The following is a 124,728-nucleotide window of genomic DNA, read 5'->3' as shown; positions in this document are numbered from 1 at the left end:
GTCCACAAAATAGCAGACAATTTAATTCCGTTGTGAAGAAGCAAGAAATTGTGAAAACTGAACTTGCGTGAGGCCGTGGGCTGGGGGTGGAAGAACGGAGCTGTTTATCTGACAAGTTGGAGAGTGGGTGAAGACAACGGCTCACACGTCTCCCAGGGAGCATGAAGCCCCTTACTTTGGGCTCATATTTTTTCTTTCATGGCGTCCATCGCCTGTATGCTCATGACCATGCTCGTCTGTCTGCGGGCTCAGTATGCAGCCTATTCACTGAGAAGAGGAAAATTCCCCCCGTTCCTCACACTCTATGCATTGGTTGTGTCTGATACATACCGTATACACTAATCCCTAATTTATCCAATCCCAGAATATTGTGTTCTATGTCCATATAAACATGGAACCTACCCACAGAAAGATTAGACTCCCGTCTTTCATCAGAAAAAAGTGTTTGTTTCTACCTTTTTGCGTTTTTTAGTAATGCGCAGTAGAACATAGGTAAGTTTCGAGAAAATATCAGTTCCTAACTAGAAAAGGTAGAAAAGCAGCTTCTTGTGAAAAGATACATTACTTCCACTTTGACACAAATGTTTACTTAACTGTACTGTAACTATACTAACATACCACAAAAAAGGGTTGTTTTACATCAAAATAATTTATTTACAAATATAACACCATGAACTATTTGCTATTTTCACATTTGGAACTGAACCACGCGTGTGTGTGTGCACACTTGCGTGTGCATGCGTTCAAATTTCCCTACAATCCGTAACCTTCTGTACACTACGCTCCTCCACGCTCTCCCACTTCCGCCTTGCTGTCATTCCTGTTTTTTCCATTCAAATTGACATGTTGCTTTCATCAAATGCACTTCTGCCACCTTGTGGGCAATTTGATGACTTAAACCTAAAAAACTGAAAAGACATATACATAAAAGGTGTATAAATATGTCTTTGGGATCGGGCATTTGGGTGTAAATGGGTGTAAATCAGTTAATAAATGGAATATTTTTGTAATTCGGTCATAGAAAACCTTTTTACGATCTTCTAAATATTTCTTCTGACATTATTAGAATCCTCTAGACATTAAATAACTCCCGTAGTCAGCCTTATCCAATGTAGTAAACATAACAATGGAAAATAAGCCATTTAAGACAGAAATAAGACTTGTGATCGTGCGTGTTGCTGTAAATGCCTTCTGGTGAGGGACAGACAGGAAGTGGCTTGGTGTGGGCTACGGCCACAACAGTAGCCCGTGTTAGGGAGTATAGTACCTGCAATAAAAGCCTGTTGTTCCCACAATCAAGTCCGGTGCTTGTGTGTCTCACCAAACATTACTGACACCCAGTGACCAGTGTAGAATGCTACATGTCATCACTACGCCTTTGGGCGCAAGGCGGACTGCAACCTGAACAGTCAATCACAGGGCACAAACTGGCCCATACGTTACAAACACTGCAACCCATTTTATCAGGGGTGTCCAAAGTGCAGCTGCGGGGCCATTTGTGGCCCGCGGCTGTGATTTTATCAGCCCGCAGCACAGTCTAAAAATGTAATTTAACAAGAAAACTAAAAAAAACACCACCAGCAAAAATGGGAAAGTTAAAATATTAATTTAAGAGAAGAGTTGTAATCTAGCAAAGAAAGAAAGCCATAATTTCACAAGAATAAAATCATATGAGGATGTCAAGAAACGTCACATTAGTAGCATGAAGTTGAAATATTAAATCAAGGTTTTTTGTTTTTTTTTTTAAGTCAAAAACAATGAATAAAGTTCTTTTAAAGTTCTTCTTCTTAATTTTTTGAAACTTAGGTTGGGGGAAAATTAATAACAAAATAACAAATAAAGTCAAAATATTACAAGAAGAAATATACAAGAAAAAAGTTGAACTATTTGGAAAAAAAAATCAACAGCAGAAATGGAAAACAGCAGAAAGTCAAAATATTAAGAAAAAAATTGTTGTCTAATGACAAAAAAGTTGCAATTTTCTGACAATAAACTTGTAAAATGAGAAAAAAATATCATTTTAGTAACAATGTTGAAATAAAGAAAAAATACATTATTTAAAAAAAAGTTATATTTACAAGAAGAAAATTTACAAGAGGGAAGCTGAAATTAAATAGTTTGGGGAAAAAAAGAGCAGAAATGCAGAAACAACAGCTGTCATTTTACAGGAATAAAGTGAAAATATTAAGAAAAAAAGTCATAATTAAACAAAAGTCACAATTTTACAAGAATAAACTCATATTATTAGGGGGAAAACATTTTTAGCAGTTTTTCACCTATATTACAAAGCTGAAATGCATTTTTTTTCGAGCTACATGTAGCTTCTCAGCATATCTCTATGTGTTGCTTTACAAAATATCAAAGCAGCCCTTGCATCCTTTCATTTTTCAGAATGTGGCCCTCGCTGGATAAAGTTTGGACACCCTTGGTTAATATCAACCAGCCATCTACGTATGTCGACCATCATGTCCCGGCCCACAGTGTTCTTCTTTTTACATACGTGGTCGACCGTTTTGCTGTTGTCATGTTTTGTCGTATTGAAATCTTCATCATTGCCGTGACAGACAACAGCAGTAACTTAACAATACTTGTCAACCCTCCTGTTTTCCCCAACAAACTTCCATATTTGGCCTTTCCTCACCATGACCTCCCGTTTGAATAGTTTCCCGTATTTCCCCCGTATTTTAACTTGTTGTATTTAAAGGGATTGTTGGGATTTTTTGGCATGAATTTGTATGACATCCCCACCAGCAGTGTAGTACATCAGCGCTGACTTACCCCCCACTTGGTCCCGTGAGCCCAGTTCTGGTAGGATTTCAGTGATGAGAAACGTAGTTCAGGTTAGTTGCTGGGGTTTCCTCAGTAAAGAGTTTGGCTTCTCAAAACAATATACGTTCAAAAGAGTAATACATTTGCATCACAAAATTGCCTCCTCAAAAAAATCAGACCTCACAAATCGCTCGGCGTTACTTTCTCTGACGTTGTATTCAATTGACGCGCTGTCTATTTGTGTGTGTGATGGAGATGCATCCGCCGTGACGTCGCAGCCGTCTTGTTTACGTATGTGTTCCACAGTGGATGAAGATGCGAGGGTCGCAGCCATTTTCATCACGCACACCGCAATGGACAGACGATAGTGCGCATTAATACGACGTCAGAGAAAGTAACGCCAAGCGATTTGTGAGGTCTGATTTTTTCGAGGAGGCAATTTTGTCATGCAACTGTACCACTCTTTCCAACACATATCGTTTTGGGAAGCCAAACTGTTTACGTCAACAACCCCAATAACTAACCGGAACTATGTTTTGATCACCAAAATCCGACCAGAACTGGGCTCAGTGGACCAAGTGGGGGGAAAGTTGCTGTTGATGTACTACACTGCTGATGGGGATGTCATACAGCTTCATGCAAAAGAAAACCAACTATCCCTTTAATGCATGCTTTTTATTCCTGCAGCCAACCTGTATGCACCTTTTGCCACCTATACCTCCAGTCATCCTGCTTCTGCCCACAAATCCTCCCGGAGCCTCTTCCTCCGACACTAATCCAGCGCTTCTGTTCAAAATGTGTTTTAGTCACACCTCCAGCACCTGAGTCTCTGTGATGCTGTTATACAGACTATTAAAGACAAATTAAATATGATGAGGAGAAAAAAAATGTAAGAACAGAAGGTTGTCCATCTGCTCCGTTGTGGCACAAAGAGCAGGCAGCTGTCTGAGTGTTCATTGAGTTGCATGTTGTCCATGACCGTGTAGTAACACTTGGCAGATTTCATGAAGTTCGTAAAAATTGTTTTGTTAAGGCTCAAAAATGCATTACGGTATTTTCAGAACGATCCCCATTTACTGTCAATAGACTGGCAAACGTGATGGTGTTATGCATGCCAGGCCAACAAGCTAAATGCAAAATACACAATCCAGGTTTAAACCCTAACTATGCCTGACACATTTATTAAACACATTTAAAGTATAACATGGATAGCTGCTCACCACTCATGAATGATCACGGAAGGTGATCCGTGGACGCATCGAATCTGAGTCACGGTGTAGCCAATCACAGCACACAACCAGAAACTACCGAAAAACCAAGGTATATAAAATAAAATTACATTTAAAAAATTTCTTTTTTGACCAGAAACCCGAGAATTTCCGGGGACGTCAATGCTGAATCGTGATGAAGGTTTTAGCGAAACAAACAACACTGTATTTCAGTTCAGGCAAAACATTTACGGCAACAAACGGTTTGTGTACATTTTGCAGTTAGCATGCAATATCTTCGTCTAGCGTCTTGTTGTGTTGCTAATACGCTTCATGAGTCCAACTGTGTTCTTAATGTATTTTTTTATCACAAAACAGCCCATTAGCATCTTCGTCTTGTTCACAAAGTGGCAACCGGTAGTCAACTATGTCATCAGTGGTTGACTCAAAAATATTCAAGGGTCCCTGACATGATTGAGCAAATTTGCTTAAATTTGTTATTCTGCATACCGTCTGTAATTATGTTCCACATTGTTTGGTTTTTGAAAGCGAACAGTAAATTTGCAAAAATTGCATTTACTGTATAGTTTATGGCGGCAGCCATGATGAGCTAGCTGTCGCTGTTCAATCAAATTACTCTGGAGTTGCTTATAATTCAAATATTATTTTAAAACGGCTTATTAATGAGCGTAAATGGGTCTTTATAGCCCGGTTTATTTCATATTTCGTCTCCGTTTCAGCCGCCCCTGCCTCCCACCGTCAACATACCGCTGTGAAGATGTTTATATAACATGTATGTTTTGCAGCCTTGTCGCTATCATGGAATAGTGTTTAAAATACATGATATAAACAAGACATGACGTACTCTGCTCTGTGGCAACTTTGATGTTTTTTCTCCAATTCGGCCGACGGAATAGCATTCTTTTCCAAAATGCGTTTATACCGTACTTGGTTCCAAATTCTTCTTGTATAGGTGTTCCTTCAAAGCAGTCATCAGTGGAATGAACACTGCAAAAAAAGAACTCGAGGTGGGCTTCTCTGTCTCTCGTTGTCTTTTTTCTTCATCCACTTTTGTTTTAAACCTGCCTCTTTTGGAAAAGAACACTTACAGTATCACTCGGATACTATGAACATCCAGCAGCAACACAATATTTTGGCATGACTACTATTTTGATGAAAATATACTGAACCAAATCGCCGATCTACCTCAAGAAGCATTTGGTTTCTCTGCTTTAGCCGATATCGCTTCCGGAAATGAGACTGAAGAGCGAGAGAGCCTTCTCGCCATGGCTGGCGCCATGAACTATAAGCAAATTTACCGTTTGCTTTCAAAACTCAAACAATGTAGAACATAATTACAAACAATATAGAACATATTTAAGCCAAGCTGATCAATCATGTCGGGGACCCTTTAACAGGCATGCTGGAGCCGATCCAGCTGTCTTTTGGGCGGGAGGCGGGGTACACCCCGGACTGGTCACCAGCCAGTCGCAGGGCACACATGGACAAACAACCATTCACACCTTTTCACATTCACATTTTCATAGTTTTATAATTATAGTTTTATATGCATAAAACAATTCTAAATGCATAAAGATGAATATAATATATGAATATATAATATACAGGTATAATAACTCATGACAAAACAGGAGGCTGGTGTAGAGGAGTAATGTATTGATCTTGCTGCCACATCAATCGTGTCTTTGGGAACAGTCACGTCATCACTGAAGGTGAAAGTAACCATAAACGTTCATTTATCCCTTTCATTCATCATTTATATTAATTTATATGCATTTCAAATTGTTTTCTGCATGTCAAGCTTTTTGTTTTTGCATATTATGACTTTATTCCTCAATAACTATTTTTTTTTTTGTACTTTGGAGACCTCTGCCTGGGACATAGTGTGCTTTAATTGTGTATTGCTCAACAAATCTTTACGGGCGCTGCTATTTTGTGCAGTACGGTAGATTCAAATCTGCAATGTGCTTTTAGATGAGCTCCGGTGCTTACGGTAAGCGGGAGCTCGTGGCTGTGCGACGTTGAGTGAAAGCTTGGAGCGCGGCGGTGTGTCTGCTCACTGTCTGCTGGGCGCACTCGATGTTCTAACGTCTGCCCCTTTTTACTTCAACGAAACTCCAGCTTCTCCTCTGCTTCGCAGCTGTAAGTTCTTGTACTTTTTTCGTAATAGTCTCCCCCCGTCAGCGCGAGTGTACTTCAGGGTGATTTGTGCTGTGTTTTTGTGTCCGTGAATGCCGCACAGTCGCTGCTAGCTAAAACGAGGTTCATTCACTTTAGCTTGTGAGATTCCTTCATAGGCTTTTAAATGTAAAATAGTATCGTATATTGATTAGGGTTTCTTTAATATGCTCTTATGGTTTATGTTCAAGAATGTGCTACTTCGGAAGGCGAAGGAAGTTAACCGTGGGCAGCCTTGCTTCCACTGAATTAACCAGTTTAACTTAAAATGAATGCGAATAATGTCGATAAAGTACGACTTTTTAAGGGTTGTTTCTTGTGAGCTTGATGGTTATGGCTTTTTTTTTTAGTAAGCAAAGTATCGGCAACGCTGTGACACCCCGCCCTGCTGCTGTGAATGAAATGAAAGGCGAACCTCAGCTTGTAATATGTAACGTACTGTTTTGATGACCGAACTTAAAATAGTTCATGGCAGGCACTTAATTAAAAAAAATACTCAGAACCCCATCTAGATTATTAAAAATGTTGAAAGAACTTCGGCAGAGTTGAGTGCTAGACAGAAGCAATTGAACATGCGTTGTTTTGATCTTATTTCTTGGCATATGGAAAGCACAGCCCTGGAGGTGCAGTGAAGTATCAGCAGGAGATATACATAATGCAGCGCTGCTGTTCAGGTGTGTCATGACTTGTCCTCAGAGCTGTGAAGTAATGCCGCAGCATCATGCTGTAGCTTGAATGTGTGCAACAGAAGCAGACCCAATGAAATAGACAAACCCCAGCGCTTTTCTGAAGAACAGACAGAACATCATTCTCTCTCAATCCACTCATCTTTATTGATGGCTGTGCTTGTGACGTTTGGACATTTGAACACACAACAAACCCTGAAGTCAAGATGCTGGCTTTGGTCGAAGGCAAGCCAGCAATAACATGCGGGAAGGGCGGCGTGTTGGCTTTTCAGTGAGACAAATGTTGAAGCGGAATGAATACTTTTGTCTCCATTAGTCTTGCTCTGTTCCCCTGGCAGCTGTCACACTGTTTTGCTTTAATCACCTGGCAATTGGGAGTTAACAATTGCAAGGGGGAATCTAATCGACCGGAGGTGTTGGGGAAAAATTCAAGATTCAAGAGAGTTTTATTGTCATGTGCATGGTAAAACAGAAGTTATATCATGCAATGAAAATCTTATTCTGTTCATTCTCCCAAGAAAAGAAAGAAAACACAAGAAAGAATAAGAACATAAGAAACATAAACATATATACCAATAAATTAAGCAACAAAAACAGAAGAGGCATTAATACAAGTAAATAATACAAATAAATAAATAAAGTGCTATGAGTGTGTGCGTGTGTTGTGTGTGAGTGCTTCGTTGAGAAGCCTGATGGCCTGTGGGTAAAAGCTGTTTGCCAGCCTTGTGGTCCTGGACTTCAAACTCCTGTAGCGTCTGCCTGACGGTAGGAGTGTGAATAATGAAATGACAATGGGCTTCCCTCTGCGGTTTTGCCCATGTAACATGGCAAATATTGTGGTATGGCTAATGTGTCCATCTCCCGTTGTCTTCAAACATAACTATGTAGGTCAGGGGTCAGCAACGTGGTGCCCGTGGGCACCAGGTAGCCCCCCACGACCACATGAGGTGCCCGCAAGCATGCTTTTCATTCAGGTTTTTAGTTAATAATGAAAGAGCAGTAGAAAGAAATGCATTCTGAAATACAACATGTGAGTTGTGGACCCCAGCATTTTGTTAATGTTCTGGTAAAACAAGCATATTCGCTTTGTTTGGGTTTAAAATAAGCTCTGCAAATAAATGTTACAAAAATGAGTAGCTCTTGGCCATTTTCATTTTGTAAAAGTAGCTCTTACAAGGAAAAACCTTGGTGATCCCTGATGTAGGTGATGAACAGGCCTGTTACTATAATCAATAAATCGATTAACCACTCGATAAATAAAAACAAACTTGTTCATTTTGCTGGCCTCAATATATTGACGTGTGCATGTTTTGTTTTTGTTTTCCTCCTCTCTGTCTACCAAACAGGCTGGATGACAAGAGGTTCACTCTGTGCATCCGTCTCAATACCTTGCCGCACTGGTTTTGTAGCGGAATGAGCGGCGTGCGTGAACCCTCTTGTCAGTCATTCAGTCTCTTTGTCCCTGTGGAGGGAGGCGGGGTGCTAGCGGGTGCATACAGAGTGCTACATGTGAGTGTCATGAGAAGCAAACGCAAATAGGTCATTCTCCGTAAAGGGGTACCAGCGAATCATCCATCCATCCATTTTCTATACCGCTTCTTCCTCATTAGGGTCGCGGGGGCATGCTAGAGCCTATCCCAGCTGACTTCGGGCGACAGGCGGGGTACACCCTGGACTGGTCGCCAGCCAATCGCAGGGCACATATAGACAAACAACCATTCACACTCACATTCATACCTGGGCAATTTAGAGTCGTCAATTAACCTCACCTGCATGTTTTTGGAATGTGGGAGGAAGCCGGAGTACCCGGAGAAAACCCACGCGCACACGGGGAGAACATGCAAACTCCACACAGAAATGCCACCAGCGAATCATTTCCGGGTTATTTCTTCATTGTTTTGTCAACGATTTGATTTTTTTTTATTGAAGTGCAGTTATTGCTAAACGAGGCAATACTCTTTAATTTGCAAATCTTTTTTTTTTGCTTATGCTTTTGCTACTATTTTGCTTGCAAATTAATTTTTTGATTATGTGTCAAATCAGGTTGCCCTGATGCTAGCTGCACCAATTAATCGGCGGTGAATCGATTACCCAATTAATCGACAGCTATTTTGATTTAAATATGTGAATATCCTCGGATTTCAGCCTCTCAAATGTGAATATTTAAAAAATGTCCTTAAGCATCCATGAAAGCAGAGCTATTATGTTTCTGTTATGCGGCAAAACAAGATATTCACACGTATCAGCTTTGACTTTGGAAAACAGAGATGGGCATTTTTGCCTCTTTTTCTGATATGCTGTGGACCCAACCACTATCTGTAGTTGTTTGCTTCATAATAATTTGGTCCGTCTATGGCGTAACGCATAACTCCGTTAATTGAAACAACAATCTTCAGATTAATCGACACGATCATGATTGTATTTTTGTGTACTGTACTGTGTATTTTTGTGTATTGTTTGACCGAAGCTATTTGACAAACATTTTGATTTTGTATTATTAAAATTTTTTGTTACAGAATATTCAAGCGGCAACCTGGCGTTTGTGCACTTATTTCTGAATAAAGAGACGGAAATTCATCGATTAATCGATAATTAAAATAATCGTTAGTTGCAGCCCTAATCCCTGCACAGTCATCCCTTGCCACTTTGCACTTTGAATTTTGCACCTTCACTCTATCACAGTTTTCAAAAATCATGCTGTTTTGTGGCTGAATACAGCCTATTTGTGTAACAAAAAAGCATATTCAAGCAACTGTTCTATATTTTTTTGCCTAAATTCAGCATTTTAAAGCATAAAAATCATGAACATCCGGCAGCAACACAACATTTTAGCATGACTGCTATTCGGATGAAAAATATACTGTAAAAATATACTGAACCAAGTCGACGATCTACCTGGAGAAGCGTTTGTGTACTCTGCTTTAACTGAGAGGTGTCAACCCTGATGACGTCACTTTTGGAAATGAGGCTGAATTGCGAGAGCGAGTTCGTCATGGGTGGTGTCGTGGACTATAAATGTTAATTTTTGCGAACTTGGCATTTGCTTTCAAAAATTGAACTATGCAGAACATAATTGCAAAGAATATATGACATATTTAAGCAAAGTTGGTGCATCGTGTCAGGGACCCTTTAAAACAGTGGTCCCCAATCTTTTTTGACCCACGGACCGGCTTGTGTTCCCACAAATCTTCCGCGGACTGGGGGGGGTGCGGCTAATTTAGCTTAAAAAAAAAAAAAAAACTAAGACATGAATAACATCAAATTAAAAGCACAAAATGAATGCCGACCCACCATCTACCAGTTCAAGTTACAGCCACGTTTTTCCAGAGAGATGATTACATCGCTGTTTGACGTGTGCGCTGTAAAAGGCAGTGGTTGCACATTAGCACTCAATAAGTCATCAAAACTTACCTTTATGCATTCCCACATAGTATCAGCATTTGACACCAAATATGAGGTGAAAGAAAAAGGGTAAAAATAGAGCAGCAGTAGAGAGAAAGTTCCGACACGCACAATGGACATGCCTTAAGTGAGACGGATGTAACAGAGAGAATCCGGCCACTTTTCAAAATAAAACAAACAAAAAATGAAATAATGGAAATTATTTTTTCTTTCTGTGCGGCCCGGTACCAAATGACCCGTGGCCCGGTACGGGGTTGGGGACCACTGCTTTAAAGGACGCCGAATAAGGTGCAAAATCTCAATTCTGGATGAAAAAACGATCAGTGAAGCATAAATGTAAAAATTTGGGCTTTCTAACAGTGCTTATGTGTACCGATATGCTGTACATTTTACCCATATTGTCACATACTTATAAATTATTACAGATATATGGTGAATGAGATGTGTTTTCGGCAGAAACAGACTATTTATAGAAAAATAAATATATTTATAATGTATTTTTTGCACAGAAATCCACAAATTTCTGGACCTATGATTCGTGAATGTGCGGGGATCCACTGTACAACTTTCAGGGAAAAAAACATGACAATAAAAACATTTTTAGTATTAGCCTATTTACGCCATGCATTTTATGTAGCACGGGCATCCCAAGAGGCAATCACTGAGGCCAAACTAATCAAATCAAAGAGCTGTGCACTAGCATATGTAGATGTTGGGTTATGTGTTGTGTGCATTTTTAGTGACAAGGCACTGAGGCAGGGAGAGCATAGTACGGCTTTAAGCAGTCCCTTGGGCCCTTTGAGTACTCTTGCGTTGGTAGCCAAAGCAGATGGTGACCTCTTTTTAGTGTGACTTGTGCCTTCAGTTCATATTGTGACACAGCACGCAAGCAACATCATTTTGTTGTTATTTGTGGGTTCAAGTGTATCAAGAGGCAATGGGAAGCTACTTGGGTGTGATTCTTGGCTGAAAAAGACCCCGTGACAATGAGTTCCTTCCTTTCTGTTGCTTTGCTCGGGTCTAGTACTTTGTTGATGCGGAATCTCGACGTACAATGCACAGTCAAGGCTTTTATTGACCGTTACATTAAAGAGATAGTTGGGATTTTTGGACATGAAGTTGTATGACATCCCCATATGCTCCCATAAACGAGAGAAATGTGAGAAAATGTGTGCCTGTCTGAGCAAAGTGTATCAAATGTACTATGTTTTACAGCCTATAAAACATATATCATCATTGCAAACAAACTACTTCGCGGATTTCACTTATTGCGGCCCATTTTGGGAACCTGTCCCCCGTGATAAACGAGGGAACGCTGTACATTTGCATCATGAAAAAATGCCTCCTAAAAAAAATCAGACCTCACAAAAAGCTTGGCTTATATTTGTCTCCTGTCGTATCCCTGTGCACTGTCGCCTGTGCATTCTTGTATATGTGACGAAGACACTCGCATCTTCTTCCGCTGTAGAACACACACGTTAACAAAATGGTCGCGGAAGAGGAGTGGCATTACCGCGAGCGTCTTCGTCGCATCCACAAGAATGCAGCCCATTCTTGCATAATCAATGCTTGGGGTTTGTCAGAATTTGAAAGTTTTTTTGGTTAGCCCACCCACTTCTTTAGGACTGACCACAAGTCCTCGTAGGAGTTTACTGCCCATGGACCCAAAATCTTGATGCTTTGTTCCCCGAGCTAGTGAGTTATCACTTTTTCAGAATGAAAAGATATTCCATCATGCTGGGAAAAGTGGTGGTTGTCTCCATACTGTACTCGGGTGGTCGGGAGACGTTGCTTTCTCCATTATGTACTCGACTTCATGACACTTTGAGTGTGCACCATTTTGCGATGTTTTGTTTTATATTTACTCCGTCGCTCAAACGCCTCAGTAAGCGTTGACTGTCGGGACGAAGGCTCTGCCGCACATCCACACTGGTGCTGTGGCATTCGGCTTAGAAACTTGCTTTTGTGCCTTCATTCATATTAGCGTTTGCTTGCTAACTGGCTAACTGCTAAGCACTCTCTGTATCCACTCACTAGTAGCCCCTGCCTCGACTTACTGCAACAAAGAGGCTGAATGGCTGCCAGGAGGTTTCACTCTCTCCGTTCATTCCACTATTGAACCAAAGTGCACAGACACATGCAGAGTGAACCCTCTTGTCGTCTAGCCTGTGTGCTACAGCGAGACGAGGAAAAGGAACTGGCATGCGTATATGCATATGTGCATGGCTCTGATCAAGGGTACCCAAGTGTTACATTTAAAATTTTAAACTCGTGGATAGACCTTGGTAATGTTATCAACACAAACTTCAAACATTGCAAAAAACACACCCAACATACCAGAGCCCGAGACATCTTCCATTTCCCATAGCAACCCTCCGAAGTTCACTCTTTCTTAAATGTAAAGTACATAACTCGGTGTCCACTCGGTGTTAGACTTTTGTTCAAATAATCTCATATTACTCTTTTATACACAAAAAAATCACTTTAGTTGCAGAGTTGAGTAATTATTCCATGAATATATACCATTGTAATCATCATGGGGTTTGTTTTTCCATGGAATTATGTTCTTCAAAATTTTCATCGGCAGGCGGACATGAAGGTTATGTACTTTTCACTAATGATTACACAAGTTATTTTTTTTTACACTGACAATATTTGAATAAAACACATTAGAAACCAATTTCAGACATCATTCTTTAATTCTAAATAGAAATCATGACAAAATTATCAGAGAAAATTTTGTTTATTTCACAACAAAAGTAGACATGCTTTACATGTAACATTTCAATGTCCAAATGTAGACACTTTTTTGTATTTGTATTTGTACTTTTATTTATCCCACAGCGGGGAAATTTACCTGTTACAGCAGCAAGCAAGATACGCAAGTAAAGAATACATATTGACTGCAACATGGTTCAGGTGGTGCAGGTGTTGTAGAGCCTGACAGCGGTCGGTATGAAGGACCTGCGGAACCTCTCCTTCTTACACCGTGGGTGTAACAGTCTGCTGCTGAAGGAGCTGCTAAGGGAATCAACAGTGTCATGTAGCGGGTGAGAGGTGTTGTCCATGATGGATGTCAGCTTAGCCAACATCCTTCTCTCCCCCACTTCCTCCACGGAGTCCAGAGGACCGTTCAGGACAGAGCTCGTTCTCCTGATCAGCCTATTGATCCTATGTTTTTTACAACATAGCCGTGATTGCGCAAAATAAAAACATGAACAGGCTTCATTTATGGTTTGGTAAACTTCCTCACTCTATAAACGTCAGAGTGATAGGGATAGTACACATTGTTAGAACAACAATTTCAAATACTACTCTAGTCCAGTTGAAGACAGCAAAGGGTACCCTTGATCTGAGCCATGCACATGTCAATTTATCGAGCCCCTCCAAATTTTTTTTTTTTTTTTTTTTTACCCCTGTCCTGTCCAGCCTTTAAAGCAGATAGAATTGTAGATCTAAATGCCGTCAAGTGCTCAACAGATTTACTCTGCCAGGGAGAAGTGTGATATACACTTTCCCTGTCATACAAAATTTATTCGACCTTGATGCTTGTTATAAAGCACATTTGGAGCGACTGGACCGGAGCAGGAGGGGACAGAGAAGAAGAGAAAAGGAAACAGGGGGGGGCGAGAGGGGGACAAAAACAAAAAAAGAGAGACAAGAGACAAGGACAACAGCAGCAACAACAACAATAGTGACAGAACAACAGAAACATACAGAACGACATCAGCAAATAAATGTCTCTGACAACTATCAAGACGAACAGGGACATAAGGACAAAACAATATCAACAACCACAATTCAAGATTCAAGAGAGTTTTATTGTCATGTGCATAGTAAAACAGCAGTTATACCATGCAATGAAAATCTTATTCTGTTCATTCTCCCAAGAAAAGAAAAGAAAAGAAAGAAAACAAATGAAAGAATAAGAACATAAGAAACATAAACACATAAACATAAATACCAATAAATTAAGCAACAACAACAACAGAAGAGACAATGACAAAGCTGTCAATGACAATCACACATAATAGCAGTCATGAAATGATGAACTATGATAGTGATCACAATGACAATACCGCATTGAAACAGTCACACATAATTGTAGTAATGAAATGATTATCCATGATAGTGAACAAAATGAAAAGTACTGTAATGCACATCATTGTAAAAATAAAAACAAATATATATATATACTGTATATAGTCATACTGCTGATATCACCGTCGCTGTAATAAAACCAACAACATAACAACACCCTGGTTAACTCAGTGAGTAATGTGGAGAAGTACGTATGTACTGTGAGTGTGCATGTGTACAGTACAGGTATCTCTGTATGTGAGGAAGACTTGCAGAAATGCAAGTCTTCCTCACATACAGAGATACCTGCAGAAAATGTGTGGGCGTGTAATTGTCACTGAGAATGCATGAAAGGAAAGGGGCCGCCTTCATCTCCCAGAGAGCCCCGCCCCAAATAGCCAGGCCGGGCCCCGGCCGCCAGAAGGTCACCAGGCCCATAGGGGCAGGCAGCACAAAGATCAGTGCCCCAAGAGCCAGCCCAGAGGGCCTCCCCCCCCCCGGGAAGACCAGCAAGGGGCCGAAGAGAGGTAATCCCAGCCAAAGACAGGGCGCCAGCGGGCCGGCGGACTGCCAACCCATGAGACCAGCGAGAGATCACACCCCACAAAGGCAGACGGGCACCGGGGGCCACAAACCGGCAGGCCCAGAGACGCCTCCACAACCGGAAAGAAGCCCGCCCGCGCCGGAAGCGCCAATTCCCGCTCACCGCCCCCCCACACCCCCAGGGAGCGGAGCCCGGCCCGCCCCGGGCCAACCCCCGCCCGACCCCCGACACAGGGCCGCCCCGCCAAGGGATGCAGGAGGCACACCCTCCACCCACCCGGCGGAGGCACGGGCAGCAGAGATGTATCACCCAGCACCCGACCCCACGGAGCAAACCCCTGTATGCCCCCCCCCCCCCCAAAATAAATAACTAAAATAAATAAATAAATAAAAGTGCACACACGCACGCACATACAGTACACACTCCTACGCACCCACACGCACGCACATACACACTCCTACGCACATACACACCCCTACGCGCACGCTCATACACACACCTACTTACTCAAGCACGCGCACACACACACACACACACACACACAGTGATCGACTGCCCGACACCCGGAAGCCCCACCCTATCCCCCGTTGGTAACCCAAGGAACAGCGGAGCCGGGTACCCCGGGGTCCCAGACATACGATCCAGAACCCAGGCGCGGAGAGCGCGGACCGCTGGGGAGCAGGAAGACACCAGGCCACACTCTCCCAACGGTGGGACGCCGCCAGCAAGGCAGACAGGGGAGCCAGCAAGGAGGAAAGTGGGAAACTGAGCAGGCAGGCGGGAAAACGGGCGAGCAGCCAGGCGAACCACCACAAAGCGCCAACCGACACCCGCGGGCCAGCAAACCCCGAAGAGGGAGCGGGAGCACCACACCCCAAGCCGCAGGGAGGCCAAGCACCAGAGCCGAGAAGGCGAGACCAGCAGCAGACCAGCCGACGGCCCCCACAAACCACCAGAAGCCAGACCAGCCACACGCCACCAGAGCCGACAGCGCACCACCCGCGCACCGGAGCCCCACCCCCGACAAGCCCACAGACAGACCGGGGGAGGCGAGGACATAGACAGCGGCCCGGCAGAGCACAAAGCGCAACGGCGACAAACGCCCAAGCGCCCGGCAGAGCACAACCCCCCCCAGCGGGCCCGGCCCCAGGGCACCCGCCCCCCCACCCCCACCCCGCCACCCAGGCCCACAGTACCCGCAAGCATGACCAAGCCTCAACCCACCAGCTGGCCCGGCGCCCCAGCAGCCGCCACAGCGCAGCAACCACCAGCCGCCACGGCGGCACACGGGCCACCCGCAGCACCGGCACCGTCCCCCGGAGACCGCCGAACCCGCCCCAAGAGCGCAGAGGCGCCCGCAGCACGTGTCAGTCCAGGGGAAGCACCGCAAGCCGCCCCCCCCCGGCGCAAGCCCCGGCATCAACAGGCCCCAGAGGGCCACCCCAGGGAAGGGCAGGCGAACCAGACAAGGGCACCCCACAGGCCAGGTCGCCCCAGGCGAGCCACCGCGACGGCCAGGCCCCCGGCCACACCGCCGACCCTGGCGGGCAGACGCCGAGGTGCACGAGGCACCCCAATCCAGCCCGCCCCACCCGTGTATGTGATAAGGTGTGATTGTGTCTATAATGCAATTAAAAAAATAAATAAATAAATAAAATAAAATAAAAGAGGATGATGTATCTGTGTGCATGTCCTGTATATGGGGTGTATATGGATGATAGCTAATGGTGCAATTAAAATCGGGGGACAGCTGCCGCTCGGAGGGCCCTTCACCTGACCAGCCCCCCCAAACCCTAAGTGTCTACTCTGCGATTAAAATTGGGGGGCAACAGGTCAGTGGCACGGCAGGAGCAAAGGAGCCCCGCAAGGCAGCTCCCCTCCCCAATCACGCCCGACCACAGGCCACCCCCCAAAGTCCTATATATATGTGAGGTGGTGCAGTGGCACAGGAAGGACGGGGGCCCCACACCCCAACGCCGCCCAAACCGAGCAGGGGGGGACCAAGGACACATGGCTGACCGGCCGCCCACCACAGCCCAGGCTCGGGCGAGCCACAGGCCGCAGGACACACCACAGGCCCTACCCGGCCCGCCAGGATGCCCAGTCCGGCCCACCCAACCCCCCAGAGGCGGTACCCCCAGCTCCCCCCAACACCGGAGCCCCACCGGAGGTAGCGTCCGCAACGCCACGCCCAAACCGCCAAACACCACGGACCAGCCACACGCCCCAAGGCAGATCCGACCGCCACCAGGACAGCGGGAACTGCGCCCACGCGCCCCCCGCATACCACCACGGCCGGCAAGGGAGCAACACCACGACGACCACAAGAGCACCGGACCCCACACGGAGCGGGGCACGGCCACACCCACGAAGCACGCAGGCCAGAGGCGCCAGGGAGGGACAGAGAAGCAAGCACCGCAGACCGGCCACCGCCCCACCCCCCGCCCATCCACCAACACGCCAAGGGAGAAACCCCGGAGGGAGGGAGACAACCGCCGGCCCGGAAGCAAGGGACCAGCCAGACACCAGCAGGCAGCAGGGACCGCCCGCCAGCCCCCCGCCAGCCCCACCCCCAAGCCCCCGGCCAAAGCCACCCCCCGACCGCCCCACCCCGGAGCAAGCATCCCCCCGCCGATCCCGGGAAGCACCACGCAGATGGACACCACGCCGCCCACTCTCACGCGCACCCACCCACCCACGGCCCCCACACGCCCCACCCACCAAGCCACAGCGGCCCCGTCCCTGAAGGGAGAAAGGGCTCAGGTACCCGCGCCCCCACCAGGGGGAGAGGCCGGCCCCCACACCCCACGCGGCAGCCGAGCAGGAGGGCCCAGGGCAGACCCCGCCCCACCCCCAGAGGCAAAGGAGGCGAGGGAGAGCCAGCGCCACCAGCCGCACACGGGCCCCCCCAGCAGCAGTAGGCGCCCGGCACCCACCCCGCCCACCCACCACCTCGGAGGGCAACCAACGCCGCCCCCTGGGCGGCCCCCCCGACCCATCACCCGACCCGGACCCCTCCCGACCCCCACCCACCAGCCCCCCCAGGCAGGCAGCCCAGCAAAGAAGACCCGGGACACCAAGCCCGCCACCGCCCGCCCCCGAGGTACCAGGCCCACCCAGCGACCAGGACCACACCCCATGCCAGATGAACGAGACCCCCAGGGGCAGAGACAGATGCCCTCACCCCCTAGAGAGTCAGGTCAGGGAATTAATTATTGGTGCCCATATAGACTGAAATTCAGACATTTGTTCCTTAAATTCAGCAGACATTCTCTCCATAGCTATATGATCTAACAAAAGATTTTTGTAAAGAGCTAGGCTCAGTTTCTTCCTTGATTTCCAATTGATGAGAATGGTTTTCTTGGCAATGCTTAATGCAATGATGAGAAGCTGTGTTTGGTTTGTTTCTACATCAATTGTGGAGAGATCGCCCAGCAGGCATAGTAAAGGGGAGGTAGGAATGGAGAACCCAAGTGCCAAAGATAGGTACTCACACACTCCGTGCCAAAATTTTTTAATGGGAGCACAGGTCCACATGGAGTGTAAGTAGTTGTCTATTCTATGGTCTGAGCAGTGTGTACAGATGTTAGAGTCAGTTAAGCCCATTCTAAACATTCTATGTCCTGTGTAGTGTACTCTATGAAGGATTTTAAACTGAATCAGATGTAGGTTGGGATTATTGATTAACCGGGAAGCATTAAGACATATTTGCTTCCAGAATTCAGGGTCACAGCTTGTAGATAAATCTGAGCTCCATTTGGAGATTGGTACTCCGATTGTGTTGTCATTTTTTGAAAGTAGAATATATAATTTAGATAATGTTTTAGGGGCAGATATTTTTAAAAATTGGTCAATAGTGGTATTGCTTTCCCATGATATGGTCCTGAAACTTGCTTTAATTATGGATTTAATTTGTATGTATTCAAGAAATTTGTTATGATTTATTCCATACTGTGTAACAAGGTCATTAAATGAGAAAGTTGTTTCCTATAATTATATTTTTCATACAACTTATTCCTTTTTCGTGCCATGTTGGGAAATTTTATGGTTTCTTTTTAAGCAAGATGTCAGATTATTCCAGACGGGAGTGTATTGGCAAGGAGTGAGCGAGAATTTTGTTATTTTTAAAAATTCCCACCAAGCTGTCAGAGTGTTGCTTATATTTATACTTTTAAAACAATTATTTTTTCGGAGGATTTGGCTAATGAAGGGCAGGTTACAAATTGGGATTTTGTGGCTAAGTGATTGTTCGATGTCTAGCCATAAATAATCCAATGGGTTAGGTTTGATCCATTTTAAGATATACTGTAACCTGTTTGCAAGGAAGTAGTTGGAGAAGTTTGGGAGTTCCAAGCCCCCATATTCTTTAGATTTTTGTAATGTTTCGAGACTTATTCGTGCTGGCTTATTTTTCCAAAGAAATTTATTTATATATGAGTGTAATGACTTGAACCAGATTATAGATGGTTTGGTGGGGATCATGGAAAATAGATAATTAACCTTTGGTAAAATCATCCTTTTCACGGTGGATACTCTGCCTGTAAGTGAGATGGGCAAGGTTCTCCAACGTGCAAGATCATCCTCTATTGACTTCAATAGTGGAGTATAATTCAAGCGGATCAGGTCTGACAGGTTGGAGGAAATGTTAATACCCAAATACTTAATGTTCCCTGAACACAGTGGTATAGAGGGGGTGCTCTGGAAACCAAAGTTAATGGGCAGTACTGTGGATTTAGACCAGTTAATGGAGTAATCTGAGAAGGTGCTATAATTGTTAATGAGTGAGATAGATTCGTGAAGTGAAGACTGTGAATTATCTAGGAAGAGTAATACATCATCAACATAAAGGCTTATCTTATGATGAACATTTGTGGTGTGGATCCCTTTAATATTTATATGTTGTCGAATTGCAGCTGCAAGAGGTTCGATAAAGATAGCAAATAGTGAGGGAGAGAGTGGACACCCTTGCCTTGTACCTCTTTGTAAAGTAAATTCTGGAGAGATGTGATTGTTGGTCCGAACAGACGCCTTCGGGGTGTTGTATAGTATTTTAATCCATGTTGAATCTCCAAAGCCAAATTTTTGTAGTGTTGCAAAGAGAAATTTCCAGTTTACTCTGTCAAATGCTTTTTCAGCATCCAATGAGACAATTGTGGTTTCTAAATTATGGATGATAGAGTAATCAATCAGATTGATTAGACGGCGTACGTTGCTAGTTGAGTTTCTCCCCTTAATAAATGCTGATTGATCAGGGTGTATTATATGAGGGGTAACTTTTTCCAGCCTTATAGCTAACGCTTTGCATATTATTTTAAGATCTGCATTAATCAGTGAAATTGGACGATAACTAGAAGGTAGTGTTGGGTCCTTATTCGGTTTCAGCAGGTGACTGATTGTAGCTGAGTTCATGGTTGGAGGCAAGCGTGAACTGTCTTTAATTTCCAAAACCATTCTAAGAAATGTTGGAGATAGTGATGACCAGAATGTTTTATAAAACTCGGCAGGGAAACCGTCAGGTCCTGGTGCTTTGTTATTCGGCAACCGGTGTAGAGCGTTATGGAGTTCTATTAATGAAATGGGTAAATCTAAGTTGGTCACCTGTTCGTCATTTAATTTTGGTAATTCTATGTTGTTGAGAAATGTTTCGATATCTGAGAGAGATGGTTTAATCTGAGGTGTATATAGATTTTTATAAAAGCTCCTAAAGACAGAATTAATTTCTTCCGGGAGGTGAGTGATGTGACCTCCTGAGTTTCTAATGGAGGAGATAGAGCTTTTTTCTTGTCAGTAATTTCTTTTAAGTCTAGTTTCAGTTTCCTTAGGCTACTTAGAATATGCTCATCCTTTGAGTCAGCATGAGCGGTTTCGAGGAGTTGGATTTTTTTCTCCAACTCTGATTCTAGTAATCTCTCTTTCTTTTTCTTATATGATGAATATGAAATGTTTTTTCCGCGCATTACTGCTTTTGCTGCCTCCCACAGAATACTAGCCGAAACCCCGGGTTGGTCATTGAAGTCTAAAAACATTGTCCACTCTCTTTCAAAGTATTTTAGGAAGTCTGAGTCTTTTAGTAATGATGTATTTAATCTCCAGCATCTAGTAGGAGTGCTCATTGTTTGGTTAGTGAGAAAAAGAGAGACTGGGGCGTGGTCACTAATGGTGATAGGGTGTATGTGAATGTTTGAAATGTCTGATATGACTGAGTTGCTTGTCAAAAAGTAGTCAATACGAGAGTAGGTGTGGTGCACTGGTGAGAAATAAGTATATTCCCTGTGAGTAGGGTGATAAGAGCGCCAAGCATCACAATGACCAAAATCATTCATGTATTTCTTCAGTATTGATGTTGATTGAGACTCACGATGTCTCCCGGCTGGGCTAGACCTGTCCACTTCTGGGTTAAATACTAAGTTGAGGTCCCCTCCCAAGATCATATTTGTATCCAAATGTGCAGAGAGAGAAGAAAAGAAGGAGGGGTCGTCAACATTCGGACCATATATGTTGGCAATGCAGAAATGTACATTATCAACAGATATGTTCATAATTATATATCTCCCTTCTGTGTCTGTAATAGTGTTGTGGAGTGTAAAATTCACCCTCCTGTTAATTAAAATAGCTACCCCTCTCTGTTTGGAGTTGTAACTTGCTAAATATGTGGGACATGTGTGGGAACTGTGGTGAGTGAAGTGTATGGACAGCTGACTTGGACATGTGAGTCTCTTGTAATAAGACAATGTCTGCTTGGGTGTTCTTCAAATGATTAAAAAATTTTTGCCCCTCAAAATTTAAATCGTTCGATTTTATCGATTATCGTGACTCCTTTGAGTTTTGTTTTTCACGGCGGAAATAAGATTGTGTTTTGGTGTCATGAGCGTTTTAAATAGACATACTGTAATAAAACAGCTGCACCGTGAGGGGCTTCTCACTTTTGTAGCTGCTAAATAACATGTCTTTGATGTACTGTATGTTACATGTATTCATTCCAAACGGTCACACTTCTACTTGTATATTTACCAAAACCGCAGAGCCCATTAAATATTCATGTTGTGTTCTTGACCGAGCAGAGATTCCTGACGGAGCATTTTGGTGAAAACCGTTGCTACTTTATTGACTCATTTATCACTGAGCCGTCTAAAGTTGTTCCTCTGTGTTGAGCCTAAAAAAAGGGGATTCCCTTCCAATGTATACATATAGAACCACACCCAAAAGTTTACAACAAAGCTGAGATGCTAGGTATTGATATAGTTGAGTAATGCGTGTGTCCAATTGTGGAACGTACCAATAATAGACCAACTTTAGAGTTCACTCGTGTCAAAATTGGCGTGGGATATGAACGTAGCTACAGTTTACTAATGCAGTGAAAAATCCACTGCAACAACATGGGCTCCGTACATTCATGCTGCGTTTGCTGTGTGCAATACAAATGTCACATGCATTCACTTTTGTAGAAATGCGACCTTTTAGCAGGCACCCATTGTTTCCTTTTTGCATTTTTTTTCAATGGCCATTTTTGTACATTTTTGCCACCAAGGAAGTATATTTTAAGCAACTGAGTTTGCAATAAAGCTCACTGTAAGGACGAAGGAAATATAAAATGCAAATATATGCTAAGAGGCTAGGCTGGCGTTATAGTGTGGAGACACACACGCGAATATACAGTTGTCTTGCTGCCACAACGTGTCACCTTTTGGAAATGGTAACATATTGCGTTTACCCAAGAGGTAATGCTTTAATTGGATTTTGTCTGTGAACAAGATACCTCCATATAGCTTTGGTTGAATGCTGTCATGTTTCATCTGAAATACTGTGGAACCTCGGTTAACGTCAAAAATTGACGCCAACATTTTGCCTTGGTTTGCATACATTAGCTGGTAAGCATAGAAAATAAGGCAGGGTTCTTGTTATTAATACACTGCGTGTGTTTTTTTTAATTTATTACAAAACAGCCTTGGCAACATTAGCTCCAAGCCAAGCCCTTCTGTTCAGGCTAACAATATCGCGGTACTTACCGGCCTTCGCGTCTGGACTGGGCACACCTTCTCCCGACTTGCGCCATCGTCCTGTGGAAGGAGAGTAATGTTGTCCACAGATCCAGTCCCAAGGAGCCATATCCATGCATCGTTGTCATTGGCAATCCCACAAATGGCTCCCACAATTTTATCCTGTGATCGCATTCCTTGTGGGCACTCTGCTTTGCTCAAGACAGTAGCTCCACCTAGTGTTTCTAAATGAGAAGTACAAAACAGTTGAACACATCTTGTCAGTGACATCCATCCATTTTCTATGCCACTTCTCCTCTTTAGGGTCGCGGGGGCATGCTGGAGACTATCCCAGCTGACTTCGGGCGACAGGCGGGGTACACCCTGGACTGGTCGCCAGCCGGGCACATATAGACAAACAACCATTCACACTTACACTCACCTATGGACAATTTAGAGTCTCCAATGAAGCTAACATGCATGTTTTTGGAATGTGGGAGGAAACCGAAGTACCCGGAGAAAACCCACACACGCACGGGGAGAACATACAAAGGGAGAATCGAATCCAGATCTTCCCAATCTCCAGACTGTTACTGTGTGGCTAACATACTAAACCACTAGACCACTGTGCAGCCCTTGCCAGTAAAATAATCAATTATATTTGTAGATTTTGATATGGGCCAGTTAAAAATGGATGATGGGGACACACTTGGCCCACAGGCCGTAGTTTGAACACCCCTGCTATTTGCATATAAATGATGAATGACAGGGATAAATTAATATTTAGCGTTACTTTTACCTTTTTGTTGAAGGCGTGTGACTGTTGCCAAAGACTCTGTGCCAGCGAGATCAACACCTTCCTCTTCAACACCACCTTCCTGTTTTGTCATGAGTTATTTCTTGAATTCCACATTGTTTCTCACCTTTACGAAAATGCTGGCACTTTCAACTTTTGTTGCCTCCATTTTGGGCTGGTGCACATGAGAAACACGATATTGAATTCAAGAAATAACCCCGGAAGGTGGTGTTGAAGAGGAAGCTGTTGATCTCGCCGCCACATCATGCCTTTGGGAACAGTCATGTCAAGAATCACGTCTTCAGTGAAGGTAAAAAGAAATAATAACCTTAAATGTTCATTTATCCCTTTCATTCATTGTTTATATGTCTTTAGATGCACTTTGAATTGTTTCCTGCATACAAGTCTCTAACTGTGAAACTATAATGACGTGTTTTGCGTTAACATTTTTGGCTTTCTGGAGTGGATTAATTGGATTTTACGACGTTATTTCGAGTGGGGAAAAATTGATTCGGTTAGTGTCCGACCTTCTGGGATGAATGAATTCCCCTGGATGGTAAATTGTGCAGAGACTGTGATTTAGAGTTTGGTTTCACTTCAAATTCTGCCTGTGAAGTTTCGTTTCCCCCGGATTCTCTGCTTGCATTTCCAAGTTTTTCAAAGATGCGGGTTGAAGAGGTTGCAATGGTGAGCCGGATTCCATTCCTCTCTGCTTTTTATTTCACCGTAAAGATGAACATGTTTTGTGCTTACTCCACTTAATTGGTATTGATCTATGTCTCAAACCATGTTGCCGCATGAAGTACCATACTTAAATGTGCAACATGATCTTTTCCAAGAAAGATAGCAGTAGTGATAACAAATGATGGACAAACGTACCTGAATAACTTGCTGGTTAAACAATAGCAAAACCTCAGGCCATGTTATGCTCATTATTCTTTTAAGACCACTAGTCCCCATAATAAGAATTGTCCACAGTGTGGCCCGGGGTGGTATTATTTGCGGCCTGTGGCTGTTTTTGGGTTGTTGTTTTTTTTTTTAATTGGCTCGTGGCATCTAAAAAATATAATTTAACAAGAAAACTTGCTAAAATGGGAAAAATCAGCAGTAAAAGTTGTAATATCATGAACAATAATACTACATTTTAGAAGCATTGTAGTAGCAAGTTGAAATAGTCAAGTTGTATTTATAAATACAAAATATTATAGGAATAAAGTCAGAATTCTGAAAAGAAAATTTACTCGAAAAAAATTGAAACATTGGGGAAAAAAATTATAATTTTACGTGAATAAAGTCAAAATATTAAGGGGGTATTAGAATATCATGAGAAACAAAATAAAGGTGTCATTTCTGGAAAATTAAGTTGCGAAGAAGTTATATTATGGGAATAAAGTCATGATATTACAAGAAGAAAAATGTAGAAGATTATTTCAGCAGAAAGTTTAAATATTTGGAAAATTACGAACAGTGAAATATCAAAGTGGCCCTTGTATACTTTCATTTTTCAGGATGTGGCCCTCAGAAAAAGTTTGGATACCTGATTTAGAGAATTAATAGAGTATATTTAGGCACAATTCTAGACTGAACATTGGACACTCACACTTGCTGTTTTGAAGTTAGAATTTTTCCTTAAATAGATCAAGCTTGTGTAGAAAATAAAGTAATGGGTGCGGGAGACGAATGCAACCTTCCTCGTGATTAAAGGTCTGTCTGGTCATGCATGAACATCAGACATCCTGTGCAGGTAATGATTTGCCACCGGCCTAGGTTGATTCCCTCGGTTGTTGCTGTGTAAACTCAGCTGAGCCCTGATGGCATTTTGACGACTTGGTAAAAACCTGATTAGCAAACTGTGTGGGTGTACTCACATTTACCAAGTGGCATGTTTGGCATATCCGGACATGCGTGGCCAAAAAAAAATCGGATTAAACATGATCTCGTTCCATCAGACGGCTTCTGTGTTTAATGTGCGCTATTGTTGGTTTGCAACCACGTGGCCTCGAGGCAGTTTGTGTCATTTCCGGTGTTTGGATGAGGGGAAAACCTTTCAATACGGCCGCATACACGCTCTGTATCTTTGCAGTGTTTGGCAGATGAACGCGGTGCAGGCCGTTGAAATTATTTGCACCCAATTATGTGAGTGCACATGGTGTGTTGCATAAAGACATGAAAAAGTTGAAAACAAGGTGATCAAGCAGTGGTTAAAGCTTAATCGTCAGACATCATGAATTTAGCAGATGAAAATATTGAGGACTCCACCTTGATAAGTGAATTTCTGCCAACTCAGATTCAATATTAATAAAGTGAATATTTTCATAGTTACGGCGTAGAAAACCTGTTTATGATCTTCTAAATACGGTTTTAAACATTTATTAGCGCCCTCAAGACATGCAATGACACCCATACACTCCTGATCAAAATCTTAAGACCGGTGGAAAAATTGCAAGACTTTGCATTTTGCTGAATGAGGTTTTAAGTGGAGCTACAATATGCAAAAGAAAGAAGGGGGAGTGAGACAAAGAACATTTGGAACTTGTAACTTAAACAAAAAAAACCCAAACTGAAATAGGTTGTTTATCACCTGATCAAAAGTTTAAAACCACAGGCTATAAAAGCCAAAATCTGCTCAAAATGTTCATTTTCTGTCATGCATTCACACTGTCATGCCCTCCTGATGGTAAAGCTAAGAAGCTTTCTCTTTTTCAATGTGGTGTTATTGTGGAGCTGCATAAGCAAGGCCTCTCGCAGCGTGCCATTGCTGCTGAGGTTGGGAGCAGTAAATCAGTCATTCTTAGTTTTTTGAAAGATCCTGAGCATTATGGAACAAAAAAGTCAAGTGGTAGACCCAAAAAATGCCACCTGCGCTGAGCCGGAGGATCCGATTGGCTGTCCATCAAGACACAGGGCGGTCTTCCACCCACATTAAGGCCCTTACTGGTGCCGACTGCAGCGCAATAACCATCAGACGGTATCTGCCAGAAAAGGGTTTAAAAAAATAAAAAACAAATTCAAAGACCCCGTCTCCTTCAACACCACAAAACTGCCCGTTTAGACTTTGCCAGGGAGCATCAAACATGGGACATTGAAAGGTGGAAAAAGTTTTACTCTCTGATGAGAAAAATGTAACCTTGACGGTCCAGGTGGCTTCCAACGTTACTGGCATGACAAGGAGATCCCACCTGCGATGTTGTGGAGGGGGGTCCATCATGATCTGGGGTACTTTTTCATTCAGTGGAACACCGGAGCTTCAGGTGGTGCGGGGTCGTCAAACGGCGGACGCTTACGTGCAGATGTTGCAGCGGGCATCCCTCATGACCGAGGGCCCTCGTCTGTGTGGTAACAGCTGGATTCTTCAACAGGACAACGCTGCAGTTCACAATGCTGGCTTGACCAAGGACTTCTTCAGGGAGAATAACATCACTCTTGTGGACCATCCTGCATGTTCCCCTCATTTAAATCCCATAGAGAACATTTGGGGATGGATGGCAAGGGAAGTTTCTAAAAATGGCCGTCAGTTGATGCCCTTGGTGAAGCCATCTTCACCATTTGGAGCAATGTTCCCACTAGCTTCCTGGAAACACTGGCATCAAGCATGCCCAAAGCCATTTTGGAAGTGATGAACAAGAACGGTGGAGCTCCTCATTACTGAGTCCTACTGAGAACATTTTTTTTTCTGGTTTTTGTTATTTTTTGAGTGATGGTCTTGAAATTTTGATCAGCTGATAAACAGCCTATTTCAGTTTAATTGTTGCTTTCAATAAATGACTTTTTCAAAATGCTTTTTGTCTCACTCCCCCTTCTTGTTTTTGCATATTGTAGCTCTACTTAAAACCTCATTAAGATCCAAATGTGCAAAATGCTAATTGTAGCAATTTTTCAACTGGTCTTAAGATTTTGATCAGGTCCGTTTTCACCTTTTTAAATTTGTATTACCTAATATAGTAGATACCATCACAGAATATAACACATATTGGACATAAATAATATAACAGACTCGCATGTTTGCAGTTGCTTTTCTGAACAGCGCACTTCCTGCGGTGGCTATTGTCTCATCGATGTGTCGTCATGGCGGCTTTAAACGGTTTGCACTTGTATTACCCAATACAGTCAAACCTGTCTCAGCGGCCACCTGCCTATAGCGGCCACTGAAAAATCCCCCGCAGCAAATTTACATGTTATAGACCCTGTGTATAGCAGTCACCTCGCTAATGCGGCCAGCGGCCACCCATTTTGTCTCCCTTGGTCAATATCTGACCGCATATAGGGGCCAAATTACCGACTCAAGTAGAAGCTTAATGCACAAAAAAGTTTCGTTTTTTAATCAATGAAGCCGTCGTGTGTAGACTTTAATTACTGAGTCGTAGCTCAGTCACAATCATTCACAAGATCCACACAAACTGTCAGTTCTTCGACATAAAAAAAAGCCGTCTTCTTTGGAGCTTGCTATTTCCTGGTCAAACATGTAACTTTAAGAGCATTTGCACCAAAACATTACCGCAAAGTACGCTGGGAACAGGACGTGCTCCCAGCGACGCTACAATACAGTACAATACTGCATGCACGCTAATCATGCTAGCATGCATGCTATCGTATGTTTTTAAAAAGGCAGCGGGAGCAAAACTAAGTTGGGTTGTACTTAATTGAAGTATTTTAGAATGTACTCACGTTATTTTAGATCAATTCTCATCCACAAATCCGTCAAAGTCCTCATCTTCTGTATTCGACACAAAAAAAAAGCCGTCTTCTTTGGAGCTTGCTACTACAGTGACACCGTTTATTTCCTGGTGTGAGACAATGTGCACTGGTCAATACTGTAATGCCGCTTGTTGTGGGGAAGGAGAGACTCACGTCGCCAATGCACTTTAATGGCTTTATTAACAGCGGAGAACACTGCAGGACTTTACATCCACGCCAACATAAACACACTTCCCAACTCTCTCCAAACTCACAGCTAGCACTGAGCCTAGCTCTCCTGCTCGGGACGCCCACCGTCACTTCCTGATGAATGACACTCTGCCGTATAAAAAGTAAAATATTCAAAACAAACATAACAAAAGACAATACTAGCACAGCTTTGTTCTGTGGGTGGTGGATAATAACAAGCCTAGTAGTGCTGTACAACTTTTATCTGCAGTCCCACAGTGCCCTCTACTGGTCTACATTCAAAATGGCCGCCAACCTGTCTATAGAGGCCACATGTCTATAGCGGCCACTTTTGCAGTCTCCCTCTAGTGGCCGCCATAGACAAGTTTGACTGTATTTCGTATACCTAATACGAGTAAATAAGACAAAAATAAAATTCTTGTTCGTGTGTGTCACAGTAAATGTGTTCCTTAGCGGACCTCAGTAGCGGGCAGACAGATGTGTCGTCGGAGGTTCAGAGTTGAGGTTTAGCTTGTCGTGTGTTATAGCCCCAACAGTGTCCCGTGTTGTTATTATGATTATTATTATTGTGCCTGTTGTAAGATAATTGAACTTTCAATCAGTGCTTTTTCTGGCGATCACGATCCAATGTAGAATACAGTAGAGTGGTGCCTTGGTTAACATCATTAATCTGTTCCAGAAGGTCCGACGCAAACCAAAACAGACACAAAGCATAGAAAATAGCGTAAATCCACGCAGTCCGTTCGATACAAACCAAAACCATTAATACGAAACACACTTTATAGACAATAATTATAGATTTACATGCTGAAAATGATGCAGAAATAATGCCAAGTGATGGACAACTCAACATTTAACATCACTTTTAACAAGTTTTGTTGGGGGGTTGGGGGGCGGAAACCTAGAAATCACTTAAACTAACATAACATTAACACATTATTCTGCTGCAGCCACAGTATGATCTAACTTTGGGTATGATATAACACAAGCAGGTATGTTGTTTGACTGGCGGTGACTGGCTTGAACAGATCTGTGCAGACCGCAAGATGCAAGACGAGTGAGTAGCGATCTCTGTTTAGTTAGCCTTGAAATTTGACACGAAAAGCCACATTTTTATTCTAAGATTTGTAGGATATATGTAATAGAAAAAATGTAGATTTATTTACTGACACTGACAGATCGACTGTACGAGTGACGAGTCGCTGTGTAGCGAGCCTTGAGATTTGATGTGAAAACCCATAATATTGTAAGCTTTTTAGAATATATCTAGTTGGAAAAACTGTGGATTTACTTTGCTACGCTTTTCCATGGTCAAATGTCTTCTGCGTTTTTGTCTTTTTGTGTATTTCCAGCTGCGTGTGTCAGTGCTTGTTTCTCCCGGTCTGGCTGGAAGAAAGATAGTCGAGACAGCTGACGGTAGAGGCGCCCTCCGGTGATGAATGAATGAATGATGAATTCAGTCCCAAACTTTCCTGCATCTAAGGCGTAGTATTGTAGTAAACTGTCCTCAAAACGTGCCGAACATAAAACCTTTGAATCTGACGCGGTGTTGAGGATAAGCGGCCTAGAAGGTGGATGGAACTGGGGGTGTCACAAGGTCTCGTGAGATCAAAACGTGGCAGAAAAAACTGTCTGATAATATACAAATGCCTCTCGTATTGATTTTTGTGGCACAGGAAACCATTTGCACTCTTGTCAACAGAGAGAATGATGGACAGACTAGTCCCAAAGAGAATGGCGACCCGTCTTTGTTTGGCTGCAGACGTGTGCAGCGGCATGCTCTGTCTGCTTACTGATAAGTGGGAATTGATTCAGTTGAGACGGACAGAGTTGTGTCATCGCAATTACAACAATTACTGGCTGATGAAAATACTCCCATAAGGTCTGTTTATGAAAAGCTGGAAAAGTCATCATTGAAAAGTCTCAATAATGAGACCACTATGCTGCTTAGTTATCACTGTCCCTGTCATCGGAGCAGATTCTGTCACATGTTCAAAGTTACCATCTTTACCATTTGTGGTGGTTGCAATGTTTGAACAGCCGTTGTTTATCTTCACTGACCGTTTTACAGTAATCCTTCATTTATCACGGTCCAGTGAGCATGCTAGCAGTGCTACCAGGCTAATGTTAGCATGGTAACATCGAGCATAATAGTGGTAAGTCTTTTATATAAGTGTCTACCGCTGTAAAATGTTTGTATGCTAACATTATCATGCTAACCAGCTAACACCTAACGTGATGTGCAATGTACCGGGAAGGCTAAATGTCCCAAATGAAATGCCTAAAAATGCTACTATGCTAATGTTAACATGCTAGCAATGCTAACATTAGCATGCTATCACCTAGCATGATAGTGCTCAGTGTTTTTATATATGTGTCTACCCATGAAAATAGTTAACAATGTTAGTATGCTAACATTAGCATGCTAGCAATGTTAACACCTAGCATGATAGCACAATGTACCAGGAAGGCTAAATGTCCCAAATGACTTGAGAATTTGGACTTTGGAAGGGTCTGAATCATTTGAGAAATGTGCAAGTAGAAGTAGTTAGAACTCTTTAGATCAAAGGCATTTTGCATTCTGAAAAATGGGAAAGGCAAAAGTGGGAATTCTCGGTGTATGGAAAAGGGCAAGAATGTTAATTAATTAGTTGAATGCTTTGATAGTGGAACAGTCTGAATCGATTCAGAAATGTGGAAGTCGCTAGAACTCTTTAGATTGAAGGCATTTTGTTTTCCGGAAAAAAAAATGTCGGAATTTGTCTGCTGTGGCCAATAGAATGAATGTCCAGACTGTGTTGAATGAGTTGATGTTGGAATGGCTTAAATTGGTTGGAAAATGTGGCAGTAGTAGCAGGTAATAATAATTAGTTGTAGGGACAAGGGTGAATTTTGGGAAAAATTTGAATTGTGGAATTTGGATCACCCCCCAAATTTAATCCGTTCTTCCATATCCCAGTTCCGACAATTCCTGAAAATTTCATCCAAATCCATTCAGAACTTTTCAGGTTATTTTGAATGCAAACAGATAAACGGTGGCAAAAACATAACCTCCACACTGCGCTTCCGAGGCCATTAAAAACCTGTTGTTTCGGCAATCATGTCTGGTGCCTGTGTGTCTCACTGAACAATACAGTAAAATTACTGACATCTAGTGACCAGTGTAGAAAACTGCATGTCATCACAGTGTCTTTGAAAGTGTCCTAATAAGGATAAAGCGGTATAGAAAATGGATGGATGGAAATGCTTAATTTTCCAGCAAAAATATGACCAACATTTGTCCCTATTCAACCTGTGACGGAATGAAGCTGTGAAAATGGAAGTGGCGGTGAGGGATTACTGTCATTTCACTTCACCTTTCACTTTCCTTTTCTTTATACATGGTGCCGCTAGAAAAGTCTGCCTCCTGCGTGTGAAACATAATGGAGGTTAAAGTTGACTAAAAAGAACAAAAGTGACATTCTCGTTCCCTCATTTACGACTACATATTACTCTGCCCACGCGGTCTTCTGCAACGTGCACATAGCCAGTTCTTCCTCTTCTTTTTGTATAGCATTAGTCATTTATGAGAATGCATTCAATCATAACCACGTCACGTTGTATAACGAGGACCACCTGTAGCACAATCTTTTAACATTAACAATGTGTGGACTCACAAAAGAAATGCGTTGCCTGTGATCTCTCAAAAAAATCTGATTTTCTATCTTATTATTACACATGCACTTTGCCCAAGTGTTTGTGTATTCCTATTGTAATGATCGTGACACACCCCGCAGTGCTGAAAGCCAATTGTCACGTGTTTGTTTCGGGTCACGTGTCGGCTGCATAACGGCCAGACGTTTCTACTGCTGCAGACTCTGAGACAAAAGAGTCTCCTGTGTTTTGTGACACAAACCATTTGTCTGGCCTTTGCAAATTACAGAACTAAGCCAGTCAGCCTGCAAAATAAATGAAAGCTGTTACCATGAAGGGTTGAAGCAGTTGAAGGTTTAAAAAAGTCAAACAAAATGAACACAACTTGCAAGCATCCCACAACAAAACACAACACAGCCATGACAGAGAAATATTCACAACAATAACACAAAAACAACAATCACTGATTATGAGTATGATAGGTTGAATTCAGACCTTACAGTAGTGTGAAAAAGTGTTTGTCCCCATCCTGATTTATTATTTTTTTGCATGTTTGTCACTCGAGGAAAAGGCTTCTTGAGACGTCATCTGTACTTCTGTGAAGAAGGTGTCGGACGTTTCGCTCCTCATCCGAAGAGCTTCGTCAGCGAACTAAAAAGTGCTGGTAGCTTAGGCCTTAAAAACAGTAAGAGTGGGCGGAATTGGTGTGCCAACACCCTCCTCCTATTGGTTCGTTACACTAAGCCTGGGCGGAGTAGTGGTATAATCCTATCCTGTTATTAACACCTCCGATAAAAGGGAAGTGTCGCTCCCTGAATTGGGTATGAACGACTCTGATACTGGCTTGTTAGCATCTATTGTTCTGGCTCGGCCCTGGCTTCACCTCATTTGCAAGACTAATAGCTGTGGGTTTTGGTCTCAGTAACCTGCTGAACACAGGCTCCAAATTAAACCTCAAACCACCATTCCGATTCAATGATGGGTTCTGTTGTTTGACAAAAATGGCTTCCTTTACTCCTCTTTCAAACCATCTGTTTTCTTTGGCCAAAATCTTTACCTCGCTGTCCTCAAAAGAGTGATTGGTAGCTTTAAGGTGTAGATGTACTGCTGATTGAGGACCACTAGAATTGTCCCTGCGATGTTGATAAAGCCTTTTTTGGAGCATTTGCTTAGTTTCCCCAATGTAGTGCTCTTTGCATTCCTCATCTTCACAGTGGATGGAATAGACCACATTGCTCTGTTTTTGGTTTGGAGCCTTGTCTTTAGGATGCACTAGTTTTTGTCTCAGGGTATTTACTGGTTTGAAATAGGTAGGAATTTTGTTTTGCCATAAGATCCTCTGGAGTTTTTTGGAGACCCCAACTATATAAGGGACTACCACTCCTCTCCTTTTTGCTTCTGTGGGCTTTTGGGTTTCTTTCCCTACTCTCTTCTTTTGACATTTGTTAAAAGCCCACCGCGGGTACCCACAGGTTGAGAGCGTTCTCTGGACATGTTGTGTCTCCTTTTCCCTTCCATCAGCACTAGTTGGTATTTGTTCCGCTCTATGTTGGAGGGTCCTAATAACCCCTAGTTTATGTTGTAGTGGATGGTTAGATTCAAAAAGCAGGTATTGGTCAGTGTGTGTGGCCTTTCTAAAGACCTCTGTAAGTAGCTGTCTGTCCTCTCCTATAATTACCTTGCAGTCTAAGAAGGCTAATTGGTTCTCTTTAGCGTCCTCGCGAGTCAATTTGATATTGGTGTCCACCGCATACCAGCATAGTATGTGTGCTTTACGGCTTAGTTCATCAGCATCCTTGCACTCACTTAGTGCCTTCTGTTTAAAACCGAGATATTCCCACACTGGGCCTTCTGTGCCTTCATTCATATTAGCGTATGCTGGCTCACAAAGCTAACGGCTAACCCTCGGGGTCCACTCACTAGTCGAGGCTCAGTGAGAGGAGGGTTCACTCTCTCCATTCATTCCACTGTTGAACCAATGTGCACACACGGGTGCAGAGTTAACCCTCTTGTCATCAGGCCTGTGTGGTTTAGGGAGACGAGGAAAAGAAACACACACACACACACACACACACACACACACACACACACGCATGCACGCACATGTCAATTTATCAAGGCCAGCATAATTATCGACTTTTTTTTTATTGTTTGTTTTTTTTTTTACACCTGCACAGGATTCTCGCGCCTCCTCTCACATGTGTGCTAAAAATAAGGAAATGAACTACACGTCTTTAACGAGAAAATGGCTGACACATTGGTCCTTTTAAGGATCTGTTGTACTGGTTGACCTTCACCAAGCAGTAGTCTGTGTAGACATCCTCTCTGACGTTGATTAAGCCTTGAAAATAATTCTGCTCGTCATCCAGCAGTGCTGCCTAGCAACCAGGTAGCGCCCCAGCAAGCGAGACTAGCCCATCTTTGAGCCGCTCGCATAGTTTCATGTCTTGAGATGGAACTAAAAGTATTGTTTGGAATGTCCGTTTACAAATCACCCTCACAGTAAAAGCCCATGTCCAAGAATATACTGTTGATGTGCTCTTATTTCTGCAGGTATGTCATGACCTGAAAGATCTGTGACAAAAGACCTTTTCATTGCCATCGCTGTTGACAGGCTCGAGGCTCCAGGATGTGGGCAGTCAGGAAATTGTTGCACTTGCTTTATCGCACACTCAATAACATCGGCTAAAAGGAAATGTCCCTTCCTTTTCAGAAATGTCTCTCATAGTATGTTAGATAGAGGAAGTACTCTTCAAGATGAATATAAGTTAGGGGATCCACATGAAGAAAATGAGGTAAACATGTCTTCAAGTAGAACACTCACTTGCTTCCTTTTTAACTTTTGAGCGTATTGGGACTAGCATTGCAAGTCACATTTTCCATTCTTTTAAAGGGTCTCTGACATGACTTATCAACTTTCCTGCGGAAATAAGAGTTCCCACAAATCACGGTCAGGTCTGGAACTAATAAACCATGATAAAAGAGGGACGACTAATGATGATAATCATCATAATAGGACGGGCTAAAGTTGCAGCTAAAGTCTGAACCCCCGGCTTCACTTCCTGTCTTCCACACGTCCGGAACACATTTACATACACACACACACACACACACACACACACACACACACACACACACAAGCATGAATATTATTTATGGCTTATTTTCTCTGATTATGTCGGGTCGGGGAATGAATCATATTGCACGTGTGGTTCAAACTGGGTTGCCTGACGTGTGGCATCCAAAAAATAGGTTGACAAGCTGCCGACCCAATGGAGACGCTCTTTGCACATGCGCACAATGGATCATGTTTCTGTGCCGGATCGAGCAGCGGTGATGAAAAAGAATTTGATTGGAGGTCACCATTTTGTTATTCCCAGGCGGCGTCTGCGCATGCATGCTGCTTCCCACGAGATCCCATTTTTCTCGAGCAAGCAGGGAAAGGAGGGCCACATGGTGGTCTAGTGGTTAGCATGTTGGCCACACAGTCACAGTCTGGAGATCGGGAAGACCGGGGTTCGATTCTCCCTTGGGGATTTCTGTGTGGAGTTCCAACATTACAAAATTAGGTTAATTGGTGACTCTAAATTGTCCATGAATGTGAGTGTGAATGGTTGTTTGTCTATATGTGCCCTGCCATTGGCTGGCCACCAGTCCAGGGTGTACCCCGCCTGTTGCCCGAAGTCAGCTGGGATAGGCTCCAGTATGCCCCCGCGACCCTAATGAGGAGAAGCAGTATAGAAAATGGATGGATGGAAGCAGGGAAAGGAGAACAAAGAAAAAGATTAAACGCTATTGTTTGTCAACAGAAAACTGTAACTGTATTTTCTACTTCCAGTACTTGGGTCACGATGAGGAATTATGACAGCATACCGATAAATCCAATTAAGAAATCAGAAAGGATGGCTCCAACAGCTCTTAATGAAAATAAAAATGCTTAAATGAGGAGAGGTTTCCCATACTGTGCTGTAGGTGCGTTAGCGTGAGTAAATCAAGCGCTCTGTTTCTCCTATGTGTGACGTGCTGTCAACACATGTTGTAAATACAGTAAATCGCGTGGGACCTCCCACTGCCTCAGACAGCTCGCAAGGGAGCTATCTAACGCTACGCAAACACTTTGCGACAAGAGGAAAAAAAACATCCACACTCAACAAGCCAAACCCCACCAGCCACCCAACACACCATAACGGTGCCCCAAAAGCCCACAAAAACGGCCACGGCGCCAAAGAAGCTGCCCGAAAGCCAGCCGCAACGTATTTAGAGCGGCAGATCTAAGTCATTAACACTGATTGTTCCATGTGACTCCACAAGGCAAATGCCACCGAGGTGCCAATGTCTCGGATCTGGCTTACGTGTATTCAGTCGGTGTAGTCGTATGTTATTTGCAATGGATATAAGGAGGTTGAGAGGCTACTGTGCTCATGTTATTTTTGGAAAGTAGAAGATAAGCAAGGTGGTTGTGTATGCCCCCCCAAAAAGTAACACATTTGTTGTTCACACCCGCACACTGCGCACTGCGTCATCCGTATCAGGACCCCCCCCCCCCCACCGCATCTCATGTCATTCCCATGGCATCCCGGGGAGTTTCACACATTTCCCACTCGTCTTACTATGTTTAGCAGATTTTCATTTCAACAGCATGTTCTGCCATAAAACCCTGTGCAAGAACGGGGAAAGCAATACGTCTTGTAACGTACTGCAGACAACAGGTGGATGTACCTTCTGGTATTACTATTCTTGGCCAGCATAGGTGTTTGATTTGCTTTTATGACCAGCTGGGCTGACTTTGCTCATAGCAAAAGTCACGTTTCCAGCTTGTGCCACTATTCTGTTTGCGTCATTATCATATTGTCATCTTTATTGTGTGAATAGTTAATCACTAAAGCATTTGCAAAGGCCAAACTGATTTTTTTTTTTTTTTTTTTTTTTTTAGCAGCAGCAGAATGAGAGGGTACTTGCATTCACACTCCAAAGTGTTTTATTGTTATATTTGTAAGTGCTCAGGACACAAAAAAAAACCTAACAAAATGAAAGTACTCACTTCGTGGAACATTTTTACATAAACAACTATGAACAACTATGAAATAGGAGCAAAATGAAGTTGTGATTTTGACACATCCCCAGCGAGTATTCTGAACCGACACCATCTTGGTTGTGGCGGTCACGACCACAACACGTTCCACGAACCATGTTCAACCACATGCAACATGAAGTCACAGCAAAGTCAAGAAAGTGACATTCACAACAGTAACATTGACGGATTGTGTGTTGTGATAACTATGATGCAACACACAAAAATGGCCACAGGTATGTTTTTTTTGTTTTTGTTTTTGTTTTGTTTTTTACTGTCAGTAAGTGGCACTGACAGCTCTATGCACACGGTATAAAAAATTGCAGTGCAGCACAGCCTATGGCTAGCAATGGTGCCAAGGAGAAGCCAGAGCCTGGAGAACCTTCTCCTTCATCTGGGAGCAACAGGGCTACCAGCTGGAACAAGCATCGACACATGGATGCCAGTTCTGTAAACACGCTAATTAGATCAACTTTTTAAGGCTAACACACATCGATTATACGATTACCCTTCTTGCACGTATACAGTGGGACCGCCACATGCTGCATGTGCAAGACTCACAGTGCAGCATTAACATTAAATTCTCAGAAGAAGATGAAGAAGCCGGATGGACCGTTTTCACCAACAAGGAGACAAATTCATGCCATAGAAGCTGAAAGTCAATACAGTAATCCCTCGTTTATCATGGTTAATTGGTTTCAGAGCGGACCGTGATCCTCATTTACAAATTAAATATTTTTGTAGTTGGAGCACAGAAAACCTGTTTACTTCTCGGGAGAATGACCCAGTTAGAATTGTCATCAATTCAACCCCTCATGTGTGTTGCATTTTTCCCAGTTTGAATTGTTTCTCAAGAATCATTTTATCCCTGAGGAGTGTTAGTGCCTCTTCAACTCTGGTTTGTTTCCACATCCTCCTTCATTATGAAAACATGTCGTGACTCCTGTTGACTGAATACTAATTGAATGGTCTTGGTGTATGTTGAAGTATCCCCTCTGGTGTCAGGAATAATGTCAGCTGAATGATCATTGGCTCTCAGCTGAGACCTCATCGTCATAGCCAGTTGCAATCATAACAGGTGTTTTCTATGATGAGAAGGTGATTGGACCATTGTCAGTTGCTAGGCAACTGCATCAGCACTGCATTGGCAAGTTAAGAAGCTGTGTTAGACAGATTCAAAGGGCAGACCCAAGCTGGGGTATTTGAGCATACAAGAAGAATGTGTGGTTTACTAAAAGAATGTAAAGTGTCGCACAATCAGGGACCACGGTGCTGAAGCAGATCAGCACTGCAGGGATCATGGCTCTTGTTAGATATATTACAAGTCCATTTGGAGCATGCTGCACAACAAACCCAAGCAAAACTATGCAAGATGATTTGAATGTGGGTTTTCCATTCGTATGTTTTACTTTTCTGTTTGGAAAGAAGAAAGATTTTGAAGACATAAGCTTCGTTTACTCGTCTTTGAACGCATTTTGTCCCCATAGAGGTACGCAGTTTTGCGGGTAAACAGGTGTGACATGTGTAAACTGTGCGGGGGCTGCGTGCCAGTGCACAATAAAAAAAAATAAAATCAAATGTTCAAAATTTGTGGCACGCATAATTTCCGTGTACCTGTCTTGAGCGCACGGCAACCTATGCCTAAACAATGCAGGCAATGCACAGCAAAGCATGTCTCATTCACATGAATGGGTCAACTTTCCACCACCTCTTAGAGCAAGTCGGGGGGAATTCTCACGTCATTATGCCCAAAGCGATGTCTTCTACAAGTAGTCAGTAATTCCTTCTCCCACGCTGTCCTTGCCTCCTTTTTTCTGCTTTATGCATCCCTCCTGCTCTTTGCACATACTCTTTCTGCAGGTGCGAGATAGTATAGACCTACCTTTTCATTTCTGCATGACCTTCTTCTCTGGAGTTCAACATCTTAGGTCCCTCGCAAATAGAGGAATTAACAAAGCTAGGGTGCTGCCTGCTGTTTTGTGGCGTCACGCGGGAGGAAATAATGCCAAGGCTGCTTCACGGATGCACGTAGTCCTCTTGTCATGCACGAGATGTATGCAGTACTTGACAAGGTGTAAATAACTTATAACTTAGGTGTTAATAGCGTGGTCAGTTTGTGCCAATGCGCACTATGTTTGGTCACGAATTGCGTGCCGTGTGTGTTATACGTAAACAGAACACAAACCATGCACAAACTAGTCTATACTTTTTCAGGTGTGCCGTAAATAAAGATCACACATTGTCACGGCAAATTGCGGGACAGTCCAGAGGCAAAATGGGTGCAAGTGTAAACATAACAAAATTATATAACAGTCATAATAAATGATAGCAAATATATAATAACTGATGAAAAGGTCATTAGACAGCATAGTGTGGCGTGCTCTCCTTCTCTGTCTCTCCTCATCTTAGAGCGCACAGCCTTTACATGGCTTATTGTCTCTTATTATATTGGGTAATAGGAGAGTAAAGGTGACTGTTGGAATGTTATTTCATGTCTACAGGGCTCTCATGTTAAATTTATTTAGAAAGTCAAACAGGTTTTCTATGCTCTCGAGGGATCTCAATGTTAAAAAACATATTTAGAAGGTCATTAACAGGTTTTCTATGCTCGAGAGGTTTCTCATAATGTTAAAGTGTATTTAGAAGGTTATAAACAGGTTTTCTATGCTCTAGAAGGCTCTCATAATGTAAAAAAAAAAAACTGTACTTAGAAGGTGATAAACAGGTTTTATATGCTCTAACTACAAAAGGATGTATAAATAAGGATTACTACTCAGTGGAAATTCACTCATCAAGGTCATGTCTGGAACCAATCGCAATAACCGACGGATTGCTGTACAGTATATTATTACTGTGTGTGTGTGTATATACAGTATATATATATATATACTGTATGTATGTATATATATATATATATATATATATATATATATATATATATATATATACATTACAGTATATTATCAATCTAACAATAGTTAATATTATGGTTGCAGCGCTGTACAATCACACTAGGTGAGTGTATACTATCATTCACATTATGCTGACTCATTTGGTCTGACAAAATATCTACAAACCTTTCATATTCACGACAATAATGTGCTTTGATTTGATGAAAAATCCCAATGGAGCTGTACTGAATTGTAGACAGGCCATTCTGTGTGTGTATGGGGGGGGTTTGCACACATGTTTGTGTATGCCCTTTGACCCCCAGCGATTCATCAGTGGTGGAGGTTGTGATTATTGAGCCAACGATGATGTCTCTTGATTTGACTATTGCTTGCCTATGTTAAGTCCTTATAGGAAATGCTCATTAGCACAAATCAATGGGCCCTCTGCAGTGTGCCCTGCTGTTACGGTGGTTTACATTGACAAACCTTCCTTTTAACATAGCAAAAAGCTTTAAGCTGTCTGAGACGCTTATGATGATTTGTATGAGTTAATAAAATGTGTGTGTGTATGTGTGTATTTAAGTATTGTGGTGGACAAACAATATGACTTTGATTGCTGCAAATTGTTTTGCCACTACATCCATGCTCCCTTTTGTGCCAGCTAACCAGATGAAAATGAAATAGATGGAAGAAAATAATGGTGCATTGATCCCCCCCCCCCCATGAGATGAGACGTACTACAGATTTATCTTGTTGAGGGTAGTCCATCGTATTCTGGAGCAGAAGCAGCAGCCCCCTTCTTTCTCCTGCCTCAGATACCATCCACAGAACAGTCCCTTTAGTTCAACTGTGAGCTAATCTGATCCTCCAGATCAGGGGTGTCATAAGTGCAGCCTAGGGGCCATTTGCGGCCCACGGCTGTTTTTTAATTGGCCCTGTTGCACATTCTAAAAATATAAATTAACAAAAAAACAGCAAAAATGGAAAAGTCAGCAATAATCTTATTTTTCAGTACTGTATGTGGCCCTCAGTTGAAAACACCCCTGCATGTTTTCCAGTACGTTCAAGATTTTTGTGTTTTGTTTTGTTTTTTTCCACAGGCGTGTGGACCATGGCTGCTAAACCACACCCTCCTCTGATGAAGAAGCACAGTCAGACTGATTTGATAAGCCGCCTGAAAAGCCGGAAGATTCTTGGAGTTGGCGGAGAAGATGACGATGGGGAAGTTCACCGTTCAAAGGTCAGATTGCTTTTAAGGGAACGCATTCCAGTGATGTGGATTGAGAAACGGCAAATCGTGGCTGGTGTAACTGTGAAGCAGCAGCACATACATGAACGCACAGCCTCTGAGAAAAGCTATCTAATTGGCCGATGACTCTTAAAATGTCCTTTTGTGTGCATTGGCTTCTTATGCTTCAATGAATCTAGTTCACACAATCCCGTGAGCTCCCGCAGCTCCTGTGAGTAATGGTTGGCTGTCCTTGCTTGACGTGTACATTATTTTAATGATCCTTCACATGTACAGTACATGCACATATGGACAGTGATGCATTTCCAGTAATACATAGCGTTGGGTATCATTTACATATTATCTGATACCGGTGCCAGATTAGTACTTTTGAACCCGTGTCCCAAATGATGCTTAAAAAAAATTATAGCTCTTACACGGAAACTAGTCTTTTTACTAGTGCTAACCGCTAAGCTATCTTGAATATCCATCCATCTTCTGCGGCGCTTATCCTCACTAGGGTCCCGGGTATGCTGGAGCCTATCCCAGCTGACTTCGGGCAAGAGGCGGGGTACACACTGGACTGGTCGCCAGCCAATGGCAGGGCACATATAGACAAGCAATCGTTCACACTTACATTCATACCGACGGACAATTTAGAGTTGCCAATGAAGCTAACATGCATGTTTTTGGAGTGTGGGAGAAAACCAGAGTACCCGGAGAAAACCCGTTGTTGTGCATCTGCTGCCGGGTCTGTGTAGCGCAGTTTCTTTTGTTCGTATGCCTCTTTGGAGGAAACCTCCCATGGGACTGTGAGCTCTATGATGTAGACTACCTTTAGTGAAGGGGACCAATGTCCAAGCCTGGCCTGAGGTTGGCGGTTGCAATCTCAGGGGGAAAGATTAGTTTCTTGTCAATATCAACTCGCATCCTCCAATCCCGGGCCATGGCTAGATGTCCATTTTCTGTTTTGGTAGTGGGATGGTTATGCGCTTTCTGTCCCTCTCGAATGAATGTTGGCACAGAGATGGAATTGGCAGCTCTCAAGGGCAAAGAGTTGATGGTGTTCCTCCTGCTGTCAAGGGCTGCTGCCAGATTCTTAAAGACCTGATTGTGCCTCCAGATATAGTAGCCTTGTGTGAGGCTGGTGCTACAACTGGTCAAGATGTGTTGGAGTTGCTGAATTTGGGCAGAGGGCGCAGGTTGGGTCCTCGCCATACCACTGGTGAAGATTTTTTGGGGATGGGAGCACATCATATGTTATGATGAAACTGATGTTTCTTGCTTTCATTTCCCAGAGCTGCCTCTTGGTGAGCTTTCTCCTCTCCATGCCATCTCACCTCATGCCATGCTTGTCCATGCTGTGCAACAGACAGCCTTTGTGCTTCTTTCAGCCTCTCCTGACGGTGCACCTCTTCTACCACAATTTTCCTCCTTTGTGAAGCTTCAGTTTCACAGGGCTAACGTAGCGTGCTGTACTGCATCGGATGGTGTCCATTTCCTTCCGTTAACAGAAGTGGTGCAGCATTGCTGACGGTCTGATCTCTGGACTCCTTCCATGTCATCTGTAGTATTCTTCAGTGAGGCAGGGTAGTTAAAGGAGTCCTTTGCCATAGATGCTGGTGTTGGTCAGACAGCGTGGGACCCCAAGCCACTTCTTCACATACAAAGTTATGTTTCGCTCCATCTTCTCCAATGATGTCATTGGAACTTGTAGATTGTGAGTGGCCACATTAGCCTAGGAGAAGTCCCAATTCTAGGCACCAGAGTTTGAGCTTCCCTGGCAGCATTGTCTTGTTGATAGTGTCCAGACTGGTGGTGATGTCCTGCCTTAGTGTCTGTACCTGGGCTTTGTCCCTGAGGCTTGCATTGTCCCATCTGCCCAGGCTTGTGATATGTTTATCTCCAGGTCGGTGGACTGTCTCTGTACTATTAGGTTGAAAAAGATTTTCCCTTCAACATTGAGAAGGCAGATTGGCCGGAATTGACTGACATCTGCTGCATCCTTCTCTTTGGGAATTAGCATACCTCCAGCCCTTCGCCACGCCTTGGGTATTATTCCCTTTTGCCTTACTATCCTCATGAGCCTCCACAGATAGCGTAGAACATCTGTTGCGTTCTTATACAGCTTATAAGGCACTCCATTTGGTCCAGGGGCTGATGCCGATCTTGCGCGTCATACTATGCTCTCTACTTCCTTCCATTTTGGAGGGCCAGTTTCCAGATGGAATTTAGGAGGTTGAATAGGTGGGATATCATGTGGGCTGACTAGTGGTTCGTGCCTTTTCATGTCAAGATGGGCCTTTTCCAAATGTTCTTGCTTTGGAGTTTTGAGGGTTCTGCTTTTTTCCTTAGCAAATAGATCCTTGACAAACTTGAAAGGCTTTTTATAGAACGGTGTTCTTGTGTGTTCCTTCCTCTTTCGCAGTTTTCTCAAGCTCTGCGTAACTTTGATGTGTCTCTGGAGTAGACCATCTCTAGCTGCATGAGAGGCCTTCTTCCACTGCTTTCCAAAGAATGTAATGATAATATATGGCCTAATAATGCAAGTACACCGTATCAAAAGTAATAAACTAAACAAGTGTCAAACATTGTAAGTGGAATGTCAAGAGCTTTTAAATAAAATCAATTCAACAATAAATTTGACGAAAAACAGTTAAACAGTGAAAATAAAATGGACTCTTAAGAAATGCAAAAATTGCACTTGAATAAAAATCACAATATTTCTGATTTTGACTCGGTGTCACTTCGTTACTGTCTGAATATTGACAAAAATAAGCTGAGAAATGATGCACAAATACTCATTTCACATTGTGTGTCAATGCAGATGTCAGCTCATTTGCATATACATGTTCCCTCGTTTATTGCGGGGGGAGAGGTTACCAAAGTCGCCTGCAATAAGTGAAATCCACTAAGTAGTCAACTGCATTTGTTAACCAACATTATATATGTTTTGAGGCCTGTAAAGCCCCTCACCATAAACAGACAAGCATTAAAATATCCTCACATTTCTGTGTTGTTTAAACGCTCTCAAAAGTTTAAATCTTCATTTGAATTTTAATGAACAACCTACTTGGTTGGACACAAAAAATTATTGACTCACTGACCGTGGCTCTTTGCCGTTCGGTTGTGGCGTTTTTGTGTCCTTGCTGAAGCGTGTTGCATCTGCTGTCGTGTTTATTCCCCACACATCGCAATCCATGAGCCGAGGATTCGTTTGTTCCAGCCGCGTGGCCTGCTTTGCTTCGGTTTGTCAGCGGCTCCGGCCGCGTAGCTTCTGCCTTTCTTTGGTCCGGTGGTCCGGCTGGCTTCTTATGCCATTTGGGTGCAGACCGTTTCGTCGGTGTTGTGGGTTTTGTCAGGGCGAGGGCTTTACTGTTTACAATATTGGCACCCAGCAGCAGCTCACCACTGATCTGTATAATATGTCTGGATAGCTCGTTGGCGATGACTTGTGAAGCCACATGGCCACCATATTGCCACTCTCAAGAAACACTTCTCGAACAATGACTTATGGAAGAACTAGTGAGTTGTTAAGTCTGTTGTTAGTTTGTTACCCACTCACACTAAATGCAAGGTTAGTCTTCAGGCTAACCTCGCACAACAGGTGTGCTTGAGCTTAGTCATAAGGACTCGGGTATGATCTTTTTTTTGAAATTCTGTCGATATCATACCATAGCTGAGTCATAACGGCTTTACATAGGAGGCCGTGGAGGATATGGAAACAAACAACCGCAACTAGACTACTAAATCATTTGCGGTTGCTTGCAAATGTTAAAAAATACGTTTTTTTTTTTTTTTTTTTTTACCCGAATTTAAAATGAACCCCCATATGGAGACAATGTTTATATATTATTACATATTATATTACATATTATTCCTGTGTTTTTTGTTAAAATATATTACTATATCAGAAAAGAGGTTATTTCTATTTCATAACACAAACAAAAAATCATAAAAAAATCAGCAAAATGTGAAATGATTTTAAAACTTGTCTCTTTTATGATTCATATTTTGTACAGACGAGAGCATAGTGAATTGTATGAAAGTAAGAATAAAAAGTAAAGGATCATGACCATGGATTTTAGTGGAAAAAAGGGATGGGATATGCAGTTCAAATGAAAATCTCTTTCTAGAGGAGTAAAACTATCATTGCTATAGGGGAGTGCTGAGCCAGGGTGCAAGGTAGAATTTTGTCCCAAAGGCAATGAGAATTGGAAGGGGAAAAAGTACATTTAATATAGCAAAAGATAGAGAATAACGTATCAAATGGTTTTTAAGGGACGAAGGTTGCGTTACTTGAAGGAATGGGAGAATCTCCCCGCTTTTTAATTTAAAATATAGATGTTCTGCGAGCCTCCTGATCTGCTCTGTACACTATGTACGCTGTGCCAACGTAGTCGAGATGTGAGTAGTAAGATGGCGTCTCTTTGGCTTCAGCGGCTTGCTTGGGTGGGCGCGACGTATGAGCCATCCAGATTTATTAGTACACTAAGTCCCCAACTAACGAACACAATTGGTTCCAGACGACCGTTCTTAAGTCGAATCGTTCTTAAGTCGAATCAAAATTAATATTACCAATGATATAGGTACTACATGTACGCGTATACATATACAGTATATGCGTATGTATGTAAATATGAGTTTGGATGTAGTAGTAATATTAAACGAGGATAATCATTGAAAAAAACAATAATAAAAATGATATAATACGTAATGATAAATGTTTACCTTTGAAGAGGAGTGGTCGACTATACGTCATTGGTGGTGGAGGAGGCAGCGGAGATATTGGGGAAAAAAAGGACAAATCTTCGTCCTCGTTAGACTCCTCTTTGTAATGATAGTGGATGCCATTGGTACAGAAGTCTTCACATGTTCCATCATTCGAACCTTGCCTTTGTTAATTGTTCCTATTGTTGAGCAATTAACTCCATAAGCACGCGCTACATTAGCCATTTTCTCGCCACCGCCCAACTTCCTGATGATGGCCACCTTTGTTTCCATAGAAATTGCTTGACGTTTTCAGCCACTACTACTAGCACTAGCACTCCATTTATCAGCCATGATAACGGATAATGAACGTCTCTGTAAAGTATCGAATGGGGCACAAATGGTGTGCTTCGAGATGTTATCAGCGACGAACTGACAAAGATTGTGCGAGAGGGATGCTGCTTACCCACCATTCGTAGCGGCGGAATGGCGCACAATACAAAAATAGCGCCTTTTGTATTTCGAAAAAATGTAAATGACAAGATATGGCAATTTAAAAAAAAAAAAAGAAAAGAAAATAGACCAGTCGGCTTGTGTTCGTATCGGCGAGTACTCGCACGTTGGATGTTCGTTAGTAGGGGACTTAGTGTACAGATCAGTGCAGCTCACACTGTTAGCTAGCTAGCCATGACCACAACAGGAAGACATGGATGGTCTACAACCAATCAGGACACAGAAGACTACAACACTCAACTTCTTAAACGGTCAGGCTCGGCCTCTAACAGCAGTCTTACACTGTGAAATTGCTTTTAAAAAGCACGATAATTGCACAAAAAAAAATCAGCTAAAGACCGAATCCGCGAAAAGTGAACCATGATGGAGTGAGGGAACACTGTACACTTCTTTTGATTGGCTTTTAGCAACATTGTGTGTGGAATAAGTTTCATGAGGTGTAACGAGTTTGGTCAAAGTCCATGTTTTGAATGCAGCAAAGTGCGTTTGGTGAGGAATTACCACAGCTGAAATGTAAGTTGTATCGTTTGGTATTATTTCTTTCGTGGTCTTTGTCACAGACTTTTTCATGTCACAAAATGATGATACGCAAACGAGCTGAAAGTGACATCAGATGGTGTTTGATACACAACAGGCACAAAGAATGTATTCAACACTCCGTTGATTCAGTTTGTTTGCAGTGTATTTTCTCTTGGCTAAAGTTTGGAACCATTTGAAAAATGACTGGGATTGAATGAGATCACAAATTGCTGGTATCCACAACTCACATTTTGTATTTCAGAATCTTTAGTAGCAGTAGAACGTCTGTAAGTTTCAGGAAAATATCAGTTCCCAACTTAAAATAAAAAAAGGGAGAAACCAGCTTTTTGTGAAAAGATACATTTCAAGCATAACTTTAACTTTGACACACACGTTTTGCTTTTCTAACAGCTCAAATATCTACACAACTATGCCACAACATAAACAACAAAGGGTTGTTATACATCAAAATAGCAATTCATTTACAAATATAACACCATGAACTATGTACAATTTTCACATTTGGAACTGAACTAGGTGCGTGCACGTGTGTGCGTGTGTGCTTGCATTAAGATTTCCACACAAGGCGTAACCTTCTGCACACTACACACCTCTACCATAGACATGGATAGACAACGCATCGAGTGGGTTTGTCCACTGCCGTGACAAGTCAACGTCGCCGCCATATTGGATGTGGCAAGGCTGCGCTGTAAATTTACTGACTTTCATAAAGCGCCTTTCTACAAAGAAATGTAAGTCAATGCCTCTCATTTATACATTCACACACGCACTAATATACTTGGGAAACAGTTAGGCACCAAAAACAATGTATTTGATCTTGTCAGATGGCTAACATAAGACCTTTATTGATCCCACACAGGAGTAATTCACATTACATTAGCTATAGCTAACATTAGCACAAGTCCCCTACTAACGAACATCCGACATGCGAACACTCGTAGATACAAACACAAGCCGACTGGTCTATATTTTCATGTGTTTTGCCTTATAAAGCTCATAATTATTTCTATTTACAGTAAGTCCATATTTCACATGCTTGACCAGTAGAGGGCACTGTGACACTGCTAATGGGACTAACAGGTGATTAAGACCAGTGGGAGGAGACTGAAGAAAAGCTAAATTGTAGCTGTACATGCAACCCGGCACAGCTTGTGATTAAAGTTTATGAAGAGTTAATAGGTCTGCTTATAATTCTACACCACCCATGGAACACTACCTCTTTTAGAAGAGTCTAACGATGACGATTTGTCCTTTTTTCAATGTCTCCGCCTCCTCCACCACCACCAACGACGTATGCTCGACCACTCCTCTTCAAAGGTAAATAACATTTATCATTACGTATTATTATATCATTTTTTTATATAATTTCATTTTTATTTTTTATTAGTTATTCTCGTTTAATATTACTACTACATCCAAACTCATATTTACATACATACGCATATACTGTATATGTATACACGTACATGTAGTACCTACAGTGGCTTGAAAAAGTATTCATACCCCTTGAACTTTCTCGCATTTTGTCACGTTCCGACCACAAACATAAATATATTTTATTGGCATTTTAGATGAAAGATCAACACAAAGCGACACGCAATTGCGAAGTAGAAGGAAAATTGTTCATGACTTTCAAATTTTTTTAAAAATAAAAAACTGAAAAATGTTGTGTGCAAAAGTATTCAGCCCCCCTGTGTCAATACTTGGTGGAACCACCTCTCGCTGAAATTACAGCTGCAAGTCTTTTGGGGTATGTCTCTACCAGCTTTGCACATCTAGAGACTGGAATTTTTGTCCATTCTTCTTTGCAGAACAGCTCAAGCTCAGCAAGATTAGATGGAGAGCGTTTGTGAACAGCAGTTTTCAGATCTTGCCACAGATTCACGATTGGATTTAGTTCTGGACTTTGACTTGGCCATTCTAACACAGGAATATGTTTTGTTTTAAACCATTCCATTGTAGCTCTGGCTTTATGTTTAGGGTCGTTGTCCTGCTGGAAGGTGATCCTAAAGTCTCATCTCATCTCAAGTCTTTTGCAGATTCCAGCAGGTTTTCTTCCAAGATTGTTCTGTATTTGGCTCCATCCATCTTCCCATCAACTCTGACCAGCTTCCTTGTCCCTGCTGAAGAAAAGCAGCCCCACAACATGATGCTGCCACCACGATGTTTGACAGTGGGGATGGTGTGTTGAGAGTCATGTGCAGTGTTAGGTTTCCGCCACACATAACGTTTTGCATTTAGGCCAAAAAGTTCCACTTTGGTCTCATCTGACCAGAGTACCTTCTTCCACACGTTTGCTGTGTCCCCCACATGGCTTCTGTCAAACTGCAAATTCAAGATTCAAGATTCAAGATTCAAGAGAGTTTTATTGTCATGTGCATAGTAAAACAGCAGTTATACCATGCAATGAAAATCTTATTCTGTTCATTCTCCCAAGAAAAGAAAGAAAACACAAGAAAGAATAAGAACATAAGAAACATAACACATAAACATATGTACCAATAAATTAAGCAACAACAGAAGAGACATTAATACAAGTAAATAATACAAACAAATAAATAAATAAATAAATAAAGTGCTATGTGTGTGTGCTTGTGTTGCGTGCGGCGTGTGCGAGTGCTTCGTTGAGAAGCCTGATGGCCTGTGGGTAAAAGCTGTTTTCCAGCCTTGTGGTCTTGGACTTCAAACTCCTGTAGCGTCTGCCTGACGGTAGGAGTGTGAATAATGAGTGTTGTGGATGTGTGCTGTCCTTGATGAGGTTGTGTGTTCTGCGTAGGACTCTAGTTTTATAAATGTCTTGCAGTGAGGGGAGGGCTGCCCCAACAATGTTCTGTGAGGTCTTGATCACCCGCTGGAGTGCCTTCCTATCACGTGTTGTACAGTTACCGTACCAAACAGTGATGGAGGCGGTAAGGACACTTTCGTCTGTAGAAGCAACTCAGGATTGTGGTGGACATGCCAAATTTCCTCAGTCTTCTCAGGAAGTACAGTCTCCTTTGGGACTTCTTCATAATTTGTTGGGTGTTGTGAGACCAGGTGAGGTCCTCGCTGATGTGTGTGCCAAGGAACTTGAAGGTTTTCACCCTCTCCACCTCAGTCTCATCAATAAACAGGGGTCTATGCGGCTCCTTTTCCCTTGTTCTTGGGTCAATGATCATCTCTTTAGTCTTATCTGTATTGAGAAGGAGATTGTTATCACGACACCAAGCTATGAGGTCCGCCACCTCTCTTCTGTATGATGTTTCAACACCACCAGTGATCAGTCCGATGACTGTAGTGTCATCCGCAAATTTAATGATGCTGGTGTTGTTCTGGGAGGCCACGCAATCGTAGGTGAAGAGCGTGTAGAGGAGTGGACTCAGCACACACCCCTGTGGGGTCCCAGTGCTCACAATTCTTGAGCTGGATGTGCGATTGTGGACTCTGACTGACTGAGACTTCTTATGGCTTTCTTTCAACAATGGCTTTCTTCTTGCCACTCTTCCATAAAGGCCAGATATGTGCAGTGCACGACTAATTGTTGTCCTATAGACAGACTCCCCCACCTGAGCTGTGGATCTCTGCAGCTCCTCCAGAGTTACCGTGGGCGTCTTGGCTGCGTCTCTGATCAGTGCTCTCCTTCTTCGGCATGTAAGTTTCGGTGGACGGCCATGTCTTGGTAGGTTTGCAGCTGTGCCATACCCTTTCCATTTCTTGATGATGGATTGAACAGTGCTCCGTGAGATGTTCAAAGCTTGGGAAATGTTTTTATAACCTAACCCTGCTTTAAACTTCTCCACAACTTTATCCCTGACCTGTTTAGTGTGTTCCTTGGACTTTGTGATGCTGTTCACTGACCAGTGTCCTCTTAGCAAACCTCTGAGGCCGTCACAGAACACCTGTATTTATACTAAGGTTAGATTACACACAGGTGGACTCCATTTGATCATTAGGTCAACAGCTGATCATTCAGCAATCATCAGGCAACCTCTGAAGGCAACTGGTTGCACTCAGTTTAGGGGCTGAATACTTTTGCACACCACATTTTTCATTTTTTTTATTTAAAAAAAAAATTTTAAGTCATGTACAATTTTCCTTCTACTCCACAATTGTGTGTCGCTTTGTGTTGATCTTTCATCTAAAATGCCAATAAAATATATTTATGTTTGTGGTCGGAACGTGACAAAATATGGGAAAGTTCAAGATGTATGAATACTTTTTCAAGCCACAGTATATCATTGGTAATATTACCTTTCCCCTATTTAAGAACTATTCGACTAGCGAACGGTCGTCTGGAACCAATTGTGTTCATTAGTTGGGGACTTAGTGTAGTGCCGAAAAACTATACACAGTATGGTTAGAAGTATCCACATTCCTAGAAACAAATGACATACATACACTTGTTGGTCCAAGAAGGCTTCTTGCACTTATTGCTGCAGACAGGCTCAAATATCAAGAGTCCAGAAAATATTGTTCTAAGGTGCTGAAAAATAATCCTGGTGGGCAGAGTTGAAGGAAACGGGCATGTGACGGTGGTAGCATATGATGTCATCTGCTATGCACATCCCTTTCACAGAGCATAAATACAGTATTGAAATCTGACAGAGGGGAGGAGCTGTTAATGCTTAATATCCGTGCTCTGAAACGTCTTGTGGTCAGGTTTTTGGGTGTGAGAAGTGCATGGTACACAGGATGTGTTAATTCCGTTTCAATTAGACATTCACCCTAATTTTAGAATGAATCAAGCGTTGCTCTAAAAAGGAAACAAGTGCATTCTCAAGTCCATGTGGCTTTGTAAACAAAGGAAGGAAGTGCTTAGTGACTGGTGCCTCACTGGCTGCCTCTTCCTGCCCTCTCTCCTGCTGAGGTAGGAATACCCGTCATCAAGTGAGACTGAGGTGTTCCATTTACACGGCAATATGTGCCAGGAGATGTTGGCCAGGGTTCACAGCTTGCTTCTTAATGCGCCGGTACGCTCCTTCAGTGGTCTGACAGCAAGAGACAAAGCCTTCACAATGTGATTTTATAAAACTGTCAAAATCCATCAGATGAAAAGCGCGCACATGCTTGCACGTGCAGCCTGTATTTCGCCCGGACATTTTTCCTTCTCTGTTTACCGCCCGTTTCTGACCGAGCAATTAATGGTGAAAAAACCTGACGTTGCAGCTGCGGTGAAGCATCTCTCCCACAACACTGTATTTCTTCATCTCCTGTTTCTCCCCCACCGCTATTTGCCAATTCAATCCTGTACTGTTAGTTGATGCTCAGCTGCCATGGCTGTCACGACTATACATGTTTTCCTGGAAGCACAGGACGGCGGAAAATACAATAGTGATTTTATGTTTTTTTTATTGGGTTTTTTATAGTTAAAATATTAAACATTTTTCTCTTATTTTGACGTTATTTTCCTAAAGTTTTTTTCCCCATTTCTGCTGGGGTTTTTTTTCCTAACCATTTTGGAAAATGTTATGTAAATGTAAATGTTATTCTTGTAATTATGACTTTTCCCCATAATACACTTCTGATCAAAATCTTAAGACCAGTTGAACAATTGCTAGAATTAGCACATTTGGATCTTAATGAGGTTTTAAGTAGAGCTACAATATGCAAAAACAAGAAGGGGAGGTGAAACAAAAAGCACTTTGAAAAAGTCATTTAATGAAAGCAACAATTCAACTGAAATAGGCTGTTTATCAGCTGATCAAAAGTTTAAGACCGTAGCTCAAAAAATAACAAAAACTCTCCAAACCAGAACAAAAAATGTTCTCAGTAGGACTCAGTAATGAGGAGCTCCACCGTTCTTGTTCATCACTTCCAAAATGGCTTTGGGCATGCTTGATGCCAGTGTTTCCAGGAGGCTAGTGGGAACATTGCTCCAAGTGGTGAAGATGGCTTCACCAAGGGCATCAACTGTCTGGAACTGATGGTCTTTTTTATCAACTTCCCTTGCCATCCATCCCCAAATGTTCTCTATGGGATTTAAATGAGGGGAACATGCAGGATGGTCCACAAGAGTGATGTTATTCTCCCTGAAGAGGTCCTTGGTAGATAAAGTTTGGACACCCTCGGTTTAGCGAGTATTCAATCCTGTCTCTAGTGACTAATCTAGTGGCTTTTTTTTATGTTCTTGGAGCAATTTGGAGACTGACATGAAAGCCTGTATCGCTCATCTCAACAAGCAGCAGATACTACTGTGAGCCCCTCCCCCATCTGGAAGCACTCACAGACTGCTCGGTCTTGTTTGTTTTTTTTAAGGGAGAAAAAAAAAAAGCGACAGAAGAAAGTTCATTTGTATTTCCAAACGCAATTCTTTTGCTTTTCACGATTTTATTTACTTGTGGTTTTGTCCCACAGCCGTATTTCTCTCTCCTACAGCGTCCATTACAATCACATACCCCATTGCCAATTATGCACCACCATAAATGGATTGCAATCCCGTGGGAAACGCTGCAATTATTTTTTTTTTATTCCTAAAATCCTAACCGTAGATATGGAGAAAGTTGTAGTTGTTGTATATCACTACTATGATATCAGTCAACTTCTCCCTTGTTGTGACATTTCAGGGCCAGTCTTGTCGAGCAGAAAATGACTTTGGAATTGATAGCGAGTTCCTTGTAAGCACCTCCTAGCTAGAAAATTATTCAACTTTTCTGCTTCGGCGCTTTTCACGCTTCACTGTATTTTTTATTGCACCGATGCTCATCTGACCAGAGCACAATAACAGTCTGAGGGGAGGAGGGAAATCACTGCTGTTAGAATTGAAGGGTTTGGACAAAATGTTTTGATTTTTATTTAAAAAAAAAAAAAAAAAAAAAAAAAGCCTTCATGCTCTGCAAGCAGCTTTCTGTTTTATTCAATAAATACACACGATATAAAATAATTCAGTCGTTTCTCGTCATATCACACTTCGAATTTTGCAGCTCCACTCTGACGGGTTTTCTACATATGTTAATTAACTCATTCAATCCCAGCCAGTTTTGAAAATTCAGCCCTTCCAGGACCAGCCATTTTAGACGCTTTTGACAGATTTTTCAAGGCACACAGAATATTGTGTTCGAGGACTATATAAACACTCAACACAGTATCAGTTCCCAACTTGAAAAGGGAGAAAAAGATAGATTTCAACTTTCTCTTTGACTCATTTATTTTGCTTTTGTGACAGCTCAAACATCTAAATAACTATACGACAACATAAACAACACAAGAAATGGATGCCGTACATCAAAATAACAATTTATTTCCAAATATAACACCATAAACTATTAGCAGTTTTCACATTTGGAACTAAACTGTGTGTGTGTGTGTGTGTGTGTGTGTGTGTGTGTGTAGGTGTGTAGGTGGGTGTGTGTGTGTGTGTGTGTGTGTAGGTGCGTGTGCATGTGTTCAAATTTCCCTACAATGCCTCACCTTCTGCCCGCTACACTCCTCCAAGCTCTCTGACTTCCTCCTTCCTGTCATGTGTGACTTATCTTATCAAATGTACCTCTGCCACCTTGTGGCCGTTTCTGTGGCTTAGAATTGCTCTAAAGCAGGGGTCTCAAACTCCATTTCACTGGGGGCCGCTGGACATAGGGTCTGGTTGTGGCTGGGCCGCGTGAAGTATTGGGAATAGGGCTGGGAATCTCAGGGTACCCCACAATACGGTATGACACATAAATACATTTCATAGTTTGTATTTTGTTGCATTCAGCTGGGATAGGCTCCAGCTTACTCGTGACCCTAATGAAGACGAGCGATACAAAAGGGGTGGAATTTTTGCAGCATATTTTAACCAGACTACAAGCAGCAATGGTACAAAAAGAATGAGGATGTTTTAGCAACATACAGTAAGTGTAAACAGGATTTTAGTTCTGGTGTCTGAAAAACAGTAAAGCTATTTTAAACTCCTTCGGACAACACATCTCATGTCTCTCTAGTAGATCAATGCTATAAAGTAGAATCATATCAAAAAGAAATATTTTTTATAGCATTTAGACTACTCCTCCATGTCTAGTCGCGGGCCGCAAAATATGACCCGGCGGGCCACGAGTTTGAGACCGATGCTCTAAAGTGAAAAGCATTTGTGGAGAGCTGCGTCATCACCTCTTTTTGCCTCTACTGCAAAAAAAACAAACTTAAAAGACGTGTGACTACGTTGTTGGGATCGGGCGTTCGGGTTTATCAAAACGTATAACTGCGTCTTTGGTATTGAATGTATGTACTTTATTTATCCCACAGCGGGGAAATTTACTTGTTACAGCAGCAAGACAAGTAAAGAGAACAGTGTAAAGAAAGCATAGTGTCTACAACATGGTTCAGGTGGTGCAGTGAATGAGTTCATGAGTAACCACCTGACTCGGTATCTAGCTATCCAAACACATATTTCCTATTTATCCATTTGTTTAACTAATTTCTTCCTCTGTCTTGATTTGCAGATCAGTCAGATGCTCGGGAATGAGATGAAGTTTGCAGTCCGAGAGCCAATCGGGCTGAGGTGAGATGTCAGCTCGGTTACTCGCCAGCAGCTGTTAGCGCTGCAGACTGCGAGATCACTCCTGCTCTGCCATCACTCAGTAAAAGTCAAGTTGTGTCAACTCTGTTCAAACCATTGAGGTCTGATGTAAAGCAATGCTGTTCTGTTGTGTCCCCTTTCTTAGGATGTGGTTGCTAATCTCAGCAGTGGGTTTCACTGCGATTGCCTTAATGGTAAGTGCTGTGGAAATGAATCCATCAACACGCTCAGCTAGTTGTGTCTTTCACACTGCAAAGGCATTGTGTAACGCAGGAATGAATTACCCCATTTCTTTCCCCAGTTGTATGTGCATGAGCCATCTGGAGAAACAGTTCAGTCTCTGTCTGCCTTGCTCGTCCATATTCAATATCTCCAGTGTTTATGCCCTCCACAGTGTAACTTTGTCATAGTGGCTGGTATTTTGGAGGGATCACTTTAGGGGCATTTGTGGGGGACAGAATGTTGCTGTGTTGTAACAGTCTCCTTTTTTACACAGGCCCTGGTGTTTCCTAACCAGCTATATGAGGTGGTTTTTGAGGAGGAGCTCTCCACAACCAGTCTCTCTGTTCGGCTTTATGGAGGAGCGCTGTTAAGTGAGTGTTGGTCCAAACATGCGATAGAAATACAGTAAAAGCACAAAGAGCTCTAGCTGAGTAAATAGAATAGATCCCCGTACATTCAGTTGCAATTCAGTATTCATGGCCCGCAAGTTCACAGATATGAAACATTGGATATCAAGATTATGTTAACGTCCCTCCTTGTTTGCTGCCCTGACGACCTCCTCCACATATTTTGTAAAAATGCGACAAAATGTTAGGAGAATACCACGAGCTACCCAGCATACCTTGCCCCAGGACTATGTGGGTGTAATTTGGGTATTTTGCATAGATGTTTATTGGCATGCACACATGGTGCAGTCCATAGTTTCTGATGTTGTGTGCCACAAGTGTGTTGACATGTTGTGTTGTTTGGATTGCCTTCTTGTACAAGCTACAGGTTGCGTCTGACTATACGCGACGACTCATCCAAGAGGTCACAAAAGACCCCACAACAACATCAAAAGAACTGCATGGCAGAGATCCAAGACCAAAACCACTTCTGAGCAAAAAGAACATTAAGGCTTGTCTCAATTTTGCCAGAAAACATCTTGATGATCCCCAAGACCTTTGGGAAAATACTGTGGTCTGACGAGACAAAGTTGAACTTTTTGGAAGGTTCAAGATTCAAGTGGGTTTTATTGTCATGTGCATGGTAAAACAGCAGTTATACCATGCAATGAAAATCATATTCTGTTCATTCTCCCAAGAAAAGAAAGAAAACACAAGAAAGAATAAGAACATAAGAAACATAAACACATAAACATAAATACCAATAAATTAAGCAACAAAACAGAAGAGACATTAATACAAATAAATATACAAATAAATAAATAAATAAAGTGCTATAAGTGTGTGCGTGTGTGTGTCACATTACATCTGGCGTAAAAGTATCACAGCATTTGAGAGAAAGAACATACCAACAGTAAAATATTGTGGTGGTAGTGTGATGGGCAGGGCTCACCACACCAGCAAGTCCACCTCTCGCCTAGTCAAAGTCCTGACCTGAATCCTATTGAGATGCTGTGGCATGACCTTAAAAAGGCGCTTCATGCTGGAAAACCCTCCAATGTGGCTGAATGACAATTCTGCAAAGATGAGCGGGCCAAAATTCCTCCACAGCGCTGTAAGAGACTCGTTGCAAGTTATCACAAACGCTTGATTGCAGTTGTTGCTGCTAAGGGGGGCCCAACCACTTATTAGGTTTAGGGGGCAATCACTTTTTCACACAGGACGATTGGGATTTTTGTTTCTCCCTTAATAGTAAAAAGTTTGATTTAAAAACTGCATTTTTTGTTCAGTTGTGTTGTCATTGACTCATATTTCAATTTGTTTGATGATCTGAAACATTTAAGCCTGACAATCATGCAAAAAAATAAATCAGGAAGTTCCACCCCACAGTATACATACACACGCTGCCTCACACAGAGGAGTGATGACACATGGCCATCCAGAGGAAGATGTGAACGAGCTATCTTACAGGAGCAACAAAAGGTCTTTTTCTTGGCTTTGGGGTTTCGCAAGTGAGGAGAAAGGTGATTTCTTCCTCGACAAGAAGCAGCAGAAAAGGCTTGAAGGACGGGGTCTCATCATGCAAACAGACACTATCTGGCAGGGTGACAATATGGTCCATAAGTCGTCCCACTTTTCAGCCCGCCCCTGCTTGTTTCCATAGCCTCACTTGTGTGTGTGTGTGTGTGTGTGTGTGATGGAGAGTGACATGCAGGATAATTACCTGGAAGAACGGCAGGGAACAAAATGACAGAACACAAGCTTTTATCAGAATCGAGAAGCCTTTAAATGAATCTATAGACTGGTGATATTAGTGCGCGTACATCATATCACAAGTCATGCTTTTTGTTTTCGCTACAGCTGCAAATGAATGTTTATTTCAATGCGACAATTGACTCATAATAGTTTCTTCCTGCAGGTTTGGCACTCATTATTTGGAATGGTCTCTACACAGCAGAGAAGATTGTCATCCAGTGGACTCTGTTGAGCGAAGCTTGCTACTTTTCCGTCCAATTTCTTGGTAATATACAACATTTTCTTGACGCCTTTTGCGGCAACTGCTAATCTTAATGACGAGACGGCAAGCCTTCTGAACTTAGAATGGATAACCAAGCTTTAGGCCATAAGCTTTAGGCCAGGGTTATTCACATGACTGTGCAGAAACTGCCCTCTTGTGTTCATTGCATAGAGTTGCAGCCTGCATTTTTTGTTATTTTTTCCAGGGTGGGGGTTGGCGGAAAGGCAGCTTTTAAAACAATCCACCTCATGCTCTGTACAAACAGCGTTTTCCATACTTAACACTTTCTAGAACAAATTGTTTGAAGTGTAATCATATCCCAAACATGCTTCAGGCATTGTAGTACAGTAAGCCCTCGTTTATCGATTTTGATTGATTCCACACTCGTCTACGACCTTCTTAAATGCGATTTTTAACATTATTAGAGCCCTTGAGACATGAACTAACACCCCTACAGTCACTTTTACACTCCTATTACCCAATATAGTAGCCAAAATAAGAAGAAAGTAGGCATAAATAAGGCTTGCGCTCGTAAGTGTTCCGGTGGTGGGGGAGGACATGAATTGATGTTGAGTTGTAGCTTCTTCTTCTTCTTCTTGTTCCGGCAACTAAGTCTGGTGCTTGTGTCTCACCAAACATCGCAGTAAGATTCCTGACACCTAGTGATTGGTGTAGAATACTACATATTATCGCATCATTTTTGAATGCATCTTCTGAGTGACTGATATTTTGTAATTGACTTCACTTAGCCATTTTTATGCTTGAAAATGATCAATTTGGCAAGAAAATACATAATATACTGAAGTATGCATATTTTTGACTAATAACAGGCTTTATTCAACCTAAAAAAAAAAAAACAGCATGATTTGTTAATATGTGTAAATATGTGTATCTCATAACACCTTTTTTGTCATTCAATTCTTTTTTTTCTTACTGTTTTGCCTTTTTACAACTGTTTCAACTCTCCCCTTGCAAAATTTCTTCTCATAGTTATGACATTCTCATTATATTTTTACTTTATTCCTATTATAGCTGTTTCTCCAACCTAGTTTCCCCAAAAATAGTCATTTTATTACAGTTGAAATATGAAAATATTGAAATATTAAAGGAAAAAAATGTATTTCTGGAAAATCAGGTTGGGGTAAAAGTTATAATAGGGGAATAAAGTCCAAAATGTTGTAAGAAGAATTTATGAAGGTTATTTTAGAAGAAATTTGGAAAATGTAAAAAAAAAAAAAAACAACAGCAACTAATAGATTCAAGAGATTCAAGATTCAAGAGAGTTTTATTGTCATGTGCATGGTAAAACAGCAGTTATACCATGCAATGAAAATCTTATTCTGTTCATTCTCCCACGAAAAGAAAGAAAACACAAGAAAGAATAAGAACATAAGAAACATAAACACATAAACATAAATACCAATAAATTAAGCAACAAAAACAGAAGAGACATGAATACAAATAAATAATACAAATAAATAAATAAAGTGCTATGTGTGTGTGCTTGTGTTGCGTGTGGCGTGTGTGAGTGCTTCGTTGAGAAGCCTGATGGCCTGTGGGTAAAAGCTGTTTGCCAGCCTTGTGGTCCTGGACTTCAAACTCCTGTAGCGTCTGCCTGACGGTAGGAGTGTGAATAATGAGTGTTGTGGATGTGTGCTGTCCTTGATGAGGTTGTGTGTTCTGCGTAGGACTCTAGTTTTATAAATGTCTTGCAGTGAGGGGAGGGCTGCCCCAACAATGTTCTGTGAGGTCTTGATCACCCGCTGGAGTGCCTTCCTATCACGTGTTGTACAGTTACCGTACCAAACAGTGATGGAGGCGGTAAGGACACTTTCCATAGTGCATCTGTAGAAGCAACTCAGGATTGTGGTGGACATGCCAAATTTCCTCGGTCTTCTCAGGAAGTACAGTCTCCTTTGGGACTTCTTCATAATTTGTTGGGTGTTGTGAGACCAGGTGAGGTCCTCGCTGATGTGTGTGCCAAGGAACTTGAAGGTTTTCACCCTCTCCACCTCAGTCTCATCAATAAACAGGGGTCTATGCGGCTCCTTTTCCCTTGTTCTTGGGTCGATGATCATCTCTTTAGTTTTATCTGTATTGAGAAGGAGATTGTTATCACGACACCAAGCTATGAGGTCCACCACCTCTCTTCTGTATGATGTTTCAACACCACTAGTGATCAGTCCAATGACTGTAGTGTCATCTGCAAATTTAATGATGCTGGTGTTGTTCTGGGAGGCCACGCAATCGTAGGTGAAGAGCGTGTAGAGGAGCGGACTCAGCACACACCCCTGTGGGGTCCCAGTGCTCACAATTCTTGAGCTGGATGTGCGATTGTGGACTCTGACTGACTGGGTCTGCCTGTGAGAAAGTTAAACACCCAGTTACAGAGGGAGGGAGACAGGCCAAGTGTGAGGAGCTTATCTGTGAGTTTGTGGGGGCTGACTGTATTAAAAGCAGAGCTATAGTCTATAAATAGCATTCTGACGTATGTGTCCTGGCCCTGTAGGTGAGAAAGGGCTGTGTGGATGGCAGTGTTGACTGCATCATCCGTGGACCGGTTCTGGCGGTATGCAAACTGTAGAGGGTCCACAGTTGCCGCCGGGATGCTCTTTTTGATGTGGGTCATGACTATTCTTTCAAAGCACTTCATAACAATAGGAGTGAGTGCTATAGGGCGATAGTCATTCAAGCAGGTCACGTTGCTCTTCTTGGGTACGGGCACTATGGTGGCGGACTTAAAGCAGGTCGGTACAGATGCTTGTGCAAGCGACAGGTTAAATATGTCAGCAAGCACATCAGCTAGCTCTGATGAGCAAACCCGAAGTGCACGTCCTGAGATGTTGTCTGGGCCTGCTGCTTTTCGTGGGTTTGTTTTGTTTAGAACCCTGCGCACATCAGCTGATGTCACCATGAGAGGTGAGTCCTGTGTGCTCCCCAAGTTCAGCCACCCTCTCTGCTCATCAGGAGTTTGGGTGTCAAAGCGGGCATAGAACTCATTTAGCTCATCTGGAAGTGTGGTATGGCTGGACGTGGCTACGCTACTCCGCTGTCGATAGTCTGTTATGTGCTGGAGCCCCGCCCACATGCGCCAAGGGTCTGAGGTGGAATAGTAGCCCTCCAGCTTCTGTCTGTACTGTCTTTTGGCCTCTCGTATGGACCTCCTCAGGTCATATCTGGCCTTTTTGTAGTCATCAGCGGTGCCCATGACAAATGCAGTCGAACGAGCACGTAGCTTAGCCCTTACATCACAGTTCATCCACTGTTTTTGGTTAGGGTATTTTCTGTAATACTTGGTGGTGGTAACAGTCTCTATACATGTGCTAATGTAGCCAGTAACAGCAGAAGCATATTCATCCAAATCAACAGTACAATCTTCCCTCCCCGCTGCAGTTTTAAACACATCCCAGTTTGTGCAGCCAAAGCAGTTCTGAAGTACTTGATCAGTTTCTTCATTCCACACTTTAACTGCTGTACGTACAGGGGGAGCTTGTTTAAGAAGTTGTCTGTATGTTGGATAAAGGAATATAGAAATGTGGTCAGCCTTACCAAAGTGGGGTCTTGGAACAGCCTTCAAAGCACCTTTCATGTTGCAGTAGACTTGGTCCAGGATGTTATTTTCCCTTGTGGGAAAGCTCACATGCTGGTAATATTTGGGGAGGACAGTCCTGAGGTTACAGTGGTTGAAATCGCCAGATATAATGAATACAGCGTCTGGGTGTTTGGTCTCGTGTTTATCAATGATGTCATGCAGGAGGCCTAGTGCGTTAGCAGTGTTAGCTCGTGGTGGGATGTAAACAGCAGTTAAATACACAGCGCTAAACTCACGAGGTAAATAAAAAGGTCTGCATTTCACCATCAGCAGCTCAATGTCCTGCGAGCAGTGCTTTTCCAATAATACACTTTTTTACCTAAACCACAAAGCTGAGATGCAGGTTTTCTTGTTTTTTTTTGAGAAATATATATGTGTAACTTGGCATACACTCACGTAAAAAATGTAATGACTATCGTTGTTGAAAAATTGCAAGAATTTACATTTTGCAGTGTTGGATCTTAAGGAGGTTCTCAGTAGAACTTAAAATGCAAAAAGAAGAAATCTAAGTGACACAAAAATTCAAAGTAATTTTTTTGTCTCACGCCCTTTATTGCAAACAAGCATTAAATTGAATCAGGCTGTTCATCAAAACTTTTAAGACTATAGCTTAAAAAAAACAAAACCTGAACCCACCACCTCCATCACGACCAAAATAGACGTACTCCGTAATGACGAGCTGCGACATTCTTGTTAATGAGCTGAAAAATGGGTTTGTGCATGCTTGATGCCAGTGTTTTCAGGTGGTGAAGATGGCTTCACGTAGGGCCTCCACTGTCTGGAACTGAAGTCCATTTATGTAAACTTCCCTGGCCCTCCATCCCCAAATGTTCTCAGTTGGATTTAGATCAGGGGAACAGTCAGGATGGTCCAAAAGAGTGAGCTTATTCCTCTGGAAGAAGTCTTTTCTGAAGTGCAGCGTTGTCCTGTCGAAAAAGCTAGTCATTACCACACAGACAAGAGGGCCTTCAGTCATGAGGGATGCCCCCGCGACATCTCCACATAGCCGGCTGCCGTTTAACGCCCCTGCACACCCTGAAGCTCCATTGTCCCATTTAAGGATCGTGTGCCGTGTGCAAAACATCTCAGGTGGGATCTCCTTGTCATGCTAGTAACGTTGGAAGCCATCAGGACCGTCCACCTTTTCAGTGTCCCATGTTTCGTGCTCTCCTGCAAATTCCAAACTAGCAATTTTGTGGCATTGAAGGAGACAAAGCCTTCGAAGACATTTTTTCTTCTTAAAACCCTTCTCCCTGATGGTTATTGGGCTGCACTTTGGACCAGTAACAACCTTCATTTGGGCCCAGGGTGGTAGTCGTGTCTGGACAGACACCCAATTGGATCCTCCAACTCGGGGCGGTGGCCTTTTTTGGGTCTACCGTTTGACTTTTTTGTTCCGTAACCCCCGGGATGTTTGAAGACGTTTCAAATGACTGTCTCACTGCGTTCAAACTCAGTGCTTAAAAGAGAGAAAGCTTTTTTGCCTTTGCCATCAAGAGCTCATGACAGTGTGAATACCTGACAGAAAATGACAATGAATCCACATTTGGTGGTCTTCAACTTCTGATCAGCTGACGAACAGCCCGTTTCACTTGTTTGTGATAAATTGCTTATTAAAAATGTTTTTGTCTCATTCCCACTTCTTCTTTGTGAATTTTGAAGCTCTACGTAGAACCACCTTAAGATCCAACAGTGCAAAATAAAAATTCTTTCAATTTTTCAACTTGTCTTAACATTTTCAGGAGTTTGTCGTCATGTGTAGCTTTACCAAACATCAAAGTGGCCATTGCATCCTTTCATTTCTCAGTATGTGGCCCTCGTTGGGAAACATTTGGACACCCCTGCCTCACAGTGTGTCTGTATGGTTTCAGTGACATCCATCACCTTGATAGAGGTTGGCACGCTGCCCAATGCTGCCATGCTGCTGCTGCTCAGCCGGGTCCTCTTCCTGACCATCACCATGGCGTACTACTACCACCTGGGCCGCAAGCCAAAGAAGGTCTGAGCTTCACCGCGCCATGCTTCCAAGGAGAGGACAGCTGAGCACAGATCACAAACACGCAGTGGGAAGGTGTGGATTATTAGCATTTGAATGGGAGCTCGGAGCATTATTTTGCCAGCGAATGCACGCTCCACGCCCCATGCATGGGACCTAGCTTAGTATAAACCCGCAAAAAGTCAACAACAGAGCACATTGCGGACTCTATGTGGGGGGGGGGGGGGGGGGGGGGGGGGGGACTCCAGACCTTGTGGTATTACTGTAATGATGTGAGGTCATACACAAATCCCTCCTTTTTGAGTGATGTTGCAAAGAAGCCGCTTGTTCTTGTGTTGTATTGATTTGTCCAGTTCCTTTTGGTTTTATGATCGGCTATGTACAGTACAGAGCCGTCTCACACTCTGTTGTACGTTTAGTACATTTTGTCCAAATTGACAGTTTACTCTTCTTTCATACAAGCTATACCTTGACACTGCCTCTTAACTGCACTCGACCGGGAGTTTGTGATATAATTTGTTGTTGTATTTCCGTAACACACTGAACGGAAAACAGCGCTGAGGGTTATATCAAGGTGGAGACAAGTGCTAGATGAGTGATGATGTTTTCTGTAGTTATCTATCAGAATTAGCACACTCATCCTTTGCCATGAATAGGGTTGGCCATCCAATCGGACGAACATTCTGACTCTCCTGGGATCATTCACATGTTTTTATTTCGATTCCTAGATTCGATGCACACTTCGCGGACCAGAAAAAATAGCCGCGATCACCAGCGAAGAAGAAGCCGGCGAGCACCGGCACATTGCAAACACATCGTGCAAAGGAGCAAATACATGGTTAATGGTCACACATTCATGGTGTACAACTAACACAGTACCTCGTCTTTGATGCGCTACGTCAGACTTCCTCCCAGCAGTCAGAACCAGGGAGGTCAAATGATAAATGAGTTGTGTCTCATGCCAAAGTGAGCCAGGGTTTCAGGTTGCTAGCTGCTGTGGAAGTTTGGTGTAAAAGGACGGGAACTACGGCTAGGCAAGTTTATTTGCTCTGGATGTCTCTGTTAGCAACGGTCAAGGGACCTTCTCAACCCACACAACACACTTCCAGCCTTCAAAATAAGAGCGCTGTCAGCTGTATCCTGTTCGCAATCAAAGTATACTACTTCTCAAAAGTAAACATCTTTTGTGAAAGTGCACCCCTATAAAGAGCAACTTCATAACATTTATATTCAAGTTGAATGCTTTGATATTTATACACTGTAAGAAATTCATAGTAAAGCTGATAAAAAAGTCCATGTCATTAAACAATTCAAGGAAAAGTTTCATCCTAAAAGAATTCTGGTTAGCGCTGTCAGTTAAACCATGCATACTTTCATGACCCTGCCTTTTCACAGCATCGGATTCGAGAATCGTTAAGAACTGGAATACAAACGAGGAATCGCAATCGTTCAAATTCAAACGATGCCCAAGCCTTGCCATGAACATATTCACGTTTCTACTGCCCAACTAGGAAACAATGTGTTGTTTTTCTTGTATTAATTCAGTGCCACCAAAGTGAAGAGTAAATGTTTCGTACAGTCGTATTTTTTCAGCATGATGCAGGACAAGCATTATAGTTTTGTTGTTAAGCCGGCATCACAAGTGGTCCTTAATTAGAGCACACAAAACTATACAGTAATCCCTCGCCACTCTGCGCTTGGAATTTCACGGCTTCACACTGTCGTGGGTTTTCAAAAATATATTAGTTAAGTCTATTAGTCAAAAAATAAGCATATTTGAACAAATGTGATGTATTTTTTGCCTAAATTAAACATTTTCAAGCATAAAAATGGCTATATGATGCAATATATGGCATTCAGAAGATGCATTCAAAGATGTTGTGAGTGTTATGTAATGTTCAATGCTGGCCACTAGGGGTCAGTCATGTTGGTTGAGACACACAAGCACCAGACATGATCGCTGCAACAACAGGCTTCTATTGCAGGTTTGAATGATCTCACAGCAGGCACAATAATCCCTAACACAGGCTGCTGTTGCGGCCGTAACTCACGCCAAGCTAAAACTCTGAACCCCTGATGCCACTCAGCTCCTGTAGGGAACAGATTTATAGTCTTATTTATGTCTTAATGCTTATGTCTACTATATTGCATAATAGCAATGTAAAGATGACTATAGGGGTCGGGTCTGGAACCAATTAACCGCGATAAACGAGGGATTACTGTAATGGTGTATATATACAGTAAGTGATGTAGCAGAGTTCTTGTAGAACGTCATATCCATAGTCTTGCCTTTGAAGCTATTTAAAACAGTCACCAACCCTGCATCCTGGGTCTGTTATGTGGAAATAAAAGTACGCACGGGGACGGGGAAGGTGTTTGGTATTAGGTAAAGCGTGACTTTGTGCTTATATAAGCGACTCTTGTTTGTTTTGATGCCATGCACGTCGTCACTGAGCAGTGCAGAAATAGCAGTGTGCGTCTAGCAGCCAGTGAACCCAACAGATGGATATGAAGGGCCGCAAACAAATGACAATGGAATGATTTCTAATAAGAGAGTAAGTGTTTTTGCTTCACTCCAGCACAGTTCTACCTCCCAGTTACAGTACTTGGCATTCCATGTGTGCTGCATCCCAATGCAGTTCTTGCCAACTTCACTCATTTTGCAGCTGCGAACATAAGTGGACGACATAGCGCAATGCGCCGGGCCTCCTCCAACGGTGGTCTTTTGAGCCCCGCCCCAGTTGGGAGTAGTCTTGAGGTCTGGGTGATTGCTGGGTCACTCGGGTGAGTCTTCATTTCAGATGGGAAATACATGGGTGAGGTCTCATGCTGTCCGTAAGGTAGTAATTATCTTTTACCAATGTTTAATTACATGCCCTTCTCCCCAGTGACACACTGAGTACTTGTACTGCTAAAGGCATTCCATTTCCGACTATGCTGGAGGCCTCAAATCATCAACCTTTTGAATTGTTCAAAGGTCTGTGATGCTGATTTATTTTTGGAAAGATGGGCTTTTTTGGAAGGGTGAACAGGAGAACGAAGCTTGTTCATCCTCTTCTTTCTCCAACGTTACTCAAAACTATGATTTGTCATTTTTTTGGTGGGGGTAACAGCTATTGTTTAAAGGGTCACTGACACGAGTTTTCAACTTGGCTTAAATATGTTCTATATGTTCTAGAATTAGGTTCTATGGTGTTCGTTTTTAGAAAGCAAATGGTAAATTTGTAAAAGTTTTAAAGTGCGTGGCGCAGACGTCCATCTCGGAAAAGGGGCGTTCCCGGAAGTGAAATGGGTGAAGGCGTATATGTCGTGTACGGGCGCAGCTTCTAGACGCGGGTCGTCGACTTCGTTCCGTTTGTTTTTCATCAAAATAGTAGTCATTCCAGATTGTTGCGTTGCCGCTGTCTCCTCAGTGTCCAAGTGATACTGTAAGTTTGTTTTGTCTTCCAAAAGACGAAAGATGAAGACTGCAATGAGCCAAGCAACTGCAGAGTCCGACGCATCACCTCGCATTCTGTTCACGAGGAACACCTTTATAAGAAGTATTTGGCTTGAAACTACGGTGTGCAGTTTTCCCTTGTTTATCGCGGGGGATAGGTTCACAAAAGTGAAATCTGCAAAGTAGGCAGCATCATTTTTTTTTTACAATTATCATACTTTTTAAGGCTGTAAAACCACTCGCCATACACTTTTTTCAGAGAGATATTAACATTTCCTCACATTTCTCTCTTGTTTAAACACTCAAAGTTCAAATTTTGTTTGAATTTCAATGAACAACCTACTTGGTTGGACACAAGAAATGATGAAGTGACTCACATTTGTTTCGCTCATTTGGTCGTGGCTCTTCGCCATTCGGCTGCGCGGTTTTTGTGTCCTTGTTGAAGTGTGTTGCTCCAGCCGTCATGTTGATTTCCCCCGCGTCGTCCTCCGTGAGCCGAGGATTCATTTGTTCCGTGGTGGCGCCTTCTGCCTTTCTTCGGCGTGTGCGGGGGTCCGGCTTGTTGTGCGGTGGCTGGCTTCTTCTGCCATTTGGGTACAGAGCGTTTCATTGCCGTTGTGGGTTTTGTCAGGGGGAGGGCTTGCAGCAGTGCAGTGTTCGGAGTCGCACGGTTGGCTTCGTCTGTTGCTTCTATTGTTTACAGTATTGGCGGTGAGCAAATGACTCACACGCTTAGCTAGTTTGCTAACCGTGTATGGCCATGACCACAACAGGAGACGATCTACAGCCAATGAGGTTGCAGAAGACTACAACGCTCAACTGACGACAATGCAATTCTTCTTAAAGGGCCTTGCTCAGGCTGTAACAGCGTTTATACCTGTAAAAAAAAAAGTTAAAGCACTAAAATTAAATTTAAAAAAAAATCTGCGAAAGAGCGAGTCGCTAAAAGTGAACCGCGATGGAGAGAGGGAACACTGTGTACGCATTTGATGCTAGGATGCTATTCCTGATGCTGCACAGGAAGGGACAAGACGAACCACGTCAAAGTTGCTACAGAGCACCAAGTCATACATATTGTAAACACTGCGCCACCGGAGCGACATGCATTCAAAGCATTATACATGTTATACAACGCACTTTCACAGCGACAGTGAGGATAAGCGGCATAGTAAATGGATTCATGTTGGTGGTGGTGGCGGCGGGGGCAGCAGCACCAGTGAAATACCCACTAAAAAAGGCCATAAAGAACCCTTGACGCTCATTAAGAAGCCGATTTAAAACAATAATTGAAGGATAAGCAACTCCAAGGTCATTTCCACTTACCATTCTCTCCCTCGCCGAGACACGTTAGTTTTGTCGGTGTCGTGACACATTGCTCAAATATTATATCGCTGTAAACATCCTCTGTCTGGAACGCCACCGTGTCTGTTGACGTGTGCTGACGCCTTCACCGACGTCACTTCCGGAAACGCCCCCTTTCCGAGATGGACGTTTGCAATCTTTAAATGTCATTTTTAGGAATTTACCCTTTGCTTTCAAAAAACAAACAATGCAGACCATAATTACAAACAATATAGAACATACTTAAGCAAAGTTGATAAATCATGTCAGTGACTCCTTAACTCTGATAAAGTTCCAGGTCAAACGTTGTAGCATTGTGTTTTTATGTATATACTGTTTGTGCTACTTTCTTGTACCTCAAATTGTACTGTCATTGTTATTTCCATTGTTTAGTTTCAAATAAAGAATTCTTGCTTATTTTGGCTGCTTCCATAGTGATGTAATTGGCTGTGTTTGTGTTATGCTACGAACTGGAAAGGTCGTCCCTCGTTATGTCACGGTTTGAATATCGCTCCCTCGCTATGTTGCGGTTTTGTTTTTTTTTATTAATCATGAATAAATGATGGTTGTTTCGTGGTTGACTATGGCCTATTGGTCAAACAGTCATACTGTATGAAGTATTGACCTTCTAGCATGACCTTCTACGCTGCATGGAGACTGGCTACTGAGCTAGCAGAGCTGAGCCGACATGCCATGGCTGAGATCGAGTGGGATTCTCCTCTCATTCCGTGTGGAAGTGGTAGGTTTTTGGCTTCTTTATCCTTCTGCCCCACTCAATCAGTAAATTGAAGAGACTAACTAGTTAGCTCGCAAGCGTTCTATGCTAGCGGCGGCTGTCTGCTTTTCCTGCAGAGATCCCCTAGCCTGCCCAACATGATGTGATGTAAACAAAGACTAATAGCAGTGTAAAAATGATTATCGGGGTGTTATTTCATATCTACAGGGCTCTAATAATTTTAAAACCCATATTTAGAAAGTCAAGTCATGTTTTGCAAAAATATTCAGTTTATTAATATTGAATCCTTATTCGCTGAAATGCACTAATCAAACCAGTTAACCGTGATGAACGGGGGAGTACTTTAACAGGGACATTATGCTTTTCCCTTTTTCTAACCTATAAATGTTGTTCCAACACTGTATTCTTGTGTTAAGCGATGCCGTCAGATAATGAGGTTTGCGCATTTGGAAGTGAGCCCTGAAAGCAGTTTTGGACGGCTCTGTAGGCTGTTTGTTTTTTTTTTTTAAACACCGAGTTCCATTGACGTCAGTGCAACCCAGACTTCCTTATATGGGCATACCCTGGCAAACGCCTGGGCAAGCCCCCACACATTCCTCCCATCAGGCAGAAGTGGTTGGAGTTGCCGATTCCTGGCCAGCAAGACAAAAAATATGCACATCTGGCAATGGCATTTCACACGGGACTGTTTTGTGAACATGGGCCAATACGAAGCTGGACTATCCGCCAAACTTATTGAAGTCGGACGCCTTTCCAACGTTACTTGGTCATTACTTGGTTGAAGAGTCCGAAGAGCAAACTGTAAGTAACAATTTATCATTATCCAAACTGTTTATGTAAGTCCAGAAGTCCCTGGAGCGCTTGGGAGTGTGACCGATCACAGCGGAGTGGGCTCGGTGGGAGTCGTACCAGGACGAGGGCTGGGGGTGGAGTAAATTACACAGGCCGTTTGGGTGTGAGACAGCAAACCCAAAGAAATGGTCTGGAAGATCTAGAAAGCTTTGTGTGCGGGTAACCATGCGTAGTTGCTCTGTAGGAGTCCAGAACTCAACACAAAGGCTCGAAAATGAGTACAATAGGTCCCCTCTAACTTCTTAACATGTCCACATGCTTCACAAAATATCAGTCACCCTCCTTTTCACTGTGTGACCCTCATGAAGTATACAAAGACAAGAAATGCAAGAAGCAAACGTAACCCTAACTTTGACCTTGTTCTGACATGTTTCCACCAAGAAACCACAGAACTGTTATGTAATATCAGCTTTTGTTTTGTGTGTTTGCTTTATTCCCCCCGCCATTGAAGCGACATGTCATAACAACATCCTACAACATACCTTACTGATGATGTTTGTTGAGTCCTCCCCCAAAGATTGTGTGGCACAGGAAATGTGTGTGGTGGGGGTTGTTCATCTGCAAAAAGCTCCCATGCATCCACAGATATGTGTTCCCACCATACCTGCCTGCCACCGATATACGGTATTAAGACCTGGTTCGTTTCTTAGAGCCTTTTTGTGTGTGTGTGTGTGTGTGTGTGTGTGTGTGTGTGTATGGATGTCTTGGGCGCCACATGATCTTTTTTTCTTTTTTTTTTTTTCCAACCAAGAAATATTTGACATTACCATTAGTGGTTTGAAATACATAACATGGAACACACACGATTATTTAGGTCATTTTTTATTTTTATTTTATTATTTTTGTTTGTTTTTACACTTTTATGCTATTAATTTTTTAATTTATTTGTATCATTTTTTGTATTTTTAATGTTTTTATTTCAGTAATTTTTATTGTAATTTATTTGTATTTTTACTCTCAAGTCATAGATTTGTTTTATTTACTTACACCTTTATTTCTTTGTATTACATTTTGTATACTTTTATTGAAGTCAAACAAAGCAAATGTATTAGGGTTTTTTTGTTTGTTTGTTTGCTTTAAATCGCCCATCATCTTTTGAAACATTAATACACACAATTAGGTGTCCGACATGCGTTTTAGAGGAATGTATTCAGGCATTTTGTCAAGGACATGAGGAAGAACATGATAACTGCATGCGTACAAATAACGCAGAAGTAAACTTAAATATGAAATTGACCACAAAACCAGATATTTCATTTATAACTGTGCAGTGTACACGTATGAAGGAGGGAGATGACTAAACTATTGCCCATTTGTACTTCAAACTAAGTCGGCCATCTGTTGTGTCTTGCATTTTAACGTCACTTTTGACTTGCTGTCTAGGACCCACCAGTTGAAAACCCCTACACTAAACTAACAGGGAAGCATTTACCTTGAGAATGTCCTATCTATTAGGTGACTAATATAGATGATTTGTTTTGAATGGAAGTAACGTTTTGAAAAGTTACTATAAAGCTGCTATTCTGTAAAAGCGTGGATGATTGGTTTCTTATTTTGTTATGAATGGACAGAAGTGGGTGAAACCAAGTCAGCCATGTGGGGGTGTGAGTGAGTGAACTCTTCTTCGGGTAAAAAACACAAACGATGGCGAAACGCGATTCCTTTCACCGACTCGAGTTCGCATGAGTCACTCACTGAAGTAACTCGGATACTTGAATGACATAGCGTCATAGCCCATTGGCAACAAGTTGTGAATCGGATACTCCAATCACTCGAGAGACCCGTCACGGAGCGCGTGCAGGCTTGAGCGACTCGTTCGTGTCTCGCACATCTGTCTCCCACTGTCGTCTGGTCTCAGACAGACTAGACTACTATCGCGGGTTCTTCGGTCAGTTAGTTGTTTCCAGCGTCGAAGGAGACCAAGTAAGTCTATCTAAATATGGCTATTGTTATTTATTTATCGAGTCATCCTTTTAAAGTTGTACTTTTTACTTTCGATTTTCGCTCTGCTTGGCGCCTCATTTAGCCCAAACTTTTGTTGTTTGATCTACTTCCAACAATCTAAAAAGTCGTATTCATAAATACTCACCCACCCCCAATAAACTAAACGTTTTTTGTGTGTGTCGAGAACAAGGATTCATTCGGGACGTTGCAGACCGCATGTAAACCGACAGAAAACTGAAATGGATTCTTAATGTCGGCTCTTTCACCTGACAAGCGTTTGCCGTAAGTGTTCGGGTTGTAGTTTGTTAATCATTTCTTTGAGGCTGTTATTGAAAGATTATGTAGTAAAGCATACCCAAGTTTTCAAACCAGATGACAAGTTTGAGTCAACTTTCCGGCTCGTCGTAACTAAATATACAGTGTACGATAAAACGCGTCCATGTGTAATGTACTGTCCAATAAAATGATCACGACTGAACCCCTCGTGCACTCTAGTGCGGTGGTCTCCAAAATTTATCATTCACAGCTACAGAAACAGAAGTGATGTCGTGTTCATATTTGGACATGGCTGCTGACATAAACTGTACACACCCCCCAGCTACAGCGGTTCAACAAGAATATATTTGGTGGTGGAATATGGCCTATTATAAGCAACAAAACGCATATTTAAGCAAATTGTACTCGTTCTTGGCCTAAATTAAGCATTTTCAAGTATAAAATGACCAAATAAATTAACTAAATGAACTAAAATACAAGTAAAGGCAGAAGAAGCATTCTGATTGTGAAAGTAGTATTCTACATTGTCCACTTGGTGTCGTTGTTCGATGAGACAGGCACTACTTGTACATCCATCACTAAGGTTTCTTAGGGAACACATTTACTGTGACACTGCTCGAGAGGAGTTTTATTTGCATTTTAAATGGCTTATTTACTCTTATTTAGCCTACTATATTGGGTAATAAGAGTGTCAATTTGGCACATAAGGATGGAAGTACGCTGTCAAAAAAAAACTACAAGAAACTCCTAACCTATGAGTCTGTTATCTTATTGATGTCTTATTTTCTCAGATTATATCTACGTTATTGAGTAATTCAAATGTAGAGGTGACTATGGGTGTTATTTAATGTCTGGAGGGCTCTAATAATATTAAAAACCGTATTTAGAAAATCGTAAATAGGTTTTCTATGCCGCAACTATAAGAATATTCCATTTATTAATATTAAATACACTAAGTCCCCAACTAACGAACACAATTGGTTCCAGACGACCGTTCTTAGGTCGAATCATTCTTAAGTCGAATCAAAATTAATATTAGCAATGATATAGGTACTACATGTACGTGTATACATATACAGTATATGCGTATGTATGTAAATATGAGTTTGGATGTAGTAGTAATATTAAACCAGGATAATTAATGAAAAAAACAATAATAAAAGTGATATAATACGTAATGATAAATGTTATTTACCTTTGAAGAGGAGTGGTCAAGCATACGTCGTTGTGGAGGAAGAGGAGGAGTTATTGAAAAAAGGACAAATGTTGGTGGTGGTTAGACTCTTCTAAAAGAGGTAGTGTTCTGTCGGTGGTGAGGAATTAAGCAGGCCTATTAACTCTTCATAAACTTTAATCACACGCTCTGTCCGGGTTGTATCATACAGCTAAAACTTTAGCTTTACCGGAAGCTTTCTCTGCCCAGCGTCTGTTAGTCTCATTAGCTCTAAGGCTGCCTCTTGGTCCCATTAGCAGTGTCACAGTGCCCTCTACTGGTCAAGCATGTACAGTAGCAGTACACATGCTTACGAACGTCGGGTGTTCGTAAGTTGGGGACCCAGTGTACTGCTTCACGGAAATTCACTTATAAACAAGGAAAGGACTGTACTTTATTCATGAAGCAGATCTAGGCCTGTCACGATAACAAATTTTGCTGGTCGATAATTGTGCTGTAAATCATCGGCGATATTCGATCATTTGGGCAAAAATTTTTGATACCACTAATTATCATGCGGTGTAATGCACATTTGAACCGCTAGATGGTATTCAAGCATGACGGACCTGTATGAGTCTCAGTCACAATTAGCTTGACACAGAAGTTCTTAGCCCATATTTTCATTACTTACTGTATATGGCATAATAATGCCAGTACACAGTGTCAAATGCAATAGACTTCAATTACTTGAGTATTTAACATTATAATCGGAATGTCAAGGTTTTAAATATAATACATTAAACAAACAAACAATGGGCCTCATTCACGAAACGTTCTTACGCACAAATGTGTTCTTAAAGCCTTCTTACGAAGATTTTTGGCATTCACGAAACTTGTTCTTAACTCACAGTTCTTAGATCTACAGGAAGAACAAATTCTACGAATGCTCAGGAGGACTCTTATGCACAAGCAAAGCTTGCACTTTCAATGCGCAATCGCCCTCATGATGGATTTTGCAACCTGATCCCAAAAATGTAGTGCAAATAAAATATCCCAACAATGATTTATCATCAAAACAACTAAAATATACTCCATGGATAAATATATATTCAAATCCCAATTCATCCAAAAAAAAGTAGCTGGCTGGACGTGCGCTGCACAGAGAGAGAATGTAAAGGGACCATTAGATTTATTTGCTTCAGGCTTCAGGCTTCCCTCTCTGTTCTTGCAGGTGTGCAGGATCATCAGAATACCATCCCAATGAAACGTGGTGTGTCTATTGCGCACGTAGCACCCCCAGATAACGCCATGCGCCCCCAGCCACGTCTTGAGCCAGAGCACGGGGCTGCTGTATTAATTAGGCAGCGTCTAATCAAATGTAACCACACAAAAAATACATTGTCACACACAAACTATGTATTTTGACTTTATTTTTCCATCATGATCGTGTAAATATTTTCTAGAGTTTACGAAATGGTTTGGTTTCTGATTGATGGCCCGCCTCCCGTTTCCTGCAGATCCCTCCGGTGCAGTCCAATCTTTTTTTTTGAGTCTATTTTAAGTCAAACCACTTCTTTTTAACCTCTGCGGTGGTGCGTTTCTCCGTGGAAACGACATTTATGTTTCCTGCAATGGTGCTCCATGCCGACTCTTTTTGGATGGCCTGATGACCGGTGGATACACGTGAAAATAAGGTGGTCTTGTGTTCGCTCACTCCTTGTAAAAGCACCTCTATTTCAGTACAATTGAAGTTTTTCTTCTGTTTGTTGTCCAGCTGCTCCTCAGTCTTGCCCTTGCGCGTTGCCATCTCCGCCTCCAGCTGCCCGTTGCGCACGGCACATTTTTGACCTTATATAGGAAATAATAGGCGGTGACCTATGCAAATTAGGGCTCACATGCACGGGCATCCCAGTTGGCATTCATCAACCTAAGAACACCGGTGCCAACGATTATCCCTACTTAAGAACGTGTCGTGAATGTGGCGCAGTTTCCACCCCGCGCCTTCTTAAGTACACTTCTTAAGAAGACTTTTAAGAAGATGTTCGTGAATGAGGCCCACTATTTTTGATGTCCTTCAACATGTCTTCTTTCCCTCTGTTATATAGTTCAGGAATTGCTGTTGGTGACATGTCCGTGTACTCTCTCTCAGGCAATCGGCACTGTCTGTTGGACATTTCTAACATTTTATGAAACGTTGGCTTTTCAACCATATTGCCTTGTTGCATTTCTTTTGCAATGTCGCGAGCAACAATGTCCGTGAGTGCGCACAATTTTGAGCTGTTTTGCTTGTGTTTACCTTGCCGAACAAATGCCTCAGTAAGCGTCGACTGTCAGGACGAAGGCTGCGCTTCACCCCCAGCGGGATTTTTTTCCCTCAGCTGGGAAAACTGAAAAGGATGGTGGTGTTTTCAGGTGTGCATATAAGTTGGTTCCCCTGCTTCCTTGTCACTACTTTCGAACATATGCAATGTTTCGGTTCGTCGGCGTTCATACGCTCACCATGTTCATTCTGTTTAAAACCGAAGTATTCCCACACTGGGGCCTTAGAAGCCATCACTTCTGTGCCTTCATTCATGTTAGCCGATCTCACAAGGCTAATTTGGTGCCCACGTGCACATGCTCCTGTCTGTGTCCGTTCACTCGTAGCCCCGCCTCCACAACAAGGCTGAACGGGAGGACAGAGGGTCTCCCCATTCATTTCACTATAGAACCATACTATCCAGTGCGATTGATGGCTTTCACCCTGGGAATTGGAAACTTTGAAGGAAGAAGTGACGCTTCGCTGTCATTGCAAATCACAAGTTTAATATCCGCAGGAAACACCACAGACATAATGTTAGTCAGGAGCGAGCTAGCTTGTTACTGCAGCCACCAAGGCTTGTTTACACGCTTCACGACGCGGTTTGATGAGCTCATTTGCGTGCCGACTCTGTCGTATGGGAGCCCACAGGCCTATACACAGCAGTTTTTATAGTTGGCCCACATCAGTGGGCCAACTATACTGGGTACACTGTATTGGGTAATATGAGTGTAAAGGTGACTATAGGGGTGTTATTTCATGTCTATAGGGCTCAACTAATGTTAAAAGCCGCAATTAGAATGTTCTATGCTCTTAATGTTCCATGGTATAACTACAGAAATATTCCATTTATACATAAGGAGTCTTACTTCACAGAAATTCACTCATCACTGTTGGGTCTGAAACCAGTTAACTTGACAAACGAGGGATTACGAAATAGAAAATTAATGATTAGGTTAATTATTTACCTTGTGCCCTTGAATGTTTAATTATTCTGCCTTCACTATACTTCATGGCCATAGTTAGCATAGTTAGACAAAAATATTATTTGTACGAAATGAATAATAATTTTTGGACCAGTCCAGTGAAACGGTGTAGTTTGCCGCAGCACACCTGAAGATCTCTCATGGCACAGTCATGGGGAGTCACTGCTCTGGGCAGCACCTAATGTAGTCAGCCAATTGCACCACACTTGGGAAATCCGGCAGCACGTCTCTATTGTTACAGCGGCAAATACGACGCATGTGATTGACAAAATGTCGCCCACATTTCCCTTTAGCCAACATCAGTTACAACACAGCCACTCACGCTGGCTTGTGCAGTGGCTGCTTTTTGCACTCGTGTGGTTGACGAAAAGAAGTTAGTACCGCTTACTAACGCTGCTTACTAACGCAAGCAGCGTATTCATTCAAGTTGTGATGGTGGGATATGGTTGTACGGCCGATGGCCACATACTGAAAAATGAAAGAATGCAAGGACCCCTTAGATATGCTAAGAAGTTACATATATTTCAAGAAAAAAATGCATATCAGCTTTGAAAAAGTTGATTATCAGTATGAACTTCGGCCTTTGCCCCCCCCCCCCCCCCCACACACACCCACACACACACACACACACTTTTTAGCTGTTTTTATTTTTTTAATTCTCCAAATATTAAAATTTTCATCTTAAAAAATGTTAGAATAGAATAGAACAATGTTACTGTCCAAAGAAGTGTAAATTTGCACACCCAAAGTTATTGCAGCAACAGACCAACCATCTCAATGACGTGTTTGCTAAATGCATATATACCGTAATGTTCGGTGTATAAGCCGCTACTTTTTTCTTAAACTTTTGAAGTGACCAAGAAATTTGTGACCATGGTCTAATCTTGTAACATCTCGTATACTTCAGAACTACTACTAATCATTTAAAAACAGTGTCTGCGACACCCGACTCGAGTGAATCGAGTTCTCAAGTCACTTTAGTGAGTGGCTCATAAAAACCCGAGTAAGTAAAGGAATGGAGAACACCATCAGTACGAGGTACTAGTACAACAATGTGGTCTTTTGCAGAAGTTGTCTGCACAACGCTCACCTTTTCGTCTGAGTCATGTGAACACCAATAAAGTTAATAAGCCACATCCTGTGGGCATGGGTGTAAACCGTGTGGATACAGATGTCAAAGCAGGGTTCTGTTGCAGGCTTAACAGAATGGTGCAGGAAGGCCAGGGCCTCGCAGATGTTTAACTGGGTCAGATGTTGATATAATGGTGCTGAATGGGGGCGGGTCGAGGTCTGTTGCCCTCAGGGCTGCCTCTGATCCTCTCTGTGACTGCCATCTGCCAGTCAGGTTGGCTCTAGAATCCTCTTTGTTGCCCACAGTGATGAACTTTTTAGAACACTGTTGAACACCCACCTATTGCACAGTGATGTGGTTTGGGTCTCTCAACTCTTTCCTTTCTGCATGCCGTTTTTGCTCTCATTAGGGTGGTAAGCTGCAGCGTGACGTAGTGTTGGGGACTGTTTTTCAACGGGACTCAGTCTACAAACTAACTAAACCTTCTTAATCTACACTGCTGCTGTCCATCAATCCGCAAACAATCTGCTTTCGGGATTATATTTTTGCATGACTTTCTGTTGTGTTGTGTGGTGTAGGCTTTGTGCACAGGGGCTCACTACAACATCGTTGCTGTTTGTGTGTGTGTGTGTGTGTGTGTGTGTGTGTGTGTGTGTGTGTGTACATTAACTGCGCTTTTGGCATGTCAAATGTAGGTAGATCAGCCATCGATCAGTATTGGCTGATTTCCACTGAAACGCATGTAATCGGCATATGCCAATAAATGCCTTCCAAAGCCAATCACCTGTGGCTGGTACTTTTGCAGACTGGAGCAACGCCTGTGTCCAGTGTAGTGTCCTGCTCTCTATAATGTCTATATTCTTATATAATGTCTGGTAGCGTGCCCCACACCCTCTCCTGTGGAGTGCAGATCCAAACCAAAACAAGCCTGTCTGCTGTATGGACCTTTTAAAAAGGTTCTCCTCCCGTTCCATGTGGAAGTGGTATGTTTTTGGCTTCTTACTTTGTCCTTCTTCCCCACTCAGTTTCAAACCCTTTCTTAATTTTACAATAAACGAAGTGGAGGCTAACAAGTTAGCTCGGTAGCTTGCTATGCTTAAAGCGTCATATGTCTGATGCACGAGACGGTACACAAGATTGGGTCTACTTGACGAGACAATATTTAGACTTTTAAGAAAAGTACAATCAAAATAGATTTTAAGAATGACAATCTATTGCAATCTACTAGTATAATTTCTACCACGTCACACTCTTCTGCACTCTGTGTGTACGCAAGTGGCCCTGCCTCCACCTACCGAGACAAAGAGACCGTATGGCTGACAAAAGGGCTCACTTTGTTGCCGTTCTATGGAACAAACGTGCCAAGGTGCTGAAACCAATGCACAGAATGCCAAGTCTGCCTGTTTGGAGGCGAGAGATGAGGAAAACAGACATGCCTGCACATGGCAATATATTAAGGCCGAAAAATTATCAAGTTCATTTTCATTTATTGTGTGATTAATTTATTTATTTATTACCATCCTGGGCCGAGTGCCCACGAGCTTCTTTCTGAACGAGAAATCTTGTCACGTTTTAATCTTGCGAGACCTTGTGACATGAGATCTTAACAGCTGGTGATTTTTTGTTTTCCTGTGGGATTTTCCCCGTAAACTGCTGCTTCAAATGTGGGATGAGGTTGGACGTATTAAACTTCCCCGGTTCTGTGTCGCCACCGGAAACGTCTGCCTGACACTCAGCTGCCACTTTTCGGACTATTACCAAAAATACTGGCACGTGGCCGACATCCTTCCGTCTCCTTGCTAGCACGTTAGCACACGCTGTTGTTGTCATCATGTGGGCTCTACGTGCTGGATTCAGCGCTGCTGGACTGCTTATATTAGAGTGCTTGTACCGGATGCAGGCTGATATAATCCGATCCAATTTTGCGTGATACCGGAACAATATCTGATGTCAGTACCGTAAAGTGCCTGGCATGTTCCAGTTACAGTTGTTTCTTTGACAAGTTATTGCTGTGTTTTGTATTTGCTGCACCGTTTGTATGTAAAATACATGTAATGATCATGGTTGAACTTATTTTGAACATGCATGCAGTACAAGTTACATTGGACTACATCACATAGTACAATTCACAGTTCAACATGTCCAAAAAGGAGAAGAAAAGCTGATTTAATCCTACCCCCCATCCGTTCCATGTAATCCAATGCATGAGTTGATATTAAGGTTACTTTGAGCCTTCTTAATGAACCACAATGGCTCGTTCGTTATCTACCAAGCCTGCCCTGTGAAGGAAAAAGCCTGGCTGTGGTAAATATTTACTTTGTGCTTCTGGAGTACTGCCTCGTCGTCATGCTGCCAGAGAGATCCATAAAGCATAAACCACTGTTGTGTATGTGGCGTTGGTCTGGCCTACAGCTGTTTCTCAAAAGGAAAGCATTGCTCATCGAGAAGCTACTGAGATGCAGTCACACACGTAGGCCTGTGCCGTCATGCTTATGTGGCTGTGAAGCAGACAGGTGAACCGGTGGAGAAGCAGATGTGACTATGTATCGTCTACAGCTTGGTTTTCACTTATTTATGCGCATTCACAATCCCAACACAGCCACCGTGTCTTCATCGCTGTGTTTGTTTGTGTGTGTGTGTTTCTTACACCCAATCTGCCCTTTGGCTTAAGCTTTGCTCTCGCATCGAGGAAAAGGCTTCTTGAGACGTCATCTGTACTTCTGTGAAGAAGGTGTCGGACGTTTCGCTCCTCATCCGAAGAGCTTCGTCAGTTAATAACAGGATAGGATTATACCACTACTCCGCCCAGGCTTAGTGTAACGAACCAATAGGAGGAGGGTGTTGGCACACCAATTCCGCCCACTCTTACTGTATTTAAGGCCTAAGCTACCAGCACTTATTAGTTCGCTGACGAAGCTCTTCGGATGAGGAGCGAAACGTCCGACACCTTCTTCACAGAAGTACAGATGACGTCTCAAGAAGCCTTTTCCTCGATGGACAACTCCTGTACAACTGAGAGCCTACACAGACGCTTTGCTCTCGCAATCAGTCAGAATTATCATCATATCTGATATCACAACACAGGCCAGTTATTGACTTTCAAAGTTTGGTTGAAATGTGACTCTTAAAAAAGAATTTGCCCCTTGAGCGTTCTGTTTAATCAGGACTGCGCAGATGTTCCTTCTTGCGGTTTGACCTTCTCAAGGCTAACTGCGTTTGTATAATTTTGTCTCTTCTCCCTCTGGGTTTTTATGTTTCATCCCCACACTGGCTTGCATTTAACCACGGCGCTGTGTTTTACTTTCAGAATTGCAGCCATGTCGAAAGGATGCATCACCGTCACCAAGTACTTTCTGTTCCTCTTCAACCTCATCTTCTTTGTAAGTAACGCTGACGTCACGCCCGTCTACTGATGCTTAAATAACTACAGTCAGCAATGGAATTAACCTTCACCAACAATTCTGTTAAAAAGAAAAAGAAAAAAAAACTTTTGTTCATGCTAAATTATCTTTGCACACTATTGCAGTGAAGTATAAGGGTAAGGGGGTTATCCACATGGAAAAGTTTGCAGGTCAAAACGTATTTCATCCTTTCAGCCTCTCATCCACACGGAAACAGCATTCTGAATGACTTGAAACGCTACTTTTTGGAAAAGGGGGGGAGATAATCTGGTAACCGCTGGCTTGTGGTTTCTGTGTAGACAAGCAAACCGCACCTTTCTGAAGATAATGACGTCACCACCCCTTTGCCGCCCTATCACATGACCAGAAGTGAGCGTTGCCGACAAAATATCGGAATATTTCAACTGGCATAACTCACCCCAGTCGACATTCTCCTGATATTTTGTCTGATACAGTGTTCCCTCATTTATCGCGGGGGATAGCCTCCCAAAATAGCCTGCAATAATTGAGGTCTAAGAAGTAGCCAACTTCATTTTTTACAATGATTATATATATTTTAAGGCTGTTAAACCCCTCGCCATACACTTTATACACTTATCTCAGACAGGCATGAGCATATTCTCTCTTATTCACATTTCTCTCTTGTTTAAACACTCTCAAAGTTCAAATTTAGTTTGAATTTTAATGATCAACCTACGAGGCTGGACACAGGAAATTATTAGATGACTCACGTGTATTTCACTCCTTTGACCGTGCTTCGTCCTGGCGCCGTTCAGCTGTAGAGTTTTTGGATCCTTGTTGAAACATGTTGCTCCTGCAGTCGTATTTTCCTACACCTCGTCCTACTCCTTGAATGAAAGGTTTATTTGTTCCGTAATGGCACCTTAAAGCCGGTTAGCTTCTTCTTCTGTTATTTACTGGTGGTTAGCAAGCAGCTCACACGATTAGCTAGTTTGCTAGCAACCATTGACCACAACAGGAAACGGCACGAAGGAGATTGGCTGTAGAGCATTGCCAATCAATCAGGACGCAGAACACAACGGGCGGGTTCTCCCTTAGCCAGGCATGTAAACGCATACTGAGATGAAGGAGCTGCACACGTCTGTGCAAACTGTCATATAAGCATACAGCACCCTCTACTGGTAGCAGTGGTAAAGATGGCTCTAATACACCACAAGGACGTAGGACACAATGCACGTTCATACGCTGTTAAAATATACATGTAAAATTACTGCTAAAAAAATCAGCGAGTCAGCGAAAGGTGAACCGTGATGTTGCGAGGGAACACTGTACTACAAAATGACCCGCAGAAGTCGTAAGTCTAGGCAAGCCGTCCAAGCGGAGGACGACGGACTCATGTGCATGCGTTCTTTCTTCTTCTGTAGTTTGGTGTGTCACGTGTTTCTGTCTGGGCGCCACACGTACAGTAGGTGTGCCTTGTGTGTTACAACGTTTTCACTCAGTTATCTGTTCCCGTCTGGATGCAACTATTTACTAATCTGGTACAGGGTGGATGTAGAATTTTTCTCAACCCGCGAATAAAAAAAACAAAACCTTTCAATGTGGACAGGGCCTAAATGTCTTCACTGTAATGTAAAAAAGTATCAGCACTAAATGATAAAAATCAGCCTGAAGTTGTTAAATACCTTTCATCTGTGATTTGAGCGATGGTTAAATAGGTGTCAATTACGGACGCTGCACTGGAAATGTCCCATTTACTCTGCCTGCTGTAGACACCTAAAGCAAACCAGATGGTTTATTAACGTTTACTGCCAGCTCGCTCTCACGGGGCCCAACATGAAGTCCAGGCCTTGATAAAACACAACACTTGAAATGGGCTCTGAGAGGATGTCTGGACTTTTCCAACGAGTTTTTATCCCTGAGAGAAACCTTTTGATGTGCCTCGTAGGAAGTGTGTGTCTATGTCCGTGGGGAAGCTGGGAACTGGAGTGTTAGCGATGACCACCATCCTACTAAATGTACACCTCTTAACCAGGGCTGTAATTAGTGTCGATGTGTCAGGAAGGGGACTCCACACGCACTCATCTATTGGTTATTTTCCTTCCTCTTCATATGGAATGAACCTCGTGACCTCATTAGTGGGGAGCAAGAGGGTATCACAGAAACCTTTTTTCCAGGGCTTTCATCCTCAATGTTCCACAGAAAGGATCAGAAATGGCAATAATATAGTTATCCCTCGCTACTTCACGCTTCGAAATTTGTGGCTTCACTCTACCATGATTTCTCAAAAACATATGAATTAATAAATCAATACTGCTTTGTGGTTGAATATGGCCAATAATTAGGAAGAAAACATGCTTATTTACGTAGGGGTTACATGTTTAACTCCTTCAATACCAAAGACGTAGTTATACTGTACGTTTCTATCAACCCCAAAAACATATTTATTTGGCCTGTCAAAAATAGCAGTAACATTGTCGCCAGATGATGCATTCATGGACACTCGGGATACCACAACAATGTCTTTATTGTGCGTGTACTTGTGGTCTAAATAAACGGAAACGCAAAGAAAGTCAATAAGTGGATGTTCTTGTCACTCACTTTCTAGCTCTTAACTTGGAAGTACAATTTGCTGCATTTAGGTACGCTTGGGAATCCCAGAAAATCCATTCAAAGCGTGAGTTCACCTTAAATGATGTGGTGTCTTTGAACACAACTCATTGCGAAGGTCCAGTTCGAGCCCCGGCGGGTTCCATGTCATTACAGATGCTGCACTTTGTGTTGTCCAAACTGACAATCACCCAAAAGATGATAGAGGTAAACAAAAAAAAACTTTAAAGAAACCCAAAGCTCGTTGTTTGATAACTTGTGCCAACCCATTAAATACCTTCAATGGAGAGTATAAAGCAGGGACGCCATGTCGCAGCACCAGATAGCCCCGCACAACCACACAAGCATGCTTTTCAATCAGGTTTTCACCTAATGATGTGAGAACGCCATAAAGAAATGCATTGTGAAATACAAAATGTGAGTTGCGGACACCATCATTTTGTTCGTGTTCTGGAAAAAACAACAAGCACATTCGCTTTGTTTGGCGTGAAATAAGCCATGAAAATAAATGTTACAAAAATGAGTAGCTCTTGGCTGTTTTCATTTTATAATAGCAGCTCTCACAAGAAAAAGCACTGGCGACCACTGGTATGAACTAGGCTTGCTTTTTTTCACAGCGGTCTTTTTCCAGCCACAAGATGTTTATTAGCCGCAGTGTATTTTTTGTGCAAAAATCTGTTACGCAGCCACATAGCTTACAGGTGCGTATGGAAGAAACAGAATAATAACTGCACCCACTTGGAGTGAGTGCTGTGGGGAGTGTGGAAAACCTACACGCTGGTCCCTTAACGTCGCCAAAAATAATGATAGGGGACTGAATCTTTTGCAGCTTGCCGATCTCTACATCCTTTTCCCGCTTTTTTTTCCTTCTTTTTCTTAAAAGAGAGAATTGGGTTCATCCCAGATGTAACTGGCTGCGTAAAGAGGAGCTGCCACAGAAGGGAGTCATGTCATTTCACTTTAGGCTGACTCTTTTGTTTTCCTTCGCAGGTCTTTGGAGCGCTGATCATGGGCTTCGGGCTGTGGGTTCTCTTTGACAACCAGAGTTTCATTGCTGTTTTACGTAAGCATTTCAACACGCACGTGCACACACACACACACACACACACACGCGCACGCCTTCCGGCTGCCGCGTCCTGGTTCGATCATGCTCTGTCAACGTTTAGCCTGTTTGACCCACGTCAGTGGTGCCGGCTGGAGGCTGCTTGGTCTGTGTAACATATGCGGATCGCCTCGCTGGGCTCTTACTGCATAGGACACACATAGGAATGTTCGCACCGAAGGGGGAAAAAAAAAAGCCCCACACAACTGCAACTTGATAAGTTCCTCAGCCCTTTGAAAAGTTACCATGTCGAAAAGCACGCACACACGTAGTTTGAACAGAACACCTTATTTCCCTGCAGACTTGTACCATGAAGCCACCAGCTCTCGACACAATCTCCCACTTCCACAGATGTTGTCACAGTTCTGTTTCTGTCCGAAGAAACAAAGCCCGCACAGCCTTCCAACAAGAGAAGCCATCAGCTCATTGATAGAGAGCAACGATGGAAAGCATAATGAAACCAAATTCGAGCTTTGCCTGTTAAGCTGGGATGGAAACTCATCTGGTATAAAATGCTTTTGCAGTATTAATTCCAGATGGAGCTTTGCTAAGAGTAAAGGAGTTTCCTTCTTTTCAAAGTTTTCGATTTGCCGTCTCGCCATTGTTATGGTTGGAAAGGTAAATACAGCAATCCCTCATTTATCGCAGTTAATTGTTTCCAGACTCGACCATGATGAGTGAATTTCTACAAAGTAACAGTGCTAATTTACAGATGGTCCACGTTAGAGCACAGAAAACCTGTTGTGACCCTTTACATATATTTTTGTTACATTATTTTTAACATTATTAGAGCCCTCTAGATAATAGCCCAAAACTTTTTATTGGCCTGTGGCACATAAAAAAATATGATTTGACAAGAAAACCAAAAAAAGAAGCAAACAACAGCAAATTTGGAAAAATCTGCTGTAATTGTACAATAATAAAGTCAAAATATTAACAGAAAAAAAGTTGTAACCTAACAAGGAAAGGTCACGAAAATAATCGTAATTTTAGGAGGAGAAATAACATCATTTTGGTAGCATAAAGGTGAGAGATTAAAGAAAAAAATATTTAAATAAATAAGATAAGCACAATACTAATAATATTACGAGAAGAAAATGTACAAGAAGAAGGCTGAAATAGTTAATAAGTAGCAGAAATGGGGGAAAAAATGAGAAAAACAAAACCATCAATAAAACAAAGCAAATTTGGTACTTTTAGAAGGCTTAGGTAATAATTAGTAGTAATTAGTAGTAATTAGTAACTATTTAAATACTGTGCCACTCGTGAGGAAACGATAGCTCTTTCTTTGGCAGGGGCCAATCACGAGCTATCAGTACACCCACAACGAGCTTGTCAACCCACTGGAAATCACAGAAAGTCATTATATATCAAAGTATCACAACATAACGATCTGACTCACAGTGTTGTCTTTCAAAGAACACTAAACTCATCACACAACAACTTGACACTCAAAAGGTGTACCTAAGAAATATGCAAACATGTACCAATGCAGGTTTAAAATGAAAAAAAAAAACTCCCCTAAAGTTTTCCCATGATGCATTGTGTCTGAGCAGTGGGCTCAGACACAATGCATCATCCGGGCTCCTCTTGCTCTCTCTGGTGGACGGCGGCAGCGTTTCTGCGCCATCCTTCCATTTTCTATGCTGCTTGTCCCCTAATGAAATGCTTTGGCTCAGACACAGAAATGGGGGGAAAAAAGAGCAAAGACCCAAAGTGATCCTAATAATAGGCTTTTTGAACTATAAAACAAAGCTGAGCTTCCCTAGGGAACCAGAGAACAAGTCTAGCGCCTGTCTCACCGAACAATCACTGACACCTAGTGGCCTATAATGGCCACTTCTTCTGCCTTGTACTGTATTGGTATTTTAGTTCATTTAGCCATGTTTAAGCGTGAGGGTTAGGGTTAGGTTAGGGTTAGGGTTAGAAATGCTTAAGTATAATTTGCTTCAATATGTAGTTTTTTAGAACTAATAATAGGCTGTAGTCAACCACAGCGATGATTTATCAATTAACTAGAAATTTGCAATTTCGGGAGAATTTGCGTCCGAATGCTGGCGATGCTGGCAATGCTGACGCCGCACTGAAATGCTGCAGCTAGTATGCTAACACGTAGCCCTGACGAGCGGACGCCAGACTGGAGTGCTGCAGCTAGCGTGTCAATGGAAGATAATACCTGAAGAAATGGCTACAATACTGACATGCTAATGATAGCATACTAGCATTGCTAACATGAAGACTGTTAGTATGCTAGCACCCAAAACGAAACCACTGTCTTATGTAAGTTTATACTTTTGAAAATATCAAAAAAATTTAGCATGGTAGGATTGCTAACATGCTGTTAGCATGCTAACACCGAACATCAAAACAGTATAATAAAGTATATATATATATAAAGTATAATTTTTGAAAATAACAAGAAAGGAAACATGCTAATTTTAGCATGCTGATAATGCTAACATGCTAGCTGCATGCTAAAAACCAGCATAATAGCATGTACTCTTAATATAGGTTTACACATGAAAATAGCTTCAATGCTAACATTAGCATATCAGCAATGCTAGCGTGCTAACTGAGCTGGACATTTTGATGTATCAATGGTTACAATCGGTGGGAGTAGTTAGCGGACAAAAAAGGATGGAATAAAAACCTATAATAATAATAAAAACAATAATATTCAGTAAATGAAAAGTATTGCAGAATTTCATTCACACTATTTTTTTTAAAAACTGCTAGAGTTACATAAAGGAGCGATGTTTGACCAGCAATGTAGGGAGGCGACTGTCTAACTTCTTAGCATATCTTCACAAAATATCAAAGTGGCCTTTGCTTCCTTTCAGTTTGCAATATGTGGCCCTCGTTGGAAAAAGTCTGGACACCCCTGATACACAGACTCAGCAGAGAATTTAGATGAACTACATCTGCAGTCAGATGCCAACAAGCAACGACGTGCAGCCATGGACGAGCTTCTGCAGCTGCCAGCCTCTTGTCAGTGATTTGGAGTGAACGATCTGATCCTTGCCAATTTCTTCCACCCTGGAAATATTCCACAATAATATTCCACAGTTTCTAGTTCTTGTTTGTTTAAACCCAGATAACACCCGGCCAGTTTATCTCCTCTGCAATCCTCCAATCTTCCATTTCAGTTTCTACTATTCCATCGAGGATCAATTCATCTCACCACGCATTTGCTTGTCTTCTTCCAACTCTCTGCTGGCTGATGATGTTAAAAAAAAAAAGCTGTTTCTCTTGGCTCCGTGAAGCATTTCATATCCAACTGTACGAAATTGTTTTGCATCTGAACGAATACCCTGTCTGAGCTGCGGTTGTTGGGAAGCCTTTTCCGTGGTTAGGAAAACAAAAGAAATATGTGTATTGTAGCCTCGATACTGGCATAAAACCTTGGTATCGGCCAAGGTTGGTATCGTTTTTTTTCTCTACAATAAGAGGCAAAACTGCGCTTTTACCGCCAAGCTCGCAAATTTAATACTGTGTTAATACTGTGGTGAGAATAAGGTACTCCATGTTAACACAAGCAGAGGAACAACAAAGCAGCGGGGTTGACCATTCCGCACACCAGTCTTAGTCGTGGTGTTTTTCAAAAAAGGGCTAAAAGAAACACCACACAGCAAGGTAATAGGTAGACAACAACAGACAAGACACTACCGAGGAGTAATGTAGAATAACCAAAAACTATGTGAGCTCTAAACGTGGAACTTAGCGGCTATTTACCACAACAGTCCAGTAAAAGCACGCTGGGAAACAGGAAGCTCTGCTGTCAAAACCATAGACGCAGACGCCGCTTTGCTGAGCCGTACGTCAGCGCCGCCGCCATATTGGATGTGGTAAGGCCGCGCTGTAGGTGAATACAAGGAAATGTACTTCATAAAACGCCTTTCTCCAAAGAAATGTAAGTCAATGCCTCTTGTTTTCCATTCACACACGCACTGATATACTTGGCACCAAACCGTCAGGCACCGAAAACAATGTATTTGATCTTCTCACACATTAGTAATTCACGTTACATCAGCTATACAGCTCAAAGCAGTAATTTATATATAGTAGTTTTAATGCAATAAAATCAGAATATAAAATAAGAACATGAAAGTTATCAATCAAAATGCTAATCAGCAAATTCATGTATTTTAAACGATACCTCTTTTAATTAAAAAAATAAATAAAATCTTTCCAAAAATAACATAAATCAAGGCACAAGAAACAAAAATGTATTTGTATATAAAACATGTAATACATGAAGGATCTACTTGGAGATGAGAGGGATAGCCAACAAAACAACTGTGTGTATTGTTACTTTACGGGCCGCTCAGTCGTGGAATAAAAATCATTATAAATGGTAAACCGCCTCCTATCGAACTAAGCATGTTGAAATGGCGATAAACCCCGGCGAAGGTTGGTGGAACCTCCTCTTACGACGCGTGAATGGAAGCTAGCAGGGTTAGCTTAGTTTAGCATGCTAACGCAGTTGCGTGTGTGCGACTCGGGCCGGATGTGTTTTCCCACTTTAACGTAAGGAGCGTTTTACAATGCCTGATGGCGACGTGCAGGTTCAGAGAGAAAAAAGAAGGGAAGCACATTTATTCTTGCACACTACCGGCCTCCCAAATAAGAGCGCCGTTTGCCATCTTTGTAGCAATGTGTGCAGAGGCTGACATCCCATGAGAAAAGTTAGCCAGTTTGTGACCAGTAATGTGTCATTTTTCTCTTTCTTTTCATTTCTGTTTCTACAGAAGAATCATCAGACACGGTGAAAGTGGCTTCCTACATTCTCATTGGAGTGGGCTCTTTGACCATGGCCATGGGCTTCTTTGGCTGCATTGGAGCCATCTACGAGATCCGTTGCCTCCTCGGTTTGGTGAGCAGTTGAATTCACTCTAATACCTCGGTTCCCAAATGATTATTGGCCAATATGTGCCCCGGGATTGGCTGGTGACCTGTCCAGGGCGTACCGTGTCCCCCGCCTACCCAAAAGTCTCGTGCCCCTTGGAGCCCAAAGTCAGCTGGGATAGGCTCCCGCGTACGTGCGACTTTAGTGAGAACATCGGTATAGAAAATGGATGGATGGACCTCGGTTCCCAAACGGGAGCGCGAATTGTCAGGGGGGCACATGAATAGAAATGAAAAAGACCATCGCTACATTGGTGTCTGAAAAACCCAACAGTCAAAATTTAAAGATTTGTTTAGCCACAATGTTATTCCTGTCTGTGTCTTGCTGTCTCATCCCAGCCACCAAAGCATTCCGACTTACAAAACGCTGGCGACGCTAACCTCAAATGTGAATGTCATGTAAAAACCAGTGACGGACAAACATCTTAGTCATTGCCTCAAACTATTGTTATTTTCTGCTATGACAAAGCTCAGCGGTGGTCCGGGCAGTCGTGAATTTCTTAAATAGCCAAACTGAAGACAACCAGTCCAGGGTGTACCCCGCCTCCCACCCAAAGTCAGCTGGGATAGGCTCCAGCATACCCGCGACCCTAGTGAGGATAAGCGGCATAGAAGACGGATGGATGGATCCAAAAAGCATCAAATCATGCTCACTAGCCCCCCTATTGACCGCATTTCCCTCCACCTGTGTTATTTGAAGCTATGGTTAGAATAGAAGCCACACATTTGCACCTACCAAGGTTCTACAAGTCTGGTTAAGAACACATGACAAATTCTTGCTGACACTGAAGGCAAGCGGGGCGGCTTTCAGCATGTGTGTGCTGACAGGAGGAGATGTAGGGCTGGCAGGGATAAAGGGAGTAAGATGCCAGTGTGGGAGGGAGTGTACGAGAGTGCGTGGGGGGGGGGGGGTTAATTGTAGTGCTGCTATGACCTACTTTTCTCCTCCCAGTGACAGTGTCCAGCTGCCGCAGGACCTCCCAGCAAACACACAAGCATAGCGCCAGATTTTAGAGATAACATTTTAAGTTGTGCTTCTTCGGGTCGTGCAATTCCAAATGAAACGTCTTGGCAACGAGTGTTCTTCTTTTCGGTTGTGTTTGATGGTCATTTTTGTCTCACTGAAATGTTTGAAGCATAAAATTTGAGATTTGCTTGAGCGAAACCAGGCTGCAGACGTGGTCTTGTCTGTGAACGTGGCTCTGGTGACATTTCTCGTTTATCCCGACAGTATTTCACCTGTCTGCTGCTCATCCTCATCGCCCAGGTTACTGCCGGAGTGCTCATCTACTTCCAGAGAGATCGGGTAAGAGACGTTTTCTCAGGTGTATTTAAAAAGCCGCCACCTTGTTTGTTCTTCCTCATGTCACAGCTGTGAGTGTGAGCCCCCCCCCACCAGCTTCCTGCAGTGAAACACTGTTTCATAGTTTCTTGTAAAGATTTTTTTTTCCCAGCCATCACATTATGAGAAACTAAGAAAATAACAATTAAAAGTTGTAATTTTTCAAAAATTAGGTTGCGGGAATACAAATGAAGTCAAAATATTATGACAAGGAAGACATAAGGTATGGTCAAACATACCTACCATGCATGCACGCTAAAACATACTGCGGCGTTCAGGAGTCAGTGAGGAAGCAATAATGCTTTATTTCTTCGGACAGATTAAGCAAGGAACTCTCGTTCAGTGTACCAAACCCACTGGAAATAACGAGGGTCATTACTCAACACAACAGTCTCAGTCAGCCATGGTGCACAACTACAAACATCATTCTACAGAACAATAACTAACAACTATGTAGCTCAAACATGTAACTTTAAGAGCGTTTGCACCAAAACACTACGGCAAAGCACACTGGGCAACAGGAAGTACTCCCAGCGACGCTACAATACGCTAGCATGCATGCTATTGTATGTTTTTAAAAAGCCAACAGGGGCACAACTGAGTTGGGTTGTACTTTATTGAAATATTTATTAATGTACTCACGTTATTTTTTATCAATCCTCATCCACAAATCCATCAAAGTCCTCATCTTCTGCATCCCAAATGAACAGCGGGGTAAATTCTCCATCAAACACGCCAGGTTCCCTGTCGTTATTGTCAGTCAGTCTCGTTGCTCCTCAGAAATGATGCTTTTGCGAAAGCTCGAACAACAGTGCATCAGACACGTTAGACCAAGCATCCACAATCCATTTACACATTGTGGCGTAGCTTGCACGGCACTGCCTCCCAGTCTTAGTGAAGCTGTGTTCGCCATCTGTCACCCATCGCTCCCACGCCACTCGGAATTTCACTTTGAACGCTGTGTTTACACCGATGTCCAGCGGTTGGAGTTCCTTCGTCAAGCCTCCCGGAATGATGTTAAGCTCCGAGTTCATTTGCTGCACTTGGTTTTTCACAGCGGCTGTGAGATGAGCACGCATCGAGTCACAGATCAACAGGGACTCACTCAGCCATTTTCTCCTCATCCTCCCAGCCCTTTTGATTGGTCTTAACGATGACTCCGGCTGGAAACTTTTCTTTAGGCGGCGTCTTCCTCTTAAAAATTACCACAGGTGGCAGTTTCTGTCCATTACCACGGCAACCAAGCACAACAGTAAAAGCCAACTTCTCGTGTCCCGTTGTGTGTATCGCTACCGTGCTGGTCCCCTTCTTCTCTACAGTGTGGTTCACCAGGATGTGGAAAGTGAGCAGCACGTCGTCCATGTTGGTGATGTGGTTGGGCTGGATGTGTTTGTCTGCAATGTTTTTACTGCAGTTGGAGCGGAAGATGGCCAGCTTTCCTAGTAATCCGCCGGAAGCTGCTGCGCCACGATAGTCCTTGCCCGGATGGATGGCGTCGTTTCATAAAATATACTTATATAACTACTGGGGGCGTGCCTTTAGCGTCCTCAGTCACGCCCACCCTTCGCCCTTTAACGTCCGCATGCTGTCCTCAGTCACGTCCACCTTTCCTCTATATGAGCAGCGTGTTGGCAGGAGTCGCTACTTATCATGGACCCAGTCAGTCAAGCGGAGCGCTCATGGAAGTCATACAGCAACACTTACAGATTTTGGAACTTGGTGCACTCGTAAGGCGCGCCGCATTCTCCATTTTGGAGAAAACGTAAGACTTTAAAGTGCGCCTTATGGTCGTGAAAATACAGTACACTAAGTCCCCAACTAACGAACACAATTGGTTCCAGACGACCGTTCTTAAGTCAAATTGTTCTTAAGTAGGGGAAAAGGTAAAATTAGCAATGATATAGGTACTACATGTACGTGTATACATATACATTATATGTGTATGTATGTAAATATGAGTTTGGATGCAGTAGTAATATTAAACAAGGATAATTAATGAAAAAAACAACAATAAAAATGATATAATAATACTTAATGATATTATATTCATATTATCATATTCATCATATTATTACGAATGAACTTGTAATAATATGAGGGAAAACAATGTCATTTTAGTAGCATAGAGTTGAAATATTAACAAAAACATATGTTCAAAGTCGTAACATTCTGAGAAAAAAAAAAATGATGGTGGGGAAAAAGCTCAGTCAAAATATGATGGGGAATAATGTCGTAATATTACAAGAAGAAAATTTCCAAAGATTATGAGAGAAATAAGTTGAAATATGAGGAAAATGGAAAAAAAAACAGCAATAATTGAAAAAACCCCTGTAATGTTACGAGAATAAAGTCGCGCTATTAAGGGGAAAAAGTCGCATACTGGTGAGAAGAAAAGTCATAATCATAATATTACGAGAATAAACTCCTAATAATGAGGGAAAAAAATGTAGTGGTACATTAGTACAGATTTGAAATATTAACAAAAAATGTGTTAAACATCGTAATATTCGGAGAAAAAACACAAAAAATTATGTTGAGGGAAAAAGCTCAAATGGGAACTGAAGTCTTAATATTATGGGAATAAAGAGAGAATATTACGAGAAGAAAATTTACAAAGATTATTTAAGAAGGAAGCTGAAATATGTGGAAAATGGAAAAAAAAAAAAAGACACAAGCAAAAAATGGGGAAAAAAGGAGCAAAGGCCCATCACCGGTGTCATCTTTTGACGATTTCCGATCGTTCGATCATTTCAAGGTATACCGCGGTATGAAACATCTGTGTTTCAAAACCGCTGAAATCGTTGTTCGTCATACCGTTCCAGCGTTATGAGCGAGCGTGGAGGTCCAGCACGGCCTCTACGTGGGAATACGTCCTGTATTGTTCCTCGCAGTCAGAACTGGGCTTCAGTGTGTTAAAACCACAGGCGTGTGTTGTGCTGCCGTAAGTCGGGCATACAGTAGATAGCGTTAGCACTGAGTGGCGCTGGTACGGCCATGCTGATTCTGCAGTTATTATACAAGTACTTAGACATAATAGGAACTTGCCTTAGACGTACAATGAATAATATGCCATTCATTCAGTTCAATTCAGTTACATGTACGCAAACATAGTGTCCAAAGAGCAAGCACGGCTGCTAAAGAAATGACACTTTTTGTTTTCCATTTTACCGACAATACTGTCACTGCCTTCCTGGAATCGTCGCAGCTACTAAATACATGCATTTTTGTCACCGTCAAGTTCAAATCGAAATCTCATCCATTTATAATGGTTGGCCTTGAAGAGTCGTGGCTATGTACAGTGTGTGAAACTGCTCTCCAGCATGTGTGTTTATGCATCACTTGAGGCTGGACATGCCCCTTGTATTTATGGCTTACCACAGGGCAGGGCGGTGCCCCCTTTCTTGGAATAGGGGGTGAGGTTGTGTCTCCAAAAGAGCTCTGAGGGCTACAACGCTGCTACAGCTCTGTGATCTCGCACACAAACATCCACTCAAGCTCCTGCAAGGCTGCATTTGTGCAGCTTCTTAGCCCAGTGTGGCACCCGACAGGGCACCTGAGGCGTTGCCTGGTCAAAGATTTAAGACCAGATGTTGACCTGGTTGTCAGTGATTTCCACGGGACTGTAATCCATCTGGGGCATTGAGTTGTGAGGGAGGTGCGGTGGAACTTTGGGAGAACTCGGGCTAAGTGTTTGTGTGTGGATCGGTAAAACAGACCTTTTTGTTTGCGTCGTAACAAATGTTGTTAGACCTTATTTAAAAACAGTGAGTTAATGACTTATGGATGTTTGCATCATTGTTTGTAGCGGTGCGCACGCGTACGTGGGCCTTATAACAAGCACGTCTGATGTCTCCTGGGTTTCATGTTAGCTTCTGCAGTACGAGTTGTGCAAAATAAATAAAAAAAAGAAAGAAAAGTAAAATTTCTAATTAAAAAAAAACATATCTTTGTGTTTTTATTATTTATAAGTATCAACATTAGTTTTTGGAGTTACATTATTCCTTATTCATCTATTTTTCCACTTTTACTTTGTTTTTGTTTATTTTATGTCTGCAATGAGCCATGTTCCACAGATGCCCCCTGTGCCACACTTTGTACACACATGCGTATTCAGGGAGCCTGACAGTCTTGGTTGAGCCAGGAAGGCAAGGTGTTGCGAGGCGACAGAGGAATGCGTCCAAGCTCTGCTTTTTTGGCTCTGTCGCTTTAGGGGTTGGGTTACATTGTGGAGGGGTTTATGCAGCTTTCACACCAGCATCAGATCGGCATTGCACGGCGATCCTTTAGCACAACCGGTGGTGTGCGCAGTGGATACTTCAAGCAAAAAACATTTCCTGACTTTCATTTTTAATGCGCGCCCCTACTCATTAAATGTAGCGGCCATGTCACTAAATTGTCAACACGGGTCTCCTCTACATGTATGAAGTGGAACAGGTGATTGCTGGTGCATGTAAAGTTGGTGCTGGGCCAAATGTAACAAGGGTGAATAGTATCGCTCTGTGATTTAAGTCCAAACAGCTACGTGCTTTGATCTGACAAATCTTATGTTAGTTTGATCAAATGTATAATTACTACATCTTATGCTTAGACATTAAGACGGCAGAAACTGTTCAATTCTGACAGAAAAAACAGCCATACGTCACTCGCTGACACCAGGAACACAGAGGTAGGTTCAATTGCAAGGTTTATAGGGTGCATAAAGCACTTAATATCCGTTCCAATAATGCCTTGCACACTTGCACTCCTATATTACGTGTCTTACCATTCATGGCCTGTGGCTGCCCTGTTCTCGCGAGACAGATTTTCTCCATGCAAGAAACACTGTCACCTTTTAATCTCACAAGCTCTTGGGAAATCACGACAAGCTTGTCAACCCATTGGAAATCGCAGTTTAAAATAAGTTTAAAATTAATTTTAAAAACCTTATTTGAACTTCTTCCCATAATGCATTGTTCCCAGCAGAGTAGTTCATTGGTCAACGGCCATGGCTGCCGGGCCCCAGAGGGAGCTCAGGAGCTTATGAGCAGCTCATGGGCGATATTTCTTTTTGATTCTTTCATGTCTGCTCTTCCCATTATTGTGAAGCGGAATTCACCAAATGTCGGATTGCTCACCCACTAATAGAGAAGGTGAGCTGGGATTAGACCATCGTGAGACAGGTTAGTTTTACCCCACTGATGATGTGTTGTTGCAATAGCAATCATGGTCATGAGCAGCTCAAGAGCTCCCCCCGGTGGGCCGGGCACTAATGCACTGCTCTGTATGTATGTACTTTATTTATCCCACAGCGGGGAAATTTACTTGTTACAGCAGCAAGCAAGCAAGACAAGTAAAGAGAACAGTGTAAAGAAAGCATAGTGTCTACAACATGGTTCAGGTGGTGCAGGTGTTGTAGAGCCTGACAGCGGTCGGTATGAAGGACCTGCGGAACCTCTCCTTCTTACACCGTGGGTGTAACAGTCTGCTGCTGAAGGAGCTGCTCAGGGAAACAACAGTGTCATGTAGCGGGTGAGAGGTGTTGTCCATGATGGATGTCAGCTTAGCCAACATCCTTCTCTCCCCCACTTCCTCCACGGAGTCCAGAGGACCGTCCAAGACAGACCTCTCTCTCCTGATCAGCCTATTGATCCTGCTCCTGTCCCTGTCCGTGCTGCCCCCTCTCCAGCAGCCCACAGCATAGAAGATGGCTGAGGCCACCACAGAGTCATAAAAGGTCCGTAAAAGAGTCCTGCACACACCAAAGGACCTCAGTCTCCTCAGCAGGTGGAGGCGACTCTGGCCCTTCTTGTAGAGGGCGTGGGTGTTGACGGACCAGTCCAGCTTGTTGTTAAGGTGAACACCCAGGAATTTGTAGCTGTCTACCAACTCTATGTCCGCTCCCTGGATGTTCACCGGTGTGAAGTGAGATGTTTTCCTCTGGGAGTTTATGATCATCTTCTTTGTCTTGCTGGTGTTGAGCTGCAGCTGGTTAAGCTCACTCCAGCTGACAAAGTCCCTGATGACCGTCCTGTATTCCAGATCATTCCCCTCTGAAACACAACCAACAATGGCTGTGTCGTCGGAGAACTTCTGGATGTGACACTGTGTGGAGTTGTGTGTGAAGTCCGAGGTGTAGAGGGTGAAGAGGAAAGGGGAGAGCACCGTACCCTGAGGGGCACCTGTGCTGCAGAGTACCATGTCAGACACACAGTGACGGAGCCTCACATACTGTGGTCTGTTGGTGAGGTAGTCTATAACCCATGCAGTCAGGTGTTGGTCTACTCCCACACTCTCCATCTTCACTCTGAGTAGTGACGGCTGGATGGTGTTGAAGGCACTGGAGAAGTCAAAAAACATGACCCTCACAGCGCTCCCACTGTCCTCCAGGTGTAGCAGTGATCTGTGCAGCAGGTAGATCACTGCGTCGTCCACTCCTATCCCAGGCCGGTAAGCAAACTGCAGGGGGTCCAGCTGAGTGCCCACCATGGGTCGCAGGTGCTGCAGGATAATCCTCTCCATGGTCTTCATCAGGTGAGAGGTCAAGGCAACAGGCCTGAAGTGGTTAGGCTCCTTGGGACGCGGTGTCTTTGGGATCGGGACCACACAGGAGGTCTTCCACAGGGCCGGGACTTTCTCCAGGCTCAGGCTGAGGTTGAACAAGTGCCTGAGAACTCCACAGAGCTGGTCAGCACAGTCCTTGAGGATTCTAGGGCTGATGCCGTCGGGTCCCGGGGCCTTCCTTGCCTTGATCTTCCTCAGCTGACTTCTCACCTGATCATCAGTTATGGAGAGGGGAGTAGAGGATGGCTGGGATGGGGATGTGGGGGTGAAGAGTGGTGAGTTGGTAGGGGAGGGAGGGCAGACTCAAATCTGTTAAAAAACAGATTGAGTTCATCTGCCCAGATCTTGTCCCCACTGGCTTGGTCTCTCCCCACTCCTTTACCATGGCCTGTGATGGTCTGCAGGCCTCTCCAGACTTCCCTGGCATTATTCTCCTCCAGCCGCTTCTTCAGTTTCCTCCTGTAGCAGTCCTTCCCCTTCCTGATCTTGTGCCCTCTGGAACTGCTGAAACCTCTGCTGAAACAATGCATTATGGGAAGAAGGTAAAATCATTGTTTTTTATTTTAAACTCCTATTGGTACTTGTCTTGTATATTTCCTAGCTCCGTGTTGAGTGTTAAGTTGCTGTGTGATGCTTTTAGCATTATTTGTAAGATGACACCGTGAGTCAGACTCTTATATTGACTACTGACCTCCTTTTTTTCCCGATGGGTTGATAAGCTCGTTTTGAGTTTTCCCATAGCTCATGATTGGCTGCGGTCAAATAAAGAGCTGCCTGGTCCTCGTGACTTGTGTGTGCCAGAATGTCATTTTATGATGTGGACATATGTGGCTTATAGTCCGATGCGGCTTATATATGTACAAATCTGTTTTTCTCTTTAAATTTAGTGCTTGAGGCTTAAACAACAATGCGTCTACACCAGAAATTACGGTTACATGTTATACTATAAAGAAGGAATCCTACTTCATGGAAATTCACTCACAACGTCCGGGTCTGGGACCAAGTGACTGCATTAAACAAGGGATCACTGGACTGCGACATATACTGTAGTTGTGTTACTGGTGAGCCACCACCAATCAATGTGTGTGAAGTGCTGGTCGTAAGACTTCATAGTTATCGTTATCAGTCAGATTGTATGTGAACTGTGTCAACACATACTGTACTTGAGTGTTGACACATTAATGCATAAATGAGTGAATAACATGCACACTTGTATTGTTGCTAATTAACTGTCCTCATTTTTTTTCCTCTTCTAGTTGAAAAATGAGATGTCCAACATCATAAAGGGCATGATCATCCACTACACTGGCCAGAACAGAACTACCGAGCACACTTGGGACTACATTCAGAGAACAGTGAGTTGATGCGGCATGAATCATCTGCACAGTTTGCTAAGTTTGTATAGTTATTCCCCACTGTCATACAGTATGTACATACACAAAATGCACAGTGGCTCCCCGCACATTCACGATTCAACATTGACAGCCCAACAAATTCATGGATTTTGTGTTTAATAATTCGCACTTTGCCCTTGAATGCACCATAGTTGCTGTGGGACGTAAAAGTGAAACTTGTACAGACGTCAAAGCTGTGGGTGGCAGTAATGTGCACTACTAACTAGTTCTCTCTTGCCAAGTACACAGTAGTTGCTAGTAGTTTCTTATTGGGTGTATTTTGCCAGCTACTATAGACAGAATGTTTGTATTTGAACACATCCTATGTCAGCGCTGTCCACCTGATGTTGATATTTTGCATTTGGGCGCCTTCGTCATATGACAATGCATGTGACAAGCTACGGGACTAAAATTGGAACGTGCATCTCCTAAACCAAATCAATATTATTAAAACATTGAAATAAAGTGTGTTGAGTTAAATGTAACCCATCAATGTTTATGTAGAGAAGTGGCAGCTGCTGGTCATTCAAGGAGGAGAAGATCATTTTTTTCCAGCCTGCATCATAAATGCGTTTCTTTATGCATATGTAAATTGTAGTATCTGCCATGATGTGCAGCTTGCTAGCAGCTGGAGCTGCTGTGCGAGGCTACTGCGTGACCGGCAATGAGTGTGAGTGATCGTGACGGCGGGGAGAAGCTCCGCAGCTGCTCTGCTCGTCGTGGAAAGAAACCGCAGAGTGACAGAAGAGAGTCGCAAGCACAACGCTAGTCGTCTTTAACAAAGACACAGTCGCTTGGGATCGGTAAAGTCTCTGGATCAGTTCAGAACAACGGAATGAAAAACTTAGCTAATTTCACTGTCAATCAAAAAGGGATTCCGCCTCAAGACAGATCATCATGCAAAAGCCGAGCGTCCGGCCCAGCCCACTGCCCCGTGGAACCCCAGAGATGCTGAGCGTCCGATGGGCGGGACAAAGCCCAGGACATGTATTCGAATGACCATCCAGTTTTGCGCAGTGGAACAAGATTCAAGATTCAAGAGATTCAAGATTCAAGAGTTTTATTGTCATATGCATAGTAAAACAGCAGTTCTACTATGCAATGAAATTCTTATTCTGTTCATTCTCCCAAGAAAAGAAAGAAAACACAAGAAAAGAATAAGAACATGAGAAACATATATACCACTAAATTAAGCAACAACAACAGAAGAGACATTAATACAAATAAATACCCAAACTCACTGTACGCTTCCCCATCGAAGTCAGTAGACGCTCAGCGTCCGATTGTGTAAAAGCGCTGTGGCGCTGCAGGGGTGAATGAGAAGGAAGTCGTGTCAGTTACCTGTGATAAGTAGCTGATTCTGAACAAAAGATGAAGGTATTCTAGCGCGTATTTAGTCAATGAAATGTACACACAGCAATACATATTTCACCAATTATTATTTTTTTGGACATTTTAGGGGAAGTTGCGCTTCCTTTGCAATCTAGAACAATCGCCACTGATGTATAGTCATTTCTCAAAATAGTCTATGGCAATAAGTGTGAAGAGCAGATTACTACTACGTGAAGTGATGTACTGAGTGTTTATGAAGTGGACCATCCTGGTGGCTCTGCATTGCCTCTACAAGTGTTTTTTTAAAGGTTGTTTTGAAATTCTGGAAAATGACTTTTTACAACCTCAGTCAAATGTGGTACCAGTGTATTTTTGTCCTCCAATCACCTTCCCACTCAGCTCACACGTCTCCTTTCTTGTCACAGATGAAGTGCTGTGGGTGGACTGGGCCTGGCAACTGGTCCGACAACATCTGGATCAAAAACAGCTCGCAGAACCTCTATTCATGTTCTTGTCGCAACGAGTCCCTGCCTGGCAGTGACATCAAGACAGAAGGCCTGTGTCAGCACCTGTCCACAGAACTTCCTGTCTACGAAACGGTATGCTGTCACACTACAGTGCCGTCCATGCTTGACATGATAGACATTATGAGGACCTCATCTTCTCTGCTCATTAGGTACCGTACTACGTTGGTTGGTACCTCAAGTAAGGATGCTTGTAAAGTGGTGTTGTCCAAAGTGTCAAACTCCTTTTTTCCACGGGCCACATCACATTTATAGTTGCCCTCAGAGGGCCACAGCTTTGCCTAAAATGTGTGCGCAGCTGGACTGTCAGAAGACGCTTCCCCTCTCAACCAAGCAGGCTTCATCAGATCATGCTCAATGACTAGATAGGACAGCTCTCAACTGAGGGGATGGTGAAAGATCCAACTAGGACACCACTTGATTCTTGTGAGCGTTTAAAACCTAGAGGGAAGGGGTAACGGGTAGAATTGGGATATAACCTTATTCACTCAGATTGGGGTACGTCCCAGCCAAGACTGGTTTCACTCTTTTGTGGTGCAAAACGTCCGTCGTTAAAATGTAGTGGAGTGAGACCTCATTTGGGTGGAATGAGGGTGAGCCCACCTAAAGCAACACAACAACCTTTTTTTTTTCCTAACTCCAATTGCAGTCAAAAGTGACAAATTTTGACAAATGACATTTTTGACAGTCATCATTTTCACGCTCTATGTCGAGCAGTTGATAACTCATTTTCCACGCAACTCAGAAAAGTGTTTCTGCTTGAAACACTTATTGCAAAGAATTTGTGGTCATATTCGGTTGTTGACAAGCGGGGCCTTCGTTCGTTTTCGCGCATTTTGGAACCCAGATACAACGTCCTATCGCAACGTTACTTCACTGGCACTGCAACTGTGAATTAGGGCAGCCTAGTTTTTCTGGTTATTCATAATATACTGACGTCTGCAAGCATTATTCTCGTATGGGAGCCGCTCGCTGGTAAAGAAATCTATATTTGGTATGAAAGCTGTTTTTGACTTTGCAATACACTCAGGATTTTAGTTTGAATTCAGGAGTCTGTTGTTTATTTGTGAATATAATGGCAGATTTTTTCTGTTGGTTACTCAGAATATGCTGAAGTTTGTTAATTTTATACATGCTTCTAAAAAAAACCTTGCACTTTACTTGTCCTGCTGGTTCTGTGCAATGGGGAAATATGTTGGTAGATGTAACCTTCCAATTACTAAAAGTTAATGGACGTAAATTCATCTGTTTCGTGTTTCTTTTAATTGCGGATCATTTGTTTTAGTAGTACACAGTGAGTGAAAAGAAATGATAGAAAAAAATTATGCATGAAAAAATTGACAAACTATTGATCACAACAAAAGATGCATGGAGATGCGTCGCTAATTGTTTTATCAGAGGCCTCTGAATCGTAATGGCATCGAATCGTGAGGTGGCCAGAGATCCCCACCCCAGTTAGCACAAGGTGTGTCCTTTGTGTTGCTACACGTGAATGGAAGGTCAGGAAAGCTCTGCTATGCCATTGTCTGGACCTCATGTTTCAGAAAGTCCCTCTGCCCTTTTTCTCCAGTCTGCCTAGCCATGTTATTCTTCCCCTCCACCACTCGGCCCAAACTCAATAGTTGTGTTTTGAAAAGGCTCTGCTCATGTCCGGCTTGGATCGCATTCATCTCTCCTTTGTGTTTGCAACCCTTGTTTTTTGTCACTGTTAAATCATTTTATTTGTCCTCCTCATCCTCTGTTCTCCTTCAGGGTTGCATAACAAGTGTGGAGAAATGGCTCCTGGACAACTGTGGAGTTATTCTAGGAATCTGTGTTGGAGTAGCAGTGGTGGAGGTATGTTCCCCCCCCCGCTTATGCTCATGATAAAGGGAATGTATCCTAAATTCCGGTGTATAAGCCGCTACTTTTTTCTTAAACTTTGAACCTTAATGCAGCTAATTTATGGCTAAATTCTAATCTCGTGGAATCTCGTTTACTTCAGAACTACTAGTTGTTTAAATACTGTGCCGCTCGCGACTCAGCAACATGACAGTCTTGATTCACGGTGTCATCTTACACAGCAACTTTACCCTCAAAAGGTATACCTCAGAAATATACTAACGTGTACCAATACAAGTTTGAAATGAAGGAAAAAACTTTCTCATCATGCATTGCGTCTGAGCAACACATTAGTTGGGGCGCTGCAAGCTCCCTCTGGTGGACAGAGGCAGCATTGTATGCTGCTTATCCTTAAATTATTAAACGATTTGCTCAAACTAAATGCATTTAAGGAACACTTTAAAATGTTTAGGTTTTCTTTTTCATCTCATATTGGTACATGTTTTTATATTTCTGAGATGTACGTTTTGAGTGTTAAGTTGCTGTGTGACGAGTTTAATGTTGTTTGTAAGATGAAACCGTGACTCAGACTGTAATGACCCCCATGCAATTTCCAATGGGTTGACAAGCTCGTTGTGAGTTTTTTTTTATAGCTCATGATTGGCTCCTGTCAAATAAAGAGCTGAGTGGTCCTCACGGACTCCTGTGCGCCACAAAATGCTGTTTTATGATGTGGACATGTGCAGCATATATGTGTACAAATCTGGTTGGTCCTCTAAATTTATTTACGGTACTCTGCATCCTAGCGGGGAGATGTCCCTGTAAGTGCTGCTGTGCTGCAACGTACACAATTTCATCTACACGGAATCGCAGCATCTTTTGACCTCATCTGTCCAGCCTCACATTGCACATAAGAGGGAGTATGGGTCTTTCTGCCCATCTTCCACACTGAATGCATGTCATGGAGTACAAGGAAGAGGGATACCTGCGGCACAGTTACTGTAGGCCTGCCACGATGACAGATACATCGATTAATCAAATATTCCCCATACAGAATATTCTGTACAGAGAATTGCAGACTAGAGCATGCTCCAGGTGGCAAGGTGGCCAGAAAATGTGTTTTAAGGATAGCCTAAAAGCTTCTCTGAAAGACTTTGGTATTGACCACAACTCCTGGGAGACTCTTGCCCAATCAGTAAAAGAGCAGTAGCCTACAAGGCCGAACGCATCCAAATTATGAAGATAAAGTGCACATCACGCAAGTCTTGTGCCATCGAAAATCTGCACACGAACCTTCAGGGCTCAAATTGGCCTCATCAGCCATCTAAGCACCCAACCCACCCCACAGATGAGTGACATATGAAGATGGTCTTCTTCCGGCAGGAAGTGTGAAAAAGATAACTTCTAAAAATATGGTCTAAAAAATGACGATGAACTCAATTATCGACGATAATTTGTAGCACAGTTATCGGCCAGAAAAATGTGTTCTCGTGACAGGCCTCATCACAGGCAATCTTGTGTCAAAGAATGTCCACCTGTTTGGATAATTTATGTGTGCTGCTTTAAAAGGTAAGCACTGATATTTAGTCAAATGGCAAGCTGGCTGGTTCCTGTGGTTACACTTTGTTTGTTTTTATTTGAAACTAAAGCATCACAGACCCATTTCAGGTCCATGTGCGATTAATCCTAGAAATTTGAATATTTTTCCTATTTGAGAGGGTTTATCAGATAAAGCCAGCAAGTTGACAGCTCACTCTGCTTAAAGCAGTCCTACCCAAATACTGTGGACCTCTGGAAACATGCTGTTTTCTATTATTTGAAGTGTAATTGCAAATCCACTACAGCAGGTGGCACTGCCGCTCTTTCTTTTCCCTTTTTGTTTTCTTTAATGATAATAAAGATACAATGTTATGCAGAGGTGTACTTATAACAATTTTAAAGACAAATGACTCACTCGCACCCCTGCATACCCTCCTGCCAATGTTCACTCGCAACACAATCCGGATTTAAGCCCTAAATATGCCTCACGCACTTACGAATACATTTAAAGTACTGTATAAAATGTATTCAGCTACATTACCATAATGATCGATAAACACATGGATTTATTCATCTGTGACAGTGTCAGAGAATGTTTTTGATATAGGTTTCACCTCTGCTTTGCAGCACACAGCCATGGTGCGTTCAGGGACCACCGACCAAAGTGCAAAATCTCATGACTTGGCGATAAAACGTTATCAGTGAAGCATAAAGGCATAAGTAGGGCTGTCTTCCACTAGTTATATTTTGTCCATACTCGACTAATGGATAGAGGTCATGGTGATCTTAACAAATGAACACATCTCATTTGCGACAGGCTAAAGGATGTATTACACAAGGCACACCTACATGTGGCGCTGTAAACAGAAATGCAGACGGAACCACGTGACACTGAAAACCATAGAAGGAGAAAGTTTTCCGCTTTCCAAGGCTCATTGAGACTTACGATGAGTCATTTTGGAGAATGAAACAACAAAGTATCAGGAGAATATCGACCGGGGGGGAGTCGTGTCCGCTGAAATATTCAGATATTATGCTGGCTTGTTGTCAAAGCTCACTTCCGGTCACCTGACGGCGATGGGTCGGTGACGTCATCGTTTTTCTAAAACGGCGGTTCGGCTGTGTACACAAAAACGACAAGCCGGCGTTTTCAGATTTGCCTACTCTGGAAGCAGTTTTTTTTTTTTTTTAAATAGCGTTCCAGGGCACCCAGAACACCATTTCCGCGTGGACGAGAGGCTGAAACCATAAAGTCTTTGCTGTTTTGACCTGAAAACATTTCCGTGCGGATAGCTACTCAGATTAACATCGTAGGTGTGCAACAACAGTACCTTCATTTATTTACGTGACACAGAGAGCAAGACGAACAAAGCCGAAACACAGTCCCTGTGGGCACGCATCAGAAAAGTGTACATAGAAGAGGAGCAACATGGTTTGAGACAACTTGCCAAAACTCTGTTAGCAGCCTCATTTCTTACATTAAAATTCACAGTTGGGATGTAAAATGACGTCATCTTTCATCTTTTCAACATACTTGCACACTTTGGATCATTTTTTAGGAGCCGTTGTAAGCCAGTAAGTCCGTCAATGTTGACCTCAGCTCCTTTTGGATTGCGCCCACTGAAGGGGGTGAATTTTATTCAAGCGTGATCAGTGTAGGTCTTCTAGTAAACACACGTCATTTACAATTCCTTATCAGCACATGTTAGGCTGCTTTTTAAAAATCAAAATAGGCTTTTTGTAACAAAAACAAAGACGTCTTTGTTCAAATGTATGCTCAGCAGCAGCCGTGGCCACCTCCCGTGTAGCTAGAATGGTACAATCTTGATCACGTGGCAGTTTCACATGATTTGACAGCCAAATTGATCGTCGAATCAGACTTGCTGTTTTGAATTGAATTGTCAAATAGTCGACTATTCTAAGACACGCCCCTGGTACATGTATGTTGTGGATTTGACATGTATTATCACGTATTTATCAATGATCAATAATTGGGCCTGATGTGTTGGGGGGAAATGAATTGATTCAAAAAATGTTTTGTTTATTGTATTGTATGTACTTTATTTATCCCACAGCGGGGAAATTTACTTGTTACAGCAGCAAGACAAGTAAAGAGAACAGTGTAAAGAAAGCATAGTGTCTACAACATGGTTCAGGTGGTGCAGGTGTTGTAGAGCCTGACAGCGGTCGGTATGAAGGACCTGCGGAACCTCTCCTTCTTACACCGTGGGTGTAACAGTCTGGTGCTGAAGGAGCTTTAGGTCAACTTTATTAATCTCCTACGAGGGGAAATAATACACCCGCATGTAAAAACACCCATTTAAATATATTCAAACAAGGGACAAAATTCTGGAAGCCTGGCAGAAAGTACTTGCTGTAGCGCTGTGTTTGCCTCATGGTAGGTCCGCCCCTGATAATAAGTGTGTGATAATCAGGGTGTGTTCACTGTTCATTGCTTTGTTTTTTTAGCTTGAGCAAATCTGTTTGGACCACGATCAATCCATGTTGTAAAAATAATTGGTCCCTGAGCAAAAAGAAACGTCATTGTTGCTGTCCTGTGCATCCTTCTTTACATGTAGTGTACTTGCTGCATTCAAATAACTACGCGGTTTATGGTTGTTTTTTCTGCAGCTTCTTGGAATGATCCTCTCCATGTGTCTGTGCAAGAGTGTGGTTCAGGAGGATTACAGCAAAGTACCTAAGTACTAATGACGTGTCACCCACTCACATATACACACACGCAGATGGACTCCTTCCCTCTGTGGCTCCCTTTCTTGCATTCTTACATACACACAGACACACATGGGCGGCTGTCTCCCATCTTGACAGCCGTGCAGTTTTCTCACGCTCTCAAACACACACATCAAGTTTGACACACTTGTTGGACATAATTCGCAAGTTACCATACCATTGTTGTCTTTTTGTAATTATTATTTTTATTATATTAGTATTTTTAAAGGGGACTATGATTTTTTGGGGTTTGCTTTTATGGTTTTATATTTGACAAGTGAGAATTTAGGAGTAAGATTCTTTGTGTTGTCTTCCGCTGACCTCAACGAAGCGCTGAACAGAGTAGAAGAGGGACGCCGGGGGCCTTTCCTCGCCTCAGGGGCGCCACGATGTGTGGGAGATGAGAAGATAGAGAGTGGGCGTGTGTGCCGCTGCCATTCCTGCTGCACAGGGTGGGGGGTGGGGGGACTCAGGCAGGGCTGCTGTGGTGGAGCTTTTTGGCTTCCATCACCAGTTCCTCGTACCCAGGGGCCCTTCTGTTTATTACGCCCACCTTCTCCTCCTGTCTTTTGATGCGTCTGACTGGTGTGCGGGACATGGAGATGCCCGTATTCATTTTTGTTGTGTATATATGACTTTGCGAAAGGATGACAGCATTGTCACATCATCTATCCAAGCGCTTGTTGTGAGAGTAATCCAACCAACATCATTTCAAGCTGCCGGCACAGACAAAAACGGCAACATATGCAATGTAACTGTCAAATGTGTGCCCAAAATTGAATTTCCTTGCTCTGCCTGGTTTATTTTTGGTAAATCCATGTTTGGTACAACGATGAGAGAAATCCCGTCGTCTCAGTTTTTCATGTAATTTCAAACAAGCCATGCTAAGCATGTTAAGTTATGTATGTTATTCTATGTGTCTCATTCCATTTCCCAACACATTTATTATGCAGGAACATGGACATGAAAAAGTGTACTTTGTTGTTTTGCCCTTAACTTAATGAGAGATGAAGGCTTTTTTTTATTGTCTTTGATATGTTTTTCATGATGGTAAAGAAAAAGTATGCCATTGTTTTTTTTTCATGTGTTTTTCTTCTTTCAGAAAACCAGTATTAAACATGAATCCAATTACGTTTGTCTGTTTTGTTTCATTTTTCCTTTGAAATATTCTGCTGACTTAAAGGGATAGTTGGCATTCTTTGACATGAAGTTATACGACGTCCCCATCAGCGGTGTAGTTCATCAACAGCGACTCTCCCCCCATGTGGTCTCCTAAGTCCAGTTCTGGTCGGATTTCGGTGATGAAGAATGTGATTCCAGGCAGTCGCTGGTGTTTCACGAGTAAGGAGTTTGGCTTCTCGAAGCAATATGTGATCAAAAGAAGAATACATTTGCATCACAAAAATGCCTCCTCGAAAAAAATCTGACCTCACAAATCGCTCTGCGTTATATTTGTCTCCCGCCGTATCCCTGCGTACTGTCGCCTGTCCATTCTTGTGCTTGTGACTAAGACGCTTACAACTTCAACCGCGACAGAGCACGGTGGCCATCTTGTTTGTGTGTGTTCCACAGTGGAAGAAGCGCAGGGATACAGCAGGAGACAAATATAAGAGATTGAGAATGTGATGTGCATATTAACCAAGCTACAGTGATATTGTTATTACTATTATTGTTATTAACATTGTTACGCAGATCTAACTATGTTACTGACGTCTTAACACTTTGCCACACCACACCGGCTAGCTACGAGCCAGCTAGCAACTACCTTCATCACACACTAGCCTGGAGCGCGTCAGTGCGCAATGCCTCAGACCACTACCAAAAGGTAACGCAGGAAGGTGTAACGCATAGACATGTACAGACGCCGCCATGTTGGATGTGTCAAGGATGGTCTGTAAATGAATCCGCTTACTTTCGTAAAGCGCCTTTCTACAAAGAAATTTAGGCGAATGCCTCTCGTTTGTACGTTCACACACGAACTGACATACTTGGGGAACAGGATCTTACTTTCATTACTTATGGACGTACGTACATTTACTTGTGTTCATTTACAGCGCAGCCGTGACACATTCAATATGGCGGCGACGTGGACGTATTGAAGCAGTGGGCTAGCACATCTATGACGTAGCGTATGGAATCACAGGTGTGCCAAAATTAAAAGGAAACACGTTTGGAATTACAAATACAATCAATAATTTAAGAAATATACGAATGTAGTCATGTTCTTTTCCCATTTTGTCATTGTTTTTCTGTGTTATCTTAGTTTTTTCCAATTTGCTTTCGCTTTTCCTGTTTTGTGTTTGTCTTTTCCATTTGCTTTTTGTCATTGCATTCGGTAATGACAAATGCAAAAGCTGTGGGCGGGTCATTCTTGGTCATTCTGCCAGGATGACTAGGCCATACATGATTACACGATTCCTGCTTGCAGTAGCTATGTAGTTATGGAAGCTTGGGAGACCGGAAATTTAAATAAGATAAGATAAGGCTTTTACCTCCTCAAGATTGCGCCACACAGCTTCATCCATATCTGCTTTCATCAGCGCAGATATTTCATATTGTATGATATTCAATATTTCACAGGCCAAGATTCTACACATTGGTGTACATCCTGAATCATTCCCTTGCGTTATTTCAGAGTTAGTAAATGGAACATGTTGAATACAGGAAGTGAACACATGTATTAGCAATTGATGTGCGGGGGAGAGGAGGTAGATTAAATAAGCTCTGCTTTTCGGACATGTGGAATTGTCCGTTGTAACATGAACTATTATTTTTGAAAAACTGTGATAGAGTAAAGCCACAAAATTTGATTTGATTTCATGACAGCATATCATTTTAAAGTACATTATCCAAATAAATTTTGGATACACTTTGGAGTAGTCATAACAATAAATAAACAGCCAAAATTGTCTAAATAGCTGGCAACACAAGCGAGTACCAATACAACTTGTGTCTTGCCTCCGGTTGTCATGGTCTGGTGCTGCATGAGTGCAGCTGCGGGGCGGTGGTGCTGCGGTTCATTCTCAGATTCCAGTAACAGTCCCTGCAGCTCTGGTGAATTCCATACCCAAGAGGATTAAGGCAGTGCTAGCTAACTGTGGTGCTCACACTAAATACTGACACTTTGGACACAATTTGCACTTGTTCACTGTGATCTCACATACTTGGAAACTCCCAGCAGCGGTGCATCCTCAGATGAGCCCGTGGGAAAAGCCTGAGCTGAATCCTACCCCGCAGCATGACGCAAGGTTTGTGTTGTGTTTGTGTTCGTTGTGTGCAAGCGCTATACAAGTGAAAGACCATTTACTATATTCTCTAATAGTGTCCATGAGTAAAGGTAGACATTGGTCAGGCTTACATACAGTACTGTACTGCATACAGTGCTAATTTATGTACCCCACTTTCAATTTGAATCCCCTTTTAAATTGTCATTTTGTCTTATTGCCAATGCCAATAGTTGTATGTACATGGCAAACAGCAATGGGGATAAAGGGTCAGAAAATACAGCATTATGCAAGGATGTTAAGGTTCTGCAGGATGATATCAGGGCATCATTGGAAGACAACGCTGCCTTGTGCACTGCTCTCAAAGAGTTGGGAGGAAACCGGAGTACCCGGAGAAAACCCACACACACACGGGGAGAACATGCAAACTCCACACAGAAATGCCCAAGGGAGAATCCAACCCAGGTCTTCCCCTTTCCAGACTGTGACTGTGTGGCCAACATTTGAGGAAGCAGGGAGAGATACAAAGCAGTTGGATCACCAACGGTAAAATCTTCATCAAACTAAAAGGAGGTCCAGGAGTTGCAAGAGTGCTTGTTGTCCAAGATATCAGCGATCTGGATGCACATTAAAGATCATATTACTATGACAATAAGCATAATGGAGGACACGCCCTACAAGACAAACAAATGAAGCTGAAGTGTGTTTGTACATGTATGTGTGTGTTTGTGTGTATACATGTGTATGTGTTAGCAATTGATATGATACGAAGAGGGGGTAGGATTAAATCAACTCTGCTTCTCCCTACTCCTTTTCGGACATGTGAAATTGAGACTTGTAACATGAAGCATTCAATGCATGCTGTATGCATGTTTGAAATACATTCAACCAAATCAAAACCAAACCGAAACCTATGTGACCTTTGAGTTTGGGCGTGTGGAGGGGGCAGGGTAAGGAAGGCAGAAGTGACGTAATGCTAAACCATTCTAATCTGTTTGTGCTCAACTGCTCTGTTTTGCTGCCCTGTTGTAAATAAAAGCTTGTCTGAAGCAAGGGGAAAGTTTCCTTCCTTCCTGAAGTGCTGTGCTCTATTTTCCCTCTCACACACATGACACCGAGAAACGTTATTCTCAAACTTTTGTTCTCATAAATTCCAACTTTATTAAAAAAAAATACAATTAATTCTCTTGAGGTTTTTTTCTCGTAAATTTATGGCAGATTTTTTTTTCAATGCGGTCCTGAACTTTGTCATAGATTTATAATATTGAAGGACGTACAGTAAATGACTATTCTCCTCAACGTACAACATTTCATGAAAATAAAAGACACTGTTTTCAATAGAGGGAAAGGCTTCTTGAGAGGTCATCTGTACTTCTGTGAAGAAAGTGTCGGACGTTTCGCTCCTCATCCGAAGAGTCGTGCTCCTGTACGACTGAGAGCCTACACAGACGCACTGTTTTCAATATTTGAAGTACCGGTTTGGGCATCATCACTGTTGGCACCGGTATTGGAGAACATGTACAGTAAACCAGGGGTGTCCAAACTTTTTCCAGCGAGGGCCACAGAGTGAAAAAGGAAAGGATGCAAGGGGCCACTTTGATATTTAGGAAAACAACACATTGAGATATGCTAAGAAGCTAAATGTAGCTCAAGAAAAAACTGCATTGCATCTTTGTCATATATCTGTAATGTAGGTGAAAGCTACTAGAAATGACATTTTTTCTATAACAATACGAGTTTATTCTTGTAAAATTGCCACTTCTGTTCTTCACTCGAATATGACTCATAGTTTGACTTTATTCCCCTAAAATTACAGATGTTTTCTCCATTTCTGCTGATTTTTTAATTTTTCCAACTGTTTCATTTCAGCTTTCCTCTTGTTAATTTTCTTATCACAATTATAACTTGTTAGCTTTTAGAAAAATAATGTATTTTTTCTTTATTTCAACATTGTTACTGACATAAGTACATTCTCAGATTTTTTCAAATTAGAAATTGATTTTTTTCCTCGCAATATTTTCACTTTACTCTGGTAAAATTTCTGCTGTTTATTTTTATTTTTTTTGGTATAATTTTCCAAATATTTCAGCTGCTTTTCTCCTGATATTTTGACTTTATTCCCATGTTATACATTTTCCCCCAACCTAAGTTTCCAAAATATTTCAACGACATTTTTCCTCATACTATTACCTAAAAAAATAATACTTCTTGAGAAATTATGACAACTCTTTTCTTAATTTTTTTTACTTTTGCTTGATTTTCTCATTTTTGCTGCTGCTGTTGTTTTTTTTTTCAGTTTCCTTGTTAAATTTCATTTTTAGACTGTGCAGCGGGCCGATAAAATCACAGCCATGGGCCGCAAATGGCCCCGGGGCCGTACTTTGGACACCCCTGATGTAAGCGATCCCCAATGCTTAACATGAACATATAATAATACCTCTGACAGCGTCAAAAATGACTTATTATTGGCACACATTGAATGAATGAATTGAATGAACAATATTGGTGACTTCCTTAAGATTATTATTTATTCGTTGACAAATTTGAACGTCACACGCACAAAAAAAACTAACAAAGCAGGCGTTGTGGTGACGTCACAAGCGCGTCCCGCCACGTTCGAACTCTGGACGTACACGCGTCTTGGTCGTGTTGGCTACGTTCGACCAACGAAATAACACGCCTGCTTTTACAGTCACCTGGATGAAGGTGCTATGTTTTCCACACACCTGGGACGTTTCTTTGTGCCCCGAAGGCGACCAAGGTGAGCATAAATGCCAACGTTACGCTACACGTCTTGGGGGACCTCCCGCCTTGAGCACCCGTAGCTAGCAAGTACGTTGTGGAGTTCGTCTGCTGCGCAAAATTACTTCTTGCTTAGCCTAAAAGCATTTTCTGTAGCTGTGCCAATAGTGTTGGACTTACTGAAAACATCAATTACACCTTTGCTGAGAAGGTTTTGGACAAGAAGTTTGTAAGTATGGCTGATTCAGGGAAGTAATAGCACTGTACGTCAGTCAACTGCAGTGATGGAAAATTCCCCTCTCTTTAGAGAGCCGGTTGTTTTGGCTCCGCTCACGAAAACGAGCCGGCTCTTTTGGCTCCCCAGATTGTTTTGTCCTTAAATTTATTATTACCACTCATGTAAAAAAAGTTTGCTCTCAGAGCACCACAGTGTGTTTAACCCTAGAGTCCCTCTATATAGTTACGACAACTGAGATTACGCCGCCATGTTGGGGCCAATTCAAGCGCTCGGTTTGCGCGAACAGTACGACAATGCATGTAAATTGCAATGTCTCTGCACAAAGGGACGCATGCAAAATGTCTGGAAAATATAGATCTATGAATAATTATAAAACAATGTGTAATATGGTATTTTTGCCATTATTGTTAAAACATTGAGATTTATAAGAGTCAAAATATGACCATGTTCACCTCATGATAGGAGAATGAAAATAAATGACAGAGATATAAAAGCCCCAATATTTAAACATTGAAAATGGTGAGAATATGTATATGTCTTCATTATTTAATTATTATTTATACCTCGAAACAAGTGCAGATTTTGCAAAATGAATGCAGTTTTATAAGTTTGCTGGAGATCACGGATGACTTTATTTGCAACCAGAGGTGATTTACACAAGGATCATTCTTAACTCTGAGCATCCATGACTGCTTTATTTTTTCGTTTTTATACTTCTATCAAAACAATGAAGTAGAACACAATATTTAGGTTAAACACACTCTCTTCAAAACGAGCCCAGCCTTAAACCTAGTAACATCGCTCCAGGTGGCTGTGTCAAGTTTTTCAAACATTGTGACATTAAACATGTTAACATATACAGAGCCTACCTCGCACAGCTTTGAAGACGAGTTCGGCTTCCAGCCCAAACGGTTGATTTTATTTTCCCAAATTGTCCGTCTGTTGACATCTGAAGGGAATCTGTACAGCTTGAAACCCTTCTCATGTCTATTTGTGCATCCAAATGCACAACAACCCGGTATTTTTGGGGGAATAAACAATAATACACCCAAGAATACTGTAAAGAAAAGGTGAACGCAAATGCGAATTTGGCCCCAAGATGGCTCCACGAGTCACGTGACCGTATTTTTTCAACTGTCATGTCGCAACTCTCTATATAGAGGGTCTCTATTTAACCCTGCCCCTCCCCTGCCCAGTGTGGACACACCCCGCCGCACATCTTGACCAATGGCATTCGCCTTTGACAGAAAAAAGATGAAGAAAAAAACATTTGCTTCAAACGACGCAAACTGGCTCCTGATGTTCATTTTAAAGAGACGGCGTTTGGCATCACCGCCCAAAGTCAGCGGGGATAGGCTCCAGTGCAGCTGTGGCCCTAATGAGGACCAGCACTGTAAAGGGAATGAAGCATAACATCGTTATGGACTGTTTATCCCCATTAAAAAATGTTTCTGTCTTTTTACGGAGACTGAAATGAAAGCTGCCCCGCTGCATGATACTACAAGTGCCCCCAGGGGAAAGTGCGCTTGTGTCAGACGGATGCCTTCTGGGCGCAGAGGGTCCCTGCTGCTCATTACATTGGTCCCCCGGGCGCTTATCTCTAAAATGTTCCCAAATAGTCAGCCCTTTAGTTCCCTCTGAACCAAGGGCCATCGTCTGTGCTCAAGACAGGCAGTGTTGAATCAGGGAATCGGACCACCTGACTGGGAAGCATGTCACATGACATCACCTGTCACAGTAGTGAGGTCAGCAGCTTCACATTGAAGTCCAAGTGTGCACGTTTAAGTGATTGCTCAGTAAAACAACAAGACCAGATGGACTAGCAGGTGTGTGTGTGTGTGCGTGTGTGTGTTGTTGCTGTTCTCATCGGAATGCCTTCGTGAGAACGCTTGGATTCATTAAGCTGCACGTGTGGTATTTGTTCCCCAGGCACAAGGAGAGGCTTCAGCACGATTGACAGCATCCATAATGGCCGACTGTGTAAACTGCATCCAACGTTTCCTGATGATCTGCAGCGCCATCATGGCTGTGAGTTCATTCCGGCCGTGCTTGATTCTGTTAATCCGGGGGTGTGCGGCCCAGGGGCCATTTGTGGCCCGCGACAAGTTGTAAAAATATCATATACCAAGAAAAGTAAAAAAAAACACAACAGCACAGCAAAAATGGAAACATCAGCAGTAATTTTACGAGAACAAAAGTGAAAATAGAGTAATTTACGAAAATAACGTAATATGATGAGGAAAAATATAAAAGCATAAAGCTGAAATATTAAGAAAAACACCCTATTTTTTAAAGTCATCATATTGTGACAAACAAAACAATGAATAGTGAAATTCTTGGAAAATTAGGTTGCAGAAAATTGGAACTATTATGGGAATAAAGTTGTAATTACGAGAAGAAAATTTACAAGAAAGTTGAAATTGTGGAATTTTCTCTGGTCTCTGTGATAGAGTGCTTTTGGAGACGAATTTATCCATCTATTTAGTGCAAAAGGGGAAATAATCCTAATCATGACGAAGACGAAATGACATCACATTATTACGTTATGTTGACCTTTTTTTCCACCTCTAAGAAGCAAAAAATCGGGGTGTGGTTTATACACGATGACAGGTCTGTGACCAGACTCGGACTGAAAAATATCAGACAACGCTTCTACAACGCTTCAGCGGAAGATCACTCGTACTACAAGCCGGGTCACACCGCCTGAACTTTGCTGTAGCGTTCCTGGAGCGGTAAAAAAAAAAATGAATCACCGCTCGTTCACCACCGTTTAACAGAAGTTGGACCCCGTTAAGGCAACGCCGTATCCGCTCGGCCACCGCTGATGGTCCCTCCTCCCGCTCCGAAAGTTTTGAGCTGCACAAAATATTACGAGCAGCCAATTTTCCGCCACGGCAAAGTTCATCACGGCTCTTGCTAGACGCAAGTTCGTGGACGCTTGGGTCCGCTAGGCTAGAATTTGGCTATAAATACCGGGAGACATTGACCACAAGCGCATTTGGAAAGCCGTCTGTGGGTCAGGCAGTTGCTTTGGCTTTAGCGCCCTCTGCTGTACAGTTGCTGAAAATGTTTGGGTGTGCTTGAATAAACGTTGGAGTTTATTCAAATTCACACTGAAGCAATGCAACATTATGTAATTCCATTGCAGATGAATTGATGGACTTCTTCTTTTTGAAATTGCTTCGTACCTTTACGCATGTTGATTTGAGATGAAAGAGTTGGCAAGCATTTATGAACTCAACTTTTTTTTTTTCCTCACCGTGAGCCTGAAAATGGGGGTGCGGTTAATACACGGGTGCAGTTTATACACCGTGATTTACGGTACTCAAAATAACCACACCTCGCAAATGGCTTGGCGTTACGTATGCCTGCCGCCGTATTCCTGCGCGCTGTCGCCTGAGCATTCATGAAGCATCGTCCACTGTGGAACACGTCCGAAAACAAGATGGTTGCGGAAGAGTGGCATTACCGCGAGTGTTCATCCCACACACGTGAATGCACAGACGACAGTGCAGGGATACGGCAGGAATAGCGCCAAGTGTTTTGTGAGGTCTGATTTTTTTTTTTGAGAAGGGCATTTTCATGACGCAAGTGTGTTACTCTTTTGAACACACATTATTTGGACAAGCCAAACTCTTGACTTAATTGTCCTCCGCAAGAGAAAGGTAGTCCTCCACACGGCTAACATGTTAGTAAGCTACATCGTCCCATGCCTTCAAACATTAGCTTCCTTCTTTGTCTTTGCCTGAGTGATGTAAGAAATAATTTGAGGCAGAAAAAAATCCTCGATTACTTTTTGTAATCGAGGTACTGTAATTATTCAAGGAGTTGTCGCACCTGATAGCTCCAAAGAAGACTGATAGTGTTTGTGTGTGTAAGTATGTTGTAAACCCTGATAGAATATGCTAATGCTATCATTACAGAGGTGGGCGGTTCCTACAGGGTGGAACGTCATTCTCTTCCTTCGTAGCCATGTGCTAAGTGCAATATTGTCCAAGTCATGTCTCATCTAACTCATCTTTCATTTGTCAGCTGATCGGTGCTTTCATGATAGCAGTGTCAGTGTGGATCTTGTTGGAAAATGATCCGATCGGACAAGTCTTGATGGGCAACTCCTTGGTGAGAGCTACCGTCAACTGCGCCATGATTTTGAGTGTCGTGGTCTTCCTTGTGGGCCTCCTGGGATGCTTTGCAGCCATCCGTCAAAAGCAGTTCTTGCTCAGCTTTGTGAGTCAATGATGATATTGTCACATGTTTAGGTTTTGACTTGTGTGGGAGCAGATGGGAGACACGAGGTGCACATGCTCTCCGATGAAGACAGCACACTCATCCCTTAGTAGCGGTCTTTTCTACCAAGTCACCAAAATGTTGCAGCTTTTCATGTAGGTTTGATTCTTTTCAAGAGACCTGCAGTATTAGAAATGTTTGTTTTGTGGATGACAACATTGAACATGCTGCCGTCTGCACGTGCACACAATACTTGGGCTGCACTGTCAAAACTGAACCACGATTGAGGTTGAAAGGTTGTTCTTCCACACACGTGCAAGTCTGAACTGCATGAGAAAAAATGCATATTTTAGCAAATGCATAAAATGCACATGCAAGCATACAAATGGCTCAATAAACTCAAATACCATATAAGGCGTTCATAAGAATCTCAAGATGTACAAAAACACCTGCTACGTTTGCGACCATTAGCCGCGCAAAGCTGGAACTGGACTCTGAACGCCTGACGTCACTTCCTGTCCTCCTCCTTTCAGTTTGGTCCAGCATCCCCCTGCGACGCTAGTGAGAACAAGCAGCATGTAATATGAGTGCAGGGCTGGGCGATATCAACATTTTTAAAATATCGATATTTGTTTTGAATGAAAGACAAACGTGTCGGCAGAGTGAATTTGCGCAATTCTCTTGTATCTTGACACGGAGGTCTGTGTCATCACTGCTGTGCGTGTCAGCGCTCCTTGGCGAGGCTGATGCCCTGCCCCCCTCCGCCAAACCCTCTTGGCGATGTATTTTCTCAATCGCGACCAGCGTCAAATCTAAGCGCCCGCTGAAAACAGCAGTGGAGATCCACGCAGCCTCGAGGCGCAATGTCACCGGGGTGGATCTCAAAACGGAAATGTGTCTTCATGAAATGAGCCTCATTCGGACCCGTCACTCACCTGTGTCAGAACGTGTGATGGAAGACGGATGTGTGATAAATAAACAAATAGTTCTAACTACAAGATCAAAGTTGGCGGCTGGAGGCGAGGCTAGATGTAATTATTACTGTCACATTGACATTGAGAGGTGCTAGCTAAGATAAAATATTAACATAATTTGTTGAAGGAATTTGTGATTTGCAGAGTAGACTGTGCACCTGGAGACTGTGGCGACTTGGCGGCTTACCTCTGTTGATGTTGAGAATTTGATTTTTACTGATGTTTTTTTTTGTTCCTGCTGCTGACTTTTTACAGTTCTTCATGGCCGTCGGCTTCATCTTCATACTGCAGCTGCTTTGTCTCATCGTGGTCTTTGCAAACCGTGCAAAAGTAAGATCTGGTATCCAAAGTTCTTTTTCTGTGATTGTGGTTGGCATAAACTTCTTTCATGTGCTCTTGCCTGTTTTAGCTCCAAAAGAAAGCCTTCCATGACCAACTGTATGAAGCATATGAAAACAAGACTCCAGGCCCTCAACCCGCTGTACAGTTAAAGGGAAATGAGGGAAACAGTGAAGTAACTCCTAAAGATCATTGGAAGAGCGTCATGGTTGAGGTAAGTCCTTACACTTCAGAGGCAAATGTTTGTACACCAGTCCCAGTGTTTGTGGCGGCTTGGTCCAAGTCCAAGTCTACCATGCAGGCTGACATCCACATACAAGGTCGGTTGGACCGCTTGAGTTGGACGTCAAATGTGAGACCCAAATGGGATAAGCCTAAAAATGGCTCAGTGAACTAATACCAATATGAAGCATTCGAAAGACTCGGACGTCAATGAAATGTCGTATTCTACACAGGCACAATAATCCCTTGGGAAAACACGTGCTACTCTTGTGGCCATTACCAAGCTGAAAGCGCCGTTTATGTCGACGTGTAATTGGAAAGAAAAGCATGGCATTATTGACCAGAATCGGTGGCCACCAGAACATTTGTTTTTGTCATTGTCGTCAAGACATATAAAGACTGAAGAATCGTAATAAAAATGTGCACAAACTAAAAAATGAACCCTGACACTGCAATAATAGGATCTCTTGTTCATTTCTGCTCATTTCAGTTTGAGTGCTGTGGAGTGGACGGCCTAGAAGATTTGAAGAATACAACTTTAGAAGAAACTGACAGTTCAGATCCATCAGTCAAAGAGCATATCTGCTGCACGGTGATGCAGGTCGAAAAAGAGAAAGAAGTTTGCAAGACATTCAACAAAGAACACAATGTCGCCAAAGATTTTCAGTTGGTGGTATGTTGTGATTTCATATTTAAAAGACTTTCCATGGAGGTAATAGATGACATCCAGTATGACCACATGACTGCTTTTCCATTATTTCTGGTGAATTCAGGATCAACTTGAAGTAGTGTCCCTGCAGGTACCTTTTTAAAAAAGTTGTAAATACAACTTTGCTTTTCCAGGCCTGAAAAAGGTCTTCCATTTTCTGGAATGTCTGGAATTTTGGAAAGTGAGGTACAGTATTAACCCTGTAGGCGCCAGAGTTTTTATCAGTTTTGACATTATGAATTCAAAGAGTTGTAGCTTGAAGATGGTGAGCGATAAAAGGCACACTGTAGATGGCACAAAGCATCAGTACGCCCCAAAGTTTGCGATGGGAGTAAACTGACTCATTGCGTGGGGGCAGCGTTTGTCTTGTGCATTTCGTATCTCAAAAACTAGAAGGCTGCTGAAGGTTGCATAGTGTCAAATCATATTTTTGATGGAGCCCCCCCCCTTTTTTTTTAAATGCCCAAGATGCTTCCTCCATCCAGTAAGTCCATCATCTCATCGTACAGCGGCAACTGCACTTATCCCGGTGGGTTCTGGAACCAGTTAACTGGGATAAATGAGAGATTACCGTAAATAAATTACAATTCTTAAAAAAACAAGACGTGATTGAGCCAGAGCTTAATCTTTGCAGCTACAACCTGTCTTAGTTGGCATTCACTGTTTCCACAGGGCTGTTATGAAAAAGTCCTTTCCGACTATGAGACATACCCCTTTCTTGCTGCAGCGCTGTTCATTGTGGTACTGACAGTTGAGGTATGGAGAGCTTTTGTTTGAACATGCTTTTTCTTACTATTTTGAATGGCATTGAACCTCAAATGTTGGCTTCAGGGTGAAAGCAGAATAGTATTTTGTATGGAAAGATCACCACCTCCTGGCACTGTGGTTGTTGAAATGTGAAATGTTTTATTTTCAGGTCTCTGCCATGTTCCTTGCGGTGATGCTCTACCGGGAAATCTAGCAGCAACTCCCATCTGAAGTTTTTCGAGGAAGAAAGAGGAAATGCAGGCAGAAAGACGATCAACATTTGTAATTTCATTGAATTTGTTGTCTATTTAATAATTGTTTGGGGAACACATGAAATTCTTAAAACTGTAGTAGTTCACAGTTGGACTTTTGAGTCACTGGGTAACCAAGTAAAACAATTGAGTTCAGTGGAAACTTATTTGTGGACAGTGTCTTGTAGATAATGTAATGTACTGTTATGTGCATAATGTACACCTGACATGAGGACCAAATAAAGCCTAATAAGGCACTGCACTGGCTTTTGGAATCAAGTCAAATTTGCTCACCTGTTGACAGTTTTTATATTTGCATTGGCTGTTACCCGTTCTGTCAGGTTCAAACAACCTAAGACATTCATAAAACAAAGACTGGAGAAAGGACAAGTATGGCCTTTTTACTCGTGAGGAGAATGAAAGAAATGTACTCAGCATACAACCTTCTGCTGCTCTGAAGACACTCTCCGTCTCCTGGCTTTTTATTTCCTTAGGGAGTTTCCTAGTTACATGGGGCACATTGCAACTAAAAGGTGGGGGGGCTACCGCTGCAATGTGCTATGGTAAAGACTACAGTACACAATAAAAGACAAAGCATGATAAGTTAAGCACGTCCTTGATGGAACAGGAGGTTCAGACAAAAGGTCTTTGTGTCTGAACTGCGGTCAGATGCTCGGTTTTTCTTCAACATCCTTGAGTCATCCTGTTCAATTTCACGCATATACAGTATAAGCCCGGACTGTCGGCCGCATGTTCAGCGCAGCTCTTAAAGCAGAGGGAGTAAGATTTACCAACGTACACTCCGTTACACATACAGTCAAGCCTCCTTTTTCTGCCTCCCAGAGCAGGGGAAATTTTGCATTTGGAGCCTGATACATATTTTGGACAGACATAATGTTAATAATGCCAACATCAAGCTTACCCTATTTAGATAAGTTCATCAGTTTACTGGGCGACTGAGCATGCCATGGCTTCAGTGGTGGATGCTATTTCCACAGCCCTACACTATATGAATCACTACAATGTGTTTCAGCCTTACCTATCGCTCATTCAGCATCATCTTTCTTGGAAAATATGTCCACCGCTTCCTCCAGGTTGATAACCTTTTTGTAGTGAATGTGGAGAAGTGCCAGCGAGGTCAGCCGCTGTTGCGTCACACTGGCCCTCATGTAGGTGTTCACACGCTTCAAGGTACTGGCACGTGGCTCACATTCACACCCTCTTACTGGGATGGTACAGGCCAACTGAAGGAGGACGCTGATGTTGGGGAAGTGAACGGGATTGTGTGACGGTCCACAACTTGATGTGCTGCCGCTTGAATGCATCACATCCAGTCAGGTGGATTATGGACTTCTTTTAACGGCAGTGTGTCCTGTAACAACACTTTTACAGAGGAATGACAGGTGAGCGTCCACTTTGGTCACGGGATAATGATGTCTCATTCCTAACAGTTCTCAGCACTTTCTACAGCAATTTGGATTCCATTTTACAAAACAAAAAGTGTTCCAATTGGTTGTGATGGTATCGTACATTGGTTGGCGAACCCTTTCTAATTCCCCTTCACATTATTATCTTCACATTTGATCATTTGTCTCACACGTGTGCTGATATTGTTTTTGAATGAATGAATGAATGAAATATTTTGTAATCCAATTTACAATACAGGAAAGTTAACACATTCAAACTTCTTTTGCATGATGTCCCTGAACACATCTCACGTGGCCAACATGGCTGCTGCTGCACAGCGTGCAATACTAAATTAGGCCGAGCAATTAGCATTAGCAAAGTAGCAACAAGTAGAAACAGCATATTGAAAACAACATGGTCACAATGACATAGAATATTACCTGGAACAACAGTTTTACAGAGGAATGACAGGTGATCATCTACATTGCACATAAATGATTCCAAGTTAGTTCAACAAAGAAACTGCATTAAAGTCTATAAAACTTCACTCAAAAGTGCAGACTGGCTCTTTCCAATTAGTGAACACTATCAAATGCACATGACATTGTATATGACAAAATATCCCGGACAGTTCAAAAACGTGACTCACCATGTCTCATTCTCAGCACTTCCTGCAGCAATGCGCACATGCCACTATTCACCAGCAACAGGCGCTGTTGCAACACTTCTGCCATCATTTGTCACTGCACAGCTACACTCCGTTACAATTGCACACCTTGTGTGTTGGAACCGCTAGAAAATATGTTCCTCCAGACCACTAGAGGTCGTAGTTTGTATTATATTAATGTTGAGCCAATCAGCAGCAAAGGGAAATTATGTTTCAGGAACTTCCTGCTTGGCATATGTAAACAGCGTGATTGACAGCATATGGTGTGTTTTCATCCAAACCATCCTTATATTTCTGGCCTTTTGAGTGGCAATATCAGTAAGTTGCATTTTTGCACATGAGTGTTAGAATGTGTGTTTCTTAATATTATGGTATTTGGAGCATTTCAATGCACTTGAAATACGAGTCTATTTGTGTTCTAATTTCTGGATTGAGTCACTAAATGCCCTTTGTGTTTTTGTAATTTCAGTTTCACACTTCATTGTATTAAATTCCAGTCCAGTACAACACGTGCCTGTTCCTTGGAGGAAGTAGTACAACGAAGAGTTTAGCTGGCTGTGAATCTCAATATAGGACACAGGTCACATTGGGTGAAACAGTACACCTTGATAGCAGCTTTTCTTTTTTTTTATCCAAGCGGACCTTTGGGTCACCCACGGGGGGGGGGGGTGTTTTAGAATATTTTTTAGAGGATCGTGTTCAGTCGGCACACAGAATGACACAGACACATCAAGGTATTTTAGCCTAAACAAGGGCGTATTTATTTAAGCATCAACACACAAGATATATGATTGCAGCGAAAAAGCCTCTTACCTACGCCAACAGAGTGGAGAGCCAACACCCGTGGAAGAGTTCGCGTCAATCGGCTGGGCGTTCGATCACAACCCGCAGCAGACTCCGTCTAGGTGTTTTCGCTCTCCCCTCTTTATGCCAGTCTGTTCGTGCGAGCGTGAGAACGGGGTGGCCGGCCCCGAAACTCAGGCATTCGCACACAGAGTTACTGTTTTTAACAAAACAGGCGCCAGGCAACCTAGTTTGGTTATATGAGTGTCCTGTCTTCCTCAGTACATAACAAGCACCTGGTAGGCAAGGTCAGCAGATAACAATAACAAGATACAGTGGGAAGTGAATATTCAGAACAACACAAACCCTTTCTCACATTCGTATCCTGGGAAATGAATGTTCAGAACAACACAAACCCATCACCCTTTCACAGGGGGCCTGCACAGTACACGATTATAACAGTTCAGCAACAGTATACCAGCTAAAAAGAAGATGGTGCAAATATACAATAACATGTATGTACATTATTCTAAAACAGTCCTATTATAACACATCCTTAGGTTCTAAATAAATGGTGACGCCATCTCTGAATGAGCTAAACAGGGAAAGGTTGGCACTTTAGTAGCTGATTTTAAGCTAAAAGCCTGGACATAACCTGGTGCTGACCGGGTTATGAGTTTAGCCTAAGTCACCATGGTGGTAGAGCTGTTCTAAAGGGAGCTACCTTCATGCAACAGGCAAGTCCGGCTTTCCACGCAACACAGCTCTCAAACTCACGAAACTCGCTCAGCAGAATACCACCTTGATACAACACACAATAACAAAGTGCTATCTATGGTGTATTAATTTGTTGCTTAATTCATTGGCACATATGTTTATGTTTGTTATGTTCTTATTCTTTCTTGTGTTTTCTTTCTTTCCTTTTCTTTTCTTGGGAGAATGAACAGAATAAGATTTTCATTGCATAGTATAACTGCTGGTTTACTATGTACATGACAATAAAACTCTCTTGAATCTTGAATCTTAATGGCACATTACATGTATTACATGTATTACAATAACGTATTTCATTCCAATTTGATTTAC

The 124,728-nt window shown here is 42.6% G+C and overlaps 3 protein-coding genes across 9 annotated transcripts; all 3 read left to right on the top strand.

Moving 5' to 3' along the window:
• The first annotated feature begins 5,991 nt into the window (after positions 1 to 5,991).
• Positions 5,992 to 64,024, top strand: LOC129181961 (tumor protein p53-inducible protein 11-like). Its single transcript, XM_054777779.1, has 7 exons — positions 5,992 to 6,140; positions 41,240 to 41,379; positions 55,524 to 55,582; positions 55,746 to 55,794; positions 56,097 to 56,193; positions 58,127 to 58,228; positions 63,689 to 64,024. The coding sequence occupies exons 2-7, from the start codon at positions 41,251 to 41,253 to the stop codon at positions 63,820 to 63,822; spliced, it is 570 nt and encodes a 189-aa protein (XP_054633754.1). The 5' UTR covers positions 5,992 to 6,140; positions 41,240 to 41,250; the 3' UTR covers positions 63,823 to 64,024.
• Positions 64,025 to 69,888: 5,864 nt separating this feature from the next.
• Positions 69,889 to 108,243, top strand: LOC129181960 (CD82 antigen-like). Of its 3 annotated transcripts, none has more exons than XM_054777778.1 (9): positions 69,889 to 70,130; positions 81,219 to 81,291; positions 84,874 to 84,946; positions 89,734 to 89,858; positions 91,122 to 91,196; positions 99,029 to 99,127; positions 100,924 to 101,097; positions 102,775 to 102,858; positions 107,014 to 108,243. In XM_054777778.1, the coding sequence occupies exons 2-9, from the start codon at positions 81,229 to 81,231 to the stop codon at positions 107,089 to 107,091; spliced, it is 771 nt and encodes a 256-aa protein (XP_054633753.1). In that variant the 5' UTR covers positions 69,889 to 70,130; positions 81,219 to 81,228; the 3' UTR covers positions 107,092 to 108,243. The 3 variants fall into 3 exon arrangements, with proteins under 3 accessions (XP_054633753.1, XP_054633751.1, XP_054633752.1); XM_054777776.1 differs by lacking the exon at positions 69,889 to 70,130 and adding an exon at positions 71,943 to 72,104; XM_054777777.1 differs by lacking the exon at positions 69,889 to 70,130 and adding an exon at positions 80,813 to 81,125.
• Positions 108,244 to 112,950: 4,707 nt separating this feature from the next.
• On the top strand, positions 112,951 to 121,169 carry LOC129181476 (tetraspanin-18-like). 5 transcript variants are annotated; one of them, XM_054776728.1, is made up of 8 exons: positions 112,951 to 113,097; positions 115,246 to 115,344; positions 117,349 to 117,543; positions 118,773 to 118,847; positions 118,927 to 119,070; positions 119,569 to 119,751; positions 120,460 to 120,543; positions 120,704 to 121,169. In XM_054776728.1, the coding sequence occupies exons 2-8, from the start codon at positions 115,285 to 115,287 to the stop codon at positions 120,746 to 120,748; spliced, it is 786 nt and encodes a 261-aa protein (XP_054632703.1). In that variant the 5' UTR covers positions 112,951 to 113,097; positions 115,246 to 115,284; the 3' UTR covers positions 120,749 to 121,169. The 5 variants fall into 5 exon arrangements, with proteins under 5 accessions (XP_054632703.1, XP_054632708.1, XP_054632706.1 ...); XM_054776733.1 differs by lacking the exon at positions 117,349 to 117,543; XM_054776731.1 differs by lacking the exon at positions 120,460 to 120,543.
• Positions 121,170 to 124,728: the final 3,559 nt, after the last annotated feature.

The sequence above is a fragment of the Dunckerocampus dactyliophorus genome, chromosome 5 (assembly GCF_027744805.1).
Source record: "Dunckerocampus dactyliophorus isolate RoL2022-P2 chromosome 5, RoL_Ddac_1.1, whole genome shotgun sequence".
NCBI classification, from domain to species: domain Eukaryota; kingdom Metazoa; phylum Chordata; class Actinopteri; order Syngnathiformes; family Syngnathidae; genus Dunckerocampus; species Dunckerocampus dactyliophorus.
This window is presented reverse-complemented; position numbering and strand designations above follow the sequence as displayed.

Excerpts from the sequence above, each read along its gene's own strand:
- LOC129181961 (XM_054777779.1), top strand. The coding sequence starts at position 41,251 with ATGGCTGCTAAACCACACCCTCCTCTGATGAAGAAGCACAGTCAGACT. Across the intron at positions 55,583-55,745 it reads CGAGAGCCAATCGGGCTGAG|GATGTGGTTGCTAATCTCAG; the intron begins GTGAGATGTCAG and ends CCCCTTTCTTAG. Across the intron at positions 58,229-63,688 it reads CTTTTCCGTCCAATTTCTTG|TGACATCCATCACCTTGATA; the intron begins GTAATATACAAC and ends GTATGGTTTCAG.
- LOC129181960 (XM_054777778.1), top strand. The coding sequence starts at position 81,229 with ATGTCGAAAGGATGCATCACCGTCACCAAGTACTTTCTGTTCCTCTTC. Across the intron at positions 89,859-91,121 it reads TCCGTTGCCTCCTCGGTTTG|TATTTCACCTGTCTGCTGCT; the intron begins GTGAGCAGTTGA and ends TTATCCCGACAG. Across the intron at positions 91,197-99,028 it reads TCTACTTCCAGAGAGATCGG|TTGAAAAATGAGATGTCCAA; the intron begins GTAAGAGACGTT and ends TTCCTCTTCTAG.
- LOC129181476 (XM_054776728.1), top strand. The coding sequence starts at position 115,285 with ATGGCCGACTGTGTAAACTGCATCCAACGTTTCCTGATGATCTGCAGC. Across the intron at positions 118,848-118,926 it reads TCTTTGCAAACCGTGCAAAA|CTCCAAAAGAAAGCCTTCCA; the intron begins GTAAGATCTGGT and ends TGCCTGTTTTAG. Across the intron at positions 119,752-120,459 it reads CCAAAGATTTTCAGTTGGTG|GGCTGTTATGAAAAAGTCCT; the intron begins GTATGTTGTGAT and ends CTGTTTCCACAG.